The 139,527-nt window shown below is 36.7% G+C and overlaps 2 protein-coding genes across 3 annotated transcripts; both read left to right on the forward strand.

Moving 5' to 3' along the window:
- The first annotated feature begins 18,772 nt into the window (after positions 1-18,772).
- Positions 18,773-35,753, forward strand: Exoc1l (exocyst complex component 1 like). The gene is made up of 3 exons (XM_027936092.3): positions 18,773-18,893; positions 29,548-29,678; positions 35,487-35,753. The coding sequence occupies exons 1-3, from the start codon at positions 18,773-18,775 to the stop codon at positions 35,751-35,753; spliced, it is 519 nt and encodes a 172-aa protein (XP_027791893.1).
- A 22,186-nt stretch (positions 35,754-57,939) lies between these two features.
- On the forward strand, positions 57,940-112,439 carry Exoc1 (exocyst complex component 1). Of its 2 annotated transcripts, XM_027938104.2 has the most exons (19): positions 57,940-58,084; positions 60,961-61,094; positions 67,870-68,000; positions 70,800-70,959; positions 75,578-75,765; positions 77,480-77,707; positions 77,909-78,041; positions 78,639-78,748; positions 84,861-85,010; positions 89,927-90,032; positions 94,740-94,784; positions 95,931-96,094; positions 96,902-97,009; positions 98,391-98,467; positions 99,043-99,271; positions 102,920-103,103; positions 105,657-105,856; positions 108,826-109,020; positions 111,746-112,439. In XM_027938104.2, the coding sequence occupies exons 2-19, from the start codon at positions 60,971-60,973 to the stop codon at positions 111,896-111,898; spliced, it is 2,685 nt and encodes an 894-aa protein (XP_027793905.2). In that variant the 5' UTR covers positions 57,940-58,084; positions 60,961-60,970; the 3' UTR covers positions 111,899-112,439. The 2 variants fall into 2 exon arrangements, with proteins under 2 accessions (XP_027793905.2, XP_027793913.2); XM_027938112.2 differs by lacking the exon at positions 94,740-94,784.
- Positions 112,440-139,527: the final 27,088 nt, after the last annotated feature.

Raw genomic sequence — 139,527 nt, forward strand, 5'->3', positions numbered from 1 at the left:
TTTTAAAACATTAAAAATTTGAAACTAACTGGAGGCTAAGAGATAATAAATAATTTAAAACAGCAAACCCTCATTTTTAGCCAAGACTCTTAACATTTTCTTTTCGGCATCCCTTTTACCAGAAAAGATAAGCTATAGAAAAAGTTGTTAGGAATTTCACCCTACTTTCTGACCCTGTCCAATATGATAGCTATGTAACTAAGCAAATGAATAGCTAGTATAAAACAGGCCCTAGTAAAAGTCAGGAAAAATCTATGTCTTGTTATCTTTTTTTTCTTAATTTTTTTTTTAGTTGTTGATAGTCCTTTATTTATTTTACATGGTGATGAGAATTGAACCCAGTGCCTCACACATGCCAGGCAAGTGCACTACCACTGAGCCCCAGCCCCAGCCCTATCTTGTTATCTTGTACAACACAGCCTGGCATGATTGAGATTAGGCGTGTTTTTGGTTTTTGTTTTTATCCTCACAATTCTACATCCACATTTTAGACTGAGACTCAAAACCAGAAAACATAGTATTCTGGGTAAAAGGAGAAGACTGAGCACATATTTACTTTCATTACCTTCAAATTTCACAAAAATGAAAGTAAAAAAGATTGTTGTAAAACACACAAGATAAAAAGAATGAAAGAGTACATTTTGCTTTGCAACGAAATTATGTAAGTTGGAAAATGGTAAATGAGAGGAAATTGACTTACATGATTTTTTGTTTGTTATTTTTAATTAACAAATAACTTTATATATGGGTATGGTGTGATGTTTTTGTGCATGGATATGTTGTGGAATGATCAAATCAGGTTAATTAACATATTCATCCCCTCAAATATTTATCATTTCCTTGGGTAAGATGTTTAAAATCATATCTCTTAGCTATTTGGAAATATACCTTAAAATTATCTACTGTCGCCACGCTGTGAATAGGTCACAAAAACTGAAATTTTGTAGTCTTTGACCAGATAACTGATTTAAACCTCAATCTTAAACCAGTACAGGGAAAGCTCAGAAGCAGCCTAGTACCACTACTAAATCCCCAAGATTAGGAGAAAGCAACTTCAGTTATCCTTGAAAGTAGGGACAAAACTAGGGCTATTGAAGAAACGGGTAATGTTTTATTCATCCATTCACTTTCTTCTAATTTTAGACAGGGTCTCACTAAGTTGCCCAGGCTGGCCTCCAACTCACATCTTCCTGCCTCAGCATCCCTAGTCACTGGGATTACAGACTACTTGATTACAAACCAGGTCTTTCAGCAGATTGGGTAACATTTGTTTAAGAAGGATTTAGATCTTAACATCACTCTCTCCCACTCTGTGCAGCAAACCAAATGCCTTTCTCTACCCATCCAAATACTGAAGTCCTATTTTCTGGAAATAGAAAGACAGAGTTTCTGGACTTAGGGAAATTCAGCACAGAAATGGGGGTATTGTGAACCCAGAAATACAAACAGAACACACTCAATAAATGTTGAGATCTCCTACCTCTCCCCAGGCCCTTTCCAGTATCTTTTCTTGATGAATTCCAAAGTGAAGGGCAACAGGACTAGATCTTTCAAGCAGAAAATTAGAAGACACTTTCCTGAACATTTTGTTCCAACAATTTCACTTCTGATCCAACAATTCCACTTCTGAGTATAAACTCACAATAGTTCACATACACAAAACCATGAAGTGTTCCATTTAAAAAAATAAAAAGTGTCGATGAGAATATGGAGAACTCTCTCGCACTGTGGATAGGAATGTAAATTTTAATGCAGCCACTATAGAAAACAGTATGACAGTTTCTCAAAAAATTAAACACAGTTGCCGTATAACCTGACAATTCCAATTCTGAGTTCTCAAAAGAACTGTACACCCATATTATTCACAGTAGTTTTATTCACAATAGTTGAAAGGTAGAAGTAACCCAAATGCCCACTGACAGACAAATGTATAAATAAAACATGGTGTTTGCATACGATAGAATATTATTCAACCTTAATAGGGAAGGAAATTCTGACATAAGTTACAATATGAACGAACTGGTAAAACATTGTTCTGAACGGAATAAGCTAGTCACAAAAAGTGAAATTGCATAATTTCACTAATGTAAAATACTCTATGGAGACAGATAGGAGGACAGTGGTTACTAGGGATTGGTGCAGGGGATCTTGGGGAATTATTGTTTAATGGGTACCGAGTTTCAGTTTGGGATGAGAAGAGCAAAAACAACGGTGAATGCACAGTCATGTGAATGTCTTTACCTCCACTGAATTATGTACTTAAAATGATAAACCTCATGTACTTTTTGCCACAATAAGAAAAACTAGCAACTAAGCATGTAACTTAAAAGATACAGAGGCTAATATTAAAAAGTAATAATTTGGAATTAGAAGTAGTTTCCTCTAAGGATGAGAACTGTCAGGGGAGAAGATGCTGTTTTTCAAAGAAGCTTTGTAGAACTAGCTCTCAAAATTATGAGCACATAAAATTTTGATAGTACTATAAACAAACAACACTAATAACAAATTCAAGATAATTTTCAGTCCTTCGATTTTATAGATAACCAACTCACAGAGAGACTAAGGTAATTCTAAACAGTAAGTGGCAAATTGAGGTCTTGAACTATGTTTGAAATCAGAGTTCAGCCTCCTTCCCACCTCAAACACACTGGAACCTATAATAGCATCTTCTTGCATCTCCTAAAATAAACTTTTCTGGGAGTCCTGCCTTAAGCCTTCTTAAATTACTTTTCTTCATGTTTTATTAAATGCATAATAATACTGCAGATTTTTCCATTTTGCCTAGCATCACTTGTTAATGACAGTTTTTTTCCCTAACCCAAGCATACTTTTGAAATAATGTGCTTTTCCTGATTTTCTTCTCTATTTTCATAATTCAAATTGAATGGGATTTTTGGGACTCACATTTAGTGTTACTCCCTGAATTGTTAGGGAGATTTTGCTATGGATGAATAAGACACTATTCCTTTATTTCTCATGTAGAGTATCCTGTACTAGCTGAGTCCAGAAACCTACCCATGGCCACCTTTTGGCAACAGAAAGCATTTCCATTTCAATTCAACTCAAGTCACCAGTCTAATATTAATTTTAATGTTAATATTTTCCATTAGAAATATGATATCATTATAAAGAGCAGTTAGACTAAGCAATAATATATAATTTACTATGTTTCAAGCTTTGAGTGAAACCCTTATGTGCACAGTGCTTCCAACAATACCCCATTAGTTATCAGTTGAACATATGCTAATGGGCATCTATAAAATAATTTTTTAAAGTACTATAAGGACATATCATCAGCACATCCGCCAACACTGACAGAGAGCTTTTTCCCAGAAGAGTGCTTGATAAGTCTTTGAACTCTGAAAAAAAAATTTACTGTGCAGTTATATTACCACTCTTTATCACATAGTGGAGATTATTGTGTGTCATTTCTCATCTCCTCTGACTGTCTTGACCAGGTTGTGTGCTTCCTGAAGGCAAGGTAGTACAGGATTACATTCATAAGAAGTGCTCCTTTAGTATTCGTAAAGAACCCATGAACCAGGGTGGAATTATGGAATGTTAACACTAAAATGGGTCTTAGGGATCCATGGATCTAACTGCTTCTTTTTTACAATAAAAGAAATACTAATAAACATTGAATGTGGGACTGGGGTTGTAGCTCAGTGGTAGAGCACTTGCCTGGCAAGTGTGAGGCCCTGGGTTCAAGCCTCAGCACCACATAAAAATAAGTAAAATAAAATAAAGTTATTGTGTCCATCTACAACTAAAAATATTTTTAAAAAAAAACGTTGAAAATGTGCTTATGTGAAACATTTCATATTAATTTGGTCATAGCAGCCCCTCTGAATAGGTACTACTTTATTACCCCACATTAAAGATAAGAAAAAAGAAAGAGAGATCAAGTAACATGCCCAAGGTCACACAGATCACCAGTACTTGGACTTGGACTGCACCAAGGTGGTTAGAGTCCAGATATGGAGCTTTGCTGCAGCCCAGAGAAGGTGTCAACTGACCCACATGGGCATTCGTATGACTGGCTGCTGAAGAACAGTCAGACCCAGAATTTAGAGTGACTGACTTCCTAGAGTAATAGCTCATGTGGGACCCACTGGTGCATATTTTAAGTTAAAAATAAGTTTCCGTCTGGGGATGCTCTTGACTATAATTTCTCATTTTTGTATAGCAGAATTTGATAAGACTTTGCATGTCAAGTACTCCTGAAAAATTGTCTCTTTGAAATATATATTTTAGAACTGACAAAAGCTATAGCTTCAATTGTCTCTCATTTCTTAAATAAGGAAACAAGCTCAGAGACAGGAAGAAACTTATCTGACACCATCCCACAGCTAAGAAAAGACATGGAACTGGGACCAGGTCTCCTGCCTCCTATTTCCATGCATTAACAGAAGCCACTATATCCCATGCTGTATAAATCCATACTCCATACACATCCTTTTGGAATTTCCCATTTCCCAATTATTTGCATTGGTATTTCACATACTTTCAATCTCTGGTTTTCTCATTATTGTACATATCAAATCCAATTTATTCATATCCACAGATTAGATCAGTGCCACCTGCCCCTCGCTCAGTTGAAAGCTCTGGCCACTGCCTTGGTGATTTCTCCTCCCAGAACTGCTGAAGTTCTCTTCCTTCCAAGGAGGAAGACAGAGCAGAGGTACGTGGCCTTCCCCGAGCCCCACATGGTAGCAATCATAGCAGCTTCAACCCCAAATTTAGCCTTTCAGACAGCAGAGGCTCTGTGCTGCACAGCTAACCTGTCCAAAGGGTCAAGTAACACAGCAAAAGAGAAGCAAAGGTTGGCCATTGAGAGACAGGCCGCAGAAGGAAGCAACAAGCTCATTTCATTTCTTTCCTGTGATAGTGTGCTTAGAGGCACAGCGATTCCACGCAGCCTATCTGGAACCTATTTCTGATACCAGTGTTTTCTTTTGCAGCTGTGTCCAGTGCAGGAGTGCTCCACCCTCCCTCTGTGTGTCCTCTCACTCTTGCCACCTTGGGGTGCGACTCCCCGAGAAAACATTAGCATGAACTCTGGCCTCAGGTTCTGCTTCCTCCTGGCAGCATGGGAAGCAGGTGTGTTCTGGAGGAAAAAACTCCCAAAGGAAAAGCATCCTTTCACATGCTCAGATGGCTAATGTGGGTGAGCATTCTTTTTGGAGACCTCTTAAGTCCTGGCAAGGGAGAGGAGGGTCATACAGGAGGCGGGAGAGGAGTAGACAGTGGCCATAATCTCCATCTTTTCCTCCAGTTTCAAACGCAGTTTAACACGTCGACTCTAAGAGGGTATTTGATGGACCTAGGAGAGAGGTCCTCCAGTCAGGTGAGGTAGTAGATGTGTGCATTCTTCTAGGATATCTAGACTAGATGTGGGATCGTTGGATTGCTGTTAAACTCAATTCCAAGGGCGAGGACCTCCCTCCCCTTTGAAAGCTAAGTGTTAGCCATTCACCCTGGCACTGGGAAGAGGGGAGAGGTTCAACTCATGGGGGAAAAGGATCAGGAAAGCAGCTAGCAGCCCTGAAAACTAAACCAGCTGCAGTATATGGCTCTGGGGTCCAGCTATGGAGGGTACCAGGAGAGCACTCAGGAGCTGGGGCATCCAGTTTGGGCACTTCTGGTGAGATATAACTGCTGATATTTACAGAGCCCTTTCTATCTGCTTAGCACTGCTTTCAGTGCTAAGGGTTAACTTATTTCATCCTTACCACAACCTACAAGGTAGATAATATTATCTATATTTTATAGATAAGGAAAGTGAATGAGATAAGGAGACACAGAGAGGTTCAGTAACTTGCCTAAGACCACCCAGGTTGAAAGGGGCAAAGCCAGAACACAAATTCAATCTAACTGACTCTAGGACCTACTTTCTTAAGCTTTATGATACTGTGATACTCAGAAACTCCATTACATGGAAGGGACATGGCAAAATCTTCATCTTCATCTGTGGTCATTATTATGCTACTGTCTCTCAGTTCCAAACGCATGACTCTATGCCTGCCTAGGGCTGGGACCTGTGAAAATCACGTTTTTGCTTTGCCAGTGGGCTCATGATTACCCCTTGCCAACAGGAGGGATACAGGAAAAGGAAGAAGGGGCCTGTCCACATGCTGTGGGCTTCTTGTTACTCTCTGGCTTCCTGCTCCCAAACAATGGCCCCACAACACTTCTCCAGCCTGGTGGGGAGGCAGTTCCTGTAGCAGCTGCTAAATCCAGTCTGTAATTTCCATGGCTCTTCCAGAACCACTTCACCACTTCCTCACCAGAGACCACAGCACCAGCTGGCTGAAGATCCCTCCCCAGAGGTCAGGTCCCAGCCCTGGCCCCCTCCTGGGGACTCAGAAACACCAGCCCAGCCCCATAGCGCCCTTCCTCAGAGACCTGTGTGTCATGCCAGAGGGCCCCTCCTCTAAGTCTCCAAATTTTAATCATTTTAGCCTCCTTCCTTTGTTCCCCCAGGTCAAGGTACAAGGTTGCTTCTGCATTTGCTACTCCGTGAGTTCTTCTTCTGCCTTTCAGTCAAAGGTTCTTGGTACCTAGTCAACAAGTCTTTACATCAAATCTTCTCTGTCCAAATAACTCATGCTCTCTGCCTCTTGACCAGACTGATGAAAACTTCATCTTATGCTCAGTTCTGGCATTTAGGTTTGCATCAGAGTTTAATAATTTATCAATAGCTCATGAGATATTGCCAAGGTTGGGGGGAGGTACATGTAGAATCAACTCAGACAGTAAAAATGCTGGGCAAAGAGATTCAGATCAACTTGTGATATATCATTCTCAAGAAAATAATGCTCAATTCCTCGCACCTGCCAATTCCTCATCGTATACATCAATGATATTCTAAGTCTTCACCTTTTATTAAATCAATATTGGGAACCCATCCAAATATCTATTGTCAATAAAGGTCACAATACATTTCTAATCTTATGAAAATGGAGAGGGCTTCAAAAATATGCTCATAATGGAGAGCACGATCCTGCTGGGTGAGAGACTTCCCAGTGACATCTTTATCTTCCTTCTATACAAGAATCTTTCTGTCAAGCTGAGTGATTCTTCCAAAATTACCTAGCAATGATGGGTAGTATGAAATACTCTGGAGAAGATGGTATAGTGCCTGGGGAATCTCAGCTATACTACTCAATACTAACTTGGTGATCTTCAGAAAAGCATTAACTTCTCTGAACCTCAGTTTCTTTATCTGTCAAATATAGTCATTACTACTACTTCTTCTTCTTCTTAATTTACAGCCTTATGCAATTCACCAAATACTTACTGATCTTACTTCTAGGTAGGGTCTTGCATTATGTATCCCAGAATATACAAAGAAGTAAAACAGTTTCTGCTTTAAGAGAGTTTATAATCTAGGACTTTCCTCTGCATCCAACAAACAGTCAATAGAGCATCATCTACCAGGTGCTGTTCTAGGAGCTGAGAATACAGACATGACTAAAGTATGGTTTTTTCTATTGAAGAGATAAGGGCACAGATAACTAGAGCAAGAGACAGAGTATGCAATAAGGGGATAAAACATATTAGTACGGCAGTTAAGGAAATAGAAGCCCTAACCATTTGAACTTATTGAGAACAAAAACTTAGAAAGGAAAGATGAAAAAGGACCAAAACCATGAACCTGGCTGGCTAGCAGAAGACCCTGAAGTACAGTGGAGTCAGTAGAAATGTGAAAGGAATGCAAACAAGTGACAGGAGATGCACAATGCTTGGAGATCCATGTGGGGTGATTGGGGTAGTAAAGGGGAGTTATTAATGAGGACAGTGGGGTGACTAAGGAAAGCGTGGTTGGGACTGGGGGAAAGAATCAGTTCCCCTATTATAGCCTCTGGTGTAAAATGTGCAGTGTTGGTGGAGAATTTAAGGTTTGGTAAATTCAACAGAACTGGAGATAATTGCCTAGAAAAGATGGATTGTCATATTCAGAGATCTCATGAGGAGGAGGCACATTGTGCCATGCAGTGGAGGTGTGGGCACCCAGGGAGACCCTGAGTTTGGTCAGGAGGTTTAACTCTGTTTCTGAAGGCAGCAACTGACAAGGCAGGGTAAGCTGGTCTAGGATTGGCGACTTTGAATCAGCTCTGGAGCATAGGACTGGCCCTGGTTGTCTAGTACCTGACCTTGGATTAGTTGGTTTGCATCTGAAAGGTGGACTCACAGCTGAGTCCTTTACTTTCTCCTGTAACCCCTGGTAACTCCGGAATCCTAAGATTACAGGCTCAGGAACAACCTGGGCAATTTAGCAAGACCCTGTGTCAAAATAACAGAAATAAAATGGGCTGGGGGTGAAGCTCAGTGGTACAGAGTCCTTGGGTTTGGCCCTCAAACACTCCCCAGCACCCCCCCCCCACACACACACACACACACACATATGCTCACTTTACTGTCCCTGGGAATTCTCTAGCTTTTGGAGGGTTGTCCCTCCAGGGTCAGCAAGGCCCTACATGTCAAATCATTGGATTACAGAAAATAAAAGAAACAGTTAATACAATTTCCTTAAATGTTAGGGAGTTTAATATCCATCACAACACACTGTATACAATCAGTAAAGGAAGCAGGAGCATTTGTTGGATAGTCAGATTAATATCTCTAAGTCTTTAGTTGTTAGAATTGGGCAACTGTGACCCATCCTCCAGTGATCAATTGGGCAGTCACTTCCTTAAGGAGGACCTTTCTGACTCCTCAGACTATTAGGTACCTCTATAGTGGACAGTATAATGCAATGCCCGCAGCCCCTGTTAATGATAGAGGGCTGACAGCAGAAGCCCTTTAGAGATTGGCTTCAGGAGATTGTAAATAAAAGTCCTGTCTTTTTCAAAGTAAAGGTATTATTAAAATAAAAAAAATTAAATGAGTGATCGCTTCTTTTATGGCAAGCTGCTTTATATCATGATTCGTATTCTTAAAATTTTCAAGAGACAGAAATTCAACTTGAACTTGCTTAAGAGGAAAAATAAAAAAGACAATGACTAGAGCTGTCCTGTGATTGGAAGGTTACTTTCAGGCTTAGCTGAATCTGAGGAGTCAGACAATGTCATCAGAATTCTCTCCATCCTCATTTGTCTCACATCTTTCTCACTCTGTTCACATCTTCATCTTTTCTCTCTTTAGCAGGGTACAGCTCAAAGCCATTCAGTAGATGCAACTTGCCATGATGTGAGGGTGCAGACAGGCTGCAGAAGCAGCCCACAGATGCCACAGGGTGTGACTGAGCAGAACTGCCTGGAAACGACTGCTGGGCAGTCAAAGTCACATTATTTTATTTTCAACTGATGATAACCAATGCATGGTGATAGTCACATAATGCTCTTTGTCCCACACTGTTCTAAGAGCTTCTCAGATGTGAGCTTACTTAATGTAGCTGACCTGAGACTGTGGTCAGAGGATACAGCTAGAGCTCCCCTGTGCAGTGCCTGTGCTTCCACTCTAATAGCAATAATAGCCCAGGACCAGAACCTGGAATGTGAGCATCTTCCTGACACTATTGCCTCGAGGGGTCACTCCATTGCCTTCTACGGATGAAGGTTCACATTCCACCAGTAGGCAAAGCAGCAGCCCAATTTATAGGGATTAGCTCCAAGATTCAAAGCAAGGCAAGAAGGATGGATTTGGAGCTAAGAGACAATAAATAAGGCACAATCCTGCACAGGTCATATGTACTGTCCTGAACCAATCACCGTCGCCAGGAGAAGGAGGATTCTGGTTAGTTGAGTCCAGGTCAGCTTCATGTGCTCATTCTTGTGTTTTAAAATGCTATTCGTGGAGGGAGTTTCAAAATGGAGGAATAGAGAAGGTTGCTTTTCTGGCTGTTCCACGGTGTGAAACCAAGAAAGACAGGCAGCTTATCAGCAAGTGAATTGTCATGCAGAGCACTGGTGCAGGAGTCAGACTCACCAAGGGATCCATGATCCACCAGTCGGAGTAAAGACAAGTCTCCAAAGGTGAACACTTGGGATCCTGGGTGAGATGTTAGAGGCCCAGTAAAAATGTTGGCACCATAACCACTAAAGAAAAGAATTTCTGACACTTGTTAAAACAGTGAGGAAGACTTCATTTAGGGTTAATGAAATAAGCATCAAATGTATTGCAACCAGGGGGCAAAACTAAACCTAACTCCACAAACCACAAGGACAAAGGGGGACATATAGTGAGAGGTCAGGGGATGGGAAATTATAAGAGGAAATATAAAAGGTAGCAGAATTATTGCTAAATTGGCTTAATAGGTTTCTTGCTAATAGGAAAAAATTATACTTGATTTCTAATAAGATAGTAAAATAGGTGTTATCCTACAATATACAGGAGAAAATACAAATCTTTCCTTTATAACTTTTCTTTGACCATTTATAAAATTGTATGAAAAGATAAGATCTTCCCTGAAAATAGTTTTGTGTATATGTTTTGTCAAAAGAATGTTTTTTCATAGAGTATTCCTAGGATTTCTTTTTCTTTTAAAAGGCACTCGCCTGTATATGTTTTAAAATCACACCAGGATATTCCAAGAAGATGTATGTACTCAAATTTCTGCGTAAGGGTCAAAGAAGCCCTTCCTAATGTGGACTCTGGCCCTGGCTGTGGATCAGAGTGGCCCTGACTGTGGACCTAGCCCTTTCTCCAGTGACACTTCCTGCAACATTCTTCTCCTGATAAACTGAAGCCTGAGACTTCAGGCAGCTCAGCAGTTCACTTCAGTAAATGTCATGACATGGGGGATGAGAGGTCACAAAAGAAGGGACTGCAGTTCTTTTCCTTTGTGACATAGGACTGTATCCTCTAAAAACACCTATGATAGTCAGAGCTATGGGACTATATGAAGTATTCATATCCAGATGAGAACAACAGAACCAAGAGAGAACATCTCATATTCCTGGATTCAACCAGCATAGATGGAAAATCCCCTCCCCTCAAATTACATCTATGTCAGGCTGAACATATACAGACTTTTTTTCTTGTCATTATTCTCTAAGTGAAACAATATGACAACTATTTACATAGACTTACCTTACATTAGGATTATGGTTTGGATGTGAGATGTCCCCCAAAAGTTCATGTGTGAGACAAGCAAGAAGGTTTAGAGGAGAAATGATTGGGTTGAAATTCTTAACCCAATCAGTAAATTAATCCCCTCAGGGGGATTAACTGAAGAGTAACTGGTGGCAGGTAGGGTGTGGTTGGAGGAAGTGGGTCATTGGTGTGCCTTTGGGGCATATATTTGGTATCTGGAAATTGGAATCTCTCTCTGCTTGCTGATCATCATGTGAATTGCTTCCCTCAGCCATACTCTTTCACCATGATGTTCTGCCTTACCTCAAACCCCAAAGAACACAGGCTGCTGTCTATGGATTGAGACCTCTGAAACCGTGAGCCCTCAAATAAACTTTTCCTCTTTAAAATTGCTCTCCTCAGGTCTTTTAGTCACAGCAGTGAAAAAGCTGACTAAAACAATTAGATATCATAAGTAATCTAGCAATAAACTATATAGAAGGATTACATAGGTTGTGTGCAAATAGTACAGTCACTTTATTTACAAACCCAGCCCCTACAGTTACTTTATATAAGAGACTTAAGAATCTATGGATTTTGGCATGGGGGAAGGGGAGAAGCCCTAAAACAAATCCTACAAGGATACGGAGGGATGAACTTAGCTTAGGTCATCATTTGCCCTCACACGCACTACCACACATACACACAATCAAGTGGAATACTTGATTCCATATATACATTCCAGTATATACACATACTCACAAAGTATTCCTAAATAGACTCACCAAAGATATACTGGACTAATTAAAAATTATGATCTGGTACAGTAGAATTTTTTTGTATAGTACAAGATTAAATGTCTTGATAATAACATTATCCTGATTCCCACAAATAAAATTTAAGAAATATAACAAAGAAGTGTCATTTTCCAGTCATACATACAAAAGTTTAAAGTTTAGGACTCTGTTAATGAAAATATTGTTACAGTGACATTTTATTACTGCAGACATTACTACAAAGGTGGAACCAATACACATGGAGAGAATTCTGGAGAGAGAATACTTCTTTTGGAGCCTTAATGAGGTGTCGGTAGAATACTGTCTTCTCACATGTGAAGTGAGGGCAAGACAGCTCCCCCTTAGCTTTGTTGAAAGAGTAAATGAAACGTGCATGGCTCAAAAATCAGTGAGCAGGGCTGGGTAGAGTGCCTGCCCAGCATGCTTGAGCCCTTGGGTTCAATCCCCCACTCTAAAACAAGTCATTGAGCAGAATCTGGCATTTCCTTCTGTCCTGTGGGTCACTCAAGGATAGATGATGTGAAGCCAAATACAATCACAGCCTTTCCTTTAAGAGAAAGGACTGTGTTTGAAGTGTTGGTCTGAAATAAAATGGAAGTTGGGGCCCAGTCTGTATTTGCACAGCACCTATTTCTATCTGCCTATGGACCTACAGAAAATCCTGAGAACTTTGGCGCCTCAAACCCTAACGAGGCCAACTCTAATTCCAGAGGAGCATTAACTGCCTTGGTTTAAACTCTGTGCAGACCTTTCATTCCCATAATTTGTGACTGTGTAAAAGGGACTCATATGATCATTTGCTAACATGATTATCTTATTACATATATACAACTAAGAAAGTTAGTCACAGATTTCTTCAACAAACAAATAATTTTGTGGTTGAAAAAGAATGCAAAAACTTTAAAGTTGAAAGTAAGTTAAAGCAAGATTCCAACACCAAAACTGAAAAGAAAAATCTTCCCTTAGCCTCTGAAAATAAAATGAGGATAAAATGGGCTTTGAAATTATAGTCAAGCCCTCTAGTTTAGCTCTTTCTCAACACAGACCTCAATCCCTCAGCTCCGACAGGTCACATATGCAAGACATTTTCTTCCAGTAACTCCCATCCCTCACCATCAGGTAGGCTGTATGTACAGGCAAAGCTTCCTGTAGGCTTTACCACAATGGTGGGACAGCCAGGCATCCTTAGTACAATAGGAGGTATCAAAAATTCCTTCCTCCTAGGAAATACATTAGAAAATTTGGAGATTTTGGTTGTTATTGTTCTAATTAGTTACACATGACAGTAGAGTGCATTTTGACACATCATACATAAATGAAGTATAACTTCTCATTCTTCTGGTTGTATATGATGTAGAGTTACACAGGTCATATAATCATATATGTACATAGGGTAATAATGTTCAATTCATCTACTTTCATTCCTACCATCATACCCTCTCCCCTTCCCTCACTCCTCTCTGTCTAATCCAAAGTACCTCTATTCTTCCCTAGTGCCCCCCCACTTATTGTGAATTAGCATCCATATATCAGAGAAAACATTCAGCCTTTGGTTCTCTGGAATTGGTTTATTTTGCTTAACATGATATTCTTCAGTTCCATCCATTTACAGGCAAATGCCATAATTTCATTCTTCTTTAAGGTGGAGTATTATTCTATTGTGTATATATATATACACAATTTCTTTATCCATTCATCTGTTGAAGGGCACCTAGTTTGCTTCCATAGTTTAGCTATTGTGAATTGAGCTGTTATAATTATTGATGTGGCTGTATCACTGTTGTATGCTGATTTTAAGTCCTTTGGCTATTAACCTAGGAGTAGAATAACTGAGTCAAATGGTAGAAGTTTTTATTCCAAGTTTTCTGAGAAATTTCCATACTGCTTTCTAGAGTGGTGGCACTAATTTTTAGTCCCACCAGCAACGTATGAATGTGCCTTTTTCTCCACATCCTCACCAGCATTTATTGTTGCTTGTATTCTTGATAATTGCCATTCTGACTGGAGTGAGATGGAATCTCAGCATAGTTTTAATTTGCATTTCTCTAATTGCTAGAGACGTTGAACAGGTTTTCATAAATTTGATGATGGATTGTATTTCTTCTTCTGTGAAATGTCTGTTCACTTCTTAACCCACTTATTGATTGGGTTAAATTTACAGATTTTTAAAATAAGTCTTTCCCCCTAAAATGCCATTTTTCCAAAGTGTCCTCCTTATCCCTAATTGATAAATCTATATCATTTCAGAAAACAAATTTACTAACTGAATAATCTTTGGTTAAGAGGAAAGAATGTTTTAGTAGCTCTATTAAATATTGTTAGCATCAATGTATGCTTTGGGAGGTCTATTTTTCATTTTTCTACAACCTCTTTTGTGATGTCAGTTTCCAAGGTCTTAGTATTTTATTTGCCTGAACTAACACACAGTGAAATTAAGATCTCTAAAATTTTTCCTTATTTCTATTTTTAATGAATTGTCAATTGCAGTTTTTTAAGGCCAATTATTTGAATTCTTTAACTTAGATAATGTTTTGATAGATTGTTCTTATACAATTTACTTAGAATCTTACACATTCGCATTTTAACATGCCTTTTTGACTTTTTCTTTATGACTGTCAACACAAATCAATGCCATAAGAATATTGAACACAATGGCAGATAGTTTCTAAAAACACTTTAGTTAACAGTAAACATTTCATTTTGGAATTATAAAGTCACAAGGACAATTTCCAAGCTTCTAATTTCAATATTACTTAAGACTGTATGAAATACAAATTTGCAATTTTTTTTAAGGACATGGAGGGAGAGTTGTGGTAATTCTTCCAGAAGTCCACTTGAAACTCTCACAACTGAAGACTAGGTCTTCATGGTAAGAAGTAAAAATGGATATTGGCCAAGAGCCATGACACATATCTGAATCCCAGCAACTCAAGAAGCTAAGGCAGAAGGAAGTCAGGTTCCTGGTCAACATGGGCAACTTACCAAGACCCTGTCTCAAAATGAAATTTAAAAAAAAAATGGGATGTAGTTCAGTGGTAAAGCACCTCTTCATTCAATCCCTGGTACCAGGAAACAAAAAATGGCTATTGACACAGGGTAAATATCCGGTAAGACATATACCCTCACAGTACACTTCCTCCATGAGGATATATCGCTGCAAAACCATCAAAGCAAAGATTTTTTTAAAAACCATTACATGATTTTTTGATTTATTTATTTGTTCATCGGTTAATATGTACAAATAAATTAATGACTGAATGAAAGAATACAAGAATATCCAATATGTGCCAGGTACTGCAGACCACATATCTTGGCTATACTGTGAGAATAAAAAACTGCCCAGGTGCAGTGGCACAAACCTGTAATCCCAGCAGCTCCAGAGGCTGAGACAGGAGAATCGCGAGTTCAAAGTCAACCTCAGCAATGGCAAGGCACTAAGCAACTCAATGAGACCCTGTCTCTAAATAAAATACAAAATAGGGCTGGGGATGTGGTTCAGTGGTGGAGTACTCCTGAGTTCAATCCCTGGTACCAAAACAAACAAACAAAACTGTCCCTCACTATTTCTTCTGCTCCTCTTACCCAAATTGTAGGGGGGATGGTCAGTGTTTATTTGTTTGTTTGCAATGCTAATGATCAAACCCAAGGCCTCTCTCATGCTAGGCACATGCTCTGCCCCTGAGCCACACCCCCAGCCCCCAAATTGTTTTTATATACTCTCAGAATCACAGAGAGAATAGAAGGATATTAAAGTAGGAAAAGAGGTTATTTTACATTATTCTATGGATGAGGAAACAGGCCTATGAAAGCAAATATCTCCCCCAGGACCCTGCAGTTCAACCTAGCTAGGAGCATGTCATTAATTTTTCTTTAGAGCAACCATGGAAGACGTTATCAGTTGCCTGCTCACAGTCACACCCAACCCCTCTTGCTTGTTAGAAAGTCCCACTTCCCCTGAAAGCAACCAAAGATGACAAATACTTACCTTACTAGTGGTCGTCATATGACCCAGTTACAGCCACTGAGATGCAAAGGGAGGTCTGCTGGCAGGTTTCTGAGAAGTATTTTGCCTCTGGAACAAAAGAAAAATCAAAATAGCTGCTTCCCCCTCTCCCCCCCTCCCGCATCTTTGGAGCTGAACCACAGCTGCCTGAGGTGGTGTGGGAGGGGAGAGCCAGTATCTGAGGAGAGTAGAATGGAAAGCACTTGGGACTCTTTTCTATCAGCCTTACGCTCACCTTGGGAGCTTACGTGCAGACCTTATTACATGAGATTATTTATATCTTTATGTCATGTATTCTGCGTCTTGTAGCCTTGTACACCCTGAATGCACTGCTGCTTGGGTTAGTCCTTATTTTCCATCTACCCCAATGAACTTCTCAGAGCAGGGAATTGGCCCATTTTTTTCACTGTCATATCCCCAGTTCTTAGAATAGAGCCCAGCACATAATCAACTCTTGATAAATGTTTGTGAAAAGAATGGCTGAACGAATGCCCCCAAATTTTCATTGGCTCTCTACTTCTGTAGAATACAGTCTAGAGGATTAACTTGTTGTAGAAGCATTTCCATGATCTGGTCCCAATCTTTCTTTCATCTTTTAAATACACACACCCTACAACTCAAGAAAATAGGACAATTTTCTGTCCTCCCTCAACACCCTGCCTCAGTCCATTTGTGCTACTATAACAAAATACCACAGACTGCATAATTCAAAGCATAATTCGTAGCCAGAAAGCTACGAGTCCGAGACAGAGATGGCTTGAGGTTGGATTGTCTAATGAGGGCTGCATCCTTCAGAAGGTAGGAATGCTGTGTCACCACATGGCAGAAGGCAGAAGGGCAAGCCAGAGGAAGGCTGTGGGAAGCCTGTCAGCCTTTATCCCACTCCTAAGGGAGAAGTCCTCATGACCTACTCACCTCTTAAAGGCCCCGCCTCTTAATACTACCACATTGGCAGCAATGGGATTTTGGAGAGGACACCTTCAGCTACCCTATGCTTACTGATGCAGCTCACAATGCTCCTTCCATTTCAATATGCCCCTCCTTCTCCACCTCTGTGCTCTTCTCTCACTCTCCCAGCTTCAGACTCTCCCATGGTACTTCTTCTGTTCTTTCCAGGAAAAGGTACATTTCCTAGTCTGTTTTCCCTTCTGTTTGGTGCCATGTATCACTTTCACACATTTGGGTTAATTATATGGTGTACTTATCTCTATTAGACCATAAGCTCTTTGAGGATAGAAACTTCCCAAGAGCTCTCTCTCTCCCTCTCCCTCTCTCCCTCTCCCTCTCTCCCTCCCCCCCTTCCCCCCTCTCTCCTCTCTCTCTCTCTCTCTCTCTCCCCTCTCTCTCTCCCCCTCTCCCTCTCTCCCTCTCCCTCTCTCTCTCTCCCTCCCTCCTCTCTCTCTCTCTCTCTCTCTCTCTCTCTCTCTCTCTCTCTCTCTCTCTCTTCTGTAAACCTCGCTACCACATTAGGTGGCTGGAGGCAGGAGCTAGGAGAAGCCATCCTGGAGCTGGTTTAAAGATTACAATGGAGTTTTTTCAAGTCTGCACAGCATATGGTGTTTCAACAGATTAAATATGAAGGCAGTTAACTCAAAAGCAAACTCTTACCTGCTATTTGAGCTGGGACTCAGGATATCAGGACTGCACATACAGGATTACAAGGACAGAGAAGGACAAGGATGGAGAAGGCTTCGTAACTCATCATCAGTACAGAAAACTATGCAAACATACTGTTTCTCCTGCTATTCCTGATCTTCATCCTTAGTGAGAGCAAGCAACTACTATATTGCCTTAGGTTAAGATTCATGGGTTTGCTTGCACAGTGCCCAGGCTTAGAAGGGCCCCATGCTTGGTTTAAAATGCCTTTGTCACCGTCTTGAAATCCTTATCAACTTTTGGAAGGATCCCCACATATTGACTTGTCCCTGAGCCCAGTGTATGATGACACCTGACCTGTTCCTAATCAAGTCACTCTTGCATTCCCCCAAAGGACTATCTCATATCTTGTTTTCTTTCTTCTCAAATACTTGCTCCTTTTCTCTTCTTCTCTTCTTGATGATTTGGGAATATTATACTACCACAGAGAAAATGAAAACAATCGAAAGAGAATTTTCACCTTCCTCCTACAACTATATTGAATAATTTACTTACGGCTATACCCAAATAAACTCTAATGTCCTGTTAAATTGGAAAAAAAAAAAAAAGAAACTTCCCAAGAAACAAACAGAATGCTTTCCCTTAGTAAGTACCTAATATATTTTCATCTGTGAGTGAAGAAATAAATAGCATTAAAATGATCCCATTTAAATGTCCATTTAAAAATAATTTTGAAAAATTTTTTAAAAATTACAATTTAGATCCATAATCTTTAGAGCTTTGGAAGCAAAGGTCTGAACACATTGCAGGTGGGGAAAGAAACTTGTTGAAAATGCCTAGAGCGAGAAGGGATGCCTTTTCCTTGGCGGATGAGAACAAAGTTCTTAATGGAAGATGATCCCAATCAATAGAGCCAGACAGCTGATTTATATGATGGCAGTGGTGGTCTTTTCTCTGCAGAGTGCTGCTGTGAAAGGGGAAAGGGTACTTAGATTGGAATAACCAGGGGACTCCACAAGTAGATCTGTGGATATGGCTCGGCGTTCATAAATATGTTCCCCATCAGCGAGCCACAGGAGAGCTCCCGAGAGCAGCCTGCTTGAGGCTGGATGCTCAAGGCTGGCGGTGGGGCTAGTGCCACTGCTGTATTTTAGCTGCTGCAGCCGCTGCTGCCACTGGGCAGATACCGCAGTGAGGAACTGACCACTCGGTGCTCTCTGGAGCCTGGGTTCTGGCTACAAATGAGAAGTTAAAGGCGGGTAAACTGGGAGGATTGCAAAGCCTAAAGAGACAGCAAGGAGCAAAAGGAGAGCAAGCCTGAGTGTGAACCAAAATATCAGGCCAAGGGGAGCTGGAGGAAATGTCATCATTGGTGAAGGAGGACTTGGAGAAGAAACTGTTTAAGCCACTCTCACAGAATCTGTACGAGTTTATTGAAATTGAGTTCTCGGTGCAGGACAGGTACTACCTCTGTGTGTCAGGTAATCTACTCTTTCTGTTCTCGTTTCAAAAAGCAAGTCATCTAAAGATGCTTGGGTGGTAGGGGGGTTTGTCTGTGTTTCTTATACAGCAGATGTGTGCCTCTTGTGATAGAGTTTAACTATGCCTAGTTTGAGAATTTGGATTCCATTGAATTTTTCTTAAAGTGCTAAAATGAAAGAAAGAAAAATGATATCATAATATTTTGATTATTTGTTCAGAAATGAAACTGAATATGTACTTCTGATTTGATTATCTTGTCTCTAATCTTTTAGTTCACTCTCGTGGCATGTAAGAGCTCATTATTGTGTAAGAGTTCATTTTTAAAACTTCAACAGGGAGTTCTCTGTATATTTTTAAATACATTGAAGAATTGAGTTATACATCTCTATTTTCAACCATTTTAGATGACTGGAATTTTCTTTTCATCCTAGGAAAGAAACAAAACCTTAGTTTTTTTATTATTATTTTATTTATTTTTTTGTTCCATTCATTTGTTTAGATTTTCTGGGATTTAGATTTTCTGTTTTGAAGACAGAAATGAGCCTTTAAAAAATATTTCTCTTATATGAAAAACAATCCTTTAGTGGTAGAAACCAGCTCATGAAGATGGAACTTTAAGGATAAGGGAATGTTCTCTAAAGGATTTAAGTAAAACAAGCATTTTAAAATTTATGAAAATTGTCATGAATAGGCTTTTTCACTTAATTATAGTTTGCTGAACCTGTGACTTTTTTTGTGCTGAATTTAGATAGAAATGTGTGTGCCACTATTGAATTTAATATCCCAGTCTGTGCCTTTGAATACTTTTCAGAGGCTTAGGAGAAAAGAAACTTGGTGTTCATTGTGGACTTTCCTTTTTAAAGTGCACCCCTATTTTCAGAGAACTTGTTATAATTCTTTTCCTGATAATTGGCTTAGAAGGCCTTTCCAAAGGTAACAAGAGGGAGTACTGTAAGGGAAGTAGAATATCTCTAAGTTAAGTGCTTGAATTTAAAAAAAAATAATAATTTCTAATAAATACAGTCATATTTGCCCAGTATTAAGAAGAGTAATATTTATTGAACACCTTAGCCTCTTTTGCTATACATATAAAGTGTGGGAACTGGGCATATCAACAAATAGAAAAAACGTAATCAGCTCAGGAAAAACAAAGAATGTAAATTGTGGGGGAAGGTCAATTAAACACTTTAAGTAAGAATCCATGTTGTATCCTAACTACCAAATCACTGTCTCATGAAACATCTCCTTGAATTAAATGTTTGGAATTGATTCAACGATTCTGTCATATATAAGAGAAAAAAACAAGGTCCTCTCAAAAATGAGGAAGAAATCCAGGCACAGTGGTGAATACCTATAATATCAACGGCTCAGGAAGCTGAGGCAGGAGGATCACAAGTTCAAAGCCAGCCTCAGCAATTTATGGAGACCCTAAGCAACTTATCGAGTCCCTGTTAAAAAAGAAAAAAAAAAAACCTGGGTGGGGATGTGGCTCAGTGGTTAACTGCCCCTGGGTTCAATTCCTGGTGCAAAACGAGGGGATGAGAAAGAAGACAATTTTATGATACTCCAGATAAAAGTTCACTAACTTTTTACTAACTTTTCTCCTCTATATCACATCCATCAATTTGTGAGCATTTCCCCCCAATATAGCACATTTTTATGACCATTACAAACCCATTTTGGTAGAACAGTAATTTAAATAATGCTCGACCATCTTATCTTTGGCTATGTTTTACTTAGAAAATTTCCATCGATGGGAATCAAACAAGCTGAATCAAAATTGTTGAGGCAGGTTACTATCCTTGGAGGGCTCTTCCCCTTCAAGGAGACGTCACATAGTTCTGATTTCCTTGCACACCCTATAATCTAACGGTTCCAAATTTGCAAGGCTCACAGGTCCAGAGTAATCAAATCATATAATGCATTTTTCAAATTAAAGAAATATATTTGGCAGGTGGTGAAGCTCAGTGGTAGAGCATGGGCTTAACATGCCCAAGACCCTGACTTTAGTCCCCAGTGCCGAAAGAGAAAAAAAAAATTGAAATTTGGCAGTACTTTCTACTTATATGACTGGAGTCTGTCCTTCTGCAGGAGTCTCACAACCAGAGTATTGTCATTTACTGTTAAATCTTGATGATTACCTGACCAATGTAAAATGCAGATGTCATTAATTCAATTTTCCTCTCTGTAGTTGCTGGGATACACATTGAGGATGTCTTGGGTCCTCAGTTCCCTCCACCTCAGAGTTTACATGTCCCTTTCTCCCTGGGATTATCTTCCCAGTCCTCCAACAACATTATCATTGACGGTCAAAACCAGCATCTCATGAAAGGGGTAGGAGGTCTGTTAGGTGCAGGCACTAGGAAGGAACAAGTCCTGAGAGCAATGAGGAGAGTGCAAATGGGTTCGAGACACTCCAATAGACTTGAAATGGCATATTGAAACCTTAGCCAAAACTGGGAGGTAGCAGGGCATGGTTAACACATCCCTTGGAATGCTTGGAATCAGGTCGATCTGGTTGTAAAATCTGGCCCTGCTCTGTCTGCCTATCAGCTATGAACTTGGGACAAAATGGCATCAATGTTAACATCTCTGGTATCAGTGTTAACATCTCTGGCATCAGTGTTAACATCTCTGAAATGGAAATAAAAACGTCTATGTTTGCATGAAGTGCTCCCCTATAAAGTCCTTACTAGAAAAAAAAATAATGACAAACTATATTCCAATAAATGAAAGGTGGGTTTTTAAGAAAGATAGCATTATACTTTTTAAAATGTACGGAAAAAATATATTTACTGTGTGGGCTGGGGTTGTGACTCAATGGTAGAGTGCTTGTCTAGTATGTATGAGGCACTGGGTTTGATTCTCAGCACCACATACCAATAAATAAATAAAATTTTAAAATTCATCAACAATGAATTAAAATGTTTATATATATATATATTTACTGTAAAGATACATGCTAAAATATGTGTATGTAGGTCTATACTATAAATATGCATTTGTAGTTAGAATAAAATATATAGTAAAGGTATATAAATATGTTCATTTGATATAAAATTAATGGAGTATACTGTATACTATGTTTTAAATTATATGCCTATTAAGATATAGACTATTTTAAGGTATTATCATGTCTTTAGAAAACAATTTTCCATATACAGATATTAATTTGAAATTAAGGGCATTTGCTAGAATTGTGAAAATATCATATGTAATTTTTCTACATATATTAATTTTTGCTATCAAAGCAGAACTTTTTTCCTCTATGAATCAAAGAACCTAACAATTTGTCAAATCATTTACAAAAGAGTGTTAATTAAGAATATGAAGACAAATAAAGGGGGTTACTAAAAGTGATTTTTGAGGCTTCATTTGGAACCACTGTTGCTAAATTTGTGAATTCCCAAAATCTTATAAACAAATCACAAAACTAAATAACTTTTTAAATTTTTCATTTCATGATGATAGTATTATCTGGGGAGATAGTAGTTTAATCTTTCCAGCACTAAATTGAGAACAAATTATTGTAGTGTTTTTAAGAATGAAAATATAGGATGACATTTTGAAAAGTTTTCAGACACTTAAAGATGTTATTTTGCTGGGGGTGTGGCTCAGTGGTAAAGTGCTTGCCTGTGCAAGGTCTTGGGTCCAATTCCTCGGACATCATAGAAACAAAGAAAAGATGCTATAATAGTGGTAGAATAACAACTGTGTGGGTCAAATTATATCCAAACAACTATGCACATATTCTGACAACAGAGCAGAGGAGAGTGCATTTTTTTTTTATTTTTCAAGTTGCAGATTTACTTAAGGCTGCTTTGATATATCTTCCCATTCACAACCTATATTTCCTTTCATAAATATGAATTCACTTGGTTTTACAACAATATAGCACTCTGTTCTCGAAAAGAGAGCGAGCACTTGGAGAAATTCTAATTTGATTGCACTTATTCTCTATTCTAACAAATTAGGAAAAGAAGAAATATGGGATTGATTGATGAAAAGTACACTTTACTAAAAATAAAATACAAATATCATAAACCACAAAACTTAGTTTTCATCAAGATTATGAGATGAGGAACAAATCTTGAATATCAAAGTCAATTTTATACCTTAAAATAAAAGGCATATCTTGCTCTGTATCTAAAGGTAGAAAAATGCTTCATTATTTTTGAAGTCCCCGCCCCAGACACTCCCTCACACAAGCAAAGTACATAGCACATTCGTTGACCATCATGAAATATCTCTATGGAGAAATGTAAATAAACTATTCTGTATTCTGACTCTCCAAATCAGAGTAATTATAAGTGGAGAGTACAACACAGATATGTCCCCTTTGGGATCTCTTGTTACCTTGTATTTATTATGACTTAGCTTTTACACCTGAAAGGGTTGGTGACTCGGATACTAGAAGTGGAATACTATCATTATCTATAAAATCAAAGACTTACAATAACATCATAAGTTAGTCACTCTTGAGACAGATTTTCCCATTGGTAATTTTCTACTTTGGGAATTTAAATGTGGAAATCAATATGCTCCACCTATTCTAAAGTCCAAGTCACATCAATTATAGAGTGAACAGAAACTTTATAGCAGAGCTTTTAAGGGAAAAAATATTAAAACTTTTTCATTATTAGAATGGCCTTATTTATTAGGGGATAAAATAAATAGTTGTAAATTATACCTACAGAGTGTCAGGCATAGCCAAACGTGGTGTCGCATTCCTGTAATCCCAGCAGCTCAGGAAGCTAAATCAGGAGGACTTAGGATGTGGCTCAGTGGTTGAGTGCCCTGGGTTCAATCCCCAGTATCAAAAAAAAAAAAAAAACTCAGCCAGACTGTTAGGCACAAGTCTATTTAATTCCATTTCTATACATTATTCGTTTTCATCTTCATGACAACTTTATGAGGTTAAATTTCTGTTTTGCAGATGAGAAACCATGGTCATAAGAAGTAAAGTAACTACCCCACGGTCACAGGAAGTAATTTTAAAACCAAAGTTCTTTCCACTTTGTGACACTGCTTCTAACCAGAAAGATGACTGTGTTTCTTAACACACACGCCCGACTATGCTAAGTACTCCCCATGCATTATCTTATCTACCACTTCTTGTGGACAATAAAGTTGAGGTTTACAGTTACTAAATAATTTGCCCCAAATCATCAACTAGCAAGTGACAAATGAGAACTTTAAATTCAGGTCACTTGTGCTCAACCACTCTCTTGTGTTGCTTTCAGAAGGTGATCTGAGACTGTTGTAGCTTGGAGCTCATTAAATAGACCTTGCCTGAGCTTTAGCGGACGGCCCTCTTTGTTTCTTTTCTTCTGCTCCCACAAAAAGCACTTTCTTTCTCTTCCATTCTCTCTCCTATTTCTGAGAGTACATCAATAACTTATGTCCTAACTTGCTTACTGTCAGTCATTTTAATATTTTAAAGATACCCAGTATAGCCCCAAAATTGATTTTATAAAAATATTTCTAGAAAAATGTTATTTGAAAATTACTTTTTAGGTGACATTAATGACTGCCTACTCAACAACCCCAAGGCATCATCAGTGCCTTGTGACATGTCACTAAAGGCTTCTTTTCTTCGATATCTGGTGGTAATTTTTTCCTATTACTTAATTTAAATAGTGAAAACAATTATATAAACCTAGGATTAGAAAATAAAAGGATCTTACTTATTTAAAGCATTCCTATGCAAATTACTTATTTGCTACTATTTTTCCTCTATTCTGCCAAATCATGTTGGATCAATTTGCCAATACTGACTCATGAATATAACCATCATTTTGTCATGATAATAGAGGTATTTATCAATGACAAAGCTCATTTTTAAATTTAAGGTAAAAAAAAAAGATTATGAGTTAAGATCATAATTCTGGAAACGCAGACTAAAATATTAAAAGTGGAGCAGTCTAATTCTGAAGTTCCCTGCATCTGCAGATATCATTCCCTAAGCCGTAATTCTCCAACAGAGGCTCTGATGTTAGTGAAACCGACACTCTATCGTTTTTACTATGTAAACACATTTCTGTTTTAAGAAGATGTGCTAAGTTTCCACTTTGCCAGTGCCTTAATGTGGTGATGGCCATTTAATTTGAGCTGGCAGCAGAGCTCAAGTACGGAATTTAGGGATTGGGTCAACTCCAGCCTGAGCAGACTTCTTTGGCTTATGGCTACAGAGAATTCTTGGAGCCTCCTTAGTTCTAAAGGAAGTCATTTTGTCAAATTAAGGAGGCTGTAGTCTCTCTGTGCTGCTTCTTTTTATCAAAAGTTTAATCTTTAAAGCATGTTCTTTTATTTTCTTAGCTTTGTGTTGGTAGGGCAGTGACCATTAATGTAAGCAAACTCAATAACTGGTAGATTCTATCTGCTTAGCATCTCCTTTCTCTGTTCTCAACCTCTAACCCATCCTTTGTGGAATGTTCCAAAAGAACTAACTTACTTACTTTCTTTCTTTCCTTCTATTTTTTTTTTTTTTTTTTTTTTTTGTACTAGGGATAGAGCCCAGAGGGGCCTAACCACAGAGCCATATTCCCAACCCTTCCAAAAGAATTTTCTAAAATTTAAATCCCTGCCTGTCCATTCATTTAAAATCCCTCAATAACACTTCCTCACCACCTACCACAGCTTTCAGAATAACATCTAAATCCCATGGCTTGGCATTCCAGATCCTTCCAGGACTAACTCATGCTTAACTTGCTACCTTCCACTTGGCCACACTCACAGCTGCTGCCAAAAGCAGCAAATACTTATAATGACTCAAAAAGTGTCAAGCGCTTCATGCTTTTGTGCCTGTGCTTCTCAGAGCCCCCTTTACTCTTTTCTTCATTCTACTAACTCCTACCTTTGCAGCTCAGATGACCTCCTCAGGACGCTCCTCCTGATGACCAGTCAGACGATGATGTCCCTCTGTGTCCTGACTCATTCATAGCACCGTTAGCATTGGTTTTCTTTCTGAAGCCCCCATCCCCTGCAGTCTCAGTGAGAATTAATTTGGGGAATTAATTTTTTTTATTAGCTACACATGACATTATAATGATCCTGGCAATTCATACATTTGAATCATTGGGGTATAATTTCTCATTTTTCTGATTGTACATATTGCAGAATCACACTGGTCATAGAGTCATCTATATACATAAATCTCAATTTCTAACACCATGCTTAGTACAAAAAAGGGCACTCAAATAAATATCAACTTAATGAATTGAATGAATGCCTTTATCTTTGATCATTTGGTTATCATAATTTGTAGATGAGGCAGTGGAATTTGCTCCCTGAAAGTTACATTTTCATATAGTGTCCAAGTATTTCTCCTTATCTCTCCACCCCCATTCTCTCTCACCCTCTAAAGTAGCTTAGTGAGACATCTAGCTGAACAAGAATATAATCCTCTGATTCTGAGGTACAGCTTCTGTCGGGAAGACACAACTGTCTTCTGGTTGAAGGAACCTCCTCCAAGATCCTGTGCTTAACAATTGTGGCAAGCTACTGAGATCTTTTCCTCACTAAGGTTGCCTCCACTACAATGCACCAGCCTGATGGCAGTTCTTCCCCTCCTTTCCTCTTTGCAAAGCTGACATCTAGAACTGTACAGATAGACATTTTTAGGGCTAGAGTGGTACAGATGGCAGAAAGCCACCAACTTCTACACAATTTTATTTAAAGACAGGCTCTCACTGAGTTGCTTAGCACCTCACAGCTACAGGGGTACTTCAGACTCTTGAGTCATTCATTGATCCTGGATTAAGATCTTGAGGTCCTCTCTAGACATGCCCCTCAATTTCTCCCTTGACCCTGAAATGCACCATATGTCTTCTTCTGAACTCTTGGAATATGTCTAAGTCATAGCCTTTAGCCTCCATGTTTATTACCTTGTGTAATCTTACCTAACCCAGGAACTGGCACAGAATGTGTACTCAATCTGTATACAGTAGAACACAAAGGAATCCTCTGCAAACCATCTTCTGCTCTTGCCATTATAGAGAAACTGCCTTCATGGTGCTAATCAATGACCTTCCCAAGTCAGATTCAGTGCCAGGGCTGAACTCCACCTTACCTAACAAAGTGATTTCGCAGGATTGTCTCCAAACCTCTGAAAAAGATCATCCTCTGATTTCCATGGCATTGCACTCTCTGATCTGTCTTTTCTGAGGCCTCTTCTCAGACCCTTTGCTGACATCTCTTTCTTCTCCACTTTCTCTTATCCCTTTCCTCTGCTCTTTTCTTATACACCTGGTCTTGGAAACCTCTCCACACTCAAAACCCTCCAGTCTCTATTTCCATTCCTAAACTACAAAACTTCCATCTCATTCTCTCCTGAATTAATTTGTGAATACCTTATGTGTATGACAAAAACAAAACTCATTAAGCTGGGTGTGGTGGTGCATGCCTATAATCCCAGCAGCTCAGAAGGCTGAGACAGGAGGATGGCAGATTTGAAACCAACCTCAGCAATTTAGTGCTAAACAACTCAGGGAGAGCCTGTCTCAAAACAAAAAATAAAAAGGACTGGGGAGCTGGGCACGATGGCACACGCCTGTAATCCTAGCAGCTTGGGAGGCTGAGAAGAAGGATCACAAGTTCAAAGCCAGCCTCGGTAAAAGTGAGGTGCTAAGCAACTCAGTGAGACCCTGTCTCTAAATAAAAGAGGGCAGGAGATGTGGCTCAGTGGTCAAGTGCCCCTGAGTTCAATCCCTGGTACATCCCCCGCCACAAAAAAAAAAAAAGACTAGGGATATGGCTCAGTTCAATCCCTGGCATACACACAAACACACACACACACAAACACACACACAAAAAAACAACTCATTATTCCACCCAGCCAGCTCAACCTCCATGCTTTGCTATTTGGGCTTGCATACAGTGTCTGCTTTCCACCAAGTGCTGAAGTGCCTCATTTTAAACATTACTCAGATTTGCCGCTTGTCTCCCTTACCTTCATCCCATGCGTAGGCTACCACCACAGCCTGCAAAACTCTTCAGCAATCACCATGAGTCAGACACAATCCTAAATCCTTTACATACTGTATCCACTTTAATCTTGAGTAGATAAAGTTTATATCACTCTCACGTCTGCCTTATGGCAGGAGAAAATGAGGCTTATCCTCTCCAGAGATTAAGTGACTGAGCCATACCATATTGGTGTTACCAGTTTGACTCCAGAACATCTGGTGCCATAACTCACTGAGCCACATTGCCTCCTCCAGGGTTCTCTGGTTCCTCTTTCTTTTCTTCTTTAATGTATCCTGTGCATCACAGCCACCAGAAAAATACTCTTTTAACAGGGTATCATTTTATTAGTCTCTAGCTCATAGAAGAAGGAGACCTGCTGGCTTGGTATTGCAGTACGAGCTTGCACTGGCCACCTGTCACCTTGACCTCATTTAGATTTGTCAAATTGCTCAGAACCTCTTCTCCAGTCCTGTTGTTAACTCTGAGATCCAATGGTCATCTTGATTTCAGTATCACCTGTTCTTTCAGAAGAGAATTACTCCCTTCCCCAACCCCATTTCTGGAGCCTTTGAGGTCCAGACCAGCCTCCTGTGTCTCATGCCAGACTAGTGTGCACTGAGATTAAGTTTCCAACACAAGAACTTTGGGGACCCATTTAAACCATAGCAGAATCAAAAGAGAATCTTCCCCCAAACAAATTCTCATTCTTAGAAGACAGAACCAGCTTGTGCAGCTCTCTAGGTGACATTATCTACCTTGAAAGAAAGTTTTAGACAGTTGATCCCTATCTGTCACCTCTTTATAATATATGTATGTTAGCCCTGTTTCCTGAACAAAACCATAAGTTACTAGACGGCAGGCTCTTACTTGTCTCCCCTTTGGCATCTATAATCTATCAAGCAAATAGCAAGTACTCGTAAGGAAATACTCCTTGATTAACTCACTGGTAATTTTCAAAGCAGAAACTCTATAATAAAATGTTGATAATTCTGATGTGTTTATGTGAAACCAAAGAAATTATTTTAAGATGAGAAAATTATTTCCCTCATTTTGTTCACATAAAATAAGCAAAGATTTCCTTGAATTTTCAAAGCATAGTACTAGAATTTTCTGTGCTGGAGGCATCATTTAGAACACTAGAATTTAAGAGGCATACTTGAGAGGATTAAAAATCTCCAACAACATCAAACAGGTCAGTGGTGGTCATGATTCACACAGCAAATTTAGAAGAAATTGTCCCAGTTCCCGAAGTACTGTCCTGTGTTGCTATGTGAGCAGAACTGTTTGCTGTTCTTACCTCACTTGCTTATACTGTCATGAATTTAAATTATAATGTGTTCTGGTAAACACTTTGGCACTGACTGTATTGTAATGCTAGGCCTCTTATTTCCTGCCTCACGTTGAATCCCATTCTCTACCACAAAGTTTAGAGCTCAAAGCACATAGCTCAGAGTTCTATCTGACAAACACTATTGTGGCAGCATAATTGCTGCAAAAATAAATTTAACATGTGGAGCAAATTTGGGGGGCATATTCATGAAGGTTCAACTACATCAGGTCTCAAATTCAGGCCAAAACTATAATGTGGGTTCAAGATCATTATATAAAAAGTGTATATATAATCCTGAAAAGTGTGACTTGAATAATTTATAGTCTTCTAAAACTAAGAATTTTTCTGTCCTACAGTGACCAAAAATGAAGAAGTGAAAATAATCATGGTAAAACACTACAGAATAGGTTTAGATGAAAAATATGAAGTAACAAAAAAGTGGTCTTTGAATGATCTGCAGATGATTGATGGAAAAGAAGCAGACACTGTAAGTATTATGTTTCATAAGGGAGATGTGGGATCAATATGTTGGTGATCTTTATGCTCAATATCCTACATCATATATTCTTGTCATGTACTAAGTGTTAAAATGACATATTGTTCTTAAGTGGTATGGATTAATTTCCTGTGATCTACTTTTTAGTTTTGCTTTTATGAGTTTGAATTTGAGTTTTGTCTATTAAATTTAAAAGCATTTTTCCCAAGGTCCTCTTAACAGAGTAAACCAGTCAGTCAGGCCTAAAAATCTGAATGCCATTTTCCCAAACATATTACATTTCCACCATTACTCTCTCCAATTTCTTCTGCAGGTTTTGAGGATTCCTTCCCTCTGTCAGCAAGCCGCCTTCATGCTGCAGAAGGATCGTAGTGCTTGGAAATCCTAGAATCTTAGAGTTGAAAGACAAGAAAGAGTCTCCCCTCTTGTCCACTTAAATAGTCATTTCCCAGTCTGATTCTAGAGTCTTCTGGAGAGGGAGAGTTCATCCTGCCCCTGAATTTTATATGCCCACAATGTCTAATTAAGTACTGACTCCTGAAGTTTACAATGCCCAATCCCCCCCCACCTCTTACCCCATTTCCAGATTTCCCATTAGGTGAAGTCCTACTCATGACTCCCCGCCCGGTGCACCCATTCATTGTGGATGTAAATATGTTGAGGCCATAACCCTACAAACTGCAGTTATTGTATTACTCTAACTCCCCTTTGAATGGAAAGCCCCTTCTAAAGTTTGAGACCAGGTCATAGCCTTCTACCTGATAGATATCAGGCACTCAATAAGACTCATTTTTTTCTCTTTCTTTCTTTTTTTTTGGGGGGGGGAGGTACTGAAGTTTGAACCCAGGGCCTTGCACATTGTAAGTTGCAACCCTTCTGCCTCATCTTCCTGAGTTGCTAGAAATACAGGTGTGCACCACCATGTGTGCAAAATTCATTTATTGTTGGTTTTTTCCTTTGGGGAGCAGGTACCAGGAATTGAACTCAGGGGCACTCAACCTCTGAGCCACATCCCCAGCCCTATTTTGTGTGTGTGTATGTATGTATATATATATATATATATATATATCTGTGTGTGTGTATATATATATATATATATCTGTGTGTGTATATATATATTTATATCATTTATATTATTTCTAAATATATTTATATTTAGAATCAGTGTCTCACTGAGTTGCTTAATGCTTTATTGTTGCTAAGGCTGGCTTTGAACTCAAGATCCTCCTGCCTCAGCCTCCCAAACCACTGGGATTATAGGCATGGGCCCCTGTGCCCTGCTCATTTATTGTTAATCCTAATAAATATCATATTCTTAGTTTGGCCTGTTGTTCCAACCTACCAAACCTACCAAACCTTTTAATATCTTGATTTTTAAATATCAGCCAGCTTCAGCAAAAGTGAGGCCCTAAGCAATTCAATGAGACCCTGTCTCTAAATAAAATACAAAAAATGGTTGAGGATGTGGTTCAGTGGTTGAGTGCCCCTGTAGTATGATACACATTTAATTAATTAACTGAACATTTAAGACTTTATCTAAGGCAATAACAAAACTAATAAAGCAGGTAGAGCCAAGGACATACCTCTAAGGAATCGGTGGTTATCATTATTACTACTATTAGTGTTGTTACTAGCAACGATCCCACACTTAGTAAATTCTTACAAGGTACCAGGAATCAAGCTAAGTCCCTTCCATATATAATTTTAATCACCTGGCTGAGGATGTGGCTCAAGCAGTAGCGGCCCGGGTTCGATCCTCAGCACTACATACAAAGATGTTGTGTCCGCCGAGAATTAAAAAATAAATATTAAAAAATTCTCTCTCTCTCTCTCTCTCTCTCTCTCTCTCTCTCTCTCTTAAAAAAAAAAAAAAAAAGAGACTAATTGAGCCTGGCGCGGTACTGCATGTCTGCAGTCCCCGCAGCTCTGAAGGCTGAGGCAGAAGGACCTCCAGTTCAAAGCCAGCTTCAGCAAAAGTGAGGCCCTAAGCAATTCAGTGAGACTCTGTCTCTAAATAAAATACAAAAAATGGTTGAGGATGTGGTTCAGAGGTTGAGTGCCCCTGAGTTCAATCCCTGGTACCCCTCACCAAAAAAAAAAAAAAAAAAAACTAATTGATTTCCTCAAGGTAACAGCTATTAAGTGGTAGAGCTAGACTTTACTCAGAAATCTGTTAATTTGCCTTCTTTAGATTGGTTGTTCAACCTCCACAAATTCATATATTTATTAATTTCTTTGTTCAGTCCTCTATCAGAATTTATAGCACCGAAGGTCCTGCTAAGCTCAGAGGATACAGTAACAGCCATAAACTCTGCTTAATGATCTAATCTGAATGTCCATATATGCCTTCTGCTATTACCTTGACTAACACCTAGAAATCCTATTTTTCTTTTTTTTTTTATTGGTTGTTCAAAACATTACAAAGCTCTTGACATATCATATTTCATACATTTGATTCAGGTGGGTTTTGAACTTTTCAAGCTTTCTGTGTTTGACAGGACTCCTTGGTGAAAGCGCTGGATTTCATTGCTTTGTTTCCTAATTACTCATATAATTTTTTTGGTTTTTTGGTACTGAGGGTTGAACCCAGAGGTGCTTTACCACTGAGGCACACTCTCAGCACTTTTAATTTTTTATTTTGAGACAGGGGCTCACTAAGTTTCTTAACGCCTCACTAAGTTGCTGAGGCTGGCCTCAAACTCGCAATCCTCCTACTTTAGCCTCCCAAGTCACTGGGATTACAGACGTGTACTACTGCATCCAGTCAAGTAATATTTTTCTGACAATACATTTTACCTAAATGTTAGGCAATTAAACCTATTGCTGCATATCCATAAGATGGAATAGCATGCAGGTTTCCAGAAGAATACCTCAAAACATAAGTACAAGTATTCACTATTTAATAAGTTTTTTAAAAATCAACTGAAAACAAAGCTTTTCTAAAATAGTGTCAATTTTGCATATTTATTATATTATAGAAATCTAAATCTTAATTTTTTCTTTCTTTTTTTTTTGTTACTGGTGTTTGAACTCAGGGGCACTCAACTACTAAACCACATCTCCAGCCTTTTTTTGTATTTTATTTACAGTCTCAGTGAGTTGCTTAGCGCCTTGCTTTTACTGAGGCTGACTTTGACCTGAGCCACTCGGATTACAGGTGTGCACCATAATGCCTGGCTTAAATCTTAAATTTTAATGCTAGAAAATACATGTAGTTACATGTATGTGTATATGTACATGTATATATGAAACAGCCCCGTATAACAAGGTTAAAAATTTTACAATTTTTATTTTCTTCTTTATACTTTTCTGTACTTGCCAGATTTCTATACTGTACCAAATTTTAACAGAAGTCTAGGTCAGTTTCACCAATCCATAGTTCAGAAATTAACCACCCTCACCCAATTATTGGCCCATTTTTCTTTTTTTCTTTTCTTTGTTTCTCATGTTCTCAAATGTTAGTGGTGTCATAATGTCTCTAAATTTGGCCAGTGCCTGGGATATTTTTATCAGTCCTGTCACAAGAAAACTATAATATCCTAAGAAGAGTTTTTTAAAAAACATTTATTTTCTACAATGATGTAAAATATATATATATCCATCCTGAATGTTCTGGGAATATAGGAAAATCATCTCTCTCTTTATCTTTCTCTCTCTCTCTCTCTCTCTCAATTGAAAGGAGTGTTTACTACATTTTTCTCAATGGCAACAATACAATTGTCAATAGAGTAATTTTAAGCCAGAAAATTATCAAGTGTAAAATGGAATGGAATTGAAATTGAAGACAGTTTATAAAGCATAAATCAAATGATTTAGATTTGGAGACTGACTGATCCAACAGTTGGGCATGGGCAGGCTGGGGTGTTGGTTCTTGTCCTGACTCTGCCACTTAACTCTAGGTGTGGCCTGTGCTTCACCTCTCTGGAAAACTATCATCTCATCTATAAATAAGGGGTTACTAAATAATCTATGAGATCCCCTCTTAGCTCTAGAAAGAAAGGGGGGAGATGAAGAAAGGAAGGGACTTGTATTCTATGTGCATGCACGCTTGTCCTTTCAATTATTAAGCTAAAGCAAAGATTAATCCTCATTATCTCAAAGACATGAAGGATATTTTCTACATGACAAGAAGCAAATGGAAGAGAAAACCATCTAAGGAACATGATTACTATCTGGTGGTGGAATGGAGATTTCCTTTTGACAGTCTCTGCAGAATTGTCTTTCAATGTATGACAGTTAGAAAAAACATTCAAGGTATGGCTAAGGGAGCACTACCTTTGAAATCACAACACTCTTATATCTTCCTTTTAAAGTGTTGTTTAAAAAAAATAATGGTACAAAGCAAAGCAGTATTAACACCAGTATCACAATCTTTGGGGACAGATGTTTGGGGTATGATCATTTATTAAGCTCCATACTAGGCATTTTATATGATTAATCTCAAACTGTAGGGCAACCCTAACTAAAATGGAAAAGTGAGAGATCACATAAGTAGTTTGCCCATGGTTACATCAGAGAGTCAAAATGGTCCTCTAGTTTCAAAACCCATGTTCTTTTTCTGGCCTTTTGCAAGAGTTTTCCTGTTTGAAAATACGTAGTTATTTGTATATAATGCTTAAAAGCTACTTGCTAGTGAATTTACACTCTTGTGTGGTTTGGTCCCTCTCTGCCTCTTTGTCATTTAAGCAATGTTTACTTTCATTTTTCTTCTTACATAGAAGCAATTCAGATCAGTCCAACACACATTTGTTGAGACAACAATGGTTGCCATGGATGAGCATGAGGAACACAAGGAATGCAAAACCTTTGCCCTCAAGGAGAGTTGGGAATTAGGGAGAATTGTGAAAATATTTTCTAAACAGAAATATACTTTGTACACTTTATAAATGCATGATATAGTTTTGTGTGTGTAGAGCTAGGACTTGAATCTAGGGCTCCACATATGCTGCAGAAGTACTTGACCACTGAGCAAGGCACTGTTGTCACTACTAATAATAACAATAGCAATTATTATTATTCTCTCTCCCCTCCTCCCAATCTCTTTTTGAGACAGAGTCTTGCTAAATTGCTGAGGCTGTCCTTGAACTTGAGTTCCTCCTGCCTTAGTCTCCCAAGTTGCCTGGGATTCTAGGTGTGTACCACTACTCCAGACTCAATTATTATTATTTCAATACGTAATATCCAGATTAGGTTTGATGTCTCTTCTTTTTTGAAGCATTTCTACTAGACATATTGCAAGAACCTAGAGCCATCCAATAAGAGGCATTCTAGCAGTTTGTCAAATGACTAATGGTCCCTGCTATTACTGTCAAAGATTACTCCGTGCTGTCAACTGCAAAGTCATCAAATTGGCCATCTGTACTATGTCAAATGCTAATTAGCCATCCTGCATTTCCCCCACTTACCTTTTAAATATCACAGAGGACCAAACTCCTAGTAAAGACACCAGAGAAAAATGCTTTTCTCCACCTCCATCCCCAAAAGTCTGTAAGGGGGTTCATTATATCCATCCCATCTTCTCAAATTTACTACACAGAGAAGATGTGATAACTACACATTCTATGACATTCATTTCATGTGTATAATTGACAAGACATAGATGTTTCAAAAATAATCTTTCTTGTTTATTTTTTAGAAGGAATTACATTTGAAGCAGGTAGTTTTGAAACGCTTATTTGTAGATTTTAGAAATATATTTGATACTGTCACTTTCAATAGACATATCCAGGAGAATATGAGAGAATCCAGGAAACTACTTTCATTGCTACGAACTAAGTCATTTCTGTCTTTCTCTTCTAGGACAATCCATTTTTTGATCTGCACTTCAAGAAAGTGTACAGTTTGGAAGCATATAGTTGTGCTTCTAAATATTCCTTTGCTCGAACTGTAAATAAGCTGAATCATGCATACCTCAAGAAGGACTTGCAGATTGTGAACTTTGATTCTACTTACATTAATGATGATTCCATTTGGTCCTCCAACAACAAGGATTGCTTGGTTCTCATGAGAATATGCTTTTATGCTTTTAATTTGGTGTGCTTATCTCTGTGCCCCCTGCCACTTTGAAGATGTATTCCATATTCCTTTATCAGTGTCTTACAAAAATGGTTCCTCAAGTAAATGCTGATCGTCAAAATTTTATTTTTCCCTTCATCAGTGGCTATTATTTATATGAAAATAAAGGGATGCTTTGTGGATTTCAGTGAAATGTGCTTTAATGCCATCTCTCAACATTTGGGAGTTTTGGGCAATGTATCTCATGGTAACTTTGGAAGGAAGTTGCATGGCTTTGACTAAATTAGTATTCTGCTAAAGAAAATTGAGAAGTACTTTTAAAAGACCTGGATCTGAGGAAAGACATTTATGTCTATGGATAAGAAGACAAGATTTTCAAGATGCAATACTATCCAAAGCAATTTGCAGACTTAATGCTATTCCTAACAAAATTCCAACACCCTTTATTACAGAAATGGAAGGTCAATCTTCAAAATTCACATGGAATTGCAAGGGATTCCAAATAGCAAAAGAATCTTGAAAAAGAAGGACAAAGTTGGAGGACTCACACTTTTGATTTCAAAACTCAATTCAAAGCTATTGTAATCAAAATAGTGTGGTGCTTGCATAATGATAGACACAGAGTCCACTAGAATAAAACCAATTCAAAAAGAAATCCATATGTCTATGGTCAACTAATTTTTTACATGGGTGCCAAGTCCATTTAAAGGAAAAAGAATAATCTCTTTAACAGATCATGCTGGGAAAACTGGATATACACAGACAAAAGAATGAAGTAGGACATCTACCTTATACCATATACAAAAGATAACTCAAAATGGACAAATGACCTAAACATAAAAACTGAAAATATAAAACTCTTAGAAGAAAACACAGGGGTAAATCTTAAGGACTTTGGTTTGGCAGTGAATTCTTATAATATCAAAAGAATGAGAAACAAAAGAAAAATAGATACATTGGTCTTCATCAAAAATAAAATCCTTTTACACTGAATGACATTATCCAAAAAGCAAAAAACAACCTACAGAATGAGAGATTATGTTTTCATATCATCTTTCAGAAAAGGTTTAATGTCTAGAATACATAAAGAACTCCTACAACTCAGTAACCAAAAAAAATCAGCCCAATTTTAAAATGGGCAAAGGACTTAAACAAAGATTTCTGCAAAGAAGATATATAAATGGCCAATATGCACAAAAAAGGTGCTCATTAGTCAATAGGGAAGTGCAAATCAAAGCCATAAATGTCAAGAGAAATATCACTTCGTACCTATGAGGATGACTGTTTTTAATTAAAAAAAACAAAAATGGAAAATAACAAGCATTAGCAAGGACATGGATGAATTGAAACCCTCTTCTATTGCTGCTGAAAATGTAAAATGATGCAGCCACTAAAGAAAAGAATTTGGCAGTGTTCTAGAACAGCCCAGCACGGTATATGAAACTGGCCCCTTGGTGTCATGAGACCAAATAAAAGAGGCAGAAAGATCCAGGATTTCACAGATTGCAATTTACTAAGGACACACTGACAATCCTGGGTGGCAGAGAAACCAGTTGGACTCCCACAGTTTGGGTCAGAAGGAGAGGTGTAAATAATGGTCAGAACAAAGTGGACTCATCCAAGCTGGAAAGTACATGGTTTATCTTAAGATAAACCTTATCAATAAGGTTTATAAATAAATCTTATCAAAGATTTCAGCTACATTTCTGATGTTGACAGAGCCAGGATCCAGTCAGGGTCTAATCGTAGCATTGTACATACCACTCTAATGGTCTCATTTACTTATACTATACAGGGAAAACCTACCAGGGTTACTCATGAGTGGTCATGGCGGTTATGACTCAAGATGGCTGCGGTGGGGTCAAGCTGAATCCATGCAAATGGTTCCATAAAATACTAAACAGACGGCTGGGAATATAGCTCAGCTGGTAGATTGCTTGCCTTATATGCATAAGGTCCTTGGTTCAATCCCTGGCACCACAAAAAAAAAAAAAATAGAGTTACCAAATGTCCAAAAGCAATTCATTCTGAGGTATTCAAAGAAATTCAAAAGACCCAAAGGAAATCAAAGCAGAAATATATAATAGATATTTGTACAGTAATATTCATAGTAGGCTGGCTTTCTGGACTATTTGCAGCATTATTCACAATAGCAAAAGATTAAAATAGCATGTGTCCATTAGTAGATGAGTGAATAAACAAAATGTAGAATAACTATACTATGGAATATCATTAAACTTCAAAAAGGAATGAAGTTTTGATGCATGCTAAAACATGGATAAATTCTGAAAACATTATATATGCTAAGTTAAATAAAAAACAAAAATTGTATAATTCCATTTACAGGAAGTTTCTGGAATAGGCCAATTCAGAGACAGAATAGGTCAGAAGTTAACAGAGACTTGGAAGAGAAAGGAAGGAGGAGTTCCTTAATGGTTATAGAGTTTCTGTTTGGGTTGATGAAAAAGTTTTAGAAATAGTGATGGCTAAACAACATGGTGAAGGAATGTATTAATGCCACCAAATTATACAATTTAAAATGGTTAAAAATGCAAATTTAAAAATTACAACTTTTAGAAAGTAATGTAATAAGCCAAAAACCTTGGAGCTTTAAATGGGTAAATTGTATGGAATGTGACTTATATCTCAATAAAGCTGTTAAAAAGGAAGAAAAGACTACCTTAAGTTTATAGGAAGAAAGTATGCATGAATTTTTTATAAACTGAAAGTGGGGAAAACTTTCTTAGTGATCACTCAAAATCCAGAAATAAAGGAAAAAATATGATTAACTTAACTAAAAAGTTAAGAAACTTACATAAAATATGTATGGAAAAAACTATAGCTCGAGCCAAATAACAAATTGAAAACTAGAAAAAAATTGCAACTTATACAAAAATATGCTAATATCCCTCATATATAGTGAGTTTCTAAATTTGAGGGGTAAAAAAAGACCAACATTCCAATTGGCAAAACATGTGAACAGACTGTTCACAGAAAAAGAATTGCAAATGACACTTAAACATATGAAGAGATGCTCAACCTTGCCCACGATGAAAAAAATTCAGATGAAATCTATGGGGCAATCTCATTTCTCATCTAACAGATTGGCAAAATTTTTTAATTTTTTGACAATATTCCATTGGATATAGAAATAGTCCTCATTCATTACTCTCAGGAATGGAAAATTATACAAAATCCCTAGGAGAGGAATTTGACAATATTTTGCAAAATTACATATACATTTACTCTTTGACCCAGACGTGCAAGGCTATTTCTAGAACTCTATCCCAAAGATACTTTGGCAAAACTATAAAATGACCCATGCAAAGGCATGTGACTTTGTTAACAAAAGCAAAATATTTAAGGTGAGAGAGATAGCTCAGGTAGAGTGCTTGCCTACCATGTGCAGGTCCTGGGTTTGATCCCCATCATAGGAGAAGAAGGAGATCAAAAATTAGGGAAGCTGCCAATTATTAATCAAGTCCTGGTCATTTTTGGTTGCCTGAACTATTTCATGGACTGGTTACTGCATGTAGTAGATTGGTTTCCTGGGCTGCATGCTGCAAGTTGTGGGTTGGAGTTCTACTTTTACATTTAGTCTAGCCCTTGTTTGTTTATATATTCAGAAATATTTTGATTGTCCTAGTGATGGTTACATGAGTACATATGTGTAAAGAAAAACAAAAGAGAGACAGAAGCAAGCAAGGTGCTGGGGCAAAGTAAAAGGGGCTGCTTGTCCAAACTGCCAGCTTTATTTATAACCATAGGTTACACTGGGTCATTGACATCATTAGTACATATCGCTTATTGTATAAAGTTACAGTTATGTAGGCAAGTGTAGGCCCAGTGACAACATTGGTGTTGTCTAAGAGAGTTCCTTTATTCCCTTAATCTGAGATTAAGGTTGAGGCCGATAAGACTCTAGCACACTGCCTCCCAATGAAGGACATTACCATAGCAGCTAGGCATAGAGCATGCATTAGTCATCTTACTATTTCCAGGGAGAAACTGTAGAATATTCCAAGTGTGGATAACCGGATGCCTGTTATCCTCCTGGAGTTTGCTCACCAGAGGAATGCTGTCTTGTACATTTCCACAGTGAGAATCCTTAAACATTTGATGCTTGTCAAAATCAACAAAATGAAAACACTATTTATAAGTATAATTGTTAGTAGTTATATTGGAGTATTATTTTGACACTAAAATAAGAGCATAGTAGATAAAGTAGCTTCCACCAGACTATGATGGGGCAATTTGAGCATAAGAAAATGATTGTAATAGAATGAAATATTCAGATATATGTAAGTCCATGACACTCAAATAACTAAGAAATAAGTCTCAATTTTCACCACTGTAACATTTGAAAATGATAAAAAATGCATTATGCATTTCCTATAGGAGCTCTATTCCAGATGACAGAAGATAAGGGAAATTTTTAAAGAATAATTCCAAATAATAAATGCAAAAAGAGTGATAGAACTAGAAAATTACCATTTGCAATCTCTAATGAAATAATGGATTTAGGCAACAATTACCAATGAATGCTAAAATCATGAGGAGAAAGGTTATGGAAGAATGAGCAATCTTTTTGTTTGTTTGTTTGTTTGTTTTCAGTGCTGGGAATTGAACCCAGGGATAGAGTAGATAGAGAAGGCAGGATACATACATAGGAGTCTACCCCTGAATCACACCCCCACCCCCATAATGAGCAATCTTAATGCTAAAAAAAAATGACTCAGCAATCATTAAGTATTTATAATATGATGTAGTGATATAGTAAGAAGTATACAGCACTAACAATAAAGAATTCTTACCTAAAAATGAACCTGAATCTAACTATTCCCCTCGATCTAGCTACTGAATTTGAAGGAATAAGCCAAATATAGAATGTGTAAAATTCTACAGGACTATGGCTCAGTTTCTGTAAAAACCAATAACATGGGTGAAAAGAAGAAGGAGCACTGTTTAATATAAAAGAGACTTAGGAAATATAGCAAGCAAATACACTATATAGGCTTTATTTGAACCCTGATATGAACATAACAAGCATGAAAAGCCAGTTTTAAAACAACCAAGGAAATTAGAATTTGGCGGACACTATAAATAAAGGAATAATCGTTGATTTTATTCAATGTGATAATGACATGGTAGGTGTGCTTTTTAAAATCTTTCTAAATTAGGAAATACAGATACTAAGATATTTACTAGTGATGTGATATGCACTGGGGGAAAAAAAGAGGGAAGGGAATTCAAAATAGGATTGGAAAAATATTAATCATTGTTGAAACTGGATCATGAATCCTTAGGAGTTTATTATACAAGTTTCTCTATGTTTCTGTATATTTGAAATTTTTCATAATAAAATTCTTAGAATGCATCTATCATTCTGAAACAAAAGAAAAGTTGAAGGTCATTTTAAAATATCACTTTTTTTTTAAAAGGAACCAGAGTGTCTTGGGTATGGCTGGAGCAGGGGGGAAATAATAGATGTGTCTAGAATTTCTTGTAGTACTAGAGGATAAGGAAGTTCTATAAAATAAAGTAGCTCCCAATGGCCAGTGCTATAAAACTTAAGGCAAGAAAACAATGATAGTATTAGAACATAACTCAAAGAGTAAAATAAGTATCTCTTAGTCTATTCTCATAGAAATGTATGAATGGATGAGTGGATGGACAATACTTGCTTACAGAAGAATTCCAAATAACAAAAGTGGAAGAAATGAGGAAAACTAATAATTGTAGACCAAATTAGGAAAATAGGAAACCACTAAACACCATAGTTATAGTTGCTGCAGGTAAGATCAACAAATGAATTCTTAAATTAATGAAAGTATAAGGAGAAACTGTGTGTTTTCATAGCCTCAAAGTCTCTCCCCTAAAATGTTTATTGACTAGAAAGGAAAAAAAACAGTTTATAGTGGCAGACACCTGGAAGACATCACCTTGGCCAGGTGGTCAAAGCTAACCACATGAGTAATGGGACTTATCAGTGTTGCGTGCCACTGATGTAATGTAGGAGGAAGGCACATCACCTCTGTGATGCTGGCCCAAGTCTATAACCTTAGTATAGATTGAATTGAGGGACAAGAAGTATAAGTACCTTTTTATCAAAGTAGGCAGTAAACACTATATGCTAGAAAACGTGCTAGAAAAATCTTATATATCATATTCCAAGTCCTGGGGTGCCTCTCCAACTAATAAAACCCGATCCAATAGCTCATGTGTTTGCTTCTTGGGAAAAAAAGTTCAGGTTGTGGTTAACAAAAGCAACTACTTCCTATATTAGAGTGCTGTCTTTATAGAGAGAATAAAGATAGTATCTTATTCACTTTGGGATTATACACAGGAGACACTCAATATATGTATATTTATTTTTGAAACGTAATCCTTATAAAGGAAATTTGACTTTAGAGGTACTGTTGAAAATCTGATTATGTTAGTGTTATTTCCTCTTATGTGCCTTTTCTCTCCCTTGCCTTCTCTCTTTTTTTCTTCACTTTTTTAAAGTTTAATTCCACAAGTCAATGTCTTCCTTCTCCAATCTCTTAGAGAGACAAAGAGAGAGAGAGAGAGAGAGAGAGATTTTTAGTACTGGGTATTGGACCCAGGGATGCTTTATCACCAAGCTACATCCCCAACCCCCAACCCTTTTTGTTTTTTATAGTGACACAGGATCTTGCTAACTCAATGAGGCTGGTCTTGAACTTGAGATCCTCCTGCCTCAGCGTCCTGAGTTGCTGGGATTACAGGTGTGTGCCACTACACCTGGCTATATATTTTTACTTTTAGTTCTATTTTAACTTAAGCCTCTGCAAGCAGTTGGAACTCCTAGGAACTAGAAGGCAAGAATGATAGGAGTCTCCCATTTAGGCTCTCAGGTTGTACACTATACAAGTGCACCACATCTAAAAGAGAATCATTCCTATCCCAGACATTGTTTAGATGACAATGTACAAGTGACCTCTATAATCTCAGCACCCTGCTGAATTCTGGAACAGTGGGCAAGGGCTCCCTCCTTCATAAACCCTCATCAGCACTCATGAAGAGTACCTACAAATGTTCTCCCTAATAAACACTTGAGCTATTGTCTATACCCTCTCTTAACCACATTGTGAGCATCTCTTTTAATCAGCTACCTGTTTTCACAAGAATTCTTTGTAACAAATGGTCGTAAATTTACGTAGCTTAAAAATAAGCATTTAGCTCTTGCTCAGGCATCTCTTCACTGACTTCAGTATGGCAAATCTAAGCTGAACTGGCTTCTAACCTTTAGTTGGTTTAGGTTTGTTCCACATATCCCTTCCTCCTTGGATCAATGACTACCCCCAATTTTTTCTTCTTGTGATCAAAGATACAAGGACCAGTCTGATTATGCAATCACATTTCAAACTTCTGCCTACATCATGTTTACTAGCAAGCTATTGCTTAAAGCAAGTCACTAGGTGAAGCCCCAAGTCCAAAGGCGGAGAAATATACTCTACCAACCATAAGATCATTTCAAGGGTATGAATGTATAAAACAAATATAGAGAAAATAAAGACCAATAATTCAATATTGCTTCTCTTGCTCACCTGTTACTCTCACATGTCTGGGCCCTTCCTGACTTTGTCTTCTCACCTACGTGGGTGTTAGGAGGATGGCTAGTCATACAGGATTCATCCTGCTTATCTGGATTCTGGAAATCTCCCTAAGTGGAGTTATTCAAGTTATACAATAAATATTGCTTAGACTTTTTATTTTATTTTTTGCTATTAAAAAGTTAGAAGGAGTTCTTCATTTAAATTCAGACCAAAGCATTGCATGTGCAAGGAAGTGGTAGGCCCACAGGGAGGATATGTCCAGTGGTCATCAATTTTCACCCCAGGGTCTCTAAAGGCCTACTGAAAACGGGTTCTTCTTGGGGTTTCTCATGGCACATAATACAGTACCTGCCACAGTAGATGTCTTATAAATATTCCTTGCTTGAAATAGGTGAGATTATATTATTTTATATTTATATTATTATATTCACATTATTAATTATATTATTTCAGATTTTTTATAAGGAGACAAATTTTAATGATGTTTCATTGATATTTGCCATACTTCATACTCACAAAATATACTTTTTAGAAATCCTTAAGCAAAGCACAAATAAGTCTATGAAGCTGCAAATCTAATAAGTTTTTTTTTTTTCAGTTTAAAAATTTGGTACCCTTGCCTGTTGCAGTGGAACCCGCCTATAATCCTGGCAGCTCAGAGGGTGAGGCAGAAGGATCACGAGTTCAAAGCCAGCCTCAGCAAAAGAGAGGCGCTAAGCAGCTCAGTGAGACCCTGTCCCTAAAGAAAATACAAAATAGGGCTGGGGATGTGGCTCAGTGGTTGAGTGCCCCTCAGTTCAATCCCTGGTCCTCCCCCACCAAAATATATATAGTACCTCAAAGTCTAGTTGTGGGAGAAACCTGAAAACAGTTTTTGGTTATATGAAATTGTGATAAAAGAGAACTGAAGGACTCTTTAGTGACTTCTTTCTAAAACCTCTGAGAACAGCTTATTCATGAAGTGAGAGCTAACATTTTTCCTTTCTTGGGCAAGTTTGGGCCAGGAAATTATGGATTAATACAATTATTTCCCAGATATTGTAGGAATGCTTAAAAAGACAAGTATTTGGTTATCTTATGCAATATTTAAAAATCATCTTATTCTATACTCCCTCCCAAAAGAATCCTATTAAAAGAAAACAGTACACACACACACGTGCGCGCACACACAGAAAATATCAGTAAGTAAAATAGTGGATGTCAGGGTTTGGAAGGCAGGGAGTAGGGAGTTCTCGTTTAATGGATGCAGAGCCTCAGTTTTGCAAGATAAATAATTCACTAGAAGAATGGTGGTAATGATTACACAATATTATCAATATATTTAATGTCACCAAACTGTATACTTTAAGGTGATTAAAATGGTAAACAAAAAAAAAACCTTGAAAACAAAATCATCACTGAAAAGACACTGTTTTCAATTTTTTTCACCCTCAAGCAAAAAAAAAAAAAAAAACAAAAACAAATGAGCCCAGGATGGATTCTATTATGTTTAATTTACAGATGAGAAAACTGTCTCAGAATGGGTAAATAACTTTCCCTCTGATCACTGGTTCAGGAAAGACAAGATTTTTACCCAGGTCTGTGTGAGTCCAGCAATCTGTAGTTATCATTATTTTGTATTTGCCTTGATTTCACTGTCAAACAACAACAACAACAAAATACAAAGTAAATTCTGAAGATATCCATAGCTTTCAGAAACAAGGTTTTTATTTCAACTATGCTGATGGAAATTTGTTCCAGGTAAATTAACTTTTCATTGATGGTTTGCTCTAATAGCAAGATTCTATATTGTTCGAAGTAGACGTTCCAGGCTGGATGACTTAATGTGCACCACTTTCACCGAATTGCTCCTAACAATTGTGCCTTTCTATTTCATGGTTTAATTATCCCTTTTTTTGCTTACTACTGACAACTTAAATATTTTACCTGGAATTCTGAAGATTCTGTGGGAAATTAGGTAAGGAGCTCATTACAGGAGTACCAGATTTCATATTCAATTATAATACCACTACTGCAGTCTTAGGGACCATTTCATGTCTCTCCTAAGAAGCCCTTGATTTGTAATTACCTATGCTACCTGTCACTAATTAATAATAACAGCAATAGCCTTATCTTTGTGCAGTTTAAGTGCCATTTACCGGAAAGTTACTTTAGTGTTGTTTAAACACATTATTCAGTATATGTGAAGATATATCTTCTTGCTGAATTTTATCAAAATAAATCATAAATAATTTAATAACTTAGGATAAAGGAGGAAGATAAGCTCAAAGAAAATAGAGCTGTCAGATTATTAGCATCAACAAAACACCAAATAAATCTGATTATACATTAAATCTCATTTTCATTGAAAATTAAAATGGTCAAGTCCACATATCAGTTATATTTATCTTGGTTTGCTTACACTTCTACAGTGCAGGTCTAGGCTTGCAGTGGCATGATTGCCAAATCCCCCAAGTGCAGAGAAGATGAAAATCCTACATTCCAAGCTTGAGATGAACATATTAACAAAGTCAAACTCTGAGTCATTAATCTCTAGTTAAAGTCAAAATATGGGTGTGATGTCTTGGTGGTCAATGTCCAGAAGAGATTCAGAATTAGGTGAGAGATGATCTCTGCCCTTCTGAGAGAATCTCCCAGAATGTGTATAGGGAGCTCAGCACTATGCATTTATAATGACTGCCTTTTAGTGTAATATCAGCCCACAGTATGTATATTGAATAAAGCAGCTGCATAAAAAAATGAGGGGCAATGTTATTCTGCAATCCAATCTTTGCTTTTCCTTGAATTTATTATATTTTCCATGTTGTTCGAATCTACATCTATTGTAATTAATATTTTTAATTTTTTGTAGTTGTAGATGGAAAGAATGCCTTTATTTTATTTGTTTATTTTTATGTGGTCCTGAGGATTGAATCCAGTGTCTCAAACATGTTAGGCAAGCGCTCTGCCACCGAGCTGCAGCCCCAGCCCCCTATTGTGATTAATATTTATGTGCAATATCTATTTAGTTAATATTGATGCGAGTAATTACCATCCCCATTTTGTGGCTCCCTGACTTCCTCCTATAGAGCTGCAAAGAAATGCAAAGTATTACATGGGGATATTTACAATCTATTTCTAACAAAACCTAAAACAAATGCCAATTGTTTTATATACATAACATCACAGACTCTTCTTCCATGCTATGACTATTAGAGCCTTTATAAAATACAGAATCTGAAGGTAGAGGGAACTGTGACACTGCACAGAGCAGGCCCAGCGGCCTGCTGAGGGGCAGAGCCGCCCCACACCCCCCGCGCCTGCCAGGTAGGGGAACTGTGACCACCGACAGAAAAGGCCCAGTGGCCCGCGGCGGGACAGAGCTTCCAATCACTCCTGCAAGGTAGGCGGGCCTGCGACCCACCGGCAGAAGAGGAGCAGCGGCCTGCTGAGAGGCAGAGCCGCCCCCTCCCCCCGCACCGGCAAGGTAGAGGGAACTATGACCACGCACAGAGCAGGCCCAGCGGCCTGCTGAGGGGCAGAGCCGCCCCCCACCCCCTGCGCCTGCCACGTAGGTGGAACGGTGACCACCGACAGAAAAGGCCCAGTGGCCCGTGGTGGGACAGAGCTTCCAATCACTCCTGCAAGGTAGGCGGGCCTGCGACCCACCGGGAGAAGAAGAGCAGCGGCCTGCTGAGAGGCTGAGCCGCCCCCTCCCCCCGACGCCTGCAAGGTAGACGGAACTGTGACCACCATCAGAACAGGTCAGACCTGCAACCGAGAGACAGAACAGGCCCAGTGGCCTGAGGAAGGGTAGAGCCGCCCCCCCCCCCGCGCCTGCAAGGTAGGCGGACCTGCGACCCACTGGCAGTACAGCCCCAGAGGCCTGCAGAGGGGCAGTGCCGCTGCCTGCGCCTGCAAAGTAGGCAGAACTGCGACCACCGACAGAACAAGCCTAGCGGCCCGCAGAGGGACAGAGCCGCCGCCCGCTCCTGCAAGGTTGGCGGACCTGCTACCTACCGGCAGAGCAGGCCCAGCGGCCTGCCGGCGTGGTAGGCACATTGCCCCAATTGGAGGAGGGGCAGAGCCGCCGCCCGCGCCTGTGAGGGAGACTTTGCAACTATACAAGACCAATATAAATATATAGGGGGAAAATTAAATAGCACAACAGTTTCTCCAAGTAGAAAGGAATGCGAACAGTATGAAGAGACAAGGAAAGAAAGGACCACAAGCATTGCAGGTCAACTCAAAGTTAGAAGAGGTAATAGCTGCAGCAGATGGAATGTCAGATAAAGAATTCAGGATATACATGCTTCAGATGATCTGGAGTCTCAAGGAAGACATCAGACAGCAAAATCAGACAATGAAAGATCACTTCAACAATGAATTAAATAAACAAATCCAAGAAGCAAAAGATCAAATATACAGGGAAATAGAGGTTATAAAAAACAAACAAACAGAAATCCTAGAAATGCAGGAAGCAATAAGCCAACTTAAAAACTCAATTGAGAATACTACCAGCAGAGTAGAACACTTAGAAGACAGAACATCAGACAATGAAGATAAAGTATTTCAACTTGAAAAGAACATAGACAGCTCAGCAAGACTGTTAAGAAACCATGAGCAGAACATCCAAGAAATATGGGATAACATCAAGAGACCACATTTAAGAGTCATTGGGATACAGGAAGGGACAGAGTTTCAAACCAAAGGAATGAGCAATCTATTCAATGAAATAATACGAGAAAACTTCCCAGACTTGAAGAATGAGACAGAACCCCAAATCCTAGAAGCCTACAGGACGCCGAATGTGCAAAATCATAAGAGACCCACACCTAGACACATTATAATGAAGATGCCCAACATACAGAATAAGGAGGGAATTTTAAAAGCTACAAGAGAAAGGAAGCAGATCACATTTAGGGGTAAGCCAATCAGGATAACAGCTGATCTTTCAACACAGACTCTGAAAGCTAGAAGATCCTGGAATAACATATTTCAAACACTGAAAGAAAATGGGTTCCAACCAAGAATTGTGTTTCCAGCGAAATTAAGCTTCAGGATGGAAGATGAAATTAAAACCTTCCACGATAAACAAAAGTTAAAAGAATTTGCAGCTAGAAAACCATCTCTTCAAAACATCCTTGGCAAAACATTACAGGAAGAGGAAATGGAAAATAACAATGAAAACCAACAGTGGGAGGTAGGACACTAAAGGGGGGAAAATAATCAAAGTGGAAAACAAACCATGTTTAGTAACATAAATAAACAAATATGGCTGGAAGAACAACCCATATCTCAATAATAACCCTAAATGTTAATGGCTTAAACTCACCAATCAAGAGACACAGGCTAGTAGAATGGATCACAAAACAAGACCCAACAATATGCTGCCTACAGGAGACGCATTTGATAGGAAAAGACATACATAGGCTGAAGGTGAAAGGTTGGGATAAATCATATCACTCATATGGACTTCGGAAACAAGCAGGAGTATCCATACTCATATCAAATAAAATAGATTTCAAGCCAAAGTTAATCAAAAGGGATAAAGAGGGACACTACATACTGCTCAAGGGAACCATACACCAACAAGACATAACAATCATAAATATATATGCCCCAAACAATGGTGCAGCTATGTTCATCAAACAAACTCTTCTCAAGTTCAAGAGTCTAATAGACCACCATACAATAATCATGGGAGACTTCAACACACCTCTATCACCACTGGACAGATCTTCCAAACAAAAGTTGAATAAGGAAACTATAGAACTCAATAACACAATTAATAACCTAGACTTAATTGACATATATAGAATATACCACCCAACATCAAGCAGTTACACTTTTTTCTCAGCAGCACATGGATCCTTCTCAAAAATAGATCATATATTATGTCACAGGGAAACTCTTAGACAATATAAAGGAGTAGAGATAATACCATGCATCCTATCTGATCATAATGGAATGGAACTGAAAATCAACGATAAAAGAAGGAAGGAAAAAGAATACATCACTTGGAGAATGAACAATAGGTTACTGAATGATCAATGGGTTATAGAAGACATCAAGGAGGAAATTAAAAAATTCTTAGAGATTAATGAAAACACAGACACAACATATCGGAATCTATGGGACACATTGAAAGCAGTTCTAAGAGGAAAATTCATTGCTTGGAGTTCATTCCTTAAAAAAAGAAAAAAACAACAAATAAATGATCTCATACTTCATCTCAAAATCCTAGAAAAAGAAGAGCAAAACAACAGCAAAAGAAGTAGAAGGCAAGAAATAATTAAAATCAGAGCTGAAATTAATGAAATCGAAACAAAAGAAACAATTGAAAAAATTGACAAAACTAAAAGTTGGTTCTTTGAAAAAATAAACAAAATCGACAGACCCTTAGCCATGCTAGCGAAGAGAAGAAGAGAGAGAAATCACTAACATACAGGATGAAAGAGGCAATATCACAACAGACACTTCAGAAATACAGAAGATAATCAAAAATTATTTTGAATCCTTATACTCCAATAAATTAGAAGATAGTGAAGGCATAGATAAATTTCTTAAGTCATATGATCTGCCCAGATTGAGTCAGGAGGATATAGACAACCTAAACAGACCAATATCAATTGAGGAAATAGAAGAAACCATCAAAAGACTACCAACTAAGAAAAGCCCAGGACCGGATGGGTATACAGCAGAGTTTTACAAAACCTTTAAAGAGGAACTAATACCAATACTTTTCAAGCTACTTCGGGAAATAGAAAAAGAGGGAGAACATCCAAATTCATTCTACGAGGCCAACATCACCCTGATACCTAAACCAGACAAAGACACTTCAAAGAAAGAAAACTACAGACCAATATCTCTAATGAACCTAGATGCAAAAATCCTCAATAAAATTCTGGCCACTCGGATACAAAAACATATCAAAAAAATTGTGCACCATGATCAAGTAGGATTCATCCCTGGGATGCAAGGCTGGTTCAACATATGGAAATCAATAAATGTTATTCACCACATCAATAGACTTAAAAATAAGAACCATATGATCATCTCGATAGATGCGGAAAAAGCATTCGACAAAGTACAGCATCCCTTTATGTTCAAAACTCTAGAAAAACTAGGGATAACAGGAACATACCTCAATATTGTAAAAGCAATCTATGCTAAGCCTCAGGCTAGCATCATTCTGAATGGAGAAAAATTGAAGGCATTCCCTCTAAAATCTGGAACAAGACAGGGATGCCCTCTCTCACCACTTCTGTTCAACATAGTTCTCGAAACACTGGCCAGAGCAATTAGACAGACGAAAGAAATTAAAGGCATCAAAATAGGAAAAGAAGAACTTAAATTATCACTATTTGCAGATGACATGATTCTATACCTAGCAGACCAAAAGGGTCTACAAAGAAACTATTAGAGCTAATAAATGAATTCAGCAAAGTGGCAGGATATAAAATCAACACGCATAAATCAAAGGCATTCCTGTATATCAGCGACAAATCCTCTGAAATGGAAATGAGGACAACCACTCCATTCACAATATCTTCAAAAAAAATAAAATACTTGGGAATCAACCTAACAAAAGAGGTGAAAGACTTATACAATGAAAACTACAGAACCCTAAAGAGAGAAATAGAAGAAGATCTTAGAAGATGGAAAAATATACCCTGTTCATGGATAGGCAGAACTAACATCATCAAAATGGCGATATTACCAAAAGTTCTCTATAGGTTTAATGCAATGCCAATCAAAATCCCAACGGCATTTCTTGTAGAAATAGAGAAAGCAATCATGAAATTCATATGGAAAAATAAAAGACCCAGAATAGCAAAAACAATGCTAAGCAGGAAGTGTGAATCAGGCGGTATAGCGATACCAGACTTCAAACTATACTACAGAGCAATAGTAACAAAAACAGCATGGTACTGGTACCAAAACAGGCGGGTGGACCAATGGTACAGAATAGAGGACACAGAAACCAATCCACAAAACTACAACTATCTTATATTTGATAAAGGGGCTAAAAGCATGCAAGGGAGGAAGGATAGCATCTTCAACAAATGGTGCTGGGAAAACTGGAAATCCATATGCAACAAAATGAAACTGAATCCCTTTCTCTCGCCATGCACAAAAGTTAATTCAAAATGGATCAAGGAGCTTGATATCAAATCAGAGACACGCCGTCTGATAGAAGAAAAAGTTGGCTACGATCTACATACTGTGGGGTCGGGCTCCAAATTCCTCAATAGGACACCCATAGCACAAAAGTTAATAACTAGAATCAACAAATGGGACTTACTCAAACTAAAAAGTTTTTTCTCAGCAAAAGAAACAATAAGAGAGGTAAATAGAGAGCCTACATCCTGGGAACAAATCTTTACTCCTCACACTTCAGATAGAGCCCTAATATCCAGAGTAAACAAAGAACTCCAAAAATTAGACAATAAGAGAACAAACAACCCAATCAACAAATGGGCCAAGGACCTGAACAGACACTTCTCAGAGGAGGACATACAATCAATCAACAAGTACATGAAAAAATGCTCACCATCTCTAGCAGTCAGAGAAATGCAAATCAAAACCACCCTAAGATACCATCTCACTCCAGTTAGATTGGCAGCCATTATGAAGTCAAACAACAACAAGTGCTGGCGAGGATGTGGGGAAAAGGGTACACTTGTACATTGCTGGTGGGACTGCAAATCGGTGCAGCCAATTTGGAAAGCAGTATGGAGATTTCTTGGAAAGCTGGGAATGGAGCCACCATTTGACCCAGCTATTCCCCTTCTCGGTCTATTCCCTAAAGACCTAAAAAGAGCATGTTACAGGGACACTGCTACATCGATGTTCATAGCAGCACAATTCACAATAGCTAGACTGTGGAACCAACCTAGATGCCCTTCAATGGATGAATGGATAAAAAAAATGTGGCATTTATACACAATGGAGTATTGCTCTGCATTAAAAAATGACAAAATCATAGAATTTACAGGGAAATGGATGGCATTAGAGCAGATTATGCTAAGTGAAGCTAGCCAATCCCTAAAAAACAAATGCCAAATGTCTTCTTTGATATAAGGAGAGTAACTAAGAACAGAGTAGGGTCGAAGAGCATGAGAAGAAGATTAACATTAAACAGGGATGAGAGGTGGGAGGGAAAGGGAGAGAGAAGGGAAAATGCATGGAAATGGAAGGAGACCCTCAGAGTTATACAAAAGTACATACAAGAGGAAGTGAGGGGAAGGGGAAAAATAATACAAGGGGGACAAACGAATGTCAGTAGAGGGGGCAGAGAGAGAAGAGGGGAGGGGAGGGGAGGGGAGGGGGGATAGTAGAGGATAGGAAAGGCAGCAGAATACAACAGACACTAGTATGGCAATATGTAAATCAATGGATGTGTAACTGATGTGATTCTGCAATCTGTATATGGGGTAAAAATGGGAGCCCATAACCCACTTGAATCAAATTGTGAAATATGATATATCAAGAACTATGTAATGTTTTGAACAGCCAACAATAAAAAATAAAAAAAATATATAATAAAAAATAATAATAATAAAAAAATAAAATAAAATAAAATACAGAATCTGAGAAGTGGACCACTGTGTGACTTTCATTATTCTAGAAAAAAAGTTTATTTGGTATTTTGTTGATACTAATAATGTGACAGCTCTGAAAAACTATCCTTTCTTTTTAGGCTAGGAACATGCATGTTTGAATTATAGGAAAATATATCAAGAAATAGAAAATACAAAAATCAAAGTAACTGACAAAATAAGAAAAAATGAAATTATATAAACCCACATGACTTGAAACATTTGAAAACTCCCTTGCCTCACCTTAAAAATCAACTGAACTTAAATTAAGGAACAGTTCAGATTCAGTAAAAGTGGGCTATGTGAACTTCTGCGAAATCTGTGAGGTTTCCCACCAAACAACCACCTCAGAGCCATCTGTGTTACCACCTGTGGGTACTTTCATCAGGCAGAGCCCTGGAGGAAGTAAGACACTCCATCCTTTCTTGATCAGGCTTTCAAGAGGTAAGAACTTCTTACCTCTCCAAAAGGTGCAAAATGAGTGCAATTTGCTTGAATACCCTTCTAAGTACATTAAGTCTCTGTAAGCTCCCTACCTCTGCTCCTTTGGTGCACAATAACAAGAGCAGTTTCTCCAAGGAAACAATTAACTTCAGTAAATCAATATTCACTATCTTTGCCACTTAGAAGCAACTTCCTTTGGAGCTTGTTAACAACAGAAAAATTCACACTATCCAAATATAAGAGATTACTTCATAACATGGTGTATCTTAATATAGGAAAACTTCTTTCTGTGAAAAGGAAGCAGAACTTCAGAGATTCCTTGGGCAGAGAACTGAATGACTATGACACGTATTCAAGAACATTAAGCTACTCAATTTAATCTTCTAAACCAACCTGCATGTACTATTAGCTACCATTTATTGAGTGTTTACTATATACCAAGCAATGTGCCACATGTATTACAACAAATATCTTAGCAAATATGCATTATAGTCCTAAAAGGTGAGGACTATTATTGTTAATTTACAGATGAGAAAACCGAGGCTCAGAAGGATTAAATTATTTGTACTGTGATCACTGAATTAGTATAGGGTAAAGATGAGATTTGAACTCAGTCTGTGTGATTCCAGTAACCATGTACTTCACACTATTTTATGTTGTTTCTCAAGTCTAATTTTTGCAGAGGATTATAGTGATATTTAAAAAAGATATTTATTGCAAATTACTATGTGTCTACAAAGAGTCCTTGGACTAGCTGTGAGTGGTAAATTGCAAGTAATGATAACTCATAGCATGCAGTAGTGTCACAATTACTAAGACTCTCAACTGTAGTATATTGGAAAGGGGTACAAACAGAAAATAAAGCCATGGATTATATGGTGGGTATGGTACTTGGGCATTATGGTAGCAATTATACAGTAGACTGGCATTTGTTAACTGGTTTGGAAAGCTTGATAAAAGGAAATGACAGGCTCAGTTCATCCAACTATCAAACCAGGGCACCCTATGAAAGCCATAGGTTCTCCTGTGTAGCTACTGAGCAGACTGTGCTAAAAATCAGCCCCAGTAGCTAATCATAAAGGTGGCAGAGCCACAAAGGAGTTCGAATTCAGAGCCTTGGAATATCACCAGAATGCTACTAAGAAAATAATGGAAATTTGAGATTTGAAATGGAAACATTTGTGTGGGCTTTATAATCTTAAACCCCCAGATTATTTTCTTCCTCTTGCCAATAATCTCTTTCCTCTTGATAATGGAAAGCAGCCTCCACTTGTCTGGAAATGCTACAAAAAACATGCCTAAGGAAAATACCTCAAAATATGACTTTATTTTCTTCATCCTCTATCTGTAGCCCCACCCTTATTGCCTCAAGCCCAAGGTTGGATCTCAGCAAAGCCTATGTGAGGATTTGCAATCCTGGAGAAAACAAGATCAAGCTTTCTCATCTTTGACAATAGCGGCATTTTGGATTGGATAATTCTTTCTTGTGGAGGGCCACCTATGTATTATAGATTGTTTAAAAGCATCTTGCCATATACCTACTAAGTGCTAGTAGAACTCTCACAGTAATTATAACAAAACTATGTCTAGACATAAATGTCCCCTGTTGAAAATCATTGAACTAGACTAACTCAAAAGAAATTACAAAATGGGTTAACATTTACTAATAGGAATGAGGAGAATGTGAGAATAAGTATTTAGAGTGGTAGACCAGAGGAACAACATTACAAGACTAGACAGGGGAAATTTTATATAGGGGATAACCTGTAGTTTAATACTTTGGCAAGTCCTAATACACAGCCTTCGTCTCCATAAGGACTGGATATGATGACAGCCTGTACTAAATGAGATTAAGTTGCTATAACAATCTTAATGGATACTGAGAAAGGACTGTACTTTAGCCCCACTCAGGGATCACTCTAAGGAACAACCCTGGAGAGGAAACTCTCCAGGCAAAGCTTGGAGCAACAAGCTTTATCATTCACTTTATAAAAAGGGAGAAATAACCCAAAGTAAAAATATTTACAGACTCCTATATTTGCCTTTCTTGCCTACATCTACAATCACCAGAATTATAGCATTCTGAATCAACATTACTTCAACCAATCACACTCCCCAAAAAGTGACAATATGTGCATGATCACTGATATACACTGATATTGTCATATTCTTCACCATTCAAACATAGTTAGCCTTGTAAAATGGTGGAATGGTTTGTAATAGTCTTCATTAATGTGCCCTCTTGGAATTGGAATGTTGTCCTACAGTTTTAGTAAATGCACTGAAGGAACCAATGGAACATTCCCAGCAGCTCAAGACTTAGCTCCAGAAAACCAGGAATAGGAGCAGGACTGATCCATCATATCAATCCCAGTGACCTACTTGCAGAATTTGTATCTTGTACCTCTCAAATTTAGACCTTGCTATAATAACTGCAATAATTGTTTCTCTGGGGTTGAGTGAAGAATGCTTCCAACAGGATACACAGTATGGAATTCTCTGAACTTGAAGCTCTCACTATCATTTTGTCTCTTTGGGTTTGCCTTAACAGTGGACCAGCCTCCATAGAAAGCAGTTACAATACTGGTGGGAGCAATCAACTGAGATTAGCAAAGTATCTGGGATTGTTGCTATACAGTAGCAGTAGGGATGAATATATCTGTAGTTAAAGGAATTCACTGGAGCTTATCTTGGTGGTTCTGTACCCAAGGATAGGTTGAACAGGCAATTATTGCAATCATGGCCCAATTAAAGAAGGAAAATAAATAAAATGGTTATCACTCCATAGAAACAATCTAGATCAGTTGATATGTTACCCAAGGGTGGGGTAAAATTAGAATGAATGGTAGAGAAGGAAGTTAATGAATACAAGTATGGTCTTAATATTAGTGCATCACTAAGAACAAAGCTTATTCCTTAACTCTTTTACATTAATTCCTTGCAGAGATTGTGGCTGGCCATCACCTTGGAGAGACCTGTGTGAAGGTCTGGATTTAACCAAAGTGGTGTAAAGGACTCTTTATGTGCACTTTCTGTTACCACTTCAAATCCCTTAAGACTCTTATTTCAACCACCATTGCAGCAACCTGTTCTGAGCAGAGTTTGATGAGTTTTGAGCAAGTGCAACATGACAGCACCTCTCCTCTCACTTTCTGCCTCAGCACATCCTTGATATGAGAGTGGCATTCATAATTGCATAATTTTGAAGTGTAGAAGAGTTAATGCTCAGGAGTATTAACCTTTGATCGAAGAGGGACGGGAGTTGACAGATAAATGTTTCCTCCATTGTTTCCTTCAGTGGACAGTTCTGGGACTCATTTTATCAAGCTTCTTAGAAGGTCCTAAGGGATTGGGAAAACAGTCAAACATAATGATGATCATCAACTCAATAACTCCGCCTCAGACTGCCTCTCCTTCTTCTGTTTCATTTCCCTCTCCCTTCCCTCACTTTTGCTCTTTGGAGTCAAATCCTCAGAAGCCTCACTTCAGGGAGAATCAAGGAGGGGAGGGGAGAAATGAGAATTAAGTTATTGAGTTGAGATGCCTCTGAGTCATCTGAATGGAAAAGCCAGGATAGGGGTGTGGGTAGACAAATCTGGAGTTCAGGGAGGTTTAGATTTCTGAAATACAATTCATTTCCCAATTTTAAGGAAGAAAGTAGCATACAATTGTCATATAAAGTATGCAAAGTATGCATTCCGGGACTGAGTAGGAAAGATATAACAGGTATTTGTAAAGATAGGTCTAGACCCTGCTCTTAAAAGGGAAGTCATTCAACGAAAATGAAAGGCATTTTAAGCAGCCTTGACTACAGCATATTAATCTCAGTAACAAACAGTTCCCTACTATGTCTGCTAATTTTCCCACCAAATTCTATCTTGAGATTATCAGTGAAAGATACTTTGCACAGCTCGTCTGTCACTTTCTCAGTGAATCCATCACTGATAGAGTGAGTTACTCCCTCTTTTGCATTCCCCTTGTTAAGCACTAACACACTGTGAACTCCTTCAGAGTGGGATTCAGGCGCGAGAATCACCTCCCTAACCAGAAATAAAAGTGCCTGGCATAAGTGTCATAAATGAAGTGACAGGAATGTAGAATTAATGAACCACCTGCCTCATAACCAGTAGCACTGTTATTATCTTTGCCTCTCAAACTTAAATATACAAAAGCATCATCTTGTTAAGATATAGCTGGTTCTGATTCGGTAGATGTGAAGTGAGCCCAAGGCTGCATTTTCTAAAGAGCCCTCAGATGATGCTCAAGCACCTGGACAGCAGAGCACACTGTAGTAAGAGTTAGAATTAAAAGTGCTTTACATACGCTAACAACAAAACAAAAGATTTAATCAGCTCTCTTAAGTTGCCGCAAATATCAGAATAAACATTTATAGAGAAGGGAAATATCCCATAATATCAAACCCCCAGTCTCACTTAGGCCTCGCGCATTTGACGTCCCGCCCCTGCCTTTACAAGACACGCCCCTCCAGCGAGAGTCATCCCCGCCTAGCCGCGCCCTTCGGTTGGCGCTCCGCCCCCTCCACATCTATTGGCCTCTCCCTTTTTCGCACCGCCTCTCCTTCCTTTTCTACAGAATCAACTTCCGGCGCGGAATTTGTCACGTGTCCGGATATGGGAAGTTGTGGGGAAACTGCAGCTTCCCGTTGGCGGTTTAATTGAGGGGCACGTCCTAGTGGTGGTGGCCGCCACAGCCCCATCCGGTCTCTGTGTTGGAGGACCCGCCTCGGCATAGCCGGGCTCGGTCCGGCCTTGCGGTAAGCTTTCGGCCGCGGCTGCTCCGAGGTCCCGGCGGCGGCGGCGGCGGCGGCGGACCGAGGAGTGGACGGGCGGGCTCCAGGGTTTGAGCCGGTTTGTCACTGCCACTACTGGCTCCGCGCCGGGCATCGGGCACTGAACTCTGGCCAGGCCTCTTCCCAACCCCGCCTGATGTATAAGGAGAAAAGCCCAGTGGGAGCATCCTCCACCCCTTGCTGGGCGAATGCGGAGCTGGGAGGGCAGTCCTCTTAAGTTCCTCTACGGTTCCGCCCATCGGATCCAAATTTCATATTTGACAAACAGTCCTTACCGTACTTACGCTCTTTGGCGTGGACTAGGAGAGAAGGGCGTGACACTGCCTTCTCCTTTGTCCTAAGGAACATGTTCTTCGAAATCTCTTAAGCGTGTTTCCCTGTCTCTATGCAGTTTTGTCTTCTAGATGATGGTGCTCCCTGCCCTAAATTGTCTCAACAGCATTCGAGGCTCAACCCACATGGTCTCACTCTGACCAACTATTTGTCATGCAGTGTAATGGCCCAGCTGAGTTTAAGGAAGCAAGAACCAATACAGAACCAACAGTGGCTTGCTGTCTCTGACACATGGTCAAACTTGGGGTTTTAGACCTGTAAAATAGATTTATATGATCGCTAGTGATTTGTTTACTGACATACAGAAAGGTACTGTAAAAACCGGAGAGATCATTACTGGACCTATAGGATGTAAATTCCATGTAAGTAGAGGTCTTGGTGTCTTCGGGAACATGTTTGTCATGTTCACCACTGTAATAGACTAGCACCTGGTACTAGCACCTGGTACTTAGTAGACATCAGTATTTGCTAAATGAACGAATGGTCACATACAGCTTTTCACTATGACTGCCTCTTTTATGAGGTATGCCCAGTCTTCTCTTTTTACCAGTTACCATGCACCCAATCATTGCTTTAGACTAAGGAGAGACTGTGTGGTAAACACTGGCCATTATTAGTCATTGATTAGTCACTGATTTGACCATTTTTTACTGTTCAGCTCAGATTTCCTTAAGAAATATCTGTTAAGTACTTATCAAGAACACAAAAATGATACAGCCTCCCTGCCCTCCCTCCTGTCCTTCTCTACCCTCTCTTACTCTGTTAATAGGGCTCCCAAGATGCGGGAGCTTATGCTCACATGAGCCAAGTAGACAGCAAGTGCTTGATTATTCAGTAAATGCAATAAGTGCTGTAGAAATTTAGAGATGAGGTCAATTTGGATTAAAGTCTTTATTGAATTAACTTCATATAAACCATGAAATGTAATTAGAGTTTGGATAGGGAAGAGATATTTCCTGCATGGAAATGTGCCTAAGCAAAATGAACAGAGTACTTTAAGTGGAAGTTTTGTATTTCGGAGCATTAAAAGAATGTTGAGCGAGGGTATGATTTGATGAAAAGTATGTTTTAAGATTATTTGTTTGTTTTTTAGGATTATAACAGTTTGCAAAGAGATAACCAGGTGCACTCTATAAAGTTCGTATGAACCTTGGTAATATTGGAAGTGGAAACAAAAAGACAGAAATAAATTATATGTAAATGTAGGAAATCACAAAATGTGATCTCACTGCAAATGCCATGTTGACAATGGAGTACTATATAATTTTGATAATGATTTTGATAATGGAGAAGGAAATAAAATATGATAGATTTTGAACCTGGGTATTTGCTTACAGATGTGGAAGTTGGAATGTGGGAGTCTTGAGGGAGCCTCAGTTGTTGTTACTTAGTGCTATCATATTAGTTAATTTGTTAAACATTTATAAAATATACTGAACATGTACATACTTGACATTATTTCCAAAACAATATAGTATTACAAGTGCATAGCATTTACATTGTATTAGGTATTACAAGTAATCTAGAGATTATTTAAATTTTGTAGTTTATGCAGATACTATGCTATTTCATGCAAAGGACTTGAGGAACTGTATATCTGAGTATTTTCAAAGGGTCCTGGAATCAATGTTCCACAGATACTGGAGGAAGACTATCATGCTGCTGTGAACACTAATGTACAAGTTTTCTATGGAAATACTTAAAAATTTTTTTTTTAGTTATACCTGGACACAATATCTTTATTTTGTTTATTTTTTTTTGTGGTGCTGAGGATTGAACCCAGTGTCTCACATGCAAAGCAAGTGCTCTGCCACTGAGCCACAACCCCAGCCCTGTAAATGTTTTTTTTTTTTTTTTTCATTTCTCTTGGGAGTGGAATTTTGAATCACATTGTAAACCATGTTTAACTTGTTGAGGAACTGCCAAACCATTTTCCAAAGGAGACACACCATTTAACAATCCCACCAGCAATGCCTGAGAATTTTATTTTCTCCAGATCTTTATTGTCTGTTGTTTTGACTTTAGCTAGACTAGTGGATGTAGAGTATTAGGTTTTTCATTGTGGTTTTGAATTGTGTTTCCCTAGTGGTGAATGATGTTGAACATTTTTTCAGGTACTTATTGGCTATTTTGTACCTAATTTGAAGACATGTTTATTCAGTTTTTAATTAGTTATTTGTCTCTTTATTGTTGAGTTTTAAGTATTCTTTGTATGGGAGACTATATGTAAAGATTGAGCATGATTTTTTTAAATAAATCTCTATGAGAGGGGTGAAAGGAGAGATATAATACTTGGTGAGCATTTCTAAAGATGTTAGAGTTTGGTAACACTGATTCTCTAATTTCATTTTCACACTTACAGCTTTATGTTTTTATGATGCTGATGCATTAATATATCATTTTTCTATAGTTATTAACCAAAATTAGATCATTTTTAAATCATAAATGGAATAATAAGGTGGAATGATTTTGATAATGAGCTAAATATCTACACTCTGAATTTTCAGCTGAGAAAAGATGACAGCAATCAAACACGCATTACAAAGAGATATTTTTACACCAAATGATGAACGCCTGCTGAGTATTGTGAATGTCTGCAAAGCAGGAAAAAAGAAAAAGAACTGTTTTCTGTGTGCCACAGGTGGGTATTTCATAAGAAAAAGTATTTCTTTGGCATTCTTTTATTTCTTAGGGGATATTTTCTTTTTTTAAAAAAATATTCTCATTGTCTTTATAATTGGAAAAAAATTGGAGGACCAATAAATTAATTTTTTGTTAAATATTGAGCAAATATTTAAAAAATTTTTATAATATATACGTAAGGCATAAAGACGGCTTATTCATAGAACACTTGGGTCCTTTCTACTCAGTATAAAAACCTATAACATTACTTTTGAAGCATCATGCATGCCCCTCCTTGACCCCATTCCCTTCCCCTCTCCATTAAGAGGTAACTGGTATCTTGAATTTTGTTTACTTTTTCCTTATCATGTTACCATATATATTTTAAATTTTAGACACTATAGCTTTTCATCTCTTTGAACTTTATATAAATCGAATTATAGTGCATATATACTTTGTGGTTTTTTTTTTTCCCCCACTCAACTTGAGTCCATTTTTCATGAGTTTTTCTTTTGTTCTTTCATATAGTCATAATTACTTCATGTTTATTGCTCTGGATTATTGTACTATGTAAGTGTCCCACAGTTCACCTATCCATTCTAACAGTGATGAAGATTGAGTTTGTTTCTAGGTTTTGCAACTCAGACAGCACTTGGATGAATGTGTTTGTTTTTATCTCCTAGTATATACAAGCAAAAAAGAAAAATTTAAGGTAGATTCTTAACATGAGGCTTTGCTGAGTCATAGGTATATGAGTAACCAATTCTGCTCTAATACCAAAGTATTTTCAAAAGTAGATTTAATTTTCACACCCATCAGCAGTGGGTATGTGTTTTCTACATCCTAATCAACAGTTGATTCTATCAGACTGATAATTATTGTCAATCCAATGGGAATAAAATAGTGTCTCATTAGGATTTTTAAATGGAGTTCCCCTAATGAATATCAGATTGAGCATCTTTTTATTAATTTGTTAATCATTTTGTTTCCTTGTCTATGAAATTTACCTATATAAGCCTTAATTTATTTTTCTGTTGTGTTGATTGTCCTTTTAGTGATATGTACAAATTCTTTATATTGTCTGAATATTAATCCTTTGTCAGTTATATTCAACCGAGCATATGGCTTTCACTTTTTATGATGGCTTTTAATGAAATTTATAATTCTAAGTAATTAAAGTAAATCAATCTGATCCTTTATGGCTTTCCTTTTTGGTATCTTATTTAAAATATTCTTCCCAGATATCTTTTATGTACTCATAAAAATTTTCTTTATTTTTTTTTCTTTATTTAAATTTTTTATTGTTGGCTGTTCAAAACATTACATAGTTCTTGATATATCATATTTCACACTTTGATTCAAGTGGGTTATGAGCTCCCATTTTTACCCCATATACAGATTGCAGAATCACATCAGTTACACATCCATTGATTTACATATTGCCATACTAGTGTCTGTTGTGTTCTGCTGCCTTTCCTATCCTCTACTATCCCCCCTCCCCTCCCCTCCCCTCCCCTCTTCTCTCTCTGCCCCCTCTACTGACATTCATTTGTCCCCCTTGTATTATTTTTCCCTTTCCCCTCACTTCCTCTTGTATGTACTTTTGTATAACTCTGAGCATCTCCTTCCATTTCCATGCAATTTCCCTTCTCTCTCCCTTTCCCTCCCACCTCTCATCCCTGTTTAATGTTAATCTTCTTCTCATGCTCTTCAACCCTACTCTGTTCTTAGTTACTCTCCTTATATCAAAGAAGACATTTGGCATTTGTTTTTTAGGGATTGGCTAGCTTCACTTAGCATAATCTGCTCTAATGCCATCCATTTCCCTGTAAATTCTATGATTTTGTCATTTTTTAATGCAGAGTATACACACTCCATTGTGTATAAATGCCACATTTTTTTTATCCATTCATCTATTGAAGGGCATCTAGGTTGGTTCCACAGTCTTGCTATTGTGAATTGTGCTGCTATGAACATCGATGTAGCAGTGTCCCTGTAACATGCTCTTTTTAGGTCTTTAGGGAATAGACCGAGAAGGGGAATAGCTGGGTCAAATGGTGGCTCCATTCCCAGCTTTCCAAGAAATCTCCATACTGCTTTCCAAATTGGCTGCACCAATTTGCAGTCCCACCAGCAATGTACAAGTGTACCCTTTTCCCCACATCCTCGCCAGCACTAGTTGTTGTTTGACTTCATAATGGCTGCCAATCTAACTGGAGTGAGATGGTATCTTAGGGTGGTTTTGATTTGCATTTCTCTGACTGCTAGAGATGGTGAGCATTTTTTCATGTACTTGTTGATTGATTGTATGTCCTCCTCTGAGAAGTGTCTGTTCAGGTCCTTGGCCCATTTGTTGATTGGGTTGTTTGTTCTCTTATTGTCTAATTTTTGGAGTTCTTTGTTTACTCTGGATATTAGGGCTCTATCTGAAGTGTGAGGAGTAAAGATTTGTTCCCAGGATGTAGGCTCTCTATTTACCTCTCTTATTGTTTCTTTTGCTGAGAAAAAACTTTTTAGTTTGAGTAAGTCCCATTTGTTGATTCTAGTTATTAACTTTTGTGCTATGGGTGTCCTATTGAGGAATTTGGAGCCCGACCCCACAGTATGTAGATCGTAGCCAACTTTTTCTTCTATCAGACGGCGTGTCTCTGATTTGATATCAAGCTCCTTGATCCATTTTGAATTAACTTTTGTGCATGGCGAGAGAAAGGGATTCAGTTTCATTTTGTTGCATATGGATTTCCAGTTTTCCCAGCACCATTTGTTGAAGATGCTATCCTTCCTCCCTTGCATGCTTTTAGCCCCTTTATCAAATATAAGGTAGTTGTAGTTTTGTGGATTGGTTTCTGTGTCCTCTATTCTGTACCATTGGTCCACCCGCCTGTTTTGGTACCAGTACCATGCTGTTTTTGTTACTATTGCTCTGTAGTATAGTTTGAATTCTGGTATCGCTATACCGCCTGATTCACACTTCCTGCTTAGCATTGTTTTTGCTATTCTGGGTCGTTTATTTTTCCATATGAATTTCATGATTGCTTTCTCTATTTCTACAAGAAATGCCGATGGGATTTTGATTGGCATTGCATTAAACCTATAGAGAACTTTTGGTAATATCGCCATTTTGATGATGTTAGTTCTGCCTATCCATGAACAGGGTATATTTTTCCATCTTCTAAGATCTTCTTCTATTTCTCTCTTTAGGGTTTTGTAGTTTTCATTGTATAAGTCTTTCACCTCTTTTGTTAGGTTGATTCCCAAGTATTTTATTTTTTTTGAAGATATTGTGAATGGAGTGGTTGTCCTCATTTCCATTTCAGAGGATTTGTCGCTGATATACAGGAATGCCTTTGATTTATGCGTGTTGATTTTATATCCTGCCACTTTGCTGAATTCATTTATTAGCTCTAATAGTTTCTTTGTAGACCCTTTTGGGTCTGCTAGGTATAGAATCATGTCATCTGCAAATAGTGATAATTTAAGTTCTTCTTTTCCTATTTTGATGCCTTTAATTTCTTTCGTCTGTCTAATTGCTCTGGCCAGTGTTTCGAGAACTATGTTGAACAGAAGTGGTGAGAGAGGGCATCCCTGTCTTGTTCCAGATTTTAGAGGGAATGCCTTCAATTTTTCTCCATTCAGAATGATGCTAGCCTGAGGCTTAGCATAGATTGATTTTACAATATTGAGGTATGTTCCTGTTATCCCTAGTTTTTCTAGAGTTTTGAACATAAAGGGATGCTGTACTTTGTCGAATGCTTTTTCCGCATCTATCGAGATGATCATATGGTTCTTATTTTTAAGTCTATTGATGTGGTGAATAACATTTATTGATTTCCGTATATTGAACCAGCCTTGCATCCCAGGGATGAATCCTACTTGATCATGGTGCACAATTTTTTTGATATGTTTTTGTATCCGAGTGGCCAGAATTTTATTGAGGATTTTTGCATCTAGGTTCATTAGAGATATTGGTCTGTAGTTTTCTTTCTTTGAAGTGTCTTTGTCTGGTTTAGGTATCAGGGTGATGTTGGCCTCGTAGAATGAATTTGGAAGTTCTCCCTCTTTTTCTATTTCCCGAAGTAGCTTGAAAAGTATTGGTATTAGTTCCTCTTTAAAGGTTTTGTAAAACTCTGCTGTATACCCATCCGGTCCTGGGCTTTTCTTAGTTGGTAGTCTTTTTATGGTTTCTTCTATTTCCTCAATTGATATTGGTCTGTTTAGGTTGTCTATATCCTCCTGACTCAATCTGGGCAGATCATATGACTTAAGAAATTTATCGATGCCTTCACTATCTTCTAATTTATTGGAGTATAAGGATTCAAAATAGTTTTTGATTATCTTCTGTATTTCTGAAGTGTCTGTTGTGATATTGCCTTTTTCATCCCGTATGCTAGTAATTTGAGTTCTCTCTCTTCTTCTCTTCGCTAGCATGGCTAAGGGTCTGTCGATTAAAAATTTTCTTTATTATACAAGTTGTATAATTTTGCCTTTCACATTTTTGTCTTTGGTTTACCTGTATCTGCAATTCTGGTATATGTGTGTTTGTGTCTGTTTCTGAGTTCTTTATTATGTTTTGCTTTTGTTTTATATTGATTTTTTTCTTCTTACTCTTTTACCTACCTTTTAGAAGTTCCAGATTTCATTGGGATTTTGATTGGAATTGTTTTGGTTCAATTTGAAGAGAACCTACATTCCTTATGATACTAAGTATTCACATCCCTAGACTTGGAGCAGTTCTCCACTTATCTAGGTCTTTTATAATGCCTTTTCCTAAATTTCATAGTTCTCTCTAAAGGCTTTGCATTATGTAATTATGTAGGCTTAGATTTTTTTGATATTACTATGAGTAATAGTCCTTATTAGAATTAGTACATTATTATTTTTATTTATTAATTTATTTAAAGAGAGAGAGAGAGAGAATTTTTTAATATTTATTTTTCAGTTTTCGGTGGACACAACATCTTTATTTTATGTGGTGCTGAGGATCGAACCCAGCGCCCTGTGCATGCCAGGCGAGCGCCTTACTATTTGAGCCACATCCCCAGTCCAGAATTAGTACATTTTTAAAAATCACATATTAGAATTCCAAAATGAGTTGTTTTTTAAAATATGATATCTATCAATCTTGCTGAACATTATTATTATTAATTGTAATAATTTATAGACTCTGAAAATAGCATATTTTCCTTCCTTCCTAGTCCCCATTATTTTTGTTACTTTATTCTGCTAGTTAGGACTGTCAATACAGTCTTGATCTCAAGGGAATGATTTCATATTCAGTATGATGTTGCAATAAGTTTTTATAGGTATCCCTTACGATATTAAGGACATTCTCATCTATTCCTGGCTTCTTACGCTTTTTTCCTACTCCTTTATTTTTTTATAAATCATAAATGGGGATTAAATTTTATCAGTTGCATTTTCACATTGTTGAAGTTATCAGATAATTTTCTCCCTAAATTTATTAATGTGGTGAATAATTAAATTTGGATTTTTAAATGACAAATTGGTTTCTCAGAATAACCAAACTCAGTCATAATGTACCATTTGCATATATTATTATTTTATATACTAGTAAATAGGGGCTAGGGGTATAACTCACTGGTAGAATGTTTGCCAGGCTTAGGTTTGATTTAGAGCTGAAGGAAGGGAGGGAGAGAGGATGAAAGAAAGAGAGAGGGAGGGAGGGAGAGAGAGAGAGGAAGGGGAAAAAAGAGAATGATATTGCATTTACTGTTAATATTTGCCCTGATTTTACACATTTTAAATGTGAAAAGGGTACATCTTAGATTTGATGAAATGAAGTATATTTTGTAAATATACTTTTTTAATACAGTATTTAAGATTTTGCATTCATGCTGATTTGTTACATGGTCATAATTTTCTTCTTCACTGTCTTTTCTGACTTTGTAACTAAAGTTATAAAATAAATTGGGAAGCATTTCCTTGTTTTCTCACACTTATTAGTTGTGTGTATTTGGAATTGTTCATTCCTTTAAAACGTGGCAAAAGACACCAGTAAAATTGTTGTACTAGTTTTGGTGGGGGCAGAGGATGAGGGAAGATTTATACTTAGCAAAGCAATTGCTTTAATGATTACACATTTTCCATATTTTCTATTCTTGAGTCAGTTTTGATATGTTCCATTTTTTAGGGAAATTGGGGGAGTTTTGGAGGAAACCACTTACTTTTTATATGTATTGACATTCATTCCAATCACTCCCCATTCTGTTGCCAGTGTAATGTTATTTCCCTAGCCACAGTTCTTAAACAGCACCCCACAACTTCATATAAAGACCTTTTATGATCTGAACTCCCATCTCTTGTAGTAACATCATTTCTCTCCACCTTATTACACATACTACCTATATTGAACAATTTATTGTGCCACTTTGAAGCAATTATTCTCTTCCAAGCCTCTTGGGATTTACATATATCAGTCATTCTTTAGATTTTAAAACTGATCTGGGCTGGGGATATAGCTCAAATGGTAGAGTGCTTGCCTTGCGCATGCACAAGGCCCTGGGTTCAATCCCCAGCACTGCCAAAAAAAAAAAAAAAAAGGCATCAAACTGATCTAAAACTTTCTTTCTCAAGGCATCTGCCTCTGACCCTCTGGTCTGATTTAAATGCTTTCTTTAGGATTCTACATTCCTCAGTCTCTACTTTTAAAACATTGCACGTGTTTTAATATTATGTACCAGGCACCTGAAAACTATGTTTACAATAGTGAATGAATGATGAAGATTGAGAAAGTGAAGGATATTTCTAACAAAAGTATGTATTTTGCTCAACAGTGACAACTGAACGCCCTGTGCAGGTAAAAGTGGTCAAAGTCAAGAAATCTGATAAGGGAGATTGCTACAAAAGGCAGATTGCTTGGGCTCTTCGAGACCTTGCTGTGGTAGATGCCAAAGATGCTATCAAAGTATGTTTTTCTGTTCTTTGACCTGTGTTCAGAAGTGTCTTTAATTTTATAATATTATGTCTACAAAGATGATCTAAACTTGCTGATTTGTGACCACCTGAGAAATAGTCTAAGATGTATTGTTCAGCCTTTTGCCTCCTTACCCCCCCACTCTGAGGCTACTTGGAATGAAACATGTATGTTTGTTTTATTATTGTTGCTTTTTTGGAAGGAAAATTTTGTTTGTGCATAAGATACATAAACTAGAGCAAAATAACCTTGACTCCATATATTTCTATTTTAGATAAGTATAAAATCTGTAAATTAGAATGTGTTTTAAAGCAGTATGTCATATGAGTTCTTTTTTTTTTTTTAATCTTCATTGTTTTTAAAAACCTAGTTCCAAATCAAGTCTGATATAACCAAAGTGTGTCCTCATGAGTTCATGTAGAATCACCAGCCAAGTAGCCAAGTTGGAGGGCATGACTTTGATGTTTCTTGTTCAAATAAAAGAAGTGATTATGTGTATCGTAAGGAACTTAAACATTAAGATTTAAAAGAATATAAATCTGGTGACTTAATGTGATAGTCACATTAAACAACCTCTTGTAGTCCCTGGAAATTCAAGGCTTTTCACAGCCTTGCACAAACAGTAGAAACTATAGAGCTCCTCTGATTCAATTAAGTGTGGCCTCCTCCTGTTCCTCTTCCACCTTCTCCTCCTCTTTCTCTTCTTCTGCAGATCAGAAACACCTCCAAAGCACTAGAGAATACTTTGGATCACATCCACTTGTGCTCTCGATGGCATTAATAGCAAGGCTTATACTAATGCAACTTCAGGCACTCTTTGATTTAACTCTGTATATCTCATACATTTATTAAAAAGGCAAAAAGAAGTTAAAAATGACCTTTGAAAAGCACTCTGGTAAAATAAAATTCTGGTTTTACTCTTACCTTGACATAAATCTCTGAAGATCAAAGAGCTAAATGAAACAACAGGTTGTTGAGTTAGATGAAAAAAAAGAAAAAGGAAGCAAAACAATTTTAGGAGAGCCCTGCCTATCCGTGAGATTCAGACTGCTTCCAATACAGATAATGCCTTTTAAGTATTTTAAGTAATCTTATTTATCCCTGAAGAGTACCCAGTTTTTCGAAAAATGTGAAATGTGGAAACAGTTTTACAAGCTCTAACAGAAAGAGAATTTTGTATGTTTAGAAAGAAAACAAGAAATGAAATTTTTAACCAACTTCAGTAAATAATTTGTTAATATGTGGAGGAATCAAGAGATTTTTGAGTAGGTTTCTGTTTAAGAGAGAATATTTTAAGGGCTTATTAGAAATGCATCTTGATTAAAAAGCTTTTTTCTCTTCACTAGTTTTTCACTTCATGACCTTGTTGACTTGCATAAATCACTAACATTGCTGAGTGCCTATTTGAATGCTTTCTTAAAGCTGATGCCTCTTTTCTGACTGCTTAATGGATGTTTTTTCATTTTATGTAGACACCTTGGTGTATGTACACTATATATGGATAGAAAACATAAAATTTTTATACATAGCCTAACATTAGCCATTTAGTATCACACATTGATTTGTGTGAATGTTGCCACTGGAGCACTCAGCTTCTTTTATGGCATTATGGGAAGTATTCCCAGGGAAGAGATCATTTCCCATCAAGTTCATGTTAGCTGCCAATACTTAGAATTTTTTTAAGTAATAACGTAATTAGCTATAAAGGAAGGTTTTAATTTTTTTGATGCTTCAATTCTTTTAAGCTGTAAGTTGAGCTAATTAGAAGTTCTACATTACTGTTAAAATTGTTGTACCAAAGGTCATGTCCTGATCCCTAAAATAACCCAACTCTTCAAAATAATTCTCATATAAGTTTCCTTGCTTTTTAGGTGTTGTATTCACATTTAGTTCCCCTTACATTATGCTTTAAATAAATGCAATGTACCCTGTAGAGCATTTGAACTTATTTAATTCCTTGGAAGTGAAGAAAAGTGTAAACTCATACATTTTTGGTTATTATCTAATGGTTAAGTACTTCTACAATTAAGGAAGAAGTATTAGCCTGACATTAAATTATTGCTCAAATGTGGCTTAATAGACATGTAGAAAGCATGATGCAGTTTTCTCAGATTAGTTGAGGGTTTTTGTCACTTGAAAAACCTTAAATCTTGCCAGCATTTTTGGGTTTTGAGACACCAGTGATCATTCTGTGTTCGTCTCATTTGTTCTTGAAAAGCACACCAGGGTGTAGATTGTATTTCTTCCTCATGTGTTATAATTAGAAAATGTATTCCTTAATAGGGAGTTAGTGTTAAATTACACTTATGAATAATAATACATTATCAAAGATGTAACTCTAAAATTTCATGGCAATTCTTAAAGAAAAATTAGATCCACATCAAAACTAGAGACCATTGTTATTTTATTGACAAGGAAGCTGAAACACAAAGCCTTGAAGTATACAACCTGTACTTCCACTCACAGACCTGCAGGGCATAGAAAGAAAATGACCCCAACAGTGTGTTTTGTTTTTTATCTAGCCATTTTTGGGTGATAAAGTTTTTACTATAAATTGAATTCTTGGAAGCCTTATCTTCAAATTACTTAGCTAATTTGTTGTTGTTCTGTTTTGTTTTTAAAGTACCAGGCATTGAATCCAGAGCTCTGCCCATACTAAGCAAGTGTTCTGCCACTGAGTTGTCTCTCCACCCCAAGAACAGCTTTAGTTCTTTTTTAAAATAAAGATTTTACATTAATAATGAAAAGGAATCTGATCAAAAACTACTTTTTTGTATATTTTCATTTCAGGAAAATCCTGAATTTGATTTACATTTTGAAAAAGTATATAAATGGGTTGCCAGCAGCACTGCTGAAAAGAATGCATTTATCTCATGCATTTGGAAATTGAATCAGCGATATCTCCGGAAGAAAATCGATTTTGTCAATGTTAGCTCACAGCTTTTGGAAGGTAAAGTTAAATAAGAATGTATGTATAAATTCAAGTGTATCTTTAATTGACTATATAATTTTATATTACTCAAAGCAATTAAAATACTGAATTACCTTTTAAAGGAATTTTAGAATAACTTCTTATTGAAGAAATGGTGCTTACTCATTGTAGGATATTGATACATTAAATTAAAATAATAAAAATCACTTGTAAACTTACTCCTCAGAGATAATTACTGTTAACATTTTGGTAGATATTATTCTGGTCTTTTATGTATGCATATATAAATAATTTTTTAAAAATAAGTTTACATTGTTTTCTAATTTTTTCATATAATAATGTATCATGAACATTTTTTACATTATTAAATATTTACGCCATCATTTTTAATAGTGTTCTATGAATATACCATAATATTTTAACTAATCATTTATTTTTAGTTTTCCATTTTTTTACTTTTTTAAGCAGTTCCAGGATAAATATTCTTGTGGCATTATTTTTGTACAGAGTATAGGTGTAGTAGTTAAGAATTCAACTGTGGAGTCATACTGCCTGGGTTCAAATTCTGGCTTTACTACCTACTATATGACTTTATAGTTACTTAATCTCTTGTTTCAGTGTCTCTTATAATAGAAATAGAGATACTGCTAGGATAAAATTTCTTAAATCATAAACATTAGGAGAACAGTGCCAGATATATAGTAAATGCTTAACAAATATTAGCTATTAATCTATTATCAGCATAAAATCCTTAGATATGAAGTTAATTTGGGTTATTTTTGATCAGTCTGTCTTCAGGAAGGGTGGACAAAAACTACTGTTAAAATTGAAAATGTACAGTGAGATTTTATACTTTGAAATTTTCTTTCATAAAGGCATAAACATAAGAAAATGATTCTAAAGGCCTTGTGGATGCAATTCATATTGTATTCTTTTTTTATTTTTAAGAGAGAGAGAGAGAATTTTAATATTTTTTTTTTTTAGTTTTCGGTGGACACAACATCTTTGTTTGTATGTGGTGCTGAGGATCGTTCCCGGGCCGCACGCATGCCAGGCGAGCGCGCTACCACTTGAGCCACATCCCCAGCCCAAATATTGTATTCTTTATCTCAAAGAAAACAGTTGAAATAATAATTACTATGCAAGAAAATAGAGTTGTTGCTCCTCTTTATTGAGGGAAAAAAAAGATTTGTCCTAAGTTATGTATTAGAAGGAAAAATGAGATTTGTCCCAAATTGCAAGTTAATATTTAACAGTAGAAGTTTCTTTTCTTTCAGAAAGGTTGAAACATCTGAAATTACCAATATTGAACAATTTTACTATGTAGTGTAAAAAAAAACTCTTCCTGTATTTAGTCATTTGTCTCTGTCACTTTGGTTTTGTTTTACTTCTTTTTTTTTTTTTTAATTCTGTTTGATGACCTTTCCCTTCTTTACTGTAGTATTCTTTCCCAGCATTTAATTAGTGAACTGCTGCTGGTTTAGGCAGATGCTTAGAACTGGCAGAGGCAAGTGTCATCTGTCAGACCCTATAGCTGCTTTTCCCAGAGGAGCTGGCCTTCAGTAGGATTCCCCGAGGTTACTATCTCACCAGTATTAGACCCCAGTGTCTTGGCAGTTGCACGTATTAAGGAAATGACCTTCCAGAAATTTATGATAATTTTTTATACCTTAAATTGGACATTAATTTACTTCAAATGGCTTTTATTTATTTATTTTTTCCCATTTCAGGATTAAACATTGTTCTGAGTCAATTATTCATTGACAAGCTTGATTTCTATTTTCAAGTTTGTTGCCTGCTATATATTTTAAACCCATATATTTCATTAAGACAACCAGGTGGAAAAACACATATTGTGCTGATTTAACTCATTAAGAAATACTACCAAAAGCAATGAGAAGAGTATTACTGTTTTTGAGAATCAAATTTCTAACTTACAGAGGAAAAAAAAAAAAAAGGTATTTAAACTTTCGGGCATAAAACAAAAGTGTAGACATTTTTGTGTTTACAAACATTAACTCTAATTGAGGTCAGTTTTTAAGATACTGAGAAGATCCTTTAGGATCTCACTATGATTAATAATGGTTGCTTTGGTTTAGTGTTCAGAGAATAGCTTTATTAATGACTAAAAACCTGACTTAATGGACTTTGAAATCTTAGCCATTAATTCTCATTTTAATTTATTATTTTAAAATTTTATTCATTTTTTTTGGTGATTTTGAGGGTCAAATCAAGGGCCTCACTCATGATAGGCAAGGACTATATCCCCAGCCCAGTTCCCATTTTATAAAAGTGTCTTTATGGTTTGGGAAAGGTTAGAAGACAAATAAAAAATTATTACTACCTCCTTTGACAAACTAAATAAGTAAGACTGTTCTAATTGTTAATACTAGTGGTGGTAACTTGGTAGTTTTAATCAGTAACAGTTAAATGTTTAAGTCAAAGTAAGGTTCTTTTAAAAAGGGGAATTTCTTAGTGGTTGAAGTAGAGTGAAGTTTGTTTGGCGTTTTCTTTTTTCAGTATTTTCCTTGCAGCCAGATTTTGAAATAATCTTTGACTCGAATCCTTAAATGTCAGCTTGAACTGATATCTCATGTTTTTGCACTTGCCTCAGTCTTGTCTCTCCTAACAGTGTTTTGTGACTAATCCTTTTTGAGGGAGTGTCTGGGTAAAGCCTTGGGCCTTGAGTGAAAATAACTACACTAAATGCGTGAGTCATAACTGACCTAAAAATAATCCCCAGGAAATGTTCTGTTTCCCAGTTTTCTCCTTTAAGGTCTAGTTAGTACTGTTTCTTAAAAGACTAAAAGGAAATAGAAAGATAAATACATTTTTAATCATTGTCCCAAAATGAATAAGAAAAATGAATCTTGGAAATTTAGCTGCTTATGGAAATTTTCCACTTTGTAGTTAATTTTAATATTGTCTTTGAACCTTAATTTAACTAGAAATTCAAATGAAATTTGGGTAGTATTTTACAATTTTAAGCTTGTATACTTTCTACCCAGCTAATACTCTTTGCTTACTTTCTTCTGCTTCTTTCATACCTTTTTATTCTCCAGAACTGCCTAAAGTTACAGAAGGTGCGTAACACCTTTCTTCTTATTCTATTTCATATGTTTTAATTACTTGCCATTGTTATGTATTGTCAGTTGCATATTTTATGAAGTTGTATAATAGGGTGAATTTATTACAAAATCCATATAGTAATAAAATTAATAGTGGTATTCATTATTGGCCTCCAAAGAACTGTTTCAGGGGAGAAAAATACTTCTGAAACCTTTATCATAATAATTTAAAATATTTGTTTACTTGAAACATGTGCTTGTGTAAGGAACTGCACAGAAGGATTTGAGCAATCCCTGCCCTCTAGTGGCTAACAAGCATTCATACCTGACAGTGTTAACATTTCTACAGTGAACTAAAATGACCTCATAGAAAGGATAGGGAACTTGTTGATGCCTCTCATATGTATATGCTGTAATATTATAGTCATTATAATTGCTTGTACAAGACATTTGGTCCTATTTTTTTTTTCTGAGATTGTAACTAAATCTGGGCAATTTGTTACCATTCTTCAGAGTAAATCCTTTTTGTTTTAAATTAGCTGGGTTTTATTTTGGGACAATAATATATGTCAAGTCATGCTGAATGTAAACACTTTTTTCACGTTAAATAATGAAGACTAAAAACATACAGAGTTTGATTTAAGTCATATTCCATTAAGCCTAGAAAATCAGTAATTTTATTTAAAGTTGTAAAAATAACCTCATAGGGTTAAAAATGATTTCTTCATTTTATCTCCTAACCTCAAGTTTTATATAAAATATCCATATGCTAAGTGTGTTCTTTGAAAAAAAATGGACTGAAACATTTATTCAAAAAGCACTTCAGATTTTACCTCTTGGTCTTTTGTTATGAAGCATGAAGATCTTTTACATTTTTTGTAATTTCAAACCACTGTGCTATTCTTACCTATTACATTAGAGTCACCAAGAAAGTTTCTATAGCTCATCTTTAGCTATTTTGTTAATACATGTGAAATTTTTAAGCAAAAATATAGAAATTTAGTTAATATATTCAGTATTCAGAATAAATTATTATAGAGGCATGTTTCATCTCAGTTAAGTTGTTTGAAAGAAAAAATACACACACGCACACACATACACATATAACAAAGATGAACAAAAACAAAAGAAAATGTTACTTGGTGAAAAAAGGAAAACAAATTGTTTTCATGTGTACTGAATTCATAATCATTGTTTTGTTAGAGCACCATCCACCTCAGGTAGGAAAAAAGATTAGGTGCATTTCTTCATGTTTTTGTGTTTTGTTTGTATTTTAGTTTGTGTTTGGGGAATTTATAACTAAAGCTATTTTAACACTTATAGGTCAGTGTATTAGACTGCATGCTTTTTATTTGTTATTTTTTAGGACTTTATTTCATTAACATATGTATTCCTATATAAAAGCAAAGTTTTAGGGTTTTTTTTTCATATATTTTGAATCATTCTTTCCTGTTTTTCAGCCACTAAATGTGACCTGTGCTTATAACTGATCATAGCTAGCTATAAGTACCATATTTAATCCTTCCTAGTTTTTTACTACTTTATTTTGAATATTTGCCTTCTTTAAGAATCTGTTCCAAGTGGAGAAAATCAGAGTGTGACAGGAGGAGATGAAGAAGCAGTAGATGAGTACCAAGAATTAAATGCAAGAGAAGAGCAAGATATTGAAATAATGATGGAAGGCTGTGAGTATGCAATCTCTAATGCTGAGGCCTTTGCAGAAAAGTTGTCTCGAGAGCTACAGGTGCTAGATGGGGTAAGACTTTCTTGTAATCTATGAATAAGTGATGTGTCGTACATTGAGAAGACTGGTGATGTTCATATTTTACTGCCTTAGCACTTCAGCTTTTCCAGAGTGATTATTGCTGTCCTTCTCTATAAGCACAATACAAGTTGCTGTCAGTCTTTCACTGTTCTTGTTCAAAAGATAGAACCATTCCTAATAAGCCAATGAAGGCAGTAGCTGAGGTTCTGAATTTTGATATGAAAAAAGGGAAGAAGAAGGTAGACAACCAGAAACCATCTTAGAGGTTGTTTCCCCCAGCCTCTGAAACACCTCAGAATAGTTCACTAGTGAAGAACAGCATTTTTGTGGTTTGGGGAAAAAAATAAGTGCAAATTAAAGTAAGAGAAATGCGGCTGAAATAAGTGAATCATTTACCAAAAGGGAACAGAATAAGTGTGGAGGAAATAAGATAGCTAGGAAATCTGATCATGGGCTTGTCCACTAAAATGTTTTAAAATAGAATCTTTTATAAGCACCATTTTTTGAGTTTGTAATCTAAATGCAAAGCACCACATATGTCAGAGTAAAACAAATCATGTGGGGGCTTTTTGTTTTGTTTTATTTTTAAGAAAAATTACACCAGTAAGAAATTTCTGAGGGAATAAGAACTATTTTAAAGACTTAAAAAGTTTGAATTCTTTATACATGAAAGGTATAGAAATCATGGGATCTAACTCAGATCCAGAGAAATAACCAAACAGTCCAGGCTCACTAGTTTGCAAAACTCACTGGAAGCAAAACCTAGAAGAGATTTCAAGATATTAAAGTGGAATTGGTCCTAGGATGAATCAAACCCTGGCTCTGAAAGACATCAGTGTGTTCTGAGCCACACTGACTGTGGTTGTACTTGTGGGGCTGTACTTACAGTTGAGTTATTGTGAACAGTATATAAAATAAAATGTATGAAATCATAGCATTGACTATATGATTTTTCTTTTATTTCCTTGTCTAGGTTTTCATCATACCATGTTACTTGCCTTACTATGGTTTAGTGATTTATATTTTCTAATTTTTATTGGATATATGTTCTAAGTCATATTAGCAGCTTAATTTTAAATTTGGCAGCTTCCTTACTTTAGAGAATTTAGAATCAATAGGCAGAACATTTAGAAAACAGTGATAAGGGGATAGTGGTTTTATAACTGCTTTGCTTGATGGAATATAGTTGCAAGAGAAAAGAAAAAAAAAATGATAGGAGAAGCTAGCTTTTTTCCATATACTCTTCCATATCCTGTGAGGACTAGTCATCCTGCAGCTATAAGTTAGTTCCCCGTATCCTTCAAAGACTGGTGTGACATTACGCCCCTCTCATCTAAGATATTATTTAGGTGATTTTGGTCTTATTTAGGGCTATACATAGATCTTAAGAAGTATAGAACATTTCTGTAGCTGGTGAAAGAAATGTTAAAGATGACATATCATAATGGCATTAAATTTACAGAAAAGAGGATGTGCCTTTACTGATGACACAAACTCTTCCTGTTCACTCTCTGGAAATACAGAATATAGAGGCATGATGTCAGGTATACCTACATGGACTGTTTGTATAAAAAACATAAAGTGATAAACTAGGGTAGATGTATAGCAATTTTTGTTATTCTACTTTCAAAAAGATTTAACAATATTATATTTCTTTTATACATTTGAGTAACATAAACTTTTACTTTTGTCTTTCACTTTGTAGGCCAATATCCAGTCCATCATGGCCTCTGAGAAACAAGTGAACATCCTAATGAAGTTGTTAGATGAAGCTCTAAAGGAAGTGGATCAGATTGAATTGAAACTGAGCAGTTACGAGGAAATGCTCCAAAGTGTAAAAGAACAAATGGATCAGATCTCTGAAAGCAATCACCTAATTCATCTTAGTAACACTAATAATGTGAAACTCCTATTAGAGATAGAGTTTCTTGTGGTAGGTGTTGTTATAAATTACCAATAAAAATAAAAACAAAGACTAGTGACAGTATCTAAAATCCATCTGTAAACATTTTCTAATTTCCTTATGATAGCAGGATTTAAAAGAATTCCAAAGACCTAGTAATAGGATTGAGTAGCATCTTGCCTATAAATTTCCTAAAATTATGTGTAAGGGGTATGTTTGCATGTATTTCAGAACCATATGGACTTGGCCAAAGGTCATATAAAGGCTCTTCAGGAAGGGGATCTTGCTTCTTCCAGAGGCATTGAGGCCTGCACCAATGCTGCTGATGCCCTTCTGCAGTGTATGAATGTAGCTCTTCAACCAGGTTTGTTCACTAGAGATGATAAAATCTGACTAAAAATTGAGTCTAAGGTGGTAGCTTCATATAAAGATTTTGACAAGATATTACATAGGCAAATAGTTCAGGCTTACATATTAGCTATTCAGACAAGTTTCACTTACGTCCCCAGGTATTTCTATTGACCATAGGAACTTTTTCATTTCAATTCCTTCTTATTGACCGCCATTGATGCTAGTTAACATCATGATCTTTCTTTAGTACTGTCCACAGCACAACATAGATGCTTTGATTATACCAGAGAACATAAAATTTTTCTAGGCTCTTCTTCTAAAACTTGAATATCCATCAGAGTCACCTAGAGGGCTTGTTAAGATAGATGGACAGGCCCCACTCCCAGATTCAGTAGATCTGGGCTGAAGTCCTAGAAACCATATTTGAAGCAGGACCACTGTGCTATGCTATTTTTAATCCTGCTTACCTTTTATAAAGCAAATAAATAAGCTAGTAAAACTTTGGATTCTTCAAAACTTAAATGTGACTACTGTTAGAAATGTTTTCATTAAACTGAGGAAATATTTTTGTCCTTATTGAATCAGTCAAGAAATGCTATTCTGATTTCAGGCCATGACATGCTTCTGGCAGTCAAACAGCAGCAGCAGCATTTCAGTGATTTGCGAGAGTATTTTGCCCGGAGACTGGCCAGTCACCTCAACAATGTTTTTGTTCAACAGGTAATTTTAATTTATTATTAAAATTGACATGTTTCTATAGTTTACTTATATTACCTTAAACTTAAATTCCCACAAAAAAAGTTTTTGATGTGTTCGGTTGATGTTATAGTATATTCCTTTGTACATTTATTTGATTTTTGAAATATGTACATATTTTCTCACAGAGGTACTTTGGGCTTCAGTTGCCCCTTTTACGTAAATTATCTAGTTCCTTTCAGCTGGAGCTCTCTGATTCTAGAAATCAGATAAATAACTATGTTTATTAATTGCATATACCATTTAGGCATTCTTTCTTATAAAAATTTAAAGTTGTTATGTGTTGACTATTGGACCTGTTTTATTTTTAAGTGTTTTGAGATGAGGAACACAACTTGATTTAGTATTTTAACTGTTTCTTCATAGGTTCTATAGTACACATATTTAAAAAAAAAAAAAAGACTGTCTCAAATGTAAATTTCAGTTGATTTAATCTTTATATAAATGATAGGCTTGTTATATGAAAAGGGATGTTATAATTAAGGATATGGCAATGATATATTGATAATATTAAGAGTACCTTAAAGGGGTTTGAATAAAAGCCATTTTAATATCTGGTGTAATAAAGTAGATGATTTTTTTTTGTCTCTTATTCCTTTTACTTTGTTAGGGTTATTGAGTAGAAAAAGTTAGAAGGTAACCTTACTCATTGAGAAATGCCATCTGGGGCTGAGGTTATAGCTCAGTGGTAGAGTACTTGCCTAGCATGCATAAGGTCCTAGAGTCTATACTCAGCCCCAGAAAAGAAAGACTGTTTGAAATCATTAGATTTTGACTTTTTTTCCACTTTGCAATATTCTAAAACAATTGTCTTTACTATATTTTATTTCCAATTAGTTTACTCAGGCCCTCCTTCAACTCTATAACAGGTCCTACTTTCTTTCGGTTCCTGTGAGTACATCAAATTTGGCTCAAGCTTCTCTGATTTTTTTATTTTTATAAATATATGAAGTTTACTAAACTTAGCATCTTTGTAGCTTATAACTTACCTTACTGATTTAAGCTACCCATTAACTATATTTGTAAGTTTTTAAATGTTATATAGCAGAGTTTATTTTGGCCAAAAAAAGCATTTAATCTGTTCTGCTTCCCTATCTTCTTGTTATCCTTTCACCCACTCACTACCTCCTTCATTTACGTAGTAGTTATTTGTCAGATGGTTGAGATGCATACCAGACACTGTCTTGGATTAGACGAAAGACTCATCCTACCATCCTCGTGTAGCTCACAGTCTCAGGAAAGGAAGCAGGAAGGATAGATTCTGTGATGGTGGTGCTGAGAGCATACAGAGGACCACCTAACCAAGCATAGAAGGGGAAATCAGAGCAGACTCCCTCAACATTTCATTTGACCTGAAAAGTGTCAGGAAGAAAATAAACTTAAAAGCCACATAGGAAATACTAATTCACATTTTTCTTATTATTCCAGTAGCATCTATTTTCATGATTCCTTAGTTTTTAAAAATGATAGTGTTGACAATGATGTTATTCATGTTTGTAGATAATACCAAAAATACATCTATAGTCAACAAACTATAGTCCTTTTTATATCCTTAACTATTTGTTATAACATGCATTTATTTGTGATCTTGCTTCTTTGCCTTGTAAACTAATAGCTTTGTTTATATTGAATGCTTTCTATTTCTGAAAACCTAATATGTATTGTTATATGTAAGTGTTGCATGTTAAATACCAGAATGTTGCAACAACCTGGGATGTGCAAGGTGGAAGGTGGAAGAAGATGTCTCAAGTGCAAGAGATTTTTCTATTCATTGAATTCAGCGTACCAGGTCACCTAGCTAGTTTTTGATGATATGTGAATTTTTATTCCTGATTGGGGGACAAACTAGCTGTGAAAACTTGGTTAACATATTATGGTATATCTCTTTGTCAATCACCAAATTTTCATTGTAAGTCTATGGTGTACTTGCTGCTACTCACGTGTCAGAAGAAGTAATTGCTCCTGCCCTCAAGATGCTTATAAGAAATTAAGACTGATGTACATAAGGCTAGAACTGTGGGTTGTAAGTGCTAAAGAGGCTTAATCAAAAGTGAAGTTTATAGAGGATTTAAGGAGTTCAATATGGAATCACAGATAAGGTAGGAATTGAACAGAATCCATGCAATGGATTCATAGTAAATGTATAATTATAATATTTATAAATATAAATATACAGAAGAATCCAGTGGAAATAATCTGTTGATCACAACAGTTATGTCAGGGCTTTGGTTCCTGGTCTTTTTAAAATTCATAATTCAGTAAAATTAAATAAAATTTAGAGACTGGCCAAGTCACCAGTTTTTTATTTTATTTAGTAAAGATCTTTAAAAAAATAAATTACTGCCACTTACTTTGACTCACCTTATTTTTAAAATGATATTTTGGCACCAAAAGAATAGAAAGAACTTAATTTCAGACTTTAAAATTTTAACACATTTGGGCTGGGGTTGTGGCTTAGGGGTAACCCGAATGCTTACCTAGCACGTTTGAGGCCCTGGGTTCGATCCTCAGCACCATATGAAAATAAATAAGTAAAATAAAGGTATTGTGTTAAAAAAAATTTTTTTACACATTTACCAACTCATTCATGTCATTTTATTTTTTTCTTATTTCTTTAGGCTAATAAAAACATCTTGCATTTGGGAATCACTGATCCAGAGCATGCTGTTTGTGATACAGCTTTCCTATTAATACTCTCACAAAACTACACTCTAATGAAACTTGAAAGGCATCTTTATGTCATGTTCACTTCCTACTATGAGTAATGTTTTCAACAGATGTCTAGCTTCTTTAACATGTTTTAAATATTATGAACTCAGCTTCCATTAAAATTACAGACTCTTACCCATAATTGTTATGCATACTAGAGATCTGAGTATTTAGAAAGGTGAATTAGACCAGTTACAGAAATTATATTTCTAAAAGCCGGCAGTGAAATTAAGGCTAATGAAATTCAGGAGAATATGTCTTTTTGAAAATCCTTGGGATGGATTTTGAAAGATTTGAAAGCATAACTGTTCTACTCCCACTCACACACATACATGCTTGGTTTTCAGAGACCTTATGATTCTATGTCTTTGCCTTTAGCAACATGATGAGACTGATTATGCAGATACCTTAGAGGAAATGAAAGTTAACTAAAATACACTGAACTAAAAGAACAACCAAGAAAAAAATTGATGTTGTAATTTTTTGCTATTTACTTAAGTTTGAAATTTTTTCTTTCAATGTCTATTTATAGAAACTTTTTTTTTTTTTTAGAAAAATGTGTAATAGGGATGGGGATATAGATCAGTTGATAAAGTGCTTGCCTCGTGTTTTATAGATGTGTTATAGATCACCAATATTCAATCAGATTTCATAAAAATTGTTTTATTAAGCACATATTTTTCCTTTCTTTTTTCGGGGCGGGGACCAGGGATTGAACTCAGAGGCACTTGACCCCTGAGCCACATCCCCAGCCCTATTTTGTATTTGTTTTGAGTTGCTTAGTGCCTCACCATTGCTGAGGCTGGCTTTGAACTTGTGATCTTCCTGTCTTAGCTTCCCAATACGCTGGGATTACAGCTATGGGCCACCACACCCAGCTGTTCATTAAGCACATTTTTCAAAACACCAACTGATGATCTTAAGTTCAAAGCTTAGAAAGAATTATGATTGAGCTGCTCAGAAGGCTGAAGCAGAATCATCACAAGTTCAAGTCAGCATGGGCAACTTAGTAAAACCCTATATCAAAATTTTTAAAAATAAAAAAGACTGGGGATGTAGCTCAGTAGTAGAGCACCCCTGGGTTCAATCCCCAGAAATGAAGGAAGGAAGAAAATAAAAATAAACATGTCAAACAAACAAAAAAGTTCCCAAATCTTGAAAATTTACTTAAAATTTGATTTGAATTTATCATTCAATAGGAAGTAAATACAGCAAAGTACGTAAGGGTACAGTCATTAGAGCCAGACTTCCTGGGTTCCAAATCATGACACCACTACCTCACAGCTAAGTGAGTCTGGAACAAGTTAAGCTCTTTGTGCTGCTTTCATTGTCTTATGTTAGTGATGGTTATAAGTATTTTCTGTCTCATTAGGTATTATAAGGATGCATATGTTTATTATGTTCAACACTTAGAATGGTGCTTGGCTATAGTAACGTGTTCAATGACAAATTTTAGTAATATGTATACTACTGAAAATTTATAATTCACAGAGTTTTTATTAAAATGTATGGCTTAGATTAGTTTTAAAATATGATATATAAAAGAGTTTTAGCAGTTTTTAATAAGGATAGGGCAGTGGGGGTAGCTCAGTAGTAGAACTCTTGCCTACCATACATAAGGCCCTTGGTCTAATTACCAGAATTGCAAAACATAAAATCAAATAGAAATAGAAAAATAAATGGGAAGAAAAATACATTGCAAGGTTTTCATATAGATAACCTAGCAAGGTAGTGGGCAATCAATAAATTATTACTAATTTATTATTAGTTATAGTAAGAACATTTAAAGAATGTCTTTAACTTTTTAAATATACAAAAAATAAAATTATTTACACATCAGAGTTCTACATGTGTAGTTTCTATATGTTATGATTTAAGATTTTTTTTTTTATTTTCCATAGTTATTTTGGAACTATCCTTTTTTTGTGAACACTAGTCTATTTAAGTAGTAATGATTTGAAGACAATTAAATTCATATTAGAAGTGAATTTTTCAGATGATCATAATGTGAAAATACTGAGAAAACTTGGAATAATAATATATGTGAAAGAGCTTTGTAAACTGTAAAATCCTTTTCAGATGTTAATTAATTCTTCTATTTCCAGGAAAGAAAATGATATGACTCCAAATAGTATAATTTAATGTTAATAGATTGAATAAACAGTTGTAGAAGAACATAAATAATTTGATCCTTGAGTCACTAAGAAAAATTCTGTAGAATCTTGATCATCCTTTTGAATTAGCCATTAAAAAACTTTAGGGCTAGAGTTGAAGGTCAGTGGAGAGCACTTGCTTGGCATGTGTGAGGCACTGGGTTCGATTCTCAGGACCACATATAAATAAATTAATTAAATAAAGGTTCATTAACAACTAAATATATTTTTTAAAAAACTTTTCTGTAAAACAATGTTTATACTGACCTTGTTTGGCAACTATAGAGATAAAAGTATAGTCCAATGATAATAACTGAATATTATTTATTAATTTTGTTTATTGTTAGCTTTTACTTCACAGAAAAGATGTAGGTGTTCAGATATTCCAAATTTAGAGAATTATGCCATTTTCAGCTTATAGCTCTTAGACATAAGTGATCTGTTGGAAGATGTTATTATTTTAGCCATCCAGAAAAGAGTATCCATACAGGTTTATTTTTCCTTATGCAAACCTTTTGGAATCAGTTTTTAGAATTTTTCAGATTTTGTAAAAAGTGATATGGTAACATACTGTATATTATGTTGGATTTTAGAATTATAGAAAGGGATTGTGGATGTATATAATATACCTTATATATAACATCTTTGAAAACTGTGAACTTCTGTTGCCCTTTTCAATTGATTCATCCAGTTTTGTGATGCTTTTCTGCCATTGTTATTAAGAATTATATAATTCTGCATCTTGTTTGTTTTTATCTATTGTTTTAAATATTATGGACTCTAATAGGAATGAGATAAGTGTGGACAGTTCAGGGTTTTTGTTTGTTTGCTTGTTTGGTTTTTTACTTTTTTGTCCAACTTCCCTACTTGGTGATTTACTTAATGCAGTCTATATGAAGAAGTTAATTTGCTTAGTAAACATACAGTGTGAGAGAGACAGCTTGATTAAAATTAATTCATTCTCAACTTCTTTAAAAAATGGAATGAATGGTTTGTTTGTCAGTAACATTTTTGCATGTTTATCATTATTTTATGTTGGTGATGTTCAGTTGATGAACACAGGATGATAAAAGTAGACGAGTAAGTACTTGGTTTCCGTTTTTCTGTGATCTATTTGTTTTACTTGGCCACATTTGGTCATTGTTCAGAATTTTCAATTTTAGCAATGTTTCTCTGAACTGTCACTGATGTTTATTTTTATTTGTTCATGCCAGGGTCATGATCAGAGTTCAACTCTTGCTCAGCACTCTATTGAACTGACTTTACCCAATCATCATCCATTTCATAGAGACTTGCTTCGATATGCCAAGCTGATGGAGTGGCTAAAGAGTACAGATTATGGAAAATACGAGGGACTAACTAAGGTACGAATTTTATGTCAGTTACTCACTGAGTATAGAATGTAATTTTTTAGAATCAAAATGTTATATGTTTAGTTCCCCAAGTTTGAAATACTAAAGTATGTTCTTAGCAAAGAAGAAAATAGACAGGCACAGTGTCACACACCTGTAATCTCAGCACCTTGGGAGACTGAGACAGGAGGATTATGAGTTCAACTTAGCAACTTAGGAAGGCACTTAGCAACTCAGTGAGACCCTGTCTGTAAATAAAATATTTAAGAAGTGCTGAGATGTGGCTCAATCTCTGGGTTCAATCCCTGATACCAAAAAAAAAAAAAAAAGCAGAAAGTAATTGAATTGTTGAGTGCTCATTAACCAGGGATAACAGTAATTTTATTTACTTGGATAAAGAAGAGCTCCTTTTCAAACTTTATTATAAAATAGTAGTAAGGCACACGGTAGCCTAAAGCATCATTCAGTTTAGTTAAATGCTGTAATTTAATTTCTTCATGAAAGAAATAAACTCCTTTCTGAAATTTATTTATAAATATGCGAAGATGGGTGAGTTACTTGCCTCTTAAAAATATTCTGGTAAGAAGTACAAGGTGCCTCTTTATTAAGCAAGCATTCCACTCTGCCAGGCACCTGGGGCCTAACAAGCAAGCCTCCCCCTCTAAGAAGCTTTAAATGTGACTGGAAAAAATCATACCTAAAACAGTCAGCAAAAAATTAAGTGTTAGACTGAATTGAGTTTAAATATATAGTAATTTAAAGAAGGAAATCTGTGTACTAAAGCTGTAGGAAAACTTCATAGAAAATAATAGACTTCAATTGAGTTTTAAATAATTAGTGGAATTAAATAAACAAGACATAAAAGGAAGGGCATCTAGGAGATGTGAGAGCAAAATGTGCAAAGATGGAGGAAATGTGCCTGTGTAGGACAGTGAGGAGGTTTATCATGACTGAAGCAGAAATTTCATATTCTGCTGTGAGAACTTATGTTGAAAATATGGGACTTAGAGTATCTAATGGCATTCCTCAAGCATGGAGAAAAATAATTAAGAACCTAATGTAATATTCAGATGAAATGAGGTCTTGAACCAGGAAGATGATTGCAGGAATAAAAAGAGAATATTAAAGAGAGATTCCAAAGGCACAAGCAGCAGGATGATACCAATCTTCACAGGATTAGAGGTTAGGACAGTGGTATATATCAGTGACTAAAATTAGCATTTGGGGAAGAACAGAGTCATCCATTCATATATTCACTCAGTAAATTGATGGAGTTACCTAGTATGTGCTTACATAGATGTCAGGTTGATGGACACAGGCACATGTTCACCTTCTCCCAGTGTACATTCTAGAGAAGTTAATTATACTGTATGTTAGAAGGTACTGCTTAAATGCTGTGGAGAAACTAAAATCAAATGTCATGACTTGGGGAAGGATCCAGTGTCAAATAGGGTAGTCAGTGAAGCATCATGAAGAAGTGACATTTGAGCACAAATTACAAAACAAGCAGGGGTGGGGTGAGCAATGGGGACTCTGGCCGGAAGCTTTCCAGACATGCTGCATTACCCTGGGGCATAGTAGGCCTGCTGTGTTGAGAAGGAACATGGTGGGTAAGGGGATGGATCCCTAGGTGGGAGCTGGGCAAATCTGAAAGGGGACTAGATCACTGAAAGGGTTTGGCTTTCACTGGGTGTGACATTGGACAGGGTGGGGGTCAGTGGATTTTGATCTGCTGAACAATATCATCTGACTTAGATTAGTAATGGCCATTGTAGCAGAAAGCCATAGGGACTATACTTCCTGGCATTTATGCTATAATCTTTAGTTTAAAATTGGATATCTTGCCCCTTTTCTTAAAAAATAGAGTTAAAGAATTGCCCCCTATACAACTCAGATAAATGAATAGTGAATGGTATTCTGGATAGTTCTGGTTGAAAGAACAGTTTAATTAAAAAAAAAAATCTTAGAAATATGTAAAAATTTTTTTTTTTGTGAACTAGAGTTTTAAAATATAAAATCTAAGCTCATAAGCTGTATTAATGATTGTGTGAACAATATGACCCTAAAAGATGTCCTGGATTTGAATAGTGCTGTTTTGTCTTTGTGTATTGAGAATATTGAAATTGTGATATAAAAATAATTCCTATCTAATATCTTAGATTCATACTTCAGGAGAAGGCAGAGGGTTAGATAGAGATTTATGAGAAGTATGATGCAAAGAAAGAGGCAAGACTATATTTTCATATCAATGCATTGATGTCAACATATTTGATAGTAGAACATTCTTTATAGAAAGAGTGTTTTGTATGTATGTATGTATGTATATGTATATATACACACAGACATATACATACGTACACACATATATGTCATCCTTTAAAATACCTTTGCCCGTTTAAAGTATAATCTTGTAAAATAATCTTTTAAATTATAATTAAAAAAATGCTTTTCAGGGGCTGGGGTTGTAGCTTAGTAGTAGAGTGCTTGCCTAATATGCATGAGGCACTGGGTTAAATCCTTAGCACCACATAAAAATAAAATAAAGATATTGTATCCACCTAAAACTAAAAAATAAATATTTAAAAAAATGCTTTTCAAAAAGAACTTTCATCTCCTAAGGTTTTTGTTTATATCTTATCTAGCTAGCTATTTTAAGTGAGATCAGGGTGGGAAAGATGGTGGAATGAGACTAACATTACCCTGGGTATATGTGTGATTGTACAAATGGTGTGACTGCATCGTGTACAACCAGAGAAATGAAAAGTAGTGCTCCATTTGTGTACAGTGAGTTGAAATACATTCTGCTGTTGTGTATAATTAGAACAAATTTAAAAATAGCAAAAAAAAAAAAAAAATAGCCTATTAAGTATTATACAACTTTACTGTTGTGTTATATTTTGTTTTGTTCTGTTTTGTTTTCATTCAACAGAATTCTGATTTGGACATATCTTAAGGAAAATATTTACAGTACTGGAATTCTTTGCCTTTTGAAGTTTTAGGAGAATTAGTATTTTGAATAATTAAACACAAATTATATCTCCTTAAGAGTTTTGTGCCAACAAGTGATTTGTCCCCTAGTGAATGTTCAAATAAGTAAAATAATCAATAAGCTTTTTGCCTAATTGTGTTCTCAGTGAGTATTATTGTCCTATCTTTATATATAATGCAGTATTGATGAATGTAATTTAAAGTAAACAAGACTAGAGCCTACCTAGTGATGATTTATGGAATTATTCTCTGATCCGAGGATATTTTTGAGTGACAATATTAATGAGCTTTTTAAGTGAAATTGACTTCTTTCCCAGGAATCTTACTTAACCCTGTGGTTTGAGCTTTTGGAAGATTATGGGTTTTTTCCTTCATAATCAAGTTGGGTTGCTGAAATATTATCAAAACCAGAAATTTTGTTTAAAGGAAGAAGAAACAAAGGAATAAAAGAAGAAAAGAAAGAAGGAAACAGACAAATAAGTGTTTCTTTTCTAAGAAATAATACCTAATTAAATCCTGATAACTATTTCCACTTGTTTGGTGTACACAACTCCCCCTTTTTGGAAGGCTATGAAAAGTCAAGTCCAGATTCTTCATGTATAAGAATTATAGCCATGGGGCTGCTGTTATGGCTTAGTGGTGGAGTGCTTGCCTAGCGTGTGTGAGGCACTGGGTTTGATCCTCAGCACCACATGAAAATAACAAAATAAAGGCATTCTGTCCATCTACAACTTTAATAACTAAATAAATAGATAGATAAATAATAAAGTGAATTCTGAGTAAAATATACAAATGTTTACATAGTTTGTAAGTTCTGGAAAGTTATACCTGATCTTTAAAGCAGGAACATAAACCTGTTCTAAAGAATGATATATTAATTTGAGAAAATAAAGGAAGTTGAAGCTTAGATTCCTTGATAAATTTTAAAAAATTGCTAGGAACAATTTTTCTCTTTATTTGTTTAAATTTAGTCAAACTCTATGATATAATGGCATTAAACTTGGGACTTGGAAAAATGTCTGGCCTCCTACTGTTGAAGAGTCCTTCCTGAGGGCATAAGTGTTTTTATGTGACAATAAGCAGAGATGATAAAAAAATTAGTTTGCATGCTAAATAATGGATGTTTTCATGTAAGGAACAGTTAACCAAATCCATTTCAAGAAAACACATTAATTATGAAAATGAGTTGTTCTAAATTCTTACTGAAAATAATCTATATATGCCATAACCCCAAGTTCAACAAGGACTCAGTGAAACTAAATGTTCCCCATTGCCAGGGGCACTGTGTATCAGTCAAACAATATGGCAATGTGGAGGAAGAATCATAAAGAATCATATTCTTTGGACCCTAGGGACCTTAGGAAATTGTCCCAAGGAAACAATTCATTAGAGATGAATTGTAACACAGTTGTAGCAAAACATCAAAACCACTTCAGTGTCCTGTATTAGACTAACAAAGTAAAGTACTGTGCTATCATCACAACATGAGACAGCAGAAACATGATTTCCCTGATTCAAATATTCTGCCAGGTATGATTGTAACAATATTTCAAGTGTGCAACGGTGCCAGGTACAATGGTGTAAACCTGTAATCCTAGTGACTTGGGAGCCTCAGTTTAGGATCACAAGTTCAAGGCCAACCTCAGCAACTTTAGTAAGGCCCTCAGCCACATAATGAGACCCTATCTCAAAATAAAAAGTACTGGGAATATAGCTCAATGGTACAACACCCCTGAGTTCAGTCTCTAGTTCAAAAAAAAAAAAAAAAAGGTGTGAAAGAAAGTAGCCTACTTTTTAACATACTATTAAATGCATCAAGGTTTTTGACCAAAAAAAAAAAAAAAATTTATAAGAAACATGAGGGATTGGGTGGAGATTGAAAAGTAGAAATTGTTATGTATGTTTTATTAATAAGAAGTACATTTTACATTTATTTTAAGAATTACATGGATTATTTATCCCGACTGTATGAAAGAGAAATCAAAGATTTCTTTGAAGTTGCAAAGATCAAGATGACTGGCACAACTAAAGAAAGCAAGAAGTTTGGTAAGCTTAGGCATGTTGGTTCATTATCTTCCTATTATAAATGGTTTATTTATGACATAATTCTAAGACGTTTTCAACAAGATGGAAGAAGATACAATAGAATTAATGAAAGAGGAGATCTAATACATTTGATTTATAAATGTTTCATAAAAACATATATATACTTGTTTTACTAATTAAAACTATAATTTGTGGGTTTTGTGACAGCAATTGTGTTTATGCTATATATAAAAATATATATTCATAGGGAAAGCAGTTGATGAGAAGATGAAGCACAGTGTGGTAGAGAAAGTATTAGACTATGAGACTGATGTTGAAAGTTCAGTTTCTGATTCCCTAGAAGATCCTTGTAACAGTGGGCGCAGGTCATTGATCTCTTAAGTCATTGCTCTTTTCAGAGAAATGAAAGTGATTCCTGGCTTCTTACTTCTCATTGGCTATTTTGAATTAAAGAGAAAGTTTAAGAATTTTTTTTCCCCTGGTCAAGGGACTATAAAAATGCCCAAAATTTCCCTCCAATTATGCCTTATTTTCCTAAAGCAATATTTTTTTTTGTTGCTTCTAAATATTTTAAATGGACAAAAGCCGTAATTTGTGAATAGCCAGTGAAAGTATCAAGTTAAGGACCCTGATGTGCTGAGGCCAAGTTGTGCTCTTGCATGTATCCATCTCTGGAGTTCCATTTGGATGAAATTCTGTGCCTATTCAAGCAAGTCCAAACCTGGCCTTAAAGGGCTACATTGTGTATTCCTCCTCACTGTGTCTGCATAGCTCTCCTTTAGAATAATGAGTTTAGCATTTGCTTGTTGAAAGTAGCCTATGCCCTAAGCAACTCAGTAACCAGTAAACTTGATCGAAAATTGATAGCACATGTTTCTATTCTTTAGGGACAGAGAAGACTGTCTTTAGAGGTAATTCTTTTGTATTCACTGTTATTTAAAAAAATACAACGCCAACTGGGCATGGTGGCCCGCTCCTGAAATCTCAGTGGCTTGGAAGTCGGAGGGAGGAGGAATGTGAGTTCAAAGTCAATCCCAGCAACTTAGCAAGGCCCTAAGCAATTTAGGAAGACCCTGTCTCTAAATAAAATATAAAAAGGGCTGGGTATATGGCTCAGTGATTAAGAGCCACTGGGTTCAATACCTGGTACCAAAAAAAAATTAATAATAATAATAATACATGAATATATTAGTTATACTGTCCAGACATTAGAAATTGTTTGTCAGTAAATATAATAAACTTTAGTATAAAGATACTGATAAGAATCTTGGGACATTAGGCTTTTGGAAACAGAAATGCTAACTCATCCTAAAGGTTAATTGTTCTTGAACAGTGGTGTATTCTTGTTAATGTTTCACTGTGGATATGTTATGCTTTTTTTTTTTTTGAGTAAAGAGCATATTATTATTGCAGTTACATGTTTAATGTTTCATTAAGTATATTTGTCATCACTTGTTAGTGAACCATTTTATATCGAGAGAACTTCTGTATATGAAAACAAGTCAGAGCCACATTAAAATAAATGAAATAATAAAAATAAACTTAAATCAAGTATAATAGTATCTTAGTGTTATCAGTGCATTAACCTGAAACCTAAACTTTTTCTTTCTTACTCCTTGAGAAGTTCTTATATTATCTCATTAAAAACATTTTTAGGGCTGGGGATATAGCTCAATTGGTAGAGTGCTTGCCTTGCATGCACAAGGCCCTGGGTTCAATCTCCAGCACCACAGAATAAATAGATAGATAGATAGATAGATAGATAGATAGATAGATAAATAAATTCACATAATGCACATTTAGAAGGCAGTTCCATAGTTTTTAGAAGTGTCAGAATTACATTTTTCCTATGTATTTATTAAAAAGTAATGAATAGGAGAGTAATTTTGTGATACCTAGAAAACTACAGTAGCAGTTATTTTGATCTTAGCTATAAGAGAAGGAAAACTTAAAAAAGAGGGCAAGAAGGAAAACTAAATAATTCAAAAGATAAAAACAGTTTGGTTCATCTCTAAAGATCTAATTTATTAGTTGGAAACATTCATTTAAAAAAAAAAAGTAAATTTCACATTAAATACAAATGACCTAAATGCCAAATAAGGCAAAATGTAGTTTTGTTTTGTTTTTTTTTTATTTTTATTTTTATTGTTGGTTGTTCAAAACATTACATAGTTCTTGATATATCATATTTCACACTTTGATTCAAGTGGGTTATGAACTCCCATTTTTACCCCATATACAGATTGCAGAATCACATCAGTTACACATCCATTGATTTATATATTGCCATACTAGTGTCTGTTGTATTCTGCTGCCTTTCCTATCCTCTACTATCCCCCCTCCCCTCCCCTCCCCTCCCCTCCCCTCTTCTCTTCTCTTCTCTCTCTACCCCCTCTACTGTCATTCATTTCTCCCCCTTGTATTATAAAATGTAGTTTTTTTAAAGATTTTTTTTCAATGAGCCAAATGATGTTTAAATGAACTTTAAATAATAATTATAAACTAAAATAAAAACCTGAAAATTTGGAAAGATAACTTTTCAGTGAATCAAAGTTAAGTAATTATAAATGAAATTTAAATTTCTATTGCTTTTTACTTGCTGATAAGAATGTAACAAAAGGAAATGGGCACTACTAGTAACTCTGATATGAACAGTGAGATAGAATGTAACAAAAGGAAGTTGCATAGTCAGTATAGTTATAAAGAGCCAAGGGAACATCCTTCTCTTTTTAAGCAACTCTTAAGTCTTTAGTATCTACTTAATTCAAATAATTCAAAATATATTAAAGGTGCCAGGAAAGTATGTGATAAGGTCTTTATATAGATCATTAATAAGCTTGATTAGTAAGTTTACTTTGATATCCTCAGAGGCAAAGAATTTTTACCCTAGGATGAATATTTTGGTACTTTTTTTTTCTTTATAGCCTACAAATGTACTTCAATAAAATAGCAGGCAAAGGAAATTTAGTAATTATTTTTTAAATCACCATCATTTTTTTCTACATGACAGTTACTTAATATATTCATTTGTTATTATTCTCCCTCCTATTTAATATTATAAATTCTTAAAAATTATGTGCCAAAATCATTATATCATTGTTTTTCCACTAAGAAATCTTGTTAATGCTAAAACTCTTCTTGAATACAACACTCAATCACAGCTGGCTAGAATTGTAATTCAATAATTAGTCATTAATCACATATAATAATACCTATTACTTATTATACAATAGGTACTGAGAATGCAACAAGCAAAGACCCTATCTTTATTAAGTTTATATTCTCCTAGGGATTATTTAAAGACATTAAAATTTTTACTTGAGTAGTACTCCTTATTGCTGATAAATAACGTAGATTATTTTTATGAACCCCAAATTATAATTAATGGGCACTGCTAGTAACTCTGTATTCACTATTGGCTACTAAAAAAAGAAAATTATGTAAATATTAGGCTCTGTCCTGAAACTAGTGAACATAGCATAATGGTAACCAAAGACCAGTAGAAAGTACTGTTCAGATTAGCTAGCTATTATCTCTACTGCGATTCCTCTTTGCCACTTTAATGTGCAGGATTTTTGTTTCATATTCCTTTGAGCTTCAGGTAGCCATGGCTGGGAAGATATCTGTATCACAGGTTTAGCAAGCTAAAAGCTTATTATACTTGGTCTTTTGCCTTGAAGTGTTCAGGGATGGTGTCAACTGGCACATTGTTCTCTGTTCTTAAGGTAATTTTAGATTATGTTTATATTCTTTAGCTTCCTGTTTCATTCTATGGTTTATTTTTTTTGTCTTTCATATTAACTTTTTTTTAAGTATTTATTTTTTAGTGTTTTAGGTGGATACAATATCTTCATTTTATATCTATATGGTACTGAGGATCGAACCCAGTGCCTCACACATGCTAGACGACCACTCTACCACTGAACCACAACCCCAGCGCCACATTAACTTCTAATTTGAGTTTAACATCGTTCACAAGATGAGCTCTAAAAGTGATATATAAATATTATATAAAGCAAAGTTTTAGAATAAAAGAAATGTCAGATGACCCTAAAAGAGTTCAAAATCTTATATTAAATCTGTTCCTTCAACCTTCCCCGTCCGCATCTCCTGATTGTTAGTATTAAATATGTGCTTTTTCACAAGACAATTAGTAATTAAGCTCGATATTTGTTTTTAATTTTAAAATGGTCTTAAATCCCTTACATAATTTTCATAAGATAGAGTACAAAATTATTTAGCACAGTAGAGATTTCTTTCAGGAGCTTTCAAGGAACAAAGATTGTTAATATCTAAATATACAACTTTGTTCTATTAAATCTCCACTGTATTAAATTATTACTTGAACTTCATTTTCTCAAGAAACCAGAACTTGCAAATTACCTTTTAAATTTAAGTGTACCAGCTTCCTAACGTTTAAAACAAAAAATCATTTAAAAGTATGTGGGGGTGTTGAGAAATATAGATTTTTTTTTCTGAATATAAAAAATAGTACATTAAAAACTAGTAAAGTTTATTCTCTCATAATTTCTCAAACAGTAGCTGACCAACTAAACATGTGTTTCCACTTCTTGTTACTTGATGCTCATGGTTCTTTGCATGTGTCTTTTAAACTAGAGCTTTAACTTCCTCTTGTGCATGGTTTGTGCAAATTGCAGTTTATTAACTTGTCTTTGTCTTTGATGCTTGCAACCTAATCCATCACAGCTACACTGCCTCGAAAAGAAAGTGCTGTCAAACAGGAAACAGAGAGTGAGTATGCTTAGTGTATTAGAAGGTATTCTCAATGCATGTTTGTTTAATGTCTAGTAACTGGTTATTTGTCTTGAAAAAGTTAATACCAGAAATATCAATTGCTTTGAACTGCCAGGTATTGGAGAAAGAAAACCAACATGATGGTAGTGGTATGGTTATATCTAAGAAATATGTAATATAGGAAATTATATGGCAAGTAGTAAAACTTAGTGTCAGAAATTTATGAAAAGGCTTAACCATCAAACTTCTATTTTCAGGCTGTATTTAGAAACTCTATTTTTAAAAAATTTACATATATGGTCAGATTTGCATAATGAAGCCAAAGTTTGTCTTAACTGCCCTTAATAGATCTCTATTTGTCCCTTCTGACCATTATTAGCAAGTAGTACAAATTAACTGAGAGGTATTGAAGAAAAATGTTTTTAAATATTATATGTATTGTTTGTATTTAAATTCTGAGTCAAAATATCACATTTTCTTATAAATTTTGAATCCTTTAATTCCTTGGTGTTGTGAGATTATCCAGCCATATGTTCTTACTTCTCTTCATGGCTATGATAGATACCTAAATTCAACCTAAACACAGACATCTCATAATAAGTATGATTAGTGATACATGCATTAGGTTTAATTTATGTTTTAAGTATAATAAATTCTCGGTATGCTTTGCTTTTCCTTATTTTTTCTAGTTTTTAAAGAACTGGAGTTAAGTAGTTCATTTACTGGAAAAAGCAGAGTTTCTAGGTCCTGGAATATATTAAGTTGAATTAAATGTAATTGACTCTTTTTTTATAGGGCAAAATGATTAAGTATTGGCAGTTACATATAGATCAACCTAATATACAGATTTAAGGTGGACATGAATGATTCAGGCAGTTTTCTGCAGAAATAAAACAAAATCAAGTTAGCATACTGGTCCTTTCAGTCCTATTCTATGGATCTGTGTAGTTTTGCTTCTCTTTGCAATATGCACTGGAATGGGACACAAATGTTACTAAACAACAAGGACACTGTACATCCTGCCCCTTGTGCACTAAGTAATGTGAATCCTAAAAGACCAAGACAATAGGAGGTAGCCCTGATTTATACTCCATATCTTTTATTTGTAAAGATCACAACTTTCAAAGTTTTATTATTTCTTAGGTCTTCATGGAAGTTCTGGGAAATTAACTGGATCTACTTCTAGTCTAAATAAACTCAGTGTTCAGAGTTCAGGGAATCGCAGATCCCAGTCATCTTCCCTGTTGGATATGGGAAATATGTCTGCATCTGATCTTGATGTTGCCGACAGAACCAAATTTGATAAGGTAAGATAAAACAAGTACTTCTTAACCATTAGCATTGCTTTTTCTTTTCTAACAGCAGTTTACAGTTGCTTTAAGTGTTTTCAAAGATTTAGGTTCTTTGGGCTTTCTTTGAGACATTAGCCATGTCTTTCTTTCCAATTCTGAATTGAATCTGGGGAAAAAAAAATACTAGTCAAATGGCAGCTAAAATGTGAATTATCAATTGAATAACATAAAAGTTTCATTAAAATTCATTTTTATAAATCACAAAGTGTCAGGCACTATAATACATGACTATAATTCCAGCAACTCAAAAGGCTGAGCCGTAGAGTCACAAGTTCAAGGCCAGCCTTAGCAATTTAACAAGACCTTATCTCAAGATAAAGAATAAAAAGGACTAGGAATGTAACTCCATGGTAAAGCATCCCTGGGTTCAATCTCCAGTACCAAAAAAATAATTCAGTCATAAAGTGCTCTCATCTCTAAGTTATTCAAATAACCACAAAGGGAAAATAACAGCTTAACTGGGCTCTGCATTAATCAAATAAGTTTTAAAAGTTTATCTCTGTGTTCCACTTCCTAGATTTGAAGAGAAAAACCCTTTTGAGTTTTTTTAAGTATGTTCTGTGGGCCTGTGTTACCTGGGTTATATTATATTTGTCCTACCATTTTTAGAAAGGGGTGTCTGTGGGGTTCTGTAAACCCAACAGAAGCCCAAAGGCAATGCAGTATAATCCAGGTCCTTATAACAGAGGGAATTAATTGGGGATGTTATTTTAAGTACTTCATACAGCTTTTTCACTATAGGATCATTTTGGTTTTCTTTAGATCTTTGAACAGGTACTAAGTGAACTAGAACCCCTGTGTCTGGCAGAACAGGACTTCATAAGTAAATTTTTCAAACTGCAGCAACATCCAAGTATGCCTGGAACTATGGTATGATGTACATCTATTTTGACTAGTATTTATAGTCTGTAACATAATTAAACTAAATAACATGTGGTCAGAGTTTCATTATCCAAACAGAAAAGGAAAGAATGTGTGATATAGTGATCTTTAAACATTTTGTCATGTCATAAAATAATCAAAGCAGTGATAGTTTGGGCACCTGATAGTCCAGAATGTCTTACACCTAAACATTCTCTAATGTTTGTGTTTACTTTCTAAAGAATATTATTAAAAAAATAATTTTAACATTTCAAATAATTACCAAGAAAAAAATGTGTATGTGTATGTATATAATATTTACTAACTACAGACCTTAAGCCAATCATTTAATCCCTAGTTTTCTCTTCTATAAAGTGGATATAGTGATGCCTGTTCAGCATGCGTTGGGGTGGCATAAATGTGAGGAAACAAAATAAGTGATTTTCTAGCATAGAAAATTTGAAGAACTTAAAAACACAGTACAAATAGAGTGATTTTTTAAATTAAGGTCATCTTAAAAATGTTTTCCTTAGATAAAAAATTCATTTTTTTATGACTGATTTTCATTTGTTGCTAGAAATGGTTGGGATTTCATTGTTGGTAATGGTGGTATTGGTGATAAGTTTGCTTATTTGTTGGTTGCTAAGAATTTTTGATACCTTTTTTTCTTTTTTTTTTTTTTTTTTTTTTTTGTTTTAGACATTGATGGACCTTTATTTTATTCATTTATTTATATGCGGTGCTGAGAATCAAATCCAGTGCCTCACACATGCTAGGCAAGTGCTCTACCACTGAGCCACAAAACCCCAGCCAGTTTTTTTCCAGTTTTTTTTTTTTTAAGGTGGACACAATATCTTTTATTTTATTTTTATATTGTGTTGAGAATCAAACCCAATGCCTCATGCATGCTTGGCGAGCACTCTACCACTGAACCACAACCCCCGCCCCCTGATATATTTTTAAATGTTCAAGTTTTGTTACAGTGATTGGTGAGGTTTCCTTAATTATTTCAATTTTCTTTTAAAAATTGTTTTTGGACATTTTCCATTTTTTTGTTGAGCTGCCTTGCCATTCCTAATATTCCTAGCCTCTAGCACTCTCCCTCCCCCCACCATGTGCACACAGATAAATACACCTTCTCACCCCACAGTAATTCTCAGGTAAAATTCTAATAAAAATGCATTTCATGAATATCCTTAAATAGCACACTAAATTATATAGCTTCATTGGGAATACAATCATTAAAAAATCATTATACTACCAATAAAAAATCATTACTTTTCATAGTGCATTCTCTCCTAGACATTTTAAGACTGAGCAGGCTTTTGCTATATAAACTAGTCAAATTGTTGGTCTTTTATTATGTAAAGTACCTAAATAATTTTTACAGACTGAAGCAGAGGATCTGGATGGAGGAATGTTATCACGGCAACATAATTCTAGCACACAATTGGCTGTGTCATCTGAGTATGTATTTGTTAATGTCTCTTATTTATTTTGGAAAAAAAAATTAACTTTTAGTGGGCTGGGGATATAGCTCAGTTAGTTGTTTTCCTAGCATATGCAGGGCCCTGGGTTTAATCCTCAGCCACCAAAAAAACAAACTTCAAATTGAAACATAGAGAAATGCTGTTCATTGAGGAGTGCAGGTGTTTTTCAGTAACCTGACAGCACTGATAAGAATGTCCATTTTACTGGATTAAAATTGGTGTTGTGTGGCCCTTCAACTCTTCTTCCTAGTAATCACAGAAGATTCATCCAATTCTGACATTTGCTTATAGGAGGCAGCCTTTGAATTGTAATGGATTTCTTAGTATTCATGAAACACATTTCAGAATCCAGCTTTACAGATGACATAAAGCTTATTGGAACGATAAGAACTTACCTTCATTAAAATATTTTTATATTGGAAATTGTACAGTAGTAAGTTCATCAGTTTGGACATTTTTCATTGAAATACTAAATTTTAGTTATTTTAATATTGTGAATTAATTCACCTGAAGCTTATAATAACTTTTATATTCTTTATATTTTCTAAACAGGAAAGATATGATTCGCCAAATGATGATTAAAATATTTCGCTGCATTGAGCCAGAACTAAACAACCTAATTGCATTAGGAGACAAAATTGATAGTTTTAACTCTCTTTACATGCTAGTCAAAATGAGTCACCATGTATGGACTGCACAAAATGTGGATCCTGCTTCTTTTCTAAGTACTACATTGGGAAATGTTTTAGTGACTGTCAAAAGAAACTTTGACAAATGCATTGTAAGTTTTTTTTTTTATAACAATAATTTGAATCATTTCTTAAAACTACGTACTTAGATCAAGGGGTCTCCAGCTTTCTCTTGGGGTTCTAATGTTTGCATCCCCCAAAGCCTTAAAAATGGGTATTGGTGTCAACCTATATGAACAGTTAATGGGATGGCACTATGCCATCTGTGCTATGCTGTGAATCTTGGCAAGTTCCAGAGTAGGTGGCACAGTGGCAGCAGCTGTGTAAAAGAGCCACTGATTACTGACATCCCAGTGACCATTGACTTCATGGAACAAGTCAAACTGTCATGTGGGCTTATTGTTACAATTTTTTCTTATATTCTTATGAGAAAGCTAATTTTTGATTATTTTAATTGATAGTTTTCTTTATTTTAGTAGTTTAATAATTTTAATAATTGTATTGCTTTAAGAATGAATTATTATAATAATATCCAGTAATCATAATAATAATTATAATCATAATAATAATTTTTCTTATTCTGGTAGGGTAAAAAAATCATTAGCAACTTTTTTTATTGTCTGTTAGGTTTTCATAAGCTTGTACGTCTGAATTGAGCTGGATCATATCCTTTAAAAAGGGTTTAATCTTATTAATGCATTTACTTTTTAAAAGTAGGTATGTATCATTTGAGTATTTCTACTCTGTAACCTCTCAGTTATAGCTAACTCTTGAATATCCATGCAATAATGAGAGGTAAAAAAAAATATTAAGGACAATTAAAAATCCATGTTATGTATGTATTTTTTATTTTGGGAGGTTACTAGGAATTGAACTCAGGGCCTCCTACATGGTAGACAAGCACTCCATTACTGAGCCACATCTCTAGTCATTTTTTAACATTTTATTTTGAGACTAGAGTCTGCTAAGTTGCCCAGGCTGACCTCAAACTTGTGATCCTCCTGCTTTAGCCTCTCAAGTAGATGAGATTACAGGTGTATGCCACCGTACCTGGCTCATTTTTTTATACTTTATGTAAAAGTATAAAAAAGTATATACATTTTTATATGTATTTTATTATGTACTCTGTAAAATAATATTTACAGAGTTTCTGAAACTATAAAAGCAATCTATTGTAGGAACTTGACTATCTCTTTAATAAACTTGCTAATCCTACCAACATGGTTTCACTTGGTATTGGAAATACTATGAAAGTTGACCATTTAGCTGTCAGCCTAAGTCTGACTATAGGCTGACAGCTAAAAGGAAAAGGAAGAGCTACCAAAGGCTAAGATAATGAGTTCCATGTGATGCAGATGCAGTTGTAATGCTAAATCATAAGGACACTACATGTTTACAGAATGTAAAGGCTTAGTTGTTTTTATCATTAAAACGTAAGTTCATGGAGTACCTCTTGCTTGACCCAGTAGAACTTAGGATGTGGCAATAGATAGATGAACACAGTGGTTCAAATGAAGTGCTTAACACACCTGGCATAAAATAAGAGCCTAATCCCGCATAGCTTGTGTAATTAAGAATGGCTTATTAAAGAATGGTCCTGTTACTCTCAAGACAGGTACTAGAAAATGGTGTAACCTAGAAAAAAGTATAGATTCACATTATCTCCTAAATTTCATATGTATCTAAAGGACCTACCTGCTGCCTATCATTCACCTCTTTGTCTATTTTAAATCACATCTTATAGTGTTTGGCAGACTGTATGTTCCCAGTAAGGTTATATGTATTGTATATTTTGGCACTTAAAACAAGAGAAAAACCTAGGGCATGAAGAATTTGAAAAGGTAATAAACAGGATCTGTGTGTGTTGAGGAAAAAGCATAAATGTCAAATGACTACAGAATGTAGAACAGCACCTGAGTTCTACAGTTCCATCAGGTGCCCAAGCAAAAAGTATCAAGTGTTCTTCAAAGAATAGGACAAGAAAGCTATCCTTGCCTGTACTAGAGCGAAATTTAAAGTCACTTATACATCAAGTTCTACCAAGCTGAATTCTGTGATCCAGAACTTGTCTTAACCGTGTTTCACTTGCTTTTCAGGATTCTTCACATTATGGTGATGCAGACTTGTACTCTTAAACCTTTAAGAATTATTTGACTTAGTTAAATTACCATGGACAAAAGTTGAACAAATAATATAACATATGGCTATCATTAAAGTTGTAGTCTTAAACAGTGAATAACCTGCATGTCGTTCTGATGATGGCAGTATGATTGGGTAACCACCTTGAGAGAAATTTGGGTGACTTTTGTTAGAATTTCCTCATTGATAACCCTTTTCTTAAATGAATGCACTATTTCTACTCTGTGCTTGACACAAATCCAGAGAGGATTTAAAACATTCCCTGCAGGCTGGGGTTGTGGCTCAGAGGTAGAGCGCTCGCCTAGCATGTGTGAGGTCATGTTTAGTATATACAGTGGCCTGAGTTTACACACACAAACACTTTTCCTATTAATGTTCAAGTGTCTTCAAACTATATGCCCTGTATATTTTAAATGCTACACAGAGAAATACCTATATGAAGCTTAGTAAGAATAATAGACTGGCATTCATAATTAGTGTTTACTGTGTACCAGGCTCAGATCTAAGCATTTTGCACACACCATCTCATACCACCACCACTCTCCCATCAGGCAGGTGGTTAGGCAGGTGAAGTGACTTACCTGAAATCAACAGTTAAAAAGTCACAGAGCTGCTATTCGAACCCAGACATTCTGGTTCAAGCACCTGCAGTCTTACCACTGCCTTCTCCGCTGCATCCAAATTTACACCTCATGGATATCAGCATGAAGGGTAACATTAGTAAAGATAATATGAAATAGTTGACAGTACTCACAGGGCCTTCTTATATTAATACCTGAAATAATTATGTCTCCATTTCATATGTTCAAATTATACTTCCAAATTTGTGACACATTAAACAATAGGAAGAAATTGTAATAATTTGACTGTGAGTAGATCTAGATCCCCTAAGAATTACATAGATCCATAATTGAAGCAACAGGTCTTTTTCAACGCTGGTGTCTGGATTCTGTCTATATAAAACATTCCCATTTTACACTTGATCACTGTCAAGCACAAGCACTTTGCTAAACTTAGAATTAAGTCATTAATAGATGGGCAACTTTATAATACAAACCTATAATAGAAATACCTGTCCTCCCTCTGCATTACTATACTCCCAAAGAGAAAATTTTCCTATCCAAACAGAAATTTTAGATTGATGAAAATTAGAAATGGCTATTGTTCTCAAACTTGGCCACATGGCCATCAGTTCTACTAACCCAGAGAGATCTTACGTGTACTCTGGTATCTGCTCTGCTCTAACACAGAATGGGCAATCGCCCATAAATTCATAAATGATAGAATTGCATATTTATTGTTTTTATTTAACAGTCCTGAAGTTCACAATTCTCCAATGTGTCTTGTTTGATTTTTCCTTGTTCAATCTTATTTTCTTAAATAAGACATATTAGAAAAGTGTTTTTTAAAATCCATACAATTAGTATTTCGTGGTTACCCTTGTTGTGATTCATCTTTAACAGTTCAAGCTATAAATAAGCATTCCAAATATTCTAGGGTACTAATGTCCCTGCCTTCATCTTATATGCATTTGATTATAATTATATTTAGTTTCTAAGTTCCTTGGCTATTTCTCTCCCCTCCTTTCTGCCTAACTTTAGAGTAATCAAATAAGGCAAATGGAAGAAGTAAAGATCTCAAAGAAGAGTAAGGTAGGAATCCTTCCATTTGTTGCTGAATTTGAAGAATTTGCTGGACTCGCAGAATCAATCTTTAAAAATGCAGAGCGTCGTGGAGATCTGGATAAAGCTTATACCAAACTCATCAGAGGAGTGTTTGTTAATGGTAAGCTTTCGTTCTAAAGAATTTTTGTAACTACTGTTTTCATTATTTCTGGTAATTCAAACATTGGAGACACAAATGACCTTCCTTTTCCATATTCTATAGTCTTATTTTAAGTTTTCTGAAGTTAAAGGTTTCTTAAATCCGAAAAGGAAGCAGTACATAAAACCTATTCATATTCAGAAACCATTTACATTTAAGAGTTTATAGGGGCTTATCACTATGCAAAATTGAAAATCATTTTTAACACAAAAAATGATCTCCAAGATTATATTTGCATTTTAACAAGAGTCTCTGAAGATGATGAGCAGTGATGTCTATGTAATATGAACAAATCAATTCAGTTCCTTAGGCCTCAGTTTTTGTTGCACAGGGAGATTAGTGCCATAATACTATAACTCACTGTCTTCCTAGTCAAATCCCACAATCAAATTAGAAACAGAATAGACATGTCATTTAATTTGAAATAATGTACTGATTACTTATACTCAAGAATTTTAAGCGGCTGGGGATGTGGCTCAAGCGGTAGCACTCTTGTCTGGCATGCGTGCGGCCCGTGTTCGATCCTCAGCACCACATACAAACAAAGATGTTGTTTCCGCCAATAACTAAAAAATAAATTTTAAAAAAAGAATTTTAAAATCTAAGAAATTCACAAGAAGTGGAATCATTTCATCAGTTGCTTATAACATTTTGAATAGAAACATTTGAGAAAAGATAGATTTAATGATTGGTTGATTTTTTTTTTCTTTTAAAATTCAAATTAGCTTTGTACTATTTATTCTAAAATAAAATGTGCTTATTAAATACCCCCTCAAAAAATTGGAAAACAGATTTTTTTTTAAATAAATCCCTCCATTATGTGATTTTTTTTTTAAAGAGAGGGAGAGAGAATTTTAATATTTATTTTTTAGTTTTCGGCAGACACAACATCTTTGTTTGTATGTGGTACTGAGGATCGAACCCGGGCCGCACGCATACCAGGCGAGCGCACTACCGCTTGAGCCACATCCCCAGCCCTGAAAAACAGATTTTTTAAAATCAAGAAGGAAGCAAGAATCATTTGTAATCTCATTGTTCAGAGATAGCATTTAATTTTTTTAATACTTTTTATTTGTCAATGGACCTTTATTTTATTTATTTATATGTGGTGCTGAGAATTGAGCCTAGTTCCTCACACAGGCTAGGCGGGTGTTCTACCACTGAGCTACAACCCCAGCCGCAATGACAATTTTTATTCTTCCAAAATGTTCAGTGTCACTCTTCTCAGTATATATGCACATATATATTGTGTGTGAGGTGGGGGTGTTCCTGCATGTGTGCTTTAATGCAAAATTTTTTATCATGCCTTACACATACTATTTTGGAAGCTGCTGAATCCTATAATCCTATTGTGCATGCTTGTCAATTAATATGTATGACTATAATCATTTTAATGACTAGATAGTCTTCCATATTTCATTATTTATTTTAAAATCTTCTATTAATATGTTTTACTTTGTCTCTATTTATCTTTGTATACTTGTTGAATAATTTCCTTAGGGTAAATTGTAAAATAAATAGAATTTCTGGGCCAAAGAGGTTGTATATATCTCAAGACTTTTGCCAAATTACCATGATATGGTGAACTCGTACCTGTTTAGGGCTATGAACAGTTGGTGAAAGTTTCCATTACTATATATGCTGTATCAATGCTAGATATTACTGTGTATTATCAACTTTTTTTGCCAGCTGAATAAGCTATAAACTATTTCACTATTTCAATTGCCTTTCATTTATTTTACATTTTAAGTAATTAAGCAACTTGGAGTTTAGTGAAAGATGTGAAATAGGGATTTAATTTAGTGTACTCAAAAGGACCAGTTTAGCCAGGCATGGTGGTACATGCCTGTAATCCCAGCAACTCGGAAGACTAAGGCAGAAGGATCACAAGTTCAAAACCAGCCTCAGCAACTTAGCAAGACCCTATCTCAAAATAAAAAAGGGGTTCAGGGTGTGGCTTAGTAGTCAAGCACTTCTGGGTTCAATCCACAGTACCAAAAAAAAAAAAAAATTCGTCCTGAAACATTTTGAATAGTTTATTTCCCCACTGATTTGAAAAGTCACCTTTATGTTGGGCATGGTAGCACATGCCTGTAATCCCAGCTGCCCAGGAGGCTGAGGCAGGAGGATTGCAAGTTTAAAGCCAGATGCTGCAATTTAGCAAGACCTTGTCTCAAAATAAACGTAAAGACGGCCGGGGATGAAGTTCAATGGTAGAGCATCCCTGGGTTCAGTCCCCTTTATTGCGGGGGGTGGGAAAAAAAAAAAACTCATGTTATACTAAATTTCCATGTATACATGGTTCTATTTTAGGATGACTTAACTGTGTTCAGGTGTCTGTAAAGACTCTCCAAGACAAAAAAAAAATTTATTTTTATTTAGTCCAGAAATGTGCTTGATTCTTAAACATACAAGAGAAAAAAAAAAAAAAGAATCACCACTGTGCTGATAACTAAATATGTTTATAGTCATATCAGAGATTTTATTTATAATTTTTTTCTGCTTTGATTTTAGTGGAGAAAGTAGCAAATGAAAGTCAGAAGACCCCCAGGGATGTGGTTATGATGGAAAACTTTCACCATATTTTTGCAACTCTTTCTCGTTTGAAAATCTCCTGCCTAGAAGCTGAAAAAAAAGAAGCCAAACAGAAATATACAGATCACCTTCAGTCTTATGTCATCTACTCTTTAGGACAGCCTCTAGAAAAACTAAATGTAAATATATTTTTATTCAGAATTTTTTCTTGGTTTTGTACCTGTGTGCATCTGTTTACATGTGAATAACATGCATTTATTTATCTTAAAGTTGCTGGTCTACTGACATAGGAGAAAGACTCAGTTATCAAAGATGACAGTCTGGAGACATTGCTAGATATTCTATGGACATTATTTCTTTTTATGAAAATTGATTGAGCTAAGGTAGTATTCCCTCATTTTATAGATGAAGAAACTGAAAGTAAATAAACTTGCCTGCCATCAAAATAGTTTGTTAAAGCAAAGCTGGGGTGGGAGTGAACCCAGGCTGGGCTTTCTGTTGTACCAGGCTCTTTCCATTCTTGCCTCATAATGACCAGCCTGTGCCAAGAGAAGAGGAAACCAAGATTTGTTTTGTACATTACCTTTGCTTTTCTTTATTTCCCAACAGAGCAGATCTAATAATAAAAGGAAATGATGATTTTAGGGTACTTTTTTAACATAGCAGAAGCTTAAATGAACCCTTCTAACTAACTTTGCCCACATTGTGATCAATCATCTTTTATAATTTTTTCATTTGAAACTAGAACCAAATACGTATCTGTTGCAAATAATTCAAAGAAATATTTAAAAGACATTTAATCAAATATAGAAAGCCAATTCCTTATAAAACTGAATCAGACAGCTACTTTTTTTTTCTTTTTGTAACCAGGGATTGAACCCAAGGGCGCTTAATCACTGAGCCACATCCCCAGCCTATTGCCCATTTTTATTTAGAGTCTCACTGAGTTGCTGAGGGCTTCACTAAGTTACTGAGGCTGAGTTTGAACTTGTAATCCTCCTGCCTCAGCCTCCCAAACTGCTGGGATTACAGGCATGTGCCACCATGCCCAGCAGGTACTCCATTAATCAGACAAAAGATCCATCTCAGCCAGGCACTGTGGCATATGCCTATAATCCCAGAGGCTCTGGAAGCTGAGGCAAGAAAATCATAGGTTAGAAGATAGCCTCAGTAGTTTAGTGCAACTGTAAGCAACCTGGTGAGACCCAGTCTCAAAATACAAATTTTTTTAAAAGGGCTGGGGATGTGGTTCAGTGATTAAGCACCCTCTGGGTTCAACCATGATCACACACACACACACACACAGATCCATCTCACACCTAAAACCTGCATGATGCTTAATGCATTATAGGCATTTTCTTTTAAATTAAATCTAAAGTGGAAACATCACCAAAATCCTTTACTATTTAACATAGTTCTATCTAGTCTAGTAAGACCTGAAACCTACATAAGAGTTAAAGAATGGAGAGTAGGGATTATCGTTGCCAGTATATGTATGATATGTTGAAAATACTCGTCTCTGATTAAGGGGCAAGATTCAAAAAATAAATGTATTGAAATCCATTTATTGCCAGAAATGGTGGTACACACCTGTAATCTCAGCAATTAAGTGAGGCCATAAGCAACTTAGCGAGGTCCATTCTCAAAATAAAAAAATAAAAAGAGCTGGAGATGTGGCTCAGTGATAAAGCACCTTTGGGTTCAATCCCTAGTACCCAAAGGGGGGAAAAAATAGTAATGACAGGGTATTATCATTATCAGTATTAAATCATATTGTAAAGTGCTTAAATACAGGCATATCAGACAGCAAAATTTCATATTAAAAATTCAAATATAGGGCTGGAGTTGTGGCTCAGTTGGTAGAGTGCTTGCCTAGCATGTGTGAGGCACTGGGTTCGATTCTAAGCACCACGTATACGTAAATAAATAAAGGTTAATCAACAACTAAAGAAAATGTTTTAAAAATCTAAACATACTTAAAGACAACCTGAAAAGAATATTTGTAATCATACTGTAATCAATATATTTAAATGAAGATCTTTTTAAAAAATCAGTAAAGTACCAAGACTCCAGTATGTAACTAGGAACAGCTCCTGTTCCTAGTTACATACTGGAGCTGTTTTTGGCTAAATGAAATTAATTGCTTTCAAACAAATGTTTGAAAGCAATTAATTTCATTTAGCCAAAAAATTATGGAATAAAATGACAGTCTTTTTGTACTCTGGCAACCATGGTTTTATAATAATTCAAGATAGCAGTCTTATATACTGTTGACAGAAATGTAAATTGATTGAACTTTCCTAGAAAGCAATTTGTACACAACAAAGGTCTTCAAAATGATCATACTACTCCACTGGGTAATTTCAGTTATTGAAATTTTTACTAGAAAATAATTAGTATTGTGGGTAAGTATTATATACAAAAGATATTTATGACAATTGTATTTATAAGAGATATTTTTAAAGATATGACTAAATTTTGTCAACTCCCAAAAAAGGAAAATATCCATTAACTGAATAGTGATTCAGTTATTAGATGGATTATTATGTAACCATTACAATTTGTACTTAAGAGAAATCAAGGTGTGTAGTAAAGTATGTGTGTAGCATGTGTGAGGCTCTAGGTTCAGTCCCCAGCACCAAAAAAACTCACAATATTCAGTGGAAAATGCAAGGTATGGAGTTGTAATTTCAATTGTGTACTTACATCAAAAGATTAGAAAGAAATCTAGAATGTTAATAATGATTATCTCTAAGTGTTATAATAGGTGATTGTTATTTATACTTTCACACATGTTGTCTGGTTTTTATACAATGGATATGTACTGTATCATAATACCATTTTGGGTTTTTTTTTTGTTGTTGTTGTTGTTTAGTTTTGTTTCAGTCCTGGGGATTAAACCCAGGGTCTTCTACATGCTAGGCTAGTGCTATTACTGAACTATTACCCAGCCCTACTTTTATTTTTGAGACAGGGTCTTGCTAAGTTGCAGAGGCTGGCCTTAAACTTGCCATCCTCCTTCATCAGCCTCCTGAGTAGCTTGAATTACAGGCATGCATCACCACACCCAGCTATTGTCTGATTTTTTTTAAATTGTAATGATAACAACAGTCATTCTTAACCATTATTTATTTTCATCTCCTTAAAGCATTTCTTTGAAGGTGTTGAGGCTCGAGTAGCACAAGGTATAAGAGAGGAGGAAGTGAGCTACCAACTTGCATTTAACAAACAAGAACTTCGTAAAGTTATTAAAGAATATCCTGGAAAGGAAGTGAAAAAAGGCCTAGATAACCTCTATAAGAAGGTTGATAAACATTTATGTGAAGAGGAAAACTTACTTCAGGTATGCTTCAGGGTTTTTGGTTTGGGGTTTTTGGTTTGCTTACTTGTTTTGTTTTTGGTTTGGGGATTGAACCCAGGGGATCTTTCTACTGAGCTACATCCTCAGTCCTTCTTATTTTTTTATTTGGAGCTAGTCTTTTTGTTGTTGTTGTTTAATTTTTTATTCTTTTTAGATATATGTGACAGTAGAGTATATTTTTATATATTATACATACATGGAGTATAACTTCCTATTCTTGTGATTGTACATGATGTGGAGTTACACTGGTCACATATTCATATATGAATAAAGGAAAGTTATGTCTGATTCATTCTCTGTCTCTCCTAATCCCATCCCTCCTCTCTTCCCTTCTTTCCCTTTGTTTAATCCAATGAACTTCTATAATTCCCTTCCCCGCCCCTTGCTTTGTGTTAGCATCCACATATCAGAAAGAACATTTGGTCTTTGGTTTCTTGGGATTGGCTTATTTTACTTAACATGATATTCTCCAGCTCCATCCATTTACTTATAAATGTCATAATTTTCATTCTTCTTTAAGTTTGAGTAATATTCCATTGTGTATTATATATGCCATATTTTCTTTAATCAGTCATCTGTTGAAGAGCACCTAGGTTGGTTTCATAGTTTAACTATTGGGCAGTTGATCTGCTTATAAACACTGATGTGACCACATCACTGTAGTACACTGATTTTAAGTCCTTTGGGTATATGCTGAGGAGTGGAAGAGCTGGGTCAAATAATAGTTCCATTCCAAGTTTTCTGGGGAATTGGAGACGGAGTCTTGCTAAGTTTCTGATGGTCCCACCAAGTTGCCCTGGCTGAACTGCCTCAGTTTCCCAAGTCACTGGGACTACAGGCATATGCCACTGTGCTCAGCTACTTCATTCTTTTGACCATCCTGGCTTTGAATATATATTGCTTTTCTCTAAAATATTCCTCTATAAATTCTTCCTATTTTCCACTTTTAGTGCAAGAAGAAAGTTTCATAATATGCAAATCAGTTTAATAAATTGTGAAGAAGAAAGCAATAATATTTCTGTGGTTATAGTCATTTCTGCTTATTTTATATCCATGTTTTATTGTGATAAGGCATTAACTTGCTTCTCTTTTATTTGATTGGATTTGTTTTTGTTTGTTTAGATCTTAGTGTGGAATATAGTACAGTGGGCTTGTAGAGATTAGGATCAGAAATGGGTTCATAATCTGGATCCAGATGAAGCTGTATGATTTGGGGCAAGTTGCTTAATCTCTTCCTTTTTTTTTTTTTTTTTTTTTGAGAGAGAGAGAGAATTTTTTTTAATATTTATTTTTTAGTATTTGGCGGACACAACATCTTTGTTTGTATGTGGTGTTGAAGATCGAACCCAGGCCGCACGCATGCCAGGCAAGCGCGCTACCGCTTAAGCCACATCCCCAGCCCCATAATCTCTTCCTTATTTGAAAAGTATAAATGATGCCTCGCTCATGTGGACACTACTGTTATTGTCATTGCCATTTTACAAATAAGAAAAATCAAAGCTTAGAGATATGGAATAACATGACAAAGACCTCATAGCTAATAGATGATAAAGAGATTTAAACCTTAACTTAAGCCATTGTTCCTTATAAACCATGCTGAAAGACCCAGAGATGAGTGAGAGTAATTCTGATTTTAACATCATAGAAGGCCTATTTAGGGATATTACATTTTTGTTGACATCTGAAAGTCAACAGTATTTTAACAAGTAGGGAGGATGGCATTCTAGCTGGAAGAAATAACATGAGCTTAAAGATAAAAAGTGTAATAATGGTTAGGGAATAGTGAATAGTCTTAAATTGATAGAAAATTGGGATTTATGAGGTTCACAAGAAAAAAAAAATCCTGGAAGAGTATATTTCCTTATCTGTGAAATGGAGATGATGATCATAGTACCCACCCTCACCAGGTCCTCTTAAGACTTAAATAGGATAATACATAAACAAAGCACTTTGCACTGTGCTGATACAGAGTGAGCTTCAATAAATGTAAATAAACGTAAGCCACTATGTCAGTGTGTGGCAAACTCTGTTTAATAGTGGTCCACATATCTCCACTGCTGGATTATAGTTATTCGATTGCAGATAGTTTTCTCTCTCACCCTGGTGTCTTCCCCAGCATCAAGCGGTGTTTTGCATCATCACCTTTAGATAAAGAAAAATTTAAACTTGATCTGAAATGGAATTTAAACTTAATTGTTGCATCGCATTTAATCTATAGTCAGTTCTCTACATAATTGTGCATAGCCATATCTGTGTTGGTATAATAGCTAAAACATAATGAGTGTGTGTTTGTGTCTGATGCTCTTGTAAGTGCTATACATGTGTTTATTCATTTAACTCTCACAGGAATCTTAGGATGAGAAGGTATTATTATTAATACCCTGGTTTACAGATGAACTTGAGGCCACAGATCTTGTAGGCAGAAGGTCTTAGGATTCTAGCTCCGGAATGCATGTTCTTAACCACTATACTATGCCAAATTCTTAGACAGTGTCTCGCAATTATTTCTACAGACTTGATTATGAATTATTTCCATTCATAATTTAATGACTTTTGGGGTTTTTTAAAATTTTTTTCATTGTCAATGGATGTCTATTTTATTTATTTATATGCAATGCTGAGAATCAAACCCAGTGCCTCACACATGCTAGGCAAGCATCTTACCACTGAGCTACAACCCCAACCCTTGTTTTCTTTTTAATAATAGGTGGTGTGGCACTCCATGCAAGATGAATTTATACGCCAGTACAAGCACTTTGAAGGTTTGATAGCTCGCTGTTATCCTGGATCTGGTGTTACAATGGAATTCACTATTCAGGACATTCTGGATTATTGCTCCAGCATTGCACAGTCCCACTAAACCTTTTGAAAGAAGAAAAGATAAATGAATAAAGCACTTGTGGTATATCAGACACTATTTAAAAAATCAAGCCACTGATTTGAGAACCCAGACTTAAAAATTGGTGTAATATTAAATGTCAAAGAAATGGATAGTACTATACTACAAAAATTTAAATGCAAAAGTATAAATAATATGGCAATTTTATCTGCCCAGTAAGTTGTATACTAACTTAACGCCTTTATCTCGTCATAAAATGCCATTAGCATTTTATAATATCTGAGCAGGAAATTTTCCTTTATTGCCTAGTTTCTTGTGTTTGAGAGTGGTTATCCCACTGTCATACATTGGGAGTTCTTTGGCACTTGCTACTTTTTCTTTTGGTTACAAATCATGTAATTATTAAAATATTGTACAGACTTTTTTCCCACTAACTAATGTGTAAATGAACATAATGGAGTAAATAACAGAGCTTATGTGATGGTCTGTTGCACACTAAAGTTTTAAGGATTATGTAACTCTTGTGAAGTAATAAATCTGAAATAAAGAAATTTTCAACAGAGTTAACAATTGGTGACATTATTCTTAGGGGTTTTATATGCTGTCTTTTATATAAAAGCAAATTTTTGCAAAATCAGTATATAAAAATTACTTGCAAGTATATATATATATAATATAATATATAATAAATTAATAAATATAATATATAATAAATATATAATATAATATATAATAAAAAATACCACCTCATAAAATAGCACCAAGGATAATTAGAATTTAAGACTAAATCTAACAAAAGATGTGTTATGGAGTGAATTGTGTCCCCCCAAAATTCATTATGCTGAATCCTTGATCCCCCATGAGACTACATTGGAGATAGAGCTTTTAAGGAGGCAAGATTAAATGAGGTCATAAGGGTGGAGACCTGACTATAAAACTGGTACCCTTATAGGAAAAACTCTAGATTTCTCCCTTCCATGAGGGGACACAGGGAGAAGGCATCTCTTACAAGCCAGGAAGAGGGATCTCACCAGGACCCGGTTGTGCTGCCTCCCTGATCTCAGAATTCCAGCCTCCAAAACTAAGAAACTAAATTCTTTAAGGTACACCTTCTACAGTATGTACTATGGAAGCCTGAGGTGAATAATTCAAGAGGCATAAGACCTTTATGGAGAAAATTATAAAATTGCCATGTTTCCAGATAAGAATATATAATAAGGTAGAAATAACAGTTATTCCCAAATTTAATGATTTAGTGCAATTCTAGTCAAAATCACAACTGTTGATTTTTTTTGTTTTGGTAAGACTTGACAAGCTGATTCTAAAATACATGTGGAGGAACAAAAAAGGCTAATAGCCAAGACACTGCTTGACAGGCAGGAGTTTCCTTATCAAGAATCATAGCTAAAGCAGCATTGTATTGGTTCAGAGATGAAGAAGTAGATAAATACTAGGAAAATAATGTCAGGAGAGAAAAGCAAATCACATTCAGTATGACTCTATTAATACAAAAGCTCAAAGACCTGCAAAAGTAAACAATACATGATTTAGAATTGCAAATGTAAAACTAAAGAAAAGAAAGTGATTGCAAATTGTGAAGTGATTGGAGGAACAAGAAAGTGAATGGTATCTGACAGGGACATAGAAGATTAAAAAGAAGCATGATAAGGTTCTTCTACTTCTATATAGGTTCTTCTACTACCTATATAGATTTCATTGTATCCTGATACTTTATACCTTACATATACACTGTCTTATACCAGTTCAACATTTATTTTTTTTAAATCTTAAAATCACATATGTGTGTATGTGCATACATCTTTACTGATATATAATATTAAACTTGGATACTTATGGGTGACAATCTGAAACCAAGGAAGATCTGGTGATTTGATCAAAGTCAATGAACAAAACTAATAGTCTGCCGCAGTCTGGCTGGGCACAGAATCAGGAGCCACCACACAGCTTGTAGATTCAAACAGCAACTCTTTATTCCCGAACTCACACCAGCCGTCTACAATCACGTTCTGGGGAAATCCACGTTCTCTGCCCAAATCCACCCCCACTGGGCTTCTGTCTCCCAGAAAATACTGTCTGAATCCCGTGAGAACTCAAGGGGAACTCAGGCAGCAGGATACGCCCTATTCCCAGCAGGAATAATCTTAAACCTGGAACCACCCTAAACCCGGATAGTCCTAAACCGGGAACGCCCTAAACGCGGATCATCCTAAACCGGGAACACCCTAAACCCGGATTCGCCTTGGTCCTTGAGCAAGGTCACCTACATGCAATGTCACTGCAAAATGTCCTATTTCCACGAGTCCTTCCACTAAGCAACATGGGGTACGCTGGCAAGGAAATTGTCATACCTACTTGGCTAATGGCTCCCAGCAATAGTCTACACACCAAACTCGTTCTCAGAGTGCTGGACTTTTGCCTTTCTCTCCTAACAGCAGGAATAATACATATATAAGCATATATCATATCTAAGGACTAAATGCTAGTAGCAGACAAAGCTAACTTTTAACCGAGGTGGCTTAGCTTTTATTTAAAGAAAAAGGAGTGCCTTACTCCCCTCAGCAAGTTTTCTAGACCTTAAAGATCTATATCATTATTTTCTAGAAAAAACATGTAACTTTTAAACAAACTAATGAAAATCATGAGAGAATATTAGTAAACAAAAAAGTACTGAGAAAATAAAATACACAGGGAATTAAGATATGTAATATATATGGAATATCAGTGCTATTGAAGAAGGTGATCACTTCTGTTCACTCTCTCCTTGGGGATCCTCCTTTGAGAAGCCAGTGTTTCTCGAACTTTAATGTACTTGTGAGACAACTGGGGACCTGGATGAAATACAGATTCTAGTTCAGTAGGTTCTTTGAGGCCCAAGATTCTGCATTTCTAACAAACTCCCAAGTAATTCAATGCTGTTGGTCTGTGGCCCACAGTTTGAGTCCCAAACTTGAAGATGTAAAGGTACCTTGTTCACAACTCTAAACAAGTCGGGATTATCTGTTGTTTCTGTCTTGGGAGATGGCTGACATTTATGCTTGCAGTTTGAACAAGTGTTTCAGGATGTTATTTTTAGCGTTACTGTGATGTAATGCTCACTTATCCAAATTCCTGAGTGAATATACTTCTGAGTACATTTAGTAGAAATTCCTAATTTCAAGAGAGGGTGGAAGGAGGGGTCAAAAGGCAACTGGGCAGATAGAACATGAGAGGAATATATGAAAAGAGAAAGGAGGTACTAAGAGGCAACCAAGAGAGTAACAAGCAAGATATAAAGTAACAACAATCCATAAGCATATTGCTTCTCCACCATCTTGAGAAAGCAGATTCTCAGAGACCAGCATCTCAGTGGATTTCACTTGTCCATCTGAATCTTATGCAAGATGGGTCTTTCTTGGACTGGAGTCGTGGCTTAGTGGAAGAGCACTTGCCTAGCATTCATGAGGCACTGGGTTAGATTCTCAGCACCACATATAAATAAATGAATAAAGGTCCATTGATAACTAAATATATATATATATATATATATATATATATATATATATATATATATATATATATTAAAAACATGGGTCTTTCTGGAAGTTAAACATTTTCTCTAATTTTTCTCTAAAGAAGTCAGGAAACTGAAGGGCAATGTTCTAATCTGATTTTTTTTTTTTTTTGGACACCATAATCTTTATTTATTTTTTAATGTGGTGCTGAGGATTGAACCCAGTGCCTCACACATATGAGACAAGTGCTCAACTTCTGAGCTACAACCCCAGCCCCTAATCTGAATTTTATACCTGCCTCCATTTAATTTTAAACAGCTTTTCCTGGCTGCCTTTAAATTACACATTGCCCTGTAATTCTCTCATAAGAGCCTATTATTTCCCTTCATGGCACTTACCATAATCGATTTGTCTGTTTTACTTCATTAGTATCTTGTTTCCTCTACTTAGACCACAGGCTCTATGACGAGAATCAAGACTATTCTGTGTGCCAGTGTCTGTCTAGCAAATATGAGTACTTAATATTAAGTTAAAAAGGGAAAAGTGAAGGCTAATAGTTCACAGCAGGAGGAAAGTGTAACTCATATTTCTGGTGATAGACCCAACCTGATCTTTTCTTAAAATTGGGAGGCATCTCGCCACAAAGCCATGAAAAGATAATTTCAGCTTTACTATAAATTACTGCAAATTCTGAACCTGCTTGGAATGCCTGCCCGTGCCTTGAACTCACCCATGCCTGGCTCTCTGACCAGATAGTAGCCCTCTCTGAAACTTTAGTGACACCTCATAAATATTGGCCTTCCCTGGCCAGACAACGACCCTCTCTGAGGCTCTAATGGTCCTCATAAATTCTGATGTTGGGGCCAGCAAAAAATGTAAACTACCATTAGTGTCATGCTCGTCAGAGTTCTGTTATCTGTAACCCCCACTTTGTGTAACTTTCTGGGCTATAAAGCTGGGCTGCAGGAAAGCTGGGATGGCTGTCTTGTTCCTGCCGTTTTGGGAGGGAGAGGCAGCCCGGCCGGTCGAAATAATAAGCTTGCTTTAATTTGATTTTAATTGGAGTCAGTGGTCTTTTCTTGTGTCCTGGTCTAACACTGGACTTTGCCTTCAGTGTTATTTTCCACTGAAGGTCCAGATGCTGGAGGCTCAGCCTCCTCTGCCCATTGCTTGAGTCCAGTGCCTGCCCAATAATCTGCCTTTCTCTAAGTTCTTGTGACTACGTTTAGCACTTACTCACGTAGGTGCTGAGTGTAGGGATTCTTTTTCTATTTCTGTGTGTGATACTTGGGATTTAACCCAGGAGTGCTCTACCACTGAACTACATCCCCTCCCCACCCCCTTTTTGTTTCCAAAACTGGCCTCTGATTTGTGATCCTCCTGCCTCGGTCTCCTGAGTTGCTGGAATCCCAGGTATGCAATGCCTTCCTCAGCCTTGATCCAAGGAATGCTTAAAAGGAAATTGGCCCACAAGGGAAAGAAAAATTGTGCTCTGCTCCCAGTTCCTACAGCCAATACAGGGCCTTTCGCAGACAGTAGCTTAAATTTACAAACACTATGAATTGAACTAAGTTTATGGAGGGACCTAAGTAAATAATGTCCCCTGTAGAATTCAGGTATGTTCTCTGTGGGGGGAAAGTTTCTAGATCTGCTTTTGTAAGCTCCTCTGCTAGACCTTGGGAGCCATAGAGTCTACCAAACCCTTCTGATTAATAAAACTTGACTTTTCATATGATAGGAGTATGCCTGGACTAAGGCACATTATCAAGATTGGCATAACCCATTGGCCCTCAACTGGCTTCATATTAAAACCACTGGGAAAATGTTTACAGATACTGATATCTGTGCCCCACCCGAGTCAAATAAATGAGAATCACTAAAGGTAGGGCACAAGCATTTCATAAATCTCCCAGGTGATTCTAGTGGACACCTAGGGCTGAACTGATCAGAGTCAGCCACGACAATCCCATTCTCCCTTTGCCCCTATTTGGTGTAGGAGTGTACATCTGTGCGATTCAACGAAATGAAAAAGAACTGCTAAGGGATCCTAGAAAAGATTCCCCCCCCCCAATAAAAGGGGAAGTTCCTATGGCATGCAAGGCCTTTTGCCTTCCTCTCTTCTTCCTTCTTGGAATGTTGTGATAGGAGGAGCTCTTCGGAGCTATAGCAGCTCTGATGTGAAGAGGTATGGCCAGCACACAGCCCACAGAGCAACAATGCAGGCACCCTCCAGTGTAGCATTCTCTTTATATGAGCTAACTCAGTCTCTCTATTATTTACACCAACAGTAGTCAATGGTACTGTGACTTGCATATAACTCCTTTTTCTTCCTACTTATAATCTTTATTCATTCTTTCATTCATAATTTATCAATGTAAGTTGCATCATGGTTAAAAGCATGAACTTTGCCACCAGACAGCCCTAGCCTTGAGTTGGGCCTTACATACCTGTTAGCTGCATGGCTTTCTCTGTTTTGTTCCTTCTCTTATAGAAACAGTGATATCTATGTCACAATTCCATTATAACAATGAAATGAAAGGATATGCAAAAAGCAGCACATTGCTTGACACTGTACTCAATCTTAGCCATTTTTATTACATGCCTGCTCTGCACTCAGAACTTCCTCTTGTTCCACTGAGTAAAAAAAAAAAAAATGGCTATTTACTCAGAATAAATAATAGTGTTGCATTTGATTATTAAATACTATCCCAGGGTTTTTCTAAGGAAACATAGTTAAGAGTCTTATTATTCACAAATTATACATTAGATTGTCCATATACCAAAGTGTGAGATCTGTAACAGGATAATGATTTGTTTTCCCCAAGTTTCTTATGAAAAGAAAAAAAAACATCAGTCTGGTTTTAGTCACTTGCAACTGAAACCAGAAGGTGGGAGTAACTGTGAACACTATTGTGGGTTAGAGGACCAGTATTTTGTTTGATTCATGGTTTTGCAAACTCAGTTTTACTCCTCAAGAGAGGTAACGAGTTGTTTTTGCATTGGGTAGCACCAGCATGTTAATTATAAAGTCAGGTTTCAATAGTTGCTTTAGAGCTAAGTAGAGAACAGAAGATATGACCAGAAAAATGAACTAGAACCCTTTCTAGAATAACACAGTGCCCTGGTGGGAAATCTGAAGGGAAAACTATTAGTTTGGTTATTGTGTTCAGTGAAGGGAAAAGTAGGAGGGTTACATGGGGTGATCAAAAAAAAAAAAATCATTGAGTGATATGTACTTATCAATTAAAATAGGTAAAAATAATATATCTATAAACTATAGAGTATGAGTGAAATCATTTAATTTTTTAGGGAGTTGGTCTTTATTTATTTACTGGTCATCTACATGTTACTATTAATCGCTAGAGGTTTCAGTTTAACTCTTTGTTACATAACACATTATATGGATAAAAAATTCTTGCCCATATTTTGTACTCATATACTGGGTAACCTTAGGCGAGTAATTTGGGGCCCTTGAAAAGCACAATCATAATCCTTTTATGTTTTACAGATGACTTAATAATATGTGCAGTGGGGCTGGGGTTGTGGCTCAGTGGTAGAGCCCTTGCCTAGCACGTGTGAGGCACGTGGTTCGATTCTCAGCACCACATAAAAATAATTAAAAAACAAAATAAAGATACTGTGTCCATCTACAGCTAAAAAAAAGAACTTCTTTTAAAAATATATATATGTGCAGAAAGATTCGAGGGATATTTGGAAAAAAATTTATATGGTTTCATGAGAATTTAACATAGCAGGCATTTGTTCTGTTTTAAGAGATCTTTATCCTTGGATGGTTTTTCTAGACCAACAATTCTTATTATTAGTTTACCCCCAGGCTTTGCCAAACTGAATTGAAGCCAATATCGATTACTCTGCAACTACTTTGAGGTCAGCATGGACCAGTCAATATTATAGCACTTAGGGAAAGAGAACTTTCTAAAAGGATTTTTAAGTAGTGGAATAATATCACATTTAATCCAGAATACCACATGCTTTCTTAAGAAGATTTGTAAGACCTACAATTTAATATGATAAGAACAATCTTGAAGTGGTATTCAAATCTACTTATAATAACTTTTCTTGGAATTTATAAACCAAGTTTCCTTTAAATTAACTGTAGTTATACATGTACTTCTAAACTGTGCTCATAAAATTCATATCCATATTTGTTTATTCAAAAAGAGCAATCTACTTTAAGATTGATCAAACCATAACCTGTATCATAATGAACAGAACTCTGAAGAGAAAATAGAATAGTTAATGAGAGTATAGTAGACTGAGTACTTCAATTTTTTGACTGACAAAGTCTGAAGTGCTGTGTCTCTCCTGAGGATATCACCCTAAGAACTGAGATTTCCTTGCTTATCTCAGGGTCTCTTGTCTTTAACATAATTTCCCGCCTCTTTAACTTGTCTGTGCCCAGTTTTTTCTGCCTAAAAAGTTATATTGTTCTTCATCAGGAGGTATAAAATTAATCAAATTTCTCTAGAAATGAATTGGACTATTTCCCATGTTTTATCACAGTGCAATCACTCTGGACTCCAGTGGAAATATCCATCAAGGTCCCTGCTGTAGAATTGTAGGATTGATCACATGACTAAATTAGCTGGACCAATCAAGCTCTCTGCCTTTCTGCCAGGAATCGAAATCTTGACTAGAATGACAGAGTAGAATTAATAAAGTTGGAGTTAAGTCATTGCAGTGGATGTACCACATGAGTGTCCATAAATTTCTTCACAACAAGCCCCAGAATTGTCCTGGTTTCTATCCCTTCCAAGGGCAGGTGGTATCTTCCTTTGACTCTAAGACTGACTCAATATTTTCCCACTTTGGAGTAAGAGATGATTGGAAGCATCTAAGTCAGCTGAAGTTATTTTCTCTATCTTGCAGCCAAAGGCCTTCAATTGATGCAGGCACAAGACAACAAATGGTACAGACAATACATGTTGAAAAAGCTCAGAGGAGCTAGATAATTAGCTTTATTATGATCTGATAAAGTCGTAGAAGATTTCATAAGGGAAATGAGCCATATGTCTTTCAGTTTGCCTTCCACCCATTGGGAAGCATCTATAAAAGATCAACAACAGTATAGTATTGAGCTAAGAGCTCAGGCTATGGAGCCAAAGAGAGTGGAGCCCAAATCCTGGATCTTTCTGGCTGTATGATCTTATTCAAATAAGTTTAACCTTGTGGTGCCTCAGTTTCTTTGTATGTAAGATGCAAGCAGTAACACTCCTCTCATAGGTTCATGATACACATTAAAATAGATGAGATTTTTAGGGTACTTAGCACAGTACTTACCCACTCAGTTTTAAAAAGAAATAATTCCATTGTGTATTTCTTGGCACTAGTGAGAAACAACTCAAATTTCCATGGTGAATGAACGAAATGGTGCAACATCCTTGGTCTAAGAAAAATGGCCACAACAGAAAGGGGTTCATACCTCATTCCACACCCTTCCCCAACACACATGTATTTGTTAGAATGGAGAATCTCATCAAGTTCTTTGTGCAACTTTAATATTCACAGTCTTTAGTGACTTGCTGATGGCATTTCATTAGCCTTGTAGTGACCCTGAGAGATGGGCCTCTTATCACTATTACACAGAGAGGCACAGCAAGTAAAATGTCTCCACTCAGATCACCAGGGTACCACTAGATGACTAAGAAACTGGCTTTTATTAATTTAATATCTTTCCTAACTCACAAAGCCCCTGTTCCTTTTAATAGCCAAGCATGATTAAGAGGGCAACTTTACTAATTTCTTTTCACTATCAAGTCTTTGAGGATTTCTCCAAACTCTACTTTAGCTTTCCTAGAGAGAGAGAAAAAAAAAGTAAGCTCCAAATTCTCAGCTCCTTGAGGAGGATATAGGACAATAATATAACAAATTTGTAGTTGATATGGTAAAAGTATGTATAATATAGAGTGATTGATTCTAGCTGTGAGATTTTTGTCTTGAGGTTTTTTTCTTTATATTCCGTATAATTCATTCTTCTTATAGGAGCTAAATTAATATTTAAAAACAGTCTGTGCAATTTAACAAAACCCTGTCTTGAAATAAATAAAAAGGGCTGAGGATGTAGCTCAGTGGTAGAGCACTCCTGGGTTCAATCCCCAGTGAAAGAAAAAAAAGAGAACAAAAGAAAGGAAGGAAGAGGAGAGGAGAGAAAAGGAAGGAATTCAAACTCCTGATCATGACCTATAAGGCCTTATGCAGTTTGGATCCCTCTCACCTGCCTGAATTCACCCCTCATGTGCTATATTCCACACACTTTTGTCTTTTTTTTTTTTCCATTTCACAAACCCACTAAACTCCTTTCTTTTTTTTTTTGGGGGGGGGGATTGGGTGGTAACTGGGGATTGAACTCAGGGGCACTCAACCACTGAGCCACATCCCCTATTTTGTATTTTATTTAGAGACAGGGTCTCACTGAGTTGCTTAGCTTTGCTGAGCCTGGCTTTGAACTCCTTTCTTTTAAATGCAGCTCTCTAAGCCCACATCTTAATAGTCTGCCTCCTTGCCATTCAGGCCTCAGCTCATATGCTGCTCCTCAGAGAGGCCTCTCCTGACCACTCAGTCTAAAGCAGCTGGCCTTCTCCCGTTATTCCCTTCATATCAGGCCATCTCTTTTTTCCATATTATCTACCAAAACCTGAAATGAAGTTATTTGCAAGTTTATTTACTCATTTATGTTCTGTCTCTCACCCATACTCCCCATTAAATGCAAGCTTTCTGAGAGCAGGAGTCTTCCCCTCAACTCCTGGCAATGGAAATCTACTTTATCCACATATAGATTTACCTATTCTGTATTTTGCATGTAAAGAATCAAACAATATGCAGTCTTTTCTGATAGGCTTATTTCACTTAGCACATTTTCAAAGTTCATCCATGTTGTAGCATGTATCAGAACTTCATTCCTTTTTTTAAAACATTTTTTTTTTTAGTTATAGGTGGACACAATGCCTTTATTTTTATTTATTTATTTTTATGTGGTGCTGCAGATCAAACCCAGTGCCTGACCCATGCTAGGTGAGAACTCTACCACTGAGTAACAACCCCAGCCCCAAAACTTCATTCATTCCTTTTTATTACCAAATAATATTCTGGCTTATGGACACACTGTTTTATTCATCTATACATCAATTGATAGACATTTGTATTGTTTGCATCTTTTGGATATTAAGAATTATGCTGCTCTGAATATCTGTTGTGTTTTTCCACATCCTTGCCAACACTTGTTATTATTTATCTTTTGGATTATAGTCATCCCAGTGGGTATGAAGTAGTATTTCATCTATCTGGATGATTTACCTATTCCTAATGGATGAGGATGCTGAGCATCTTTTGATTTGCTCACTGGACGTTTGCGTAACTTCTTCTTTTTTAAATTTTTTTTAGTTGTAGATGGACACAACACCTTTATTTTATCTATTTATTTTTATGTGGTGCTGAGGATCGAACCCAGGGCCTCACACATACAAGGCAAGCGCTCTACCGCTGAGCCACAACCCCAGCCCCTGCGTATCTTCTTTAGAGACATGCCTGTTGAAATCCTTTGCCCATTTTTAAATTGGATTGTTTATCTCCTTATTATAGAGTTTTCATAATTCTTTATATATTCTGAATTTAATTTCCCTGTCTTATTTGTGACTTTTAAAAAAATTCTCCCATGCTGCAGATTGTTTTTTCACTTTTTTGATGGTATTATCTGTAGCACAAAAGATTTTTAGTTTTGAGAAAGTCCAATTTTTCTGTGTTTTTCTTTCATAAACTTGTGCTTTTGGACTAGTATCTAAGAAATCATGTCTAAAAAGCAAATGTTCTTAGGTCAGGGAAACTAGACGGGAAAGAGAGATTGTTACAGCAAGATTGCAATAAATCACCAAGTCGATCTTCAAGCAGGATATGGAAACTTTATTCACCAATTGGTGATCCAGATCCACCAGCTGGAGGGCTAAGGGGTACGTAGGCTTTTTTGTCCAAAACCATATTAAAGCATAAGTGGCTGTTGCTATGATTCAAAAACATAAGCAAACATCATGAGATCTAAAACCATAAGCAGAAAAGGGAGTGGGCCAAAATGTCCCTAGTTGAGTACAAGTTAAAGAATGGTTACCAACATCTAGACACTCAATCTCTGAGGGTACATTGTCCAAGAAAAATGGGAACCAAAGAGAGAACACTTTTACACCGTATAAGAATTGCCATTTTGTGTTGCCAAACATGCTATGCTAAGCAACTGTTGATGGGTACAGAGGCGGGACATTCCCTGGGAGAAGCATTTCTTACAGGACATGGAGTCTCAGAGCAAAATGGAGTCTGCTTGGTCATTGCCCATATAGCCTGGCCCATAACGATATAACAAGGAAGAAAGAGCCGTGTAAGTAAAGGCAGGAGACAGGAAACCTACCTGGGAGATAGTTTCAGAATTCAACATATTTGGAGGCAGAGGTAGAGAAGGAGGCAGCCTACGGAGCCCAGAGCCTGCAGGATTTCTACACAGAAGAGGTGTGGAGATTTGAGGGTAGGTACTGTAGGCATAGTGTCTGAATTCACGAAGTCAATTTGATCGCCCAGTGTACTAAGAAGGGGAGAGCCCTGAGGCTGGAACAGCTGAGAATGCCCTTGGAAGAACCACCATCCAGAGAGCATGAGGAGCTCATGATGGAGTCTGACAAGGACCCGCCAGAAAAGTAAGAAAACATCAGGAGAGATTGGGTTTTTACCAGTGGGGTCCGGGGGGTCTTGTTGTGTTCATCTGCTCTTATATCTGTGGAGAGCCATTCTCACACGTGACTGGGCGACTCCCGGTTTGGGTCTGAGGTGCTCTGACTAATCTGTGTCGGAGCTTTCCTGGCCCTCTCCTGATGAGAGAACCCGTCCGTGTGGGACATCCATGCAGGAGAAAATTTCAAGCAAAACATCAATGGTAGTAAAAGCATAGCAAAGTTTATTACAGTAAAAAAGAAAGATCCCCTCAAGGCAGAGATGGTCCTCTCTGAGGAGAGAGGGGTCCAGTGTCCCCTTTGTTCCCTACTTTTATTAGAGTATTAGGAAAATTTCTGGAGAATTACACCCAGATATCACCTCTTAACTCTTGACTGACAGTAGACTGGCACCAAATTTTAAGTCCCTGCTGCCCATGGTCTTACCTACAGGTACTCAAGTGAAACTCATGGGAGGGGGCAGATTTTACTACTCTAATAAGATTTAAATGACATGCTATAGATCTAAAGGCAAGTCTCAGTCATTGGCACCTGCTGACTGGCTTTAATTGAATTTGTTCTCTATAGATTTTATGATTTGTGGGCTTTGCTTTATTTATTCTGACTTCCTGGGTCTTGGAATCTTTGGTCTGTTTAAAGGCACGTAAGTCCCCCTTCAGGATAATTTGTATTCATATCCTAAGGGAGGAGTCCCAAATTCCAAGGCCCAGAGAATAGCCCTGAAAATAACAGGTTGTTGGTCGAGAGATGTAACATCCTATTAATTTAAGACAGAGCAGGGCCAGAATGGCCTTGGTAAACTGCTTTTAAAGAAAGCAAGAGGAGGACCAGCACATGGGCCTAATCTAGAGAATCATTCCCTTCACATTCCTACCACTCATATTTATTTTCTACCTATCAGTGTCACATGGCCAAGAGAAGAACAAATTCCAGAAAGAAAGGTGCACTCAGCAGTGCCCACTAGAGGTTAAAGAAGACAAGGACTGGAAGAGTCCACTGAAATTGGCATTTGGTTCACTGTTGCTGTCCTTGATCAAGGCATTTCACTGGCAGAGAGAGGGGCTGAATATGGTAGAATACAATGCAAACATACATAAAAAGGTTATGATTATGCAAGGACTACTCTTTCCAGAAGTTTAATTATGAAGAAGAGTAGTGACCCAGAAAGGAAGCCAGGATTTTATCAGAAAGATTTTCAGCTTATGTAGTGAAGGAAACTGAAAATCCTTCTAGTTGTAAAGGGACAGATAGATGAGAACAGCAGGAACATAAGGTTAAGAGAACAATTCTATAAAATGAGCACACTGTGCTGACCCCCCACAAGCTTTCTTTGCCAAAAAAGCAATCTGTCTGCCGCCCTGCCTAGCCTGAGTGGACAGGATATGTCACATTCCTCAGCAAACAGAGGCAGGGGTGAAGGTGGCACAGTCTGTAGAGGTAATGAATGATGGGGGTTGAGAGAGGACGAGGACTGGTTATCAAAGAAAGGACAGTGGGTTGCTACTGATTAACCTCCATGCTCCTACTTCTTCCTGCCCTTAGACTCGCACAGAGAAGAAAGAGAAGGCAATAATTAAAAGGGGGGTTCTGGGGACTATAAAAGAGCAAAATACATCCCCTCCCATGGACACTTGTGGGGATAGGTGCACGGAGTACTGCATACGTGGCAGACGTTAAGGGTGCCTGAGTGGCAGGCCACTCCTCCCATGCTAGGCATGAGCCGCAGGCTGCTCACCCTGTAGGCTCAGCTCTGGGCATGAGGCCACGTGTTGCAGTCACAGCACTTGCTCCATGGACTGTTCCTCAATTGATTACCGTAAGGACAGTTGGCCAGAAATTGCATTGGTGGCTACCTGTAATCTGCTTGGCTACTGCCCGAATATTTATGTACATAGTAACTGCGCAATAAAATCAGACCTGCTTCCAGCCTGGTCTCCAGAGGTCTTGATTCGTGACTCTGCAGTCACACTCTCCTCTACCCTGTTCCGTGGACCCCCTCGCTGGACAAGAGAGAGCCCAAGCAGACCCCCAGCTCTGGGGCCCCATCTCTTCAGAGAAGCCTATCTTTGTCTTTTTCTTAAATAAAACTTGCTCTCTACACTTGCGTTTCTCGGGTATTTAATCTTCAACACCAGGGAACAAGGACCCATTCCTGATCTCCAAAACTAGTATCAGTATTTCAAAAATAATTTAATTCACGAAGTTATGTATTTATAAAATCAGTGGAAGGGCTGGAGGGCCAGAAGTCAGAGGACCACCACTGAGCTTCAAGATCACATCAGTGCCACTATAATCCAGGATTTCCACCATTGTCACCAGGAGAGCTGCAGCCACCATAGCATTCCTGCTGCACCTCTGTGATGGTGACAAGGAGGAGAATGGGAACTAGTTGAGGTGACTGTGGGAGCATGGAGCAGAGGCTTGCTCCTTCCAGCAACAATCCAAATATATATATGGTTATAAACAGATCCCTTGTTTCTACATGGATAATCATTTGCAATTAGCCTTGAGCACCATGTGTCAGCACTACTGTCAGAAAGTCAAGTTTAAGCCAGGCATGGTGGCGCATGCCTGTAGTCTCAGCAACTCGGGAGGCTAGGGCAGGAGGATCACAAATTCAAAGCCAGCCTCAGCAATGGCGAGGTGCTAAGCAACTCAGTGAGATCCTGTCTCTAAATAAAATACAAAAAGTAGCTGGGCATGTGGTTCAATGGTCGAGTGCCCCTGAGTTCAATCCCCAGTACCAAAAAGAAAAATAAATAAATCAAAGAAAGAAAGTCCAGTTTAATAGTTCAGTTCTTGCACAAGCCTACTGAGGAAGTTAGACAGTTTTCCAAGATCACCCCTCTAAGAAGGGACGGAGCCATACTTCAAACCCAGCCTGTCTGTTTTCTGGTGTGTTTCCAAGGCACAGTCATCAGGCAAGGATGTTTACCACCTGCCCACATGGGACAAAATGGAAAAGAGTGTCTATCCTCAACTGACCTTCCAAAAAAATGGTTTAGAATCCTCCCAAATGACCTGGGGAAAAGTGCCATTCACCAAATCTGAAAACTAGACATAAACTGATCTTGTTTCATATTCATATGCCAAAACCTATTCATTAAACTGACATGTCTCATCCCCATTTTACCCAGACTGTCACAGTTATGTCTTCTTTAATTTAAAAAAGAATCATGTTACCACCTTTTAAGACATTGACAAATCCATTTGATCAATCATCGGTGCACTCCATTCTACTCTATCACATTAGACAGCCAAGGCTGAGTTGGCCATACTTTATAGCACATCAAAAATAAAATAAGCCATGAAAGCTTTTGGACATTATTGCTATGGTATCAGACAGTCACATAAAAGCAAAAAAGCCTTGATGAAATGCCTTGTCATCATCAATTTCCTCATCCTGTTACTATTAGGTCACTAAATATATGAAGCAGTTATATAGGAAACATTTAAAAGAAAACTGCAAGTCTCATCATATAAGCTCTCTTCTACTTTAATTGGATATAATCCCATCAAGAAAGCTCAAAAATAACTAAGCATCTTAACAAGTTTATTTAGCTCCACATTTTTTTCTTAAAGATAATTGAGTCACTCTGTAGTACATGAAACATATTCATTCACTATTCTTTGAGCATTTATCAATGGCCTATGGAACTACAGAGATAAGGTTACTTACTTCAAAAAACTCATTGTGTAATTGGGGAGATAGACATGTGAAAATAGCCAACAAAATACAGCCATCATCTTTAGGGGAAAAATATTAAATGGGGCACCAGGACAGGGAAGTATTAGAAGTTCAACGGGGACTTTCACCTTGTGTGTTAATCAGTTTTTGTGTTGCTATGACCAAAATACCCAACAGAACAACTCAGAGGAGAAAAAATTTATTTGAGCTCATAGTTTCAGAGATCTCAGTCTCTAGATGACTGATTCCATTGCTTTGGGTCCAAGGGATGCTGCATATCCTGGGGGAAGGGTCCAGCAGAGGAAAGCTGCTTGGCTCATGGTGGGGTCTGGAAGCTGAGGGAGGGGAAAGAAGACAGAAGCTGCAGGGAAGATGCACTCTTCCAGGGGACCCCCCAGGGACCCACCTCCTCTAATCACACTCCCTCTGCCCACAGTTACCATCCAGTTAGTCTATGCCAATTAGGAGGGACCGATTGAGTTACAGCTCTCATAATCTGATCACTTTCCTTCTGAACATTCATGCATTAACACAGGAGATTGGGGGTAGGGGACTTCAATCCAAACCATAACACATTGTGATCTTAACATTTATATATTATCTGAATTCCCAACACGCACATATTAATAATAGATGGTTGATAATAGTTGATAATTTTGAAATATGATAAAGTATAACTGTTAATGAGGTTAAAAAACCTTAGAAATTATTAACATGATTTTTCTCATTTGACTTTCCTAGAACATGTTGTTCCTGGTTAACCCAAGACACTAACCATTCTCAGAAGATTATCTGTTATAGAATAATAGCATTTACTGCTTACTGTGTGACAGGCTCTACTCTAAAGTATTTACCTGTAATGCAGAGAACTTCACATTCAGAAACTTCATATTCAGCTTTTGACTTTCAAAGTAGCGTCTTCCAACCAAACAATAGCCTCAAAGCAACAAGCTAATGTATTGGTAGAGTATTTTGTAAATTATAATTTTTTTTGCTTTCATTCTCATCCATTAGAAACCAAATGTATTAATCAGGATTCTCCAGAGGAACAGAACTAATCAAAGCTCTGTGTGTGCATGTACATGTGTGTGTTCTTTACCCTGCAGATGGCAGGTGGTGCAGATGGCAGAACTATTATATTGCATCTATATTATAATTGCGATTATAGAGTCCCAGAAGTCCCACCATCTGCCATCTTTAGGCTAAACAGGTCATAGTACAATTGAGTCTGAGTCTGACAGCCCAAAAAGCAGGCTCTTCAGTGTTTGAAGGCAAGAAAAGATGGATGTCACAGTTCAAAAATAGACATAATCTGTCTTTCCTCCACCCTGTTGTTCCATCCAGGCCCTCCACAGATTGAGTAGTGCTCACCCACATTGGTGAGAATGGATCTTCTTTACTCAGTCTATTAATTCAAATGTGGGTGTCTTCTAGAAACATTCTCACAGAGATATATACCCAGAAATGATTTATCAGCTATGTGGGTATCCCTTAGCCCAGTCAAGATGACCCATAAAATTAACCATCCCACCAACTCTGGAGACATCCTTATGGTAGAAAGAAGGTATGTTACAGAGGAAGAGGGGAGGGGAAGCTATTCCTCTTTAGCCCCAGGATTGGGGAGCTTAGGAGGAAGTGAGGGAGACAGAAATAGCAATCAGACATTTGTCCTAACTATGTATTTGATGACTAGGGGAAAAACTTGGGGCAGAAGGGGATTATTTTCCCTCACTCCCTATTGAAACTCCTAAGAAGAGGTCTCACTGCAGACTGTCTCATGATAACTCTTATAGTTTAGATGTGGTGTCCCCAAAAGCTCATGTGTGAGACAAATGCAAGAAGATTTGGAGAAGTGATTGGGTTATAGCCTTAGCTTAATCATTAAATTAATTCCTGATGGGATTAACTGAAGTGGTAGTGTGTGGCTGGAGGAGATGGGAATTGGGGCATGGCTTTGGATATATATTTGTATCTGAGATTGGACTCTCTCTCTGTTTCTTGATCACCATGATGTGAGCTGCTTTCCTCCACCACTCTATCCCACCATGTCTAACCTCACCTTGAGCTCCAAGGTATGGAGCTGGCTTTCTGTGGACTAAGATCTCTGAAACTGTGATCCCTTAAATAGATTTTGCCTCCTCTACAATTGTGTTGGTTGGGTCTTTAAGTCACAGCAGCAAGAAAACTTACTAAAATAATAATTTTAGTGAGGCCAGCATGACAAGGTATAGGGAGGTCATGAGGTTCTTCTCTAGAGTTATCTATAATTTCCATATAGGGCTCTGAGTCCCAGAAGTATCTGAGAATCTGGCTGGGATCCACAGTGCAGGTGAGGTGGGTAAGGGGCTGCCAAATGGGACAGGATTAAATGGGAAGTCAGAGGACCAGGTGGTGCAGGGAGGATCTCAGTAGAAGTTGAAAGGGTCAAAGAGGACCAGCAGAGAGAGAAGTGATGAATCTCATCAGCTAGATTTAGGCTGCAATGCCAGCAAAGCTGAGAGCAGCCAGCTTTGGGCAAGGATTGAAGAGGGGGAGGACACTGTTCCCCAGGACCACAGTTTTCCCTAGTCATAGAGTCAGACAACCCTTCCCCCAACATCTACACATCCTGTTTCTCCAGTGGGAAATATGACAGTCTGAGCTTTTGTTTTCCTAGAGAGACACCAAAGGAATCGGATCAGATTAAATTTAATCCAGCAAGGATTTATGTATTAATTGTTTTTAGTCCTCACCAGCAGATGGTGACCAAGGAAGGTTGGATTAGTTAACAAAGGAACTGCGATGTCTCTACCCTTCTGAGATAAGGTTTAAGTTAAATTCACGCTCCTGCTGAGTAAAAACAGAGTATTAAAAGTTATGAAAAGAAACATGACACAATGCGACACAGTAGGACAATCGTAATTACTGAATTGGACCAGACCCATTGAGCATCCATCCCAGGCTTTGGTCTTCCCAGGGAAACTTCGGCACATTTGCTGAGGGTTGGAATAAGGGAGCATGACTGATCCCATTTCGTCAACTGGAAATTTAATAAAATTCCTTGAAATTTAATAATATTTCTTGAATCATGACCAGCATCCCACAGTATTTTCATTTGGCATCCACTGATTTTTCCAACTCTTCTTGAACATTTTTACACATCTGTACCTCCTCTTGGAGGTTTTCAGTCTCTGTAGAGGATATTTATAAAAGTTCTTGTTTGTTAACATCTAATTTGGGAGAGTTGGGAAGAATGAGCTGAGGCAGATTCTGTATATTAGAATCTTCCCTTTGAGAAAAGAAGAGAACCCAAAGGATATTTTTGTGCAAGGTTTAGATACTAAGCACAGGCTGGCTTGGAACTTAAATTTTATATCCTGACATCCAGTTCTTCCCCTTGATTCTGAATAATAACTCAGGCAGGACCCATGATTTTTCAGGTCTCTTTAAAATAGAATAAGTCCTTGGTCAATAATCAAAATATCTAGTTTATTTTCATAATCAAAAATTTTAACACAGCTTCATTGTCGATTTTTCACTTTTTTCCAGCTTGCGCCTGCTACAAAGAAGAAAAGGAAAGTGTTTACCTACTTTACAGTCTTCACCTACTTTACAGTCGTCCCATTCCACTTGAATTCCTCTTCTTCCCAAATTACTCAGGGAGATAGAAAGGGGAAAGAGGTCAAGAACGTTCTTACTTGACCAATATTGCTATGAACCAGCATCTGCTCTCTGACTTTACCTTTTTTGCTGTTTCTTTGGAAACTCTCCTCCATTCCCTGAGGGTCTCTCCCCTTCGGTTCACTAGCTGAAAAGAAATGCATTTCTGTTCCCACTGGTCTCTTCTTCTTCAGCCCCAGGAACTGGCACTATCTATCTCAGCCACTCTAGGCAGATGACTCCTATGTTCTCTGCAGACCTTCTGATACAGGACTCTTCCCTGTTAAGCTTTAGTTGCAGACAACAGAAGCCACTCTATGCTCTTTAAACATATAGGGCTTACAAGCAGATTGCAGGAGGCTTACAAAATTTTTAGAAGGGCCAGAACAGACTCTAGGCCAACCTTCTAGAAACAGCTCCCTCTCACAGTGGATAAACAGGAAAGCTTCCACCAGTGTGCAGGATCCCCCAACCCACCTCACCAAGATCATCTTGTGTGAGGTGCATGTCTGGTTGCAGAAATGATACATTTTCCCCAGACTCTGAGAGGGCATTCTCACCTCAGGGTTTTCTCCTTCACTCATGGGATATATATTAAGTGATCTCCTTATATACCCTCTTTCTTGAGCTGAAGAGAGAAGCTCTGTTTTTTAAAAATCCTGGATTTATTTTAATATTCTGTTATGCTTGCTAATAGGGATGCTAATTTTGTGTGGGAAAAAAATCTTTGCTAATTCTGGTTTCTTTGCCAGTGACTGCTTTGGGATGGTCTTTATGCCCAGTTTTGTCCAATAAAGGAAACTTTACTAGAGGATGCTGGGAGACATCTTTCTCCCTGGTGACAAAAAGGCATATGAGGCAAAACCTTCTCTCTTTTTTTGTAATTGGAGATGGACACCATGCTTTATTTATTTATTTTTTTCTTAATGTGGTGCTAAGGATTCCAGTGCCTCACATGTGCTAGACAAATGCTCTGAGCTATAGCCCCAGCTCTTATCCTCACTTTTTGCTTTGGGTGTTGTTATGTGCAAACCTTTTTCTTAGGGTTATGACAACCATCTTGTGACAAGCATACTGTGACCAAGATACAAAATGTCTGAGGATAAAAGTCATCCATTGATGAGAGAGGAAGGATGCAAAGTGGTCAGATCACTTATGACACTATGGAACCTAAATCCAAGTAAGACCTGGGGCCACCAGGGATGCTTTTGTTACCTAACCAGTCATTAACCTGTTGTTCTGACACATGCAGCCAAATTCAGGTAAACTAACACTTGGGCTGAATTCCTAGAACCTATTATAAGAAAAAGAGGGAAAGAGTAAGAAAGGAGTGGGTGGGGGAAGGTAGGCACATGCCAGCCAGTCTGGACCAGGGAAAGGACCTGGATAAAGTCCAAGGCACCAAGTGTACATTTTTATGTTTTTGCTCAGCACATTCTGGGCAAGTTCTACTGGCACCTGGGTTAAAGAACAAGACTTAGATGCTATCTGTTTAGAACTACTACTGAATAGTGAGTGAGAGAACTCTGGAGAGATTTGCCTCCCAGGAGGTATGTGTTTACTATTCAAAGATGGAGTAAAACTTGGAACCCAGGAGTTGTAATCCAGAAGAAGCTTCTCTCATCCTGCCTGAGGACACTTATTTATAGTCCCAAAGGTAAAAAATCAGTACTCTTTCCTTGCCTTCCCAAGAAAAACTAGAGTACACTAGAAAGCAAAAATTTCTTGCCCTTTGTCAGAAATGGAAGGCAGAAAGCTGGACCTCCCATGTAAAATCTCCCAGACTGACAGTATTTCATCTCCTGCAGTACTGACCCCAGTACATGCAGGTGATCTGGCTGTGATCATATCACCCCAGGGGTTTGGAGCAAGGGAACAAATAGTTATAATTATGATGTATATTACAGGAATTAATCTCTGCCCTAGAAACCTCAACGTGTGTGTGTGAGTGAGTGTGTGTGTGTATGTGTGTGTGTGTGTGTGTGTGTGTGTGTGTGAGAGAGAGAGAGAGAGAGAGAGAGAGAGAGAGAGAGAGAGGAGATTGAACCCAGGGTGCCTCTATCACTGAGTTAGATCCCCAACTCTTTTATTTTTTATCTTGAGACAGTCTCACAAAGTTGCTCAGGCTGCCCTCAAACTTGCAATCCTTCTGCCTCAGACTCACAAATAGCTGGGATTATAGGTGTGTGCCACTGCACCTGCTATACTCAATAAGTCATTTACCACCAATTTATAGAAGATCTTTATATACTAGGTTTATGATATTAGTTGCAAATATTTCTTGACTTATTCTTTGTGTTTTGACACATAACTTTTGACATATAGAAGGTTTTGTTTTGTTTTCGATGTTTTTTTGTTTTGTTTTTGTGGCACCTGGGATTGAACTCAGGGGTACTCGACCACTGAACTACATCCCCAGCCCTTTTTATTTTTTATTTTAAGATAGAATCTCATTAAGTTGCTTAAGGCCTTACTAAATTGCTGAGGATGGCCTTGAACTTGTGATCCTTCTGCTTCAGCCTCCTGAGCCACTAGGATTACAGATCTGCACCACAAAATTGTGTTTTGAAAATACAGGGGAAAAAATCTGGCCTGTAGGGGCGGGGTGGGGGGAGGGGAGGAGAAGGAACCTTGATTTGTCTCCTATATATTACTTGCATATACCCAGGTGTTTCCTAGACATTTTGGCAATACTACCAGGAAATCTCATACCCACTAGTGGTAATAACCCATTATTACCATTGGCCAAATCCCTTTCCAGCCCCCAAACATGCCAAAGTGGCTTCCAGATTATACTGTCTTGGAGTCTCCAGTCTCTGAAGCTCCAAACCTTGATTTTTACCTGTATTCCTTCTTCAGAGAGGCTGGTCCCTCACTAAGCCCTACATCTTCTTCCTTCGTAATATTCCCCACATTTCCTTCAGACCTTTATCACATTTACATTAAAATAATCATCTCACTTGTGTCCTAGAGAACACTGTTTTCTGCACCACCTTATTCATCATTCTGTCCTTCTACTACTCAGATCAATATTCTCTAATTTCACCAAATGTTTGCTCAGTTTAAAAACATTCAATAACTCTCCATTACGTATTGGATAAAAGTCAAGTTCTGAAATCTAACATCTGGTGAGTCTTTCAGTAACCTGACTTCACTTTCCATTTCTAGTCCTGTCATTATCTATGGCATCTGCTTGTCACCATCCCCAGCAGACTGCTCTGTATATTACTGGAGGAAATGCTTCCCCATCAATACCTTTCCTACCATGTTATCTCCTCTCTTTCTCTTTGCCCCTCCCCAGATCTCTCTCTTCTTCCTCATACCTCCAAGTTCTAGTCTCAAGGTCCAACTCCAAGGCCCAGTTGCTTTATGAAACTGAGAGGTTACTCTAGGCCTCAGAAGATTTTTTTCTTTTTCTGAATTTCTGTGACGTTTCTTCTGTTCATCAACTGATATTTAAACATATATGTATTAGCTTGATAGGGCTTCTGTAACAAAGTAGCATAAGTTTCCTGGCTAACCTAACAGGAATGTATTATCTCTCAGTTCTGGAGGCTGGAAGTCTGAGGTCAAGGCAGGGTTGTTTTTTCTGAGAGCTGTGAGGAACAAGCATGGAAATGCTTTCTCTTAGATAACAGTGGTTTGCTGGCAACCTTTGGCATCCCTCGCAGACGTATTCTCTGTGTCCTCATACTGTCTTGCCTCTGCACGGGTCTCTTTTTTCCCATGGTGTTCTTTTCATAAGGACACCAGTTGGACTGGCTTATTGGCCCAACCTACTTTAGAATGACCTCATCTTAAATAATTAAATCTCCAGTGACCCCATTTCTAAACAAGGCCACATTTTTAGACACTGGGAGTTAACATTTTTAAATACGAATTTTGAGAACACAATTCAATCCATAACAATGTATATTGAAGTTCCATCACACAAACATTTACTTACATAAGTTCATCAAAATGGCCTCATTTAAGAAACCAGAAATGAGAAGAAAAGAATTTACACAATCTGAATGATTTGGGCAGTTTTGCCCATGTTTTTACTTTGTGCTCCTGTGCCATTGAGATGGAATACTGCTGTTTATTCAGTAGGCCACAATTTCCCTGTGCCTTTTGGAAAGTGAGCATCTAGTCACTCATAATGAGATTCTTGACTTTAACACATACATTTGATAATATGTGATACCTGTCTTTCAGGTGGGCTTTATGATCTCACTTCTTAGGATACTATCTCATAGTTTGCTATGCAATTTTCTCCTCAGTCATTCTTTTTGTCCTACTATCTTTTTAAAAAGTACCTTACAAATCCCTTTACTGTCACTTTAGCAGGTAAAGGAGGGAGGGGGCTGAAGCTACTAGATACATTTCACCAATTTAGTTATAATGATGCACATTGATTGAAGATTTGTGCCTTGATTCAATCTGGAAAATGCTTAGTTGTCATCTCTTATAGCATTGCTTTTCTGCAGTATTAATTTTCTACTGTTATTGTAATGAGTCACCATAAATTTGTAGATGAAAACAAAACAATTTTATGTAGGTCAGAAATCTAGGTGGCCTCTGCTGTCTAAATCAAGAGCCAGCCTGTACTCTTATCCACAATAAGAGAATCTGGGGTAGATTCTGCTTCTAAGTTCATTCAGGGTGCCGTAAGAATTCAGTTCCCCAAGGTGCAAGGATGAGGTTCAGCTAGAGTCTGGCTGCTAACTAGGGTCTCTCTCAGCACTTGCTCTTTTCATTTTTAAGCCAGCAAGTCAGCTCATTACATCCTTCTCCTCAAACCCTCCTCACACTTCTCTGCTTTTAAGGACTCATGTGAATACATTGAGTCCACCCTGCACAATCCAGGAAAATTCCCCTATTTAAAGGCCTTTGATTTTTTTTTTTTTTTCAGTACTGGAGATGGAACGCAAGTGCACTCTACCACTGAGCTATAGCCCTAGTCTTTTTGCTTTTATTTTAAGACAGTTCTCCCTAAGTTGCCCAGCCTGGCAATCTTCCTGCCTCAGCTGCCTGAGGATCTGTGATTACAGGCATGTTCTACTGTGCCTGACAAAGCCTTTACATCTGCAATGTCCCTCTTACATGACATAACATTCACAGGTTCCACAAAGTAGAGTGTGGACATCTTTGGGAGGCCATTCTGCCTACCACACCTGCCACTCTTTCTAGAGCCTTCTTGGAATCTCTTGAAATATTTCTTATTTTGTTGTTTGATTGTAATCTTTTTTAAAATTTTTTTCTATATTTCTTAATAGCTTTATAAATATAGTTTATTTCTTTGTCTGCACTGGGATCCAGGTAATTGTCTAATTCTTTTAACTGTGTCTAATCTACAGTCTATTCCAGATAATGATTCTTTAAATTTTTTGGTGACTTTTTATATTTTTTAATGATATTTTTTTGTTTGTTCTTTTTGATTATACATGACAGTAGAATGTATTTTGACATATTATACATACATGGAATACAACTTCCCATTCTTCTGGTTGTACATGATGTGGAGTTACACTGGTCCTGTAATCATATGTAAACATAGGAAAGTAGTGTTCATTCATTCTACTGTCTTTCCTATTCCCATTCCCCTCCCTTCCCTTCATTCCCCTTTGTCTAATCCAAAGTACTTCTATTCTTTCCACTGGCTTATTGTGAATGAGCATCTACATAACAGACAGAACATTTGGCTTTTGGTTTTTTGGGATTGGCTTATTTTACTTAGCATGATAGTCTCTAGTTCCATCCATTTACCAGCAAATTCCATCATTTCATTTCTCTTTATGACTGAGTAATATTCCATTGTGTATATATACCACATTTTATTTATCCATTCATCTGTTGAAAGGCACCGAGGCTAGTTCCATAGTTTAACGATTGTGAATTGAGCTGATATAAACATCAATGTAGCAGTGGATGACTATATTTTTAAAATCCAAGTTTCTGTTTGGTTCCTTTGCATACCCATCTGCTCTTGCTTCATCAAATAATTCTTCTTTTTCATGGCAGTTATTCCTTCATTCACCCAGACCAATGGTTCTCAATTAGGGGTGATTTTTGCCTCACAAGGGACATTTGGCAATATCTGGAGACATTTTTGGTTGTCAAAACGACCTTGGAAGCTGCTGCTCACATCCAGTGGTGGAAACCAGGAATGCTGCTAAACATTCTACAATGTGCAGGACAGGCTCTGCTCAACAGTTTTCCAGCACAAAATGTCAGGAATGCTGAGGTTGAGAAAGCTTCATCTAGATAATTTTAAACATATTCATTTAAATGTTTCATCAGTCTTATTTCCTCTGGAGAATTAGTGTTTTGATTGTTTCTTGTGTCAGCTATCTTTACTAGCATTAGATTTCTTTGTTATTTTGGCATCATGGTTTGCAAGTTCAAAGAAGGTAGTAACTGGGCTAATTAGTGACTGGGATGACATTTCTGTATTCATATTATTTCTGTCACTTTTTTTTTTTTTTTTTTTTTTTTGTACCAGGGATTGAACCTAGGGGCACTTAACCACTGAACCATATTCCCAGCCCTTATTTATTTATTTATTATTTTGAGACAGGGCCTTGCCAAGTTGCTGAGGCTGGCTTTGAACTTGTGATCCTCCTTCCTCAGCCTCCTGAGTCACTGTGCCACTGCACCTGGCTTCTCAGTCCTTTTTGCTGCCTTAACTTTGGGGTCAGACTCTACTCAGCTGTGTATGTAGATGTGTTGATTGTCTGTTGGAGCTTGTGCTTTCTCAGCAGTGATAACAACCAAGCAACCAGTGTCCTTCAGTTCTATCACAAGGTCTAGAAGGAGCCACAAAACCAGAATGTATGCACAGGACGATGGTGCCAGCTCCAACAGTAGTAACTCAGCAGTTCCTGGGATAAGTTGACTATTACCACTCAGTGGTCCAAGTCTCATGCAAGAAGAAACATCTTTTGAAACTGTGGCCCTGGCCAATGGAAAATTACCAGACTTTATTTCTAACCCCAACCTCAAAATGCTTGCATCTCCCTTTGTTCAGGAAGTAGTCTGCTCTCCCTCTCCATCACTGCTGTCTCCCTTCCAGTGAAGCCCCCAAAGTCTTGCCTGCATGCATGTTTGCAATCACTTGGATTAGTTTCTATCATCATTGAGTCATAAGCTCCCCCTCATGTACCACCCCAACTCCTTTGTGTGACAGGGATCTTAACCTCAGGCCTTGGAAGACAGCAGTGAGTCTGACTCTCTTCTTCCCTATTGCTTGGAGATGTCTGTCCCAATCACCTTTTTGCATTTCTTTATTGAGTTGTCTTTTACACTTACTAATTAGTATGTGTCTGGAATGAAAAACAATGATTTGTCTTGGCTATGCACCCTCAAATGTGTTTAATCGCAGATGTGCAAAATGTTGTACAAAAGTTATCCACAGGCCCTGTGCGTTGGCCAACACCTGTAATCCCAGCTGCTGGGGAGGCTGATACAGGACCATTGGGAGTTCAAAGCCAGCCTCAGCAAAAGCCAGGCACTAAGCAACTCAGCAGACCCTGTCTTTAAATAAAATACAAAATAGGTCTGGGGATGTGGCTCAGTGTTGAGTGCCCCTGAGTTCAATCCCCAGTACCTCCACCCCACAAAAAAAGTCAGGACTTTTCAACTCATTGCCTCGTAGAAATTCCATAAAATAGCTCATTGAAGCATGTGAAAAACAGATGAGGCACACAAAATGGAAACATTAAAACAATATATGAATGGGTACACAGCTATCCACAACTCATAGTGCAGCTGTATGATAGACTAAGTACATTTTCAGAGCGAAGGCCTACTTGGAAGGGAGAGGAAGGAATAAGCAAGAAAGAATGGAGCTCCTGTCTGATCATCTAAAGTTTTCAGAGGGAAATGGACTTCTAGGATTTGCCCACGTGTTTTCCGTCTTTGAGCAGGTTCTCTTGAAGCAGTTTATTTGAATTTAATTCCACTTACAAATGTTTATTGTGGTAGGTGCTAGGGAAAAGTAGCTGAGGATAAAATTATCCTTGGCTTAATGAATTCTCAGTCGGGGGCGGTAGGAAGAGACAGACAGTGATGTTTGGGTGGTTGCATTCCATTCCGTGGGTC

The sequence above is a fragment of the Marmota flaviventris genome, chromosome 7 (assembly GCF_047511675.1).
Source record: "Marmota flaviventris isolate mMarFla1 chromosome 7, mMarFla1.hap1, whole genome shotgun sequence".
In the NCBI taxonomy this organism is placed as follows: Eukaryota; Metazoa; Chordata; class Mammalia; order Rodentia; family Sciuridae; genus Marmota; species Marmota flaviventris.

Coding starts and splice junctions, on each gene's coding strand:
- Exoc1 (XM_027938104.2), top strand. CDS start 60,971: ATGACAGCAATCAAACACGCATTACAAAGAGATATTTTTACACCAAAT. Junction 68,001..70,799: donor ATGCCAAAGATGCTATCAAA/GTATGTTTTTCT, acceptor TTTTCATTTCAG/GAAAATCCTGAATTTGATTT. Junction 75,766..77,479: donor AGCTACAGGTGCTAGATGGG/GTAAGACTTTCT, acceptor TTCACTTTGTAG/GCCAATATCCAGTCCATCAT.
- Exoc1l (XM_027936092.3), top strand. CDS start 18,773: ATGTCATCATTGGTGAAGGAGGACTTGGAGAAGAAACTGTTTAAGCCA. Junction 18,894..29,547: donor GTACTACCTCTGTGTGTCAG/GTAATCTACTCT, acceptor TCTGTCCTACAG/TGACCAAAAATGAAGAAGTG. Junction 29,679..35,486: donor ATGGAAAAGAAGCAGACACT/GTAAGTATTATG, acceptor TTTCTCTTCTAG/GACAATCCATTTTTTGATCT.